General features: G+C 40.2%; 1 protein-coding gene across 3 annotated transcripts; it reads right to left on the bottom strand.

The window, feature by feature from the left end:
* Nucleotides 1–1,383: 1,383 nt before the first annotated feature.
* On the bottom strand, nt 1,384–91,235 carry SACS (sacsin molecular chaperone). 3 transcript variants are annotated; one of them, XM_025462709.3, is made up of 11 exons: nt 91,105–91,235; nt 79,812–80,336; nt 48,741–48,891; nt 44,529–44,616; nt 43,496–43,581; nt 35,216–35,327; nt 30,199–30,345; nt 26,433–27,915; nt 25,713–25,804; nt 18,284–18,310; nt 1,384–14,273 (listed from the first exon to the last, which is right to left on the bottom strand). In XM_025462709.3, exons 2-11 carry the CDS (start codon nt 79,829–79,831, stop codon nt 2,716–2,718), a joined length of 13,764 nt encoding a protein of 4,587 aa, XP_025318494.1. In that variant the 5' UTR covers nt 79,832–80,336; nt 91,105–91,235; the 3' UTR covers nt 1,384–2,715. The 3 variants fall into 3 exon arrangements, with proteins under 3 accessions (XP_025318494.1, XP_025318498.1, XP_025318497.1); XM_025462713.3 differs by lacking the exon at nt 18,284–18,310; XM_025462712.3 differs by lacking the exons at nt 79,812–80,336; nt 91,105–91,235 and adding an exon at nt 48,996–49,195.
* Between the last annotated feature and the right edge of the window lie 30,661 nt (nt 91,236–121,896).

Raw genomic sequence — 121,896 nt, 5'->3', positions numbered from 1 at the left:
CCACACCTGCACATCAGGCCCATGACGTCTTCTCTTTATTAAGCGCTAATGGAACACTTTGCCGATGTCATCCTGCGGCTCTCGGCACTGCCTGGCCTCCCACTCCCCGTTGCTTTTTAAACTATCTGGGCTGCACAGGTTCTTGCTGAGTGTCCTTGTGGAGGCTGAGAACAGTTCTGCCAACCTGTGGGGGGAGGCTTCTGTCCCTTGCTCACCAGGCAGCACAGCACCTGCTCCTGACTGCAGGAAGGCCTGTCCCAAATCCTTGCTAGACTGTGTGCTACTCAGAGCAGCTTCTCCACACATGCACCAAGTTTCCATTTTCCTTTTAATAAGAAAAGCAGAAAGGGAAAGCATAAACAAATAAAATACAAAATTAGTTCATGTCAGAAATTCCTTACCCTGAATTTCAAAATCTAGAAAGCTCCAAAAATATGAACATCTTCCAAATACGTCTGCAGCAAACTACTGGTGGTGAGATCTGACCTGAATTTAGGTGAGGTTACATATTAAGCTTAGGTATTCAAGTCAGTGCAAGTATTCACAGGCTTCACTGCAGAAATATTAATGTGTTTAGGAGTGCTACCAACCCTCATGGGAATGTTTGTATTAACCTGCTAAAATCCAAATTCTGAAATACATCTAGATCCAAGGGTTGTATATCAAGGACTGTGAACCTGTATTTTTTTTTTTTTACAAGTATAGAAAACAAAACAAAACAAAAACCAACAACTCCAACTAGCTCAACTAGCACAACGGCCAAAGTTTTCTGTATAAAGTTTAATATCAAAAAACAAAATATATTCCAAGTGCTGAATCTGCGTTTCAAGGTAGCAAGCACTTCTGAAGATGTCCCAGAAACCTGAAGACCCAGAATTTGGTTAAGCACCAGAACAGAAACTCTAGCCCTGGTCTGCCTAGCTTTGAAAACCTATGCGTCAGGTATAAAGATGAACATCTTCTGTTTAGGGCTCAAGAGTAAATTAGCCCCAGACGTGCAGCCCCCTCCTGAGGTAAGGTAAATATCAAGTCAGCCTCTACCTATGGAAGAGCCACAATACCTAATGTACCTGCAGCCAAATACGTCTATATATGTGTGTGTACATATATATGCATATCTATCTATATATCTATATATATACACTGTACCATATATCAGCTAATTGTATTCCATAAAAAGGAAAAATAAAAGTATTAACTAAACCAATGAGCACCTAATAAACACAGTATACATCAAGTACTTCATATTCAGTCATTAAACAAAGAACATACTAAAATTCCAGTATAAAAATAAAAAATTCTAAATACTGCCAATAAGTATACCTCAAAACATTATAAAGGAAGATACTAAGTTTGATTTTCAGGAAATACCAGTTACGATAATTTCATATGTACATCTGCTTTATTAAAAGTATGGCACTTAATATAACAGCAGAAATAATTACATAGCTTCACATCCAGAAGCAATACAATAATGGAGGCACAAACATTCCTTATTACCATAAAAGTAAAAAAGTTTTAGTATGTTCCATAAGCCCTTAATTGCATAAAATATTATATCTAGCATCATTTACAGCCAGCACGCTTATATAATAAAACTAATTATCATTACCTTTTTTTTTTACATTCTGCAAAAGAACTATGCCGAAATAAGTACAGTATAGGAGGACACTCAAACAGGATGAAAATCAATTGTCAGTTCTGAATCATTCATGGGGAAAATGCAAGCTGATGATTCCTCTTTTATAAACTACTAGATATTGTCACAATGGTTTTACACTTTTTAAATGTTTTCAAAGTAAAATCCAAAAAATTCCACTAAGTGCCATGTTGAAAGAAGATATTTTTTTTAACTGCAGCACCTTTAGACAACAAAAGATTGCATCCCGTTCAATCACGCCATATAAATTATATTTTTGGAAAATATGTACAAACAAACAGAAAGCAAATGTTCTAACAGTTGACAAATGTTTTGGTAAGCAGTTCTTGGACGCAATATCAACATCTGGTGATAAGAACTGCCACCATGTTGAGTTTTCCATACGTTACCTTCATGAAAAAGGAAGCCTGTAAACATAAGGTGTAGAAAACCATTTAAAATAAAGATGTAAAGTGCACTCAGTGCACCCTAAGAAGTACTATCTGCATACTCTTAATCAAGTAATATTCAGGATTAAAATATTGTACCATTTTTTAAATGTACTGAGTATATAAGATGTAAAATTGCAACAAATTCATAATCAGAGCCAGCTGATAATAATGCATCCAAAAGAGGATCCGATTAAAGAAGTGATCAAAGACTTAATTCCCCTTATTTGTTTAAACCAATGATATGTCCAGTGTTTCATGAGCTCCTTCAAAAACACCATGTTAAAAACAGAAAAGTAACTCCATCCTCATCACAGACATACACAGACTCTTACCCAACAAACCGCTAAGCTTTGGTTACATAAAGTGCAGCTCAGTAATGTGCCATCCCAGCCATTCAAATACACCTAGCAATTCTGCAGTTGCCATCTTCAAAACTGTTCTCTTTTAGATTCAGTTAAGGGATACTGATGTTTAACAACAACTCCAAAGTTCTTCCCAACGATCTGCAATGTGCTTTGCAATTCTTAAATAACTGGCAATGAAGCATAAGGAAGTTCAGCAATTCATATTTGTGCTACAACACAGTCCAGGTCTAGCTCTGCTTTTTTTTTTTTTAAAATACCTTCACACTTTTTGTTGTATAAAATTTTCAAGTTTTATGATGATACAGGCTGTACATTCCATCACCCTCATGGCAACCTCAGAGGTGAACCTGTCATTTGGGATCTGTGGGAAAGGAAGTAAGTCGGGGTATCTTGTTTTTAAACTGTCCACACCATAAGCCTCCAATGTGTGGACATCATTTGTCAATCCTTCAAGTTGTTGACTGTATTCCTCTATTTTTTGTGCAAGTGCAGTTGGCTTTACATCTTTATCGGACTTCCCTCTCACAGCATAGTCAGCGGCGATCAAAGCTAGTTTGGTAGAGAGGTGACACTTAAAGCACACCCACTCATTGGCATTTTTATGAAGGTCATTCCTGGCAGCTGAAAAATTCGCTCTAGCTTGTCTTAACCATCTCCGTGCTTCAACTGGATTACCAACTGACTTAAAAGTGGGAGGAACAAAGAACCTTTGAGAGTAGGTCTGTCCAGCTGCAGGTGTGCTTTTTTCTTTATTCTGTTGTTGCCTTTCAGATTTGTGGCTCGTCGCCTCTTGATTCCATGAAGTATAAAATCTTTGAAATGAGTACTTGTCTGACTGAAATCGGGATGCTGAGGTTGAAAATGTCCGCCTCGAGGCTCTGTCTGCATTCTGATCTAGAAAAGCCTGTTTCTCTAGCCTGTTGATTTCATTCTGCAAGTGTTTAAACACTTCATTGGCAATGTCATGATTCTCTGGATTTTTGTCAGGGTGCCATTTCAAATACAACCGCCTAATAATCTTTTTTCTTTCAGATTCTGGAAGTTTCCAAGCTTGCTCCACCACTGATGTGACTTCTTTTAAGATTTCTGGTAAAGAATTCACCTTGAGCTTTTTAGGGGAATGATGTTTTGAAGACGAGGTCTTCTGGCTCTCTCTACCGGAGAAAAGAGGAGGAATGCTTCGTAGACCAGGGGCTAGGAACTCAGTAGGGCTGGTTGGTGTAGAAGGGGCACTATCTCTGCTTTGAGAGCTTTCCTCAGGCCTTGAAAACTTATACAGATCGAGTGAGCTAACTATTTTATATTCACTATACCCAATATCAATCTGATATATCTTTCCCAGAAAACTAGAATTATCAGCATCTTCTCTTTCAACTTCTTGTACAATAATTGCATATGTATAGGTTGGCTGGTATGATCCATAGATATCACCACCTTCAGCATCAACAAGGTACCCAACATACTCTCCTGGGTAAAAAACATTCATTGGATCCATAAGCAGAGTATAATGGATTTCGGCAGGTATTGGGGTACCAGGCATTGGAAGTTCCAGTTTTGATGGTTCTGAAGAGTCATATTTTACTCCTAAACTATCAAGCTTCTCACTGATCCTGTAAATATCATTGCATCCTAGCATAGCAATTAAATATGAAGTGTCAGAAATCAAATTGTCCGTTGCTGATTTCAGTGTCATTGCCAATGCTAACAAAAAATTAATGTCCTTACTGTCTGAGTGCTGTATGTACAGCAGAATGACTGCATTACCAAATCTCTTCAGAAAAGCAAAAGTTTCACTTCTACTGTGGGGAATAGGATTAAAACCTTTAACTCTTAATGTTGTTTGAAGCTTTTCAAAACAGGACACTTTCAATCCTTCTCTTAGGGCTTTGCAAAGTCTTATGGCTTTTTCTTCATTGGCCAGGAAAGCATTATCATTTTCATGCTTCATAATTCTAATTAGTCCTGTGATGAACTGTTCAGAAGACAAGAGTAACTGCAATCTGCCCTGAAGAGAACACAATGCTCCAAACTGACATACTTTGGGAGTCTCTTCATCTAACTGCTCTTCAAGTATACTGCTCAGTAAACGAGGTCTAAGTTTTTGAGGAAAGAGCATTATCAATTTAGTATGAAAGCCATGGTCCTTCCCCAAGTAGCACTGGCTAAGATCAACCAACATCTGCACACCAATATTCCCCTGGATTCTACTTTTGTAATGCGGTGCATCATCAAAAACTAAGATGCTCGACTTTACTAGTCTGCCATCCTGGCTTGGAAGATAAAGTGCGAGGTCTCGTACATTCTCCAGATCACTCCTCACCTTGACTGAATCATTCTGCAGACTCTTAAATAAGCCAGAAACTACTCTCTTAACTGTGCGCATTTCATTAGGATCTAACTGTTTTCCTTCAGAATTTTTGAATATGCGGCTCAAAACTTCAACATACTGCTTTGTTGAAATAATATCTTCAGTACCCAGATGTTTGAACAACTGGTGAAATGTGCCCAGTTCTAAAGGTAGCTTATATAAGTAAGGTTTAAAATCAGATTCATATTCTAGATTTATCACTACCTCCTCAGGCTTCAGGAGTTTCCAACCATCTTCTACCATCACGAAAGCCACCCCACGCAGCTGAAACCGAAACTCCCTTTTTTCTGCACTGAGAAATTCATATATGCTCCTTAAGACCTTTGCTCTGGTTTTTACCATCTCTTCATCCAAAGTGGTTATGTTGCATATGTTTCTGCAGTTATTAATGACCTTATCGAGAGGAGGATCCAGGTTCACATTAAGCATACTTAAAACTTGCTCAAGCTGTTCCTGTGGACCAAGGTCACTACCTTCTTGTTCTCTGATGCTCAAGGGTGTGGCTTTCTCTGGAAGAATAGGGCAGGATGTCCATAAGAGTTGGAGCACATCACACTGCTTGAATTTGGGGTTTACTTGTGCTCCATTGAACTTTATGAGAGGAAGTGTTCCATTGACCTCTTGGTATTGAGGATGAAACCTAATGAATTCAGCAGGGGCCCGCTCAGGACACAAGAATGGTATTAAAGAAAGTTCTTTCAGAAAATTTCCAGATAACAAATCCATTCGTTCTTGGAATATATGATGGAGGAGAATATCAACCGTATTTTGCAATGTTTCCTTAGACCAGTTTTCTGTATTAGCTCTCACACTGATTTCCTTAGCAAACTGTAGCAACTGCTGCTGAGAAAGTATGTATTTCAGGCCGATGTTTCGTAAGAATTCCACCCAGGAGGTCATGAATGTGGCTTGATTTTTGGGCTTTATAAGTTGTTCCAATTTTTTAAAGAAGTCCTTAGGAATAAACAGCTTTTCAGGAAGCATAACTTCAAAAACTCTCACTGTTCTATCATAGAAATGTTTTGCTTGCTTTAGTCGACTGTTGGCATCATGGATTATCAGTAAACTTTCCAGTTTTTCAAAAAGTTGTTCCTTGATTTCTGACAATTCCTCAATGCTTGATAATCTATTCTTAAGATAGATTAAATGCTCTAATTTTGCATCATAAGAGAGATTTTCAATTTTTGGTAAAAGGTGTTTCAAATATACCTCAAGATCATCTACAGGTACACAGCCAAGCACCTCATATAGTTCTTTTAGGTGTATTTTTTCTTCAAGAAATGCAGACAATGACGATTGTGTCCATTTTTCCACTTCAGCTGAAGGGATACTTTTTGTGAGTACATAGCACGTTCCAAATTTTGCGATGCTCATGTAGCGACCACTGATGGATTTGTAGCATGGAAGTGATTTCAAAATTTTTATGTCATCTTGGGACATCAAGTGACTCAAATTGCAGTTGAAATACATCAAAAGTGCTTCAAAGTCATTTTCTACTAATTTTTCAGCCCTAAATGTTGAAGTTTGAACCATATAATGTACAGCCTTTAAAATGCTTGTGGGGCTCTCTATGTTTGCCGTGTGACATGACAACAGAGGAACAAATGCACTGTCTTTGGAGCAGATTTTGTTCAATGCAAGTTGAATGCAGCCAGCTTTCATTAGAGCATGAAAAACTTTATCACTCTGGGCATTTGGAAAAACTGCAATGTGCATGAGACTCAAAGGAAGCAGAACATCACCTTCAGGAACTACAAGCTGATTGGCTGAAACGGTAAACTTTGTTCCTGGAAGCAATGCCCAGTCCTTTAGGGTTTCAACGACAATGTCAAATATTGGTTGTGTTTCCTCCTGATCTTCTTTCACATTTACAGACTCGCTAATAAAATGCCATGCATTCTTAAGCCAAGACTCACTTGCAAAATTGTCCTTCCACTTTGTACAATTTTTGGTCTTGTATTCACGAGGCAACACAGAGGATAACAGATCAGCAAAGCTAGAAATGTCAAACACTTTTGCAACCTTACAGTTCAATAAAATATTACTGTATTTCAAATATAATGTATTCATGAACAAGTCTTTGCGAGATGGAATCAATTCATGGTATGTTGTCAGAAACTTGGGTCGTTTTGCATCAAATGTCTGCAAAACGCTGTCCAGCGTAATGAGAAGGGGCAGTCCTTCCACTTCAATTTCATTTTCTTCTGCATCCTTAAAACAATAATCCACTAGAAGTTTTAAACTATGAAAAAGCTTTAGGTTAGTCTGCTGGAGACGGCAAGGCAGCTTCCCAATATGGCAGTTAGTGTCAGGAGATGAAAATGTCATTAAAAAGGACCTAACATCAGCAGGAGTGACATAACTGACAGGAATATCTGCATCTATAAGACAGTGGTATAGATTCGCAGTTTCATCACAGTTATAGACCAAGTTGAAACCAATTTCTAAAAGCAAATGTTTCAGTCTGTAGACATTCTCTGCTACTGTCTTGCGGGTTGTAATGTTATAGTCTGCATTTTTAAGGTGCTGTAATTCATCCTGCAGTAAGTTGTCAAAAAACGGTCTGGTTTTATTGGAAGTAGACATATTAATCCAAGTAATTATAACTGCAGAGTGTAAATCAGAGCCGTCAATATTGGGAGCCCGTACAACAGGCAGAAGACGTTTCATGTCTTCATGAATGCAACTGTAAAGGGCTTTCACCAGACAATATAAATCTGGTTGTAGGTCAAGCCTGTTAACTGGGAAAAATGATAAAAACTTCTTTAAAGTATCTTTTACTACATGAATAGGCGTGTTCTGTAAAACTGATAATGTTGGGTCAGAACCAGGAAAATAGCGCTTTTTCAGCTGGATTAGTAATTCAACATATGCAGGCGCTATTAATGCTGTCATTAAACTGTTATTCCAGTCACTACGAACACCAACTCCATTATCATCCCGCCACAGATTTCTTCTGGCTGAATCTAGAGCAAAGTGGCCATTCACATGAAATGGTAATCCCGTCTCTAAAGAGAGGGGCAAGAAACAGAAGGCCCTGTGGGGCTTTTTATAGTTGTGAGTAATGCAAGCAGCTACTCCCCCACGTGGAAACAGAGTGATATCTTGATTCTTGTGAGCTGATATAACACTCTTAGACACTTTTTCCATACTTGAAAAACCTGACCTATTACAGATTAGCCATGTTGTAAGATTTCCTTCGGAGTCTTCTGTATCCATAGTATAGGTTATCTGTTGAACTGGTATGTCTTTGAGCTGTCTCTTTTTAGTAACACTATCGATTACAGATGCATGAAACTGCTTCCTTTTCAATCTGTCCCCATCCGTGATTTTGCCCTTTACAGAATACAGCACATTCAGAGCTCCAGTCCCTTTATCTATTTCACAAATAGAAATCTTTTCCATGTGATTAAGAAACATTAAAAGTTCTGCCCCATCTGACCGCAATTTGTCCAAAAGATTCTGGACCATTCTGTCTGATGATGGAACTGAAGAAATTTCTGAAACTTTTGCCATTTCTGCATTACGAAGAGGAAATCTAAACATTGTACAATTGTCCAATTTAAAGTGGGTTCCCAAATAAAGATCCAGAACATCTGAGAACTGTGTCCTAAAATCTGCATCCAAATCTCTAAACATGCGTCCAGGACTAACAGATGTGGCTCCTGGTGCATATCTGGCATGAGGATCAAAAATACATAAGATGTCATTGCCAGAAATAAAAGAAGGGCAGTCTGTAATATGATACACAGAATTGAATCCTATTCCATACTGTCCAGTTTTACAAGGATTTCCTTCTTTGGTGCCTTTTCCAAGATTCTGAATTCCTCTGACATCATCTTCTGTAAAAGGTTGGTTATTGTACACACAAAGTGCTGGCCCTTGCAGTGGAGCCCACTTATCATCAAATATTCTATCAACTGGATGCTGTCTAGGATCAAACACAAAACAGATTTCTGTGGCCTTTGCATCATCAGCATTTTGAAGAAGCTCCTTCAACATTTCCTTTTCTGAAGGATAGGCATTAAGGATACTCTTAATTCTGCTGGTCAATTTTTCTTTCTGCCCAAATTCCGTGCCAAGTGTTGTAAAACAGATGTTGGATGCATACCTCTCTAAGGCTTTATGTCGCTTTGGGACTGCTCCTAGTTTTACAGCTACTTCCCTGGGTATATCAGCATGACAGTATTTTACAGTGGTGTCCTTTACTTTAATCCAGGGGCAGTCATTGTAGCATAAAGATTTAGCAGGGAGAAGCTTGAGATTAGTATCTGGCAGTAATATTTTGCCATAATTTTTCTCACAAAATTCTTGTTTCTTTTCTCTAATAAGACTCCATATTCCCTCACTAATTATTCGCCGGCAAAGCTGAAAATTCTCTTCTGTTATTTGCTTTGTTCCTTTCTCTTGATCAATAGATTCCAAAACAAGAGCAAAATCTTCAACAGTAAATGACTGCCTCACACCCACACTTTCAAAAAGTTCACGAAAATTATTTTTGTACTTATTAGGCAGCTGATAAAGGTATGGTGCTGCTTCAAAATTCAAATGAAAAGAAACTTTTTCTGAGTCAACATATGCATTCTCAACTAGAATGAAGCTAAAGGGTTTTAATTTTTCAATAATCGATATCTTAATCATTTCATTTTGCATCATTGCATCATGAAGGTATTTGTAGCAAGCATTGGTGATGTTCTCCTGGTACAATGTAACCCCATCATCAACTGATTTTGCAACTTCTTTCAATTGGTTCACAACCAGATCAACTGTTGGCTTCCTTAGTAATCCCAAAAACTCCTTCACAGCCAATGACACTGAACCACATCCTCTGAAGGAATGTGAGTTTTCATTTAGAATTGGTTGCAAGAGACAAACTATATCCTGATGCTCGGCTGTATAAAGGTCAATTGCTGCAAACATGGTTTCAGGCTTAAAACTGTTACCTTTCCAGTCCAAAGAAAATCCTGCCGGCTTTGTGAGAAATGGAAGGAAGGGGATTGTTTGATATCTTGCAGCAAAATCCTTTGCTCTAGGATCCCTTATTTTTAGTTTTTCATCAATGAGGCTTAACAGGATACTACTTCTTAGACAAGCAGCAGCATGATCACTTTTATTAATTTCAGCCACGGACTGTGCCCGTTCCAGCATGTCATCCCATAAAATGTCATCTTTTGCCATACCTAACTGAACCAGCTTAATCAAAATAATAGGATTAAGATAATCCTGAGTAGAACCATAAGGAAACCGCCCATCTTTAATATCAAATAACTTTGCAACTCGTCCTTCAGGGTGTATTAATCTTGATGGTAAAACCAAAGGATGCCCCTCCAAAGAGCAAGGAATACATGGTGTAACACGAAGAATTCCTGAGAACTCATCAATTTTTTCATTTAGAACAAAATTCATTAAAGGATCTCTGAGCTCTGCTTCGATTTCTTGAATATTTGGGAAAAACACTTCATAGAAAAATTGTTTCTCTGAAAATGTATTTTCAAGCAGTATCTGTTTACAGCCAGCTTCTTCAAATCCTGATTTTACTGAAGAAGGAAGTTCAACAGCACAAAGGTTTTTTGACCCGGTCTTCTTGAGGTATTTCAAAAATATCTTGAAGGCTGCTGGACCAACATCTTTTCTTTTAAGTATTGAGTCATCTAGAAATCTCACATTCTTCATGGAAACCCACATGGATCCATCAGAGAAGACTCTGGTCAATTCTTTCCCTTTTCCATGAGCTATATCTTCATAAAATCCTTGGCAAATTACAGAAAAATCATCATGGACTAATTCAGGATCAGGCCACACTGAGTAGTAAGTATAGTCCATTAGCTCCCCATTTGTGGCCAGGTCACGGAGGACACTGAGTGCCTCCAAGTAAGCTTTCACAATAACGTGCCTCATGAAGGTGGTATTCCATCGTCCTTTTGTGTCCGTCTTCCAGATTTCTTTTCTATTTGAAGTAACAGCAAAACACCCATTGATGTGAACTGGCAATCCTGTTTTTATTCGTAAGGGTAAATAGCAAAATACTTCTCCCACATGTGGTTTTACAGCCCACTTCTGATCCTGGATTTCAGACAGCAGAACTCCCACTGCCCCACAAGGAACCAGCCCTAGTCTTCGTCCATTTTCATTCAGGGAAAACTTCAGAGCCTCTCCTGTATCCATGCAGGTACATATAAGCCATGTGGTACACTCTACTGTTTTTTGTGGCAACTCATCTGATGGCTTTTTCGATTGGCCAGACTTAGCCATTTCAAAGAGGGCAGTTAGGTCATCCTCTGGACCTCTGAAAAGTGGTGACTGTAAATCAGCAATCCTTCTGAACACATGGTGAAATTCTTCAACGGTGATCTGAAGAATGCAAGATGACTTTGGCGCATCCGCAGGAAGCTTTTTATTACTACTGCTGCAAGTCTTCATGAGCCTAGCAGCTTCTTTTAAAACACTTAAGACAGGAGCACTCAATGCTTTGGAAGGACAGGGTTTTTTTTTAATTATTACTGTATCTTGTGCCAAGCTGGGGTTGGTTTCCTCAATTTTCAAGTACTTCAAATACATTGAGGTCACACTCTGAGTGAAAATGATAAGCCTGTGTCCACAGAGACTAAATTCATCCACAAGAGAGTAAATATCTGCTGTATTATAGCAGGTACTACTAACTTCACTCACTTTTGCTTCCTGTTGCGTTCTAAAGGACAGTCGGAAAAGAGTTCCACTGTAGCTGTAAGGTGCTTCTACAGTCAAAGGTAACTGACAGCCAAAAACATCTATGAATGGTTTGAACTGATTAGGAAATTTCCTGAGTCTTTTTTGTTGTTTACTCCAGTTAATTTTGATCCCAGGATTAGATTTGTCTTTAATGTGTTTACTAATATGGTTTATGTTTGGATCGAACATTATCATGAATTCTCGACTCATAATGATGGGAATGTCGGTGATATGGTACACAGAATTAAATCCAAGACCAAATTTTCCAACTTTGTCAACCTCTTCCCTCTTTAAAGATTCTCCTAACCTGGTGATGTTCACAAAATCTGAATCTGAGAACTGAGAATTATTGAATGACCACAGAGCAGGTCCATGGCAAGCTGCCATGCCTGGGTCCAGCAGATTCTCTCGAATGTCCATATTTCTTCGCATATCAATCATGAAACTGCATTCGGTTGCATTTGCATCATCAGCGTTTTGAAGTAGCTCTTTGAAAATATCGGACACTGAAGGATATTCTTCCAGAATATTTTTAATTCTTACAGTAAGTGGTTCCCTCTGACCTGACTGCTCAAATCCCATGTTTTCAGGATTGATCAGTCTTGTGCTAAGGCATGGAACTTTCAGCCATTCTGCGGTTTTCATGGGTATGTCCTCGTGCACCAGAATGATTGGTTCCACTGAATCTTCCAGTAAGTCATTGAGGTCATCAACTTTGATGTCACAGTAACAGCACTCATGTATTGGCTTCATGATAAGTTTGGAAGGATTTTTGCTATGATGTATAGGAACGGGCGTGTTGGGGCTTGCTGGAATCTGATTGCTGTATAGCCATCTGATGATATTCAACATAAGATGAAGATTTTGTTTGCTTTCTTGATCACTGAGATCTTGGTCACTTTTGAGATACACCTTCTGAATGACCATGGAAATATGATCTGATGTCAACTCCTCTATTGAACCACAGACCTTAAACAGTTGATGGAATTTTGCCATGGTTTTAGGGACACTATGCAAATATGGCTGAAGGTCAAGATCATGAAATGGTTTTATCACAGCTTGGGCAAGGGGACAAAATTTTTTGCCAGTCCAAACCCATGGAAATTTTAAGGCTCTGAAAGCATCCTTTCCTTCATTCAAATGATCATGCATGAATCCATAAATTTCAAGCAAAATATGCTGAAATTGATAGTAGTCTTCATCACTAAAGGTTTTTGAAGTATACCAATCAACAACAATTTTAAAGTGTTTTAAGACAGCACTGATGCTAGGTTTGGTGAAGATCCCTAAAGCCTTCTCCAAGTTAATATGAACACTCTCAACAAGAGGAAGTGACGAGCCGACCAGAATTGCATGGGCTCCGTCACACATATCTGGTGGCGCACAAAGGTTACAGACGTCTCCCTTCCAGACTAAAGAGCCTGGATAGTTTGGTGGCCTTTCTTTGCAAGCTGGAACCCATTTTATTTTCTTCAGAGTCATCTTTCCTTCAGATGACTGCAACAGCATATGATTCTTGTTTAAAACCATTAAGAGTGTTTTGGCTTTCTTTAGAAGAATGTCCTGGTTTGGGCAAGAACTGACCTGTAAGTCTTCAATTTTTTTTGCTACTTGCACAACATCATTCTCTTTGAGACTGGCTTCGTTTTTTAAACCAATCTGTCTTAAAGAGTGAAGAATATCTGGTGAGGTAAAAACTGAAGGGGGGAAACAAGTTTCCTCTTCATTGTAAAAAAGGTCCTTTAGTACTTCTATATCAGGATCAAAAAGTTCACCAGCTGACACCATCTGTTCCTGTGATATCTGAATGAATTTTAATGGCATTAACCAGTCCAGCACATTTGGGTTCTCATTTTTAAGAGAGGACAGATTCTCAAGGATCCATAACATAAGGTGTGTTACCTCATCGTGTGAATAGAATGCATTTTCAATATCTCTTAAAATGAGCTTTATGCAATGAGTGGTCTTTAACTTCTCTATTTTCAACATGTTTGCCAAGCGAATAGTAGCTTCATCACTACTATCTATTACTGAAATAGAGAGTCGCAGATCTGGTGCAAGTTTGGCAGTATGGTGCAAGACCTTACAACCTTTTAGTTTCGTGTAAGAGGAAATGCCCTGATCAGATAAATGGTTAATGCGCTTGAATATTGGCAATTCCTGAATTATTCTTTTCTCCTTTTCACTGCTATCAGTTAAACTAGCTAAAAACTTCCTCAGGGCATCTTTGTGTGTGGGAAGGAGCGAAGCTATCTGATTGCACAATTTCTGCAGTGGCATCTTCTCCATTATCTGCAGAACAGCACTTGGTAATGGTGAATGAATGTATTTTTTAATAAGTGGATGCTGTATGGAGGCATCTAATTTTTTAAGGACAATTCCTCCAAGCTTTTGTACAATGTCTGCTAAAAATTCAGGAAGCTGTGCTTCAGATTCATCATCTAAAACGACTAATGATGGAATCCTGAGTCTAATGAGCTCCATACACGTCTGACCTTCTTCTAGTGTAGTTCTGGGGATAAGTGGCATCTCATCAAATAAAGTCAAATCCTCTGAAAAATGTATATAGAGATTCTTCCAAACCATCTTAAGCCATGAAACAGATGGGTGATTTTTGTCTTCATCAAATGGGTACCACTGAACAATCAACTCTCTGCCAGGCCAGAATGTATTCATTACTTCTTTGATAAGACGTGCAAATCGTTCTGGATTTAGAAGCTGCAGCTGAGTACATGGTCTTCCTGTAAATCATATACAGAAATGTTATAAATACATATAACTCTACTGTAACTTAGCTTTCTATTCTTGCAGATTAAGTAGTACTACCAAACCATTTTTAGAAGGTTTTAAGTACACTGTAAAAATTAAAACATTCAGCATACCTTGGCTAAGTAATTTTTAAGTAATGACAGAGAATCTACATATTCATCTATATTTATAATGACCTATGGGAGAAATAATTCTCTTTGGAAAGAGCTTATTTTAAATAAATATATAAAATGCATTTACGTTTATTTTAAAAATTATCCTCTGATATTCTACAAATGGCATCAACATGGGAAGGAATTTTTAGTGGCCATCTGTCCACAAATAAAAAAGCACCAAAGAAAATGTGGATAAAGCTTAAATAAGTGCCATTCTATATAAGGGTAAGGAATGCATCAACAAAACCCAATATGAACTTCCTTTCTTCGTATTTCCAGGATGGAAACATAGCGACATAGGATGAAGAGAGGAGCATAAGACTAGAGTCCCAATCTCTGATGACCAAAACTCTCTGAAGCTGAGGCAGCAAGGAAACTTACCAACTTTCACCCACTAACAAGATATGTAAGGTAAGTGTCACTTAATCTTTGTGGGGCCTGAATTCTCTGGAAAAAGGATGGGGAATGAAGTCCCAAAACTGCTTCATTTACATGCCCAAGTATGGACCATATTCACAACTTTTCCAAAGTAGCTTTTACCTAGCTCCTTATTCCTTATTTATTAGCATGTGCTCTTCAGAGCCCTGGGATTTTGCAGAAATGCCTCAGAGACAAGGAATAGGAGCAGCTAGGCACTTCTGAGAAGGCAGGGCTTGTCCCACCATGCCGCTCCACTTCTAGATGTTTTATAAATGAGGAGACTAAGATTTTGTCTAGGGAAAAAGATTTTTGCTAATTTTTAACTACTGCTACAAAAAATAACATTATTTCTAAGTGCCATTTGTGTTTCAAAGTATTTTAAAAATACCAATAGGAAAAGATTCTTCAATAACACCATATACCAATAGGTATGTGTTAGTCTATATAGAGAAATAAAAAGCATCTCAAATTCAGTAACATTGGATTCAATCTTATTGAATTTGAAGAAAACTAACAATTTCTTTCCTATGTACACAGAATTTCTAGACTCTTAAAAGACTAATTTAAAAAAATTATAAAAGAAGGCACACTTCAAGCCCCTTGAAACTTTTACACATCACTATTTTTTAAACAAGAAAGGACACCCTTATTCCATAGTCTTATGCATCAGAAAGATGACTTTACCTTCTACCAAGAAAACTGATCTTTCATGCTACAATAATACATTTTTAAATTACTGCTACAGAAACTTAAGGGCAAAATTTTACAACTTTTGAAAGATGTCAATACCCAAATTCTGAATATCTTCAGTTTCTACATGTGTGGTTTAGGGTAAATCAAGTAGTAACATTTAAGAAATCATAAAATCTTGTCGGTAGTCTAACTAGTATAGTCTCTTTGACCTCGGAGTTCCATTAAAATATAATTTATTATAATTAAGTTTTAACAATGTTCCATGAAAATGTTTATTGAATTGGAATTAATAGAATATCTAAATCATAAGTAAGGCAAGGGTATTATACCAAAGAGACAAAATAGAGTTAGAAATTAAAAATCTGAACGCTCTGAAAACAAAAATAAAAACATTAAATGTGCACCACACTGTTCTCTATGTTAATAATTGCCACATGACGTGCATTTTGTAGATAATCCTGTCTAGTATCCTAAAAAACATATACCCACCTTCAGGAAAATTATCTAATATTAATGTATAAATAAAATGCCAAGAAAACACCCACACCACATATAACATGCAACTAATACACCAGTCATGCTCAACTGAAAAAACATAAGAGAAAATAAAGGAGAGAGAAAATGAAATTACGACATAATTCTAAAGTACTTAGATGGATTCAATCTGAAGTCCTAATGTCTATTTAGTTTGTATTTAAGCCTTTATAGCTTTTCACCCTAAAGTATAAATGTTAACACAGAAAAAAAATCTTCACCTCTTAGGTTAGAAAGCCATTGATATGGTAAAGCACCTCTAACAATATTGGAAAATAATTTTTGTAGCATTTTAATAAAGGACTGTGTTTTTGTTGGTCTTGCCTTGAAAATCATCAACACCATCAAAAGAGGTCAACTCTACAGTATCGGAAGTGTTCCTGGAGAGAAATGTTTTAGCTAAACTATTACTAAACATAATAAGAGATAATAAGTTATTTCAGAAATAACTCTTTTTGTTGTTGTTTTTAGAAATAACTCTTCTAAGAGTAGTTTTTACTATCAATCTTTTCAAAACAATGACATCAACACACTGAATCGCTCTTCAAAGACTATGCTGTATTTTTTGCTTGTATTTTATTCTCAAGTTTATATTCAGTACTAACTTTGAGATTGATTTTTGACACAGATGAAGATAGGATATTATAGACTACATCAACATTTACTTAACCAAGAAATCTCAGTCTTGAATTTCACTGACTGGGGGCTCATTACACTTGACCAGACTCCTTCAGAGTCATGGCCAGCTGACTCTGGGCATCTGAGGCCATAAGTACAGCAACAGTTCTTTACATTTTTCTTGTACAGAAAGGAGCAGTGGCAGCTTCAATGGGTGATGAGGTCTGACAACACTCTACTAGGTAGAGATATCAAATTTCTCTCTAAATACTTGGGTGACAGGGTGAAAGTCCATTCAATGGTAAGCTACAGATGAGTCAAATCTTCCGAGCAACAGAAAGAAAGATGGGAAAGGAAAGGAACCAAGAGAGGACAGGAAAGTGCGCGTCTGCCCTCCAAGCACTCCATTGGGCGCACTGGGCAGGTCTGGTGGCAGCACTGCAAGTTCTGTGGGCATCCAGCAGAAATATCCACTCTAACGTGGAGCCTGCCAATGTGGTTCAAAAATCCACTGGTGACCAAATTTCTTCTCAAGAAGTCCACAGCGGCATTCTGTCTTCCTACTGTCCCTAGTGTTCATCTAGAAGCGGGGAGGCCACGACAAATGGAGAGGTCACTGCCATTACCCAGAGCACCCCCAGGGCATATGACAACTACGCAGCCTACTTCTACTACTATTTTGTTTCCCTCTTTGATTATGCCTTAGAAGTATAAGCTATACTAAGGTTTAAAAATATACAGTAAGAGTAGCTGTGGACAAGCTGGAAACCAAATTTAATATTAATAGGAATCATCAATATAGCAATGACTTGGTTTCTTGACTAATTTGAGTATAGGTACAGCTTACTTCAAAGCTGATCGACTCCAAAAATAATATTTACCACAAAAACAATTTCTGTAAAGCAAATCTTGCATCCTCTAATTTTCCAAGTGAAACATGAACTAGGGGAAAATAATACCAGCTGAGTCAAAAATTTTTATTAAAAAGAAATCCATAAAAGGACACAGCAGGCACTGTAAGTACAATCAGCCTATTTTTCCTAATGAAGGCTGTGTTAGCCACCTCACTCTCCTCAACGGGCCAAGGAGTGGGCTGTGTTGCCATTCCCAACTTCACCACGTCAGCCCAATGCCACTGTGGATACCACAGGACTTCCTCCCTTCAGGGCCACAGATCGTAGAACTGGTTCCCCTCTATACTTTCTAATCTTGATATTTATGTGTATCTTATAAGAGAGGTGCATTCATTCACACTTTCCCATTAAAACCCGCAGCTTAAAATACAAATTTCAGCATAATTCTTTCAGTTGAGACCAAATGTTTTATGAAATGAATGTTTCCAAGTCACTTAAATATGGTTTTATTGTGGTATGTACAACCACGACCTACATACCTAGATTGGTATAGTTTCCTCTCTCCTTTAATAGTTATCAGCACCAGAAAAAAAAAATTGATAACATAATTTCTAGCTACTTTGGTAAATAAAAAAACAGGATTCAAAGAATCAAATGAACAAAAACATCAGGCTACAAATAAACACAACATTTAGTCAGTTACCATACCTGAATATCCCCAGAGAAGTTGTTGTGCTAGAATATAATTAAATCCAATCTTAGAAAAAGCCAGAATTGTCACAATTTCACATGATGGCTACAGAAATCATTCTACATCTTAAGATAACACTGTCTATGGAATCTTACACATGACTATGTAAAAGAAAAGCCATAAACAGAACTCCAAATAAAGCAAAATATACATTTAAGACTTTAAATGTATTTCAATGCACACTAAATTCAACTATATAAAGGGTGGGAAATCTTCGTTCAGAAAGAAAGCAAAGAAGAAAGGAATATGAACTTGTATGGATAAATTACATTTCCATAGCATAAATAAAGTCATTTAATAAGCTCCCAATGTGCTTTATGTACAGATGAGTATCACGTGATATTTGGATATTTCAGGTAAGAATTAAGAAAGGGAAGGGGCACCTGGGTGGCTAAGTAAATCCAACTCTGGATTTTGGCTCAGGTCACGCTCTCAGGGTCATGAGATTGAGCCCCACCTCAGGCCCCATTCTGGCTGTGGAGCCTGCTTGAGATTTTCTCTCTCCCTCTCTTCGTCCCTCCCCCTCTTAAAAAATAACTAAGAAAGAGAAGACATCTAACTTATAAGGTAAATCACTCCATAAATTGGTAGTACCTCTATAAAGTAAGTATATAATTTTTGGAGTTATCTCCATAAAGTAAATATAATTTTGACTCTATGATTTTAAAAAAAGGGAGGTTTTATCATATATTTCCACAGTTTGCTTATGGTAACCACCAATAATCCAAACTTCAAAGAATTCTCCATGGCCATCGAACACCTCCCTCTGCCCAAAGCAAGCCATTTCTTGGCTCAAGTACATGTCCACGGCTCTGTGAACATTTATGAATTTGGGTAACTTAGGCTACACTTGGCAGCTAACACAGAGACCATGCTCTTACCAAAGGAATTTAAGCTCTTCTAATCTGAACATTCTTCCAATTACTTTAGAGGCATTTTGTCAGTCAGTATTGACTGAGCACTAGAGACAGAGAAATAAACAAGACACATGACCTTAAACTACGTCTCATAGTCTAACAGGCAAGATGGGTATTAGATAAATTATTATAAATGATTAAACAGGTATACAGGTATGGTACAAATGCTACAAGGAGCATAGTGTGCCACAAGGACACACTGGCCATGAATGAGACAGCCGAGCCTGAGGGAGCAAGACTGGGGGAGGGGGTAGAGGAAACCATGTACACCACACCTACGGGAGGAAAAGAACAGCCTGTCCCCCAAATATGAGAAAGATCAATGAAGACAATAAGAGAGAATATTGATAATAATCACAATAATATCAAACACTGATATACCCTTTCCATGTACCAGGCATCTTTATAACACCCAGAAAATGGAGCCACATAATGAAGGGCCTCATATGAAATGTTTAGGATTTGGTCTTTGTTCCAAGGAAAAAGGGGAAGCCTTTGCCAGATTTTCAGGTAAGAAGTGAGAACGTATTTTGGAAAGATAATCATAACCATACTATCACTCTATTAACTAGAGAAGCAAGAATGGGTGTGGGGAGACTTTCAAGGTTACCCCCATATTCAAGGTGAGACATGCTGGCCACCTGCGGGGAGGGGGACTGGGAGACTTCTTAAAACAGGGCCCTTCTGCCTGACAGTGAGCTGTGAGTGTAGTAACCCAGACATTCTCATGGTACAAATCCTGCCTCCAAATCTCTGGGATGTTGCTAATCTATATGCCTGAGGTTGGCACCTGACATTGCTACTTCTGCTGAATATTTCTGCACACTTCTATGAGATTGTCTCTGCAATGAGTACTGTAAATCCTCACAAAGTAGCGTCAACGTGGACAAGGCATACAAGCTGTCTCTCCAGATGTGATGTTTGCGGTCTTTCCTCTAAATGTCTGAGACAGAAGCTGGGCCAGTTCCTCTGTGAGGTCCCTCAAGCTGCCACCCCTCTTCATACTGACTCTCTTCCCAGCATCTGACACAGAAGCCATCCCACTAAATGGAGGTATTATTCACATTGCTGTCCCCACTGGACTGTGAGTTCCTTCCACTTTTATTCTTCATCACATTGTCTCCACCCAGGAGGATGCCTGGTATACACAGGGGAACCTCCGACAAATGTTTACTGGGAGTCTTGATCATGAAACAGAGCAAGGTGTGACACCATATGTAATAAGTAAATACAAAAAATATTTTGAATATAAATAGGATCTTGGTGCTAACCTAACCTAGCAGGCACTCTTACCATTTGTCTGATTTAGATTTTTTTTCTATTTATTTCCTCCAAAACCCACCTACCTGCTCTTCTAACTCTTCTCCAAATTCTGATAGTTAAGCATTTACTCAAGTAACTTAACAAATAACTCAAATGACGATGACAACATACACTCGATTATCTCACAATTATGAAAAGCAAGTAAGAGGACAGAAGATACTCATCTGGAAAGGAAAGAGTAAATCACAGGCACAATCCCAGGGATTTAATTGCCTTTTCATCTTTGCGCCCCTGTCCCCTGCAACAACATCCAAAGCCCAGCATGTGGAATCATGAACATGTCCAACCAGACTTGTCAAGCAGGCACTGGAAATACAAAAACAAAATAAGGGATGGTCCCTGCTCTCAAGGATTTTACAGTCTAGCCCAATAAAATTATGATCCTGATCAAGCAGAGAGGACTAAATGGACTATGTACCGAGCTCCCTGAGCCCAGCAGAGATATCTACCGCAGAGGTGCAAGGCCAGGGTGGGCGTAGGGCAGCCCACGTGAAAGGCAGCTTCTTAGAGGACACGTGTGGGCTGAAGAGTCAAGGATGAACACAAGTCAGAGTGGCAAAGAGGAGGGTGGAGAGAGTGTTCTAAGCTAAGGGAACACCACATACAAAAATACAGATGTGAGAAAACTTTCCTTCAGGTAAAGACAATCACCAAGCATCCACCTTAAAGCAATCCCTGCACTATGTGGTGGTGACAAGTGTCTTTGCTCTCAGGAGACAAATGGAGTGGTAAGTTCATCCAACTACAAGTGCTTAGGAGGGGGACAGTAAATGAACCAAAGCCAACGAGATGGCAAGTTTACAATCAGGGAAAGCCCTGTTGCCAACACAAACAATACTAGGTCCATCCTGAAAGAATCCGCGTCCACTGGGAATGCCGAGCAGGGGAGGGACATGACCCAGTGAAGGGTGAGGAATCTGTGAGGAGGGACCTATGCTACAATGGTGACAGCCAAAGAAGAGAGAGCCAGGAAGCAAAGAGGGCAAAGAGATTTCAGGATAGGACAAGGACTCAAGTCAGGAAAATGTTGATTCTGAGATACTCATAGAGCTCCAAGTGCAAAATGATAACAGCAGCCACTTCATCAGTATCCTTATATGACATCTGTACCACGCGATTGCCCAAGTAATGACCAGGATGAGTAATGTACCACGACAACACCTTCCAATGATCTGCCCTGCTGCAATACTGCAAAACTGGACCAAACTCAATTAGAAAGTTGTGACTGCCTGCCATCCTTGATTCATCTCGTATCTCATTTCATTAACTTTGTAATAAAGCAATCTTGCATTTGATGTCATTAAATCTTGAGGGCCTCACCTAGACTCTCATGAAGGAGGTTATTATATTACCATGTTACTGATTAGAAAACAGGGCTCAGAGAGGTTGGCTAATTTATCCAAAGTCACACAGTGGAGGAATCAGGTGTGAACCAGGCATGTAACCACTATACCACAGTGCCCCTCTCATCACTGGGGTGGCAACTGGAGATGTGGCAGTCCTTCCTCAGGTATGGTGGCAGGGGTGTGGGCTGTGTGGGGAGACAGAGTGAGAGCGAAATGGAAGAGCTAAGAGCCCCCACACTAGTCCATATTCAAGGGGTAAATTCAGGAGTAGGGATTCACAAATAACTCCAGGAAGCAGGCAAAGAAGCATAAAGACACTAAAAGAGAATGGTGTCATGAAGCCAAGGAGCTCAGAAAGGACATGAGCAGCATCCTCTAAGCTTCACGGAGATTAGGTAAAAGCAACCACATAAGTCCACTGGATTTAACAATAAAAAAGTCATTAACTGGTGACCTCAGCCTGGCAATTTTATTGGAAATCTAGCAGAAGCAAAGGCTCATCTGCCGTGCTAACAGATGAGGAGGAGGTACAGACCATAGGCATATCCTATTCTTTCTAGAAGCTGGACCATGGACCAGGACAAAATACAAGAAAGGTAATCAAAGTCAAGTCTGTTCTGTTTTCCCCAAAATGGGATACACAGAAACATGTTTCATGCTAACAGCAAAGGGGCAGTAGAGGCAAACGGTGAAAGCAAAAGCAGTTACTCAATATTTAGCTCAGGACTCTAAATGTGATACAAGTACCACTATCAAATGAGACAGATTCTATCAGAGCTCTGGAGTCAGAGAAGCACCCACTGCAGAGAAAAAATACCTCATGTTACAATTCCATGCAACAGCACTTTCAAAACCAGGCAACCACTTGTTACTGATAGTGAATAAACAGAAGTCCACAGTCTGTATGTCAGCAAAACAGCCACATAACCATTATATAGGGTAAAAAATTAAAATACTAAATACAAACTCAAATGTTGTACACGTGTGATGCTCCCCACCACATGAAGGGAGCTCTATAAAAATGACACGGCCTCTCCCCTCCAACACTCACTCATCCCCTCCATTTGCCCCACGCCATCCGACAGCGGAATGACTGATCTGACTGGTAACTTCAGAAAAAGAATCTGCACGTTTCTAGGAAGCCTGGGGGGCGGGGGGGTTCTCCCCCACACTGCGCTGTGCAGGGCAGGACCCATGTAGGACAGCCTGGAGTCTTCCACGCGGCCTGTGCATAGACCAGTGAGCTGATCTGGATGATTCTGGATCAAGGGCAGAAGCAAGCCACTGTCCCCAGCCATGATCTCCACTACCAGAATTATCAGGACGTCAGAGGTGATCTGTGACGTTTATCTGCTGGACTCCTCTCAGGGCATCTCTTTACCAACTCAGCTCTCAGAAAAACAAAGCAAGGGTTTAACTTACTGGATCCTCATCAGGCTCTACATCATAATACCCCCCAAACGTTAAAACTGTTAAAGGCAACAAACTAGTATGAAAAATTACTTTTTGCCTGGAACTAATTGTACAAAAATAATAGGGAAGATGCCCAGGAGGCAGGCACCTATCACCCATGGGCCAGATAAAATACTGAAAAGGCCAGAGGTTAGGATTACTTAATAATCACGAGAATGGTAGCATACACTTTAACTGAGATAAAGAAAAGTGACCTTGAAGATAATGTCTGGGAGAACCAAGCTATACATTATGGGTGACAAGCAAAAACAGTCAACATGTCCCATCTAGTGTAACAGTCCAGAGAAAATTAACAAAGAACCAGAGAAAAAACAGTGCTTATGGTATAATTCCAAAAAACAAATCAGAATCCAAAGTAGATACCCAAAGTACAAAGACACAACTTTACAAAAATGTCAAATTATGTCAGTAAATGTATAAACTTAACTCTTCCCCAAAAATATAACAACAGGTACTCCCACTTAAGTATGAACAGGCAGGTTGTGGCCATGCCCTGTGCCACATGGTATCTAAAAAGTTTCCAGTTAAAGCAGTATTATTCTGTTGGATTTGTACCCTTTTCACCTGATTTGGTTCTAAAAAACTTGAATAACTGGGCTGATTTCCAAATCCATATCCACCTGAGAAACTACTAGCCCTTAACAAAAACATTCTCTCCAAAAGAAAGTAATATAACACACAATGAGAAAGAATGATCTATAACTCAGCTACCCTGGATGGATCTCACAAACATAAGAGGAAGTCAGAGAAACAGACACGGCACATATCGCATGATTTCCCCTTTCAGAAAGCACAGTAACTAGCTGAGCTAATCTGTGCTACTAGACTCCAGGATCACGGTGGGAGTGGTTAGGACCAGAGAGGCAGAGTATGGGTGTGGGCAATCTTCTGGGTTTTGATCTACATGTATTTGGTTTATAAAACTGCACTGAGGGGCACCTGGGTGGCTCAGCAATTGAGCGTCTACCTTCAGCTCAGGGCGTAATCCCAGGGTCCTGGGATAGTCCCACACTGGCCTCTTTGCAGGGAGCCTGCTTTCCCTCTGCCTGTGTCTCTGCCTCTCTGTGTCTTTCATGAATAAATAAAATCTTAAGTGCACTGAACCTACATTTATGACATGTACTCTTCTGTATGTACATTATATTGCAATGTGCAGTTTTTAAAAGAGACTGTCATACAGATTCTGAAAAATAAGGATTTCTAAAACTTTGGAGAAAAGAACAGTAGGGTTATAGGAATCCAAGTTTAGACTCCCTCAAAGGCTTTGAAGATGACCATTCCCAATTCAGTGAATAATCTGGATAGTGGAAAGATCCACGTCCAATTCCTTGCTCACAGTTATAGATCCTTATGGTAACAGCACTGCAGATTCCTCTTCCTTCGGTCTCGCCTGGGCTCATCCTTAGCTCGCTTCCCCCATCCCAACTCCTTTCACTTTTATTTAAATGAGTCAAGATGTACAATGACCAGCAACTTTCCTTTAGTCATTTTCCTTCAGAAGAAAAGAGCAGATGCAATAAAAGACAATGCCACAAAAAATGTGCTTTCTAACCTTAAACAATGGGACAAACCCAGAATTTTTCAGGGCAATATCTGACTTAGAAAGAAAGAGTTCAAGCAATGGTTTAATAAGGGCAAGGATGCTCACAAAAGTTGAAAGATACTATTAAACTGAGAACCATGGTGATTTTTTTCTCCCAAATCACTCTGTCTCTCCCTAAAAAGAATTCTCAATAAAGGACATCCTTTGCCAAGACCTCAAGAGTCCCCTTTCCTGACACTTTCATGTGTCTGCAGCTGGAGGCAGTGCAGACCTGGAGCCGACCCAGCATGGTCACAAGAACTCTGAGGACAGGGTGGTATGGGCGACACAAAGCTGGCAGGTGCAAGACCAAAGCTCCCCGCACACATGAGCTTCTGACCTGGAATCAAACTTTCCTCTTCGTCTCCATGCAACCCAATCAACAACATCTGTGCTACTACTATCCGGGCTACAAAATGGGAGACTTAGGTGTGCATGTGAGAAAGGAAATGGGAAAGCATTAAAAGTTGTGTAAGAAATTACCATACGTGTATACCACCCTCCCATGACAGAAGAGGTTCTGAAATACAATACCCGACTTTTGGACTCTTTTAGAATCTAGTACTGAAATGCCTTAAAATCTAACAATTACGTTAGATTGAACCAACTGAAATTGCTAACTTACAGGTCTAGAATGGAAAACTCTTGGCAATTTCATATTGGCTCAACTTCAAAGAAAACTTATAAAAACTTAATATTTTTAGCAATAGGTTTATTTAAAAAAACAACAGAACAACTATAATACCTCGGGTTTGGGCAGCTTCCTTTAAAGCAGCGATGAGGTGAGGCTTCAAGCTATCCAAAATGAACCTTCCTTCAAGACCTGGGAAAAGGGACCTAAAAAGTGAAAGGAACACAGCAATTATAACCTTCTAACGATTCTAAGGTAAAGTAATTCAATTTTGTAATTTCAAGTCAGTTAAATGTTCTATTTTACATAGAATTATAATGCACATACCAAATCACACTATAATACTTTTTTGATTGAATATTACTTAGGCTTCACTTTAAAATATGGTGGCCTCATGCACCATATCCAAGTCCAAGTAGTCTAAACATCTTAGATAAAATCACCTTTATTTTCTGAGATGACATACACATCCTCAGTTAAATTAATGTACTATCCTCATTAAATGTCATCAAAATAATTCATTATAGACACATCTTACTTCGTTAGCATTAGTGCTTTATAACCATTGTTTTCAGGGTCCTGTTACTGAGATTTCCAAGAGAAACACCTGTTCAGTACGTTTCTGGCTGACCAACATTTCAATGCTTTTTCACTTTAGGATGTAAAAATGTGCCTTACCATAGTTTAACAAAGGATTTCTGCAAAAGTCTTCCTGACTACAAAATCTACATGGATGAGCAATGGATTTCACAATAAAGGAGAGGGAGGGAGGGGGAGAGAGGAAGGGGGGAGGGGCCCTCAAGGGAACGAGCACTGCAGAAGCATGAGCTCTACCTTGGATAGTCTTCTGAGGTAATATAAATAACATCTTGATCTGATACGGATGAGGAGAAGGGCACAAAATTTCCATTTTGTAAAGGCAGCAGCTCTAAGCCCAGAAGTTCACTATAGGCCTGGTCAGAAAGCACGAATTCCAGAAGGTGAAGCTTGTCTTGGGCACCACCGGGGTGCGCAGACTTCCTCAAAACCTGCCGCACCCAGGCGGGAGTCACCTTCCTCACAGGTTTGGCACTGGAGGCAGCGAGCTGAACGGCAGCAGCGAGGTTGGGGGGAACCTTGACAATATGCTTCCCTGAGCTCTGGAGGTAGCTGAGCACACTTTTCGTGCATTCCCAACTTTCGTCCAGTTCCGAGAAGTAAGCCTGCTCCAACTTGACCCACTGGTTGCTAAGGGAATACATGACTGCGTTCTGGAACAGCTCGTTAAACAGAGGCTCTAACACCGGCTGCCAGTGCACCCTGACCTTGCTCACATCAGGCCAAAGCTTATAGATGAGGTCAACTGACAAGGGAAAATCGGAGCTCCTTTCGGTCTCCAGACGTTTTATGGAATCTAAGATGAGAGTCGCATAGGCTTTAGGGACAACAGTCATGACGAGAAACTCATTCCACAGGGCTGCAGGGTCTCTCCACTGGTCCAGCTCTCGCCACTTGATGCTTCTGCGATTGTCAGTCAGGCCAAAGAACCCACTGATATGAACTGGAAGGCCTGTTTTGCTCTCCTCACCTGGCGGCAAAGGCAGAAAACAGAAGGCTTTTCCTGAGAAATCAGCTGTTGCTCCTTTTTCTTCATCATCTCTCGATAAAGACATGGCTATTCCAATGATTGGGACAAACTTCAGTTCATCAGCTAGAGAATCAAGTTTACCGCTAATCCCTCGCCCGCCCACACTGTTACAGACCAGCCACGATGTTTTCTGCGCGTCCTTAGTGCTCTCATCTTCTAAAACTATGTTTATGTGATATGTGACACAGGTGATGCTATTGCTTGGAATCTTTTTACAATAGTTACTTATTGCAGTTTCCAGGATCTTTACAGAATTGGGCCGCTCATGTTTCAGGGCCTTATTTTCACTAGCAGTCACCCTAAACACCAGTTTCTCAGTTCCATCGGCCTCTCGGACATGTAAGGAGACATCCTGCACACTCTTCAGGAAGAGCAGCACTGTGTCTGCATCTGCCCTGAAGGAGTCAAACAACTCAAGAACTTTCTGCTTATTGTAGAGGTTACTACTAAGCTGGGAAGGCTGTAGGCGAAGAGGGAAACGGAAAAACGTTCCTGGAAAATTGGCATTTACAAACGTTTCCTTGGTGCTTCCAAAAATGCCAATAAATGGCGCAAACTGGTCAGAAAGTTCACTAATTTCTTTGCTGTCATCTTTGAGATTCCAACATTGGCCTGATTCATGTGGACCAAAAAGCGTTTGATGAGGATCTAGCATCCCAATCTGATCACCACTAAAGATACAAGGAACATCTGTAAAGAAAAATTCAACAGTCATGATTGATGCTGAAATTTAATGGACAGCTGTAACTATGATGCATAGCTACTATCAAGATATCGTATGTGGAAAAGCATAAACCATAAAGTGACTTTAACACAGATTTATCTAATAACAAACTAAATTTAGCTTCAGAAATGTAATTCTCTGCATATGAAATATAGTAATTTCGCTTTTGAATCAGTCAGTACCAGGCAGAGAAACCTGAAATGATTACTGTGAAATACCTACTAAACTATTAAATATGTAAAGGGTATCTGTATATTTGTACTCAGCCTCCACAGCCACCTGAACACAACTATACAAAAGAGTTGCATCCTATGCTCAAAATAAAAATTTTACTCAGATTCTCTGAAAAGAGGGGGAGAGAAATCACAGCACAGGTGACTCTGCCCACCATGTAACTCAGTTAGCAAAGGCCCTGGAGTGAGTGTTCACAAGCCCCCCAGGTGGCCTCCACCCCTGTGCTTCTCACACTGAGCACACCTCACCATGCAGAACCTAAACCCAGTGCTGCTCAAGACACATTTTTTGTATAGTATGGCTCCTAAAGCCAAGAGCAACTATTTCGCTTATTTCTCAACCACAGACAGAATACGGAGACACTGGCAGAGAAACTAGATGTGTCAGGTGCTCTCTACTTAGAGAAATTCTTCACCATGGTGCCTTCATAAGGACTTCAAGTCCTTATAAGTTTTGACAGGTTTTGCCTCACATGCTGACTTTAGCACCAAACCTTCATGCACCTTTAGCACCTTTAATATTTAAGGTTATCCACATAAGGCAGAGCCGTCACAACCACGGACCCCTAAAATTTCAGATATTTTAAGTGGGAAATGTGACATCCACCAACCCAGCCACTCAATCGATCAACAATGTGGTGGGATGGCACTCTGGGCTACACTCCCTTTACATCGTGTCTGCACTCCCATTACTGAAATTATGTCAGAGACTCCTGATGGTTGTAAAGCATAACGCATGACCTTTGCAAATTCTCAGATTATAGAACAGCACTCCAGTTAATACTGTCTGACATCAACATGCTCATTCTCAAGCAAGGAACATCCAGAGATATGCAGACGTTCACAGTCAGCTAGACTCTCTGACTACAAAATCATTCCTGCACAACAGTCTCCACGTTTAGGCAACTCACAAGCATGCCCCTATAAAATTTTAAAACTTCCACATGTCACACACCTGAGGGGTAACTCGAAAATGGTTGAACACATCAACGTTAACGTTCATGTATAATTGTGACATAAATTTAATATATTTGTGTTATACAATATACTATAATAATGTAAATGCAATAAAAATATAGGCTTACTAAAACCAACCTTATAATGGGGGTGACTCAATGTCCCACTTGCCAAGGACAGCCCCAATTCAGGTCAGCTGTTAGGGAATGATACCACCCACCCTCTTCCACTCTGACGGGTGTCCCAGTTTGAACAATAAACTATATGGTCACCCAAGCTATAGCTATAGCTCTGCCAGCTAGCTCAGTCTCTCTTTTGCAAGTTCAAAATGCAGAGTTTGAAACTAAACCACAGCCAAGTGCCAATTCCACAAAAAACTTTTTATCACAAACTATGGTAAATACTGGTTGCTTTGACTCTGGAAGAATAGCCATCTTAGAGATATCTACAGGAAGAGTTTCAAGTACTTCTTATGTAACTCTGAACCAGACTCCTCATATTCTTTCTAGAAACAAGCATGATTTAAAAGTAATCTTTACAATACTCAAAAGTTTAAAAAGAACAAAATTTTTATGAGGAAATTGTTGAGAAACCAGAATCAAAGATCTTCACTTTGTTATTCAGTACTACTGAGCATTATACTTTCTCTTTAATCTCCTAGTATTTAAAGATATGTACAAGAAAATCTGTGAAAATCAGTTTGTCTGACTCAAAGATATTCAGTGTAAAATTTTTAGAGCAGAAACAATTTGTGTAGGCATTTCAAGAGCTACGTTTCAAATCTCATATAAAATGGATTAATATATACTATTACACTGAGCCCACCAGATCATGACATTAACTTTTAGCATCACATGAGGAAACTTTGGTATACTGACCATGGCAACTTTAGAAAACTCAAAACACATTGGTATTTCACTGGCATACTCCTTGCTGCTGCCAGAGAATTTGAAAAAGATGCCTTTTAAAACAGTATCATCTCCAAAGTTAACCAAATAAATTACAAAAGACAGGTTAAAATAATTTTCACAACCATGACTGAAAAACCAAATACTATACCTGTTATATGATAGACAGAATTAAATCCAATTCCAAATCTTCCAACCTTCAGGGGGTCGTCCTTTTTCCTACTTCTTGCTATTTCCTGAATGCCATGCCAGTCCTCTGGAGTGAAAACTGCATTGTTGTATACATACAGAGCTGGCCCTGGGTGTTAAAATGCACATGCATAGAAACATAATAAAAATTTTTTAAAAGTAAAATACACATGCAGGTATTCAGAAAGAAGTAAGCCATGGCATTCGGTCCTCTTCCAAGAGCTTCCCCTACATAAAACTGCTTATTCCGTAAAAGATAAGAGAAGTGAATGGAATTACCGGATTTTACACTATAATTTCAATTTTCATAATAAAAATAAAAACACAAACTTAATGGTAAAAATTGCTAGCAGAAAGAAAAAAATATTGCTGGCCAAAACTCCAAAAAGGAAAAATTAAGGATGCTATGATCCTTAGACATCCAAACCACAGAGCAAACAAGGAAATTAATCACAGTATACTATTACTATATAAAATTTATTCCTAAATGGCATATTTAATTTTTTTTAATGGAATAACCTATAAATGTACTAAGGAGACTTGCTATTTTAAGAAACCTTATTAATATATTATTTCATATGGAGAAAAATAATCCTGAATAATAATAATAAACAATCAACTTGTTTTTGTCAGCCTCTGGATTTTTTCTGTACAAGCCATTACCTGTATAACTAAAACAATCATTAATGTGACAGATTTTAAAATCAGCACTTTGGAATAATACTACCCTGTCTCCAAAACATTCCTTTAAAAAGTCATCATTAAAACTCAAAATATTTGAATTTAAAACGTGAATTGATAATTCAAAATACTTTTAGAACACCCTTTTGAAACTTCAGAATCTCTAACATTCTTTGAATATGTTTATAGTAATTCATATTTAAAACACTGTTCTTTTAAAGAGTTACTGAAATATAACATACAATGAAGTGCAAAGATCCTAAGTGTACAGCTCGATGAATTCTTACAAAGTGAAGAAACCTGTGGAACTCCCACCGACATGAACAAAGAGAGCCCTCCCAGCTCCCCCAGAAGCTTCTCTTCACTCGCCTATAAATTCGAGCTCAGATACGGGGACACTGGCCCCTGCCTGTTTTACAAAAATGGCCTGGTGCTGTGTGTCAAATAGTGTAAGAATGGACAGGAGAGTCGCCCAGACTGCGAGGCCTTTCCGAGGAGGAGCATGTGGTAGCTGAAACAGACGCTGGATTTCAGACCCAGCTCTACCGTTACCACCTGCATCACTTCAGGCAAAAGGAAGTCTTGAAGGCTCAGTCTCCTCGTCTGCTCATCTATAAAGTAAGGAGAACAGTATTGCGTTGCAAAGAAGTGTGGGAGCTCAAATGACACAGTACAAAGGAGGGCCAAGCACAACACCTAGCACAGAGTCAACGCCTGAACGGTCAGATCCTGTTCCTGTTGGAGTCATGGGTGGTACCCAACGCAGTGAGTACTTACAATTAGCAAGATATTACTACAGGAATCTTAATACAGTAAGTATCCTATTAGCCAATGATAGCCAACGACAGCCAGTCGAGAGTGGCATCTGGTGAACAGTGTCTGGTCCTGCCAACTCCAAACCTCCACTAAAAATACCTATGAAGACACAGAAACGGGAACCACAGAAACTCACAACGCCGAACACCGAGACCAGAATCTGGAGAGAACCTGCATAACTGGAAGGGCTACGGAAGGGAATCAGAAATCCAGCAGCGAACACGCCACTAACACTGCCAGAAGCAGAGCAGAGCTACCCGCCTGAAGGAAGACCTCCCTTCCTTCCCACTGTCAACCCGAAAACCCTTTGCTGCCCAGCTGCTTTTACAAAACATTTGTCAAATTACAAAACAATAGATGCAGGTTCTTACAAATTCAAACAAAGTAGTACTTCTCATAAATAAGAATTTCCTCCTCACATCCTCCTTCTCCAAGCCTTACTGACGCACCAAAACTGTCTCCCGTCCAACACCGTCAGTGAGCTCCTAGCAGGAAGGAGACAGGTGACAACCACCCGTCACCCGGAACTGCCAGGAACTATCATGGAACTGCCCTGTACACTGGCTTCTGGAGCATGCCTTACACAGGGGCTAGTCAGTGTCTGAACCAGGTGGCGCTCCGACGAGCCCACCTCAACCAGCAGACAACTGGGCGAGTCAGCTAGATGCTTCGCTCTTCACTGGCTCCTACATCTAGCAGGTATAATCCAGTTCTTAGTCCACGATTTTAATCATGGAATTATCTGATTATACTCATCCTGGAATCATACTCATCCTGGAGATTTAATCTTGAATCTCACTGAATCTCCACCTCCACCTTGCAGATCAATTCCAAAATATCCTAATCCACCCTGATTGAAAGGGTGCCTCTGGATTCTGAGAGTGAAGTAACAAAATAAATCTCTTCAGAAAATTTTCTCAAACAAAAGTTATGTAGGAAGGAAGGAAAGGTTAGCAGCAGGCCCGCAATCTACTTTCTCCTTTTAAAAGAGAATAGGGAGAGAGAGAGAACCCAGCCAAATCTCCTTGTATAAATGCTTATGACAGATCTCTGGGCAAACACACTAACACTACCTGCTAGCAGGGGAGCCTAGTGGGTACTTACAGAACCTCCTTATTTTAAGTAAACCTGGAATTTATAGATTTATGAGACAGAACTCCCTGAAAAAGTCACAAGCTATTTAATTATCAGAGAAAAACATGAACTTTTTTATGATTAAAACAGCTCCTTTTGTGCAGGAGAAGGCCTGCATGCATCACTCAGAGTCCACCTCTGCTAACTGTAGGCCCAGCTGTGTCCCACACAGCATGAATGGACCTAGGGGAGGTGCTGGGAGTCCAAGACTTCTCCACACTTCCTTCACTATGTCTCTTCATTAACCACATCTCTGAAATCCTTATTGTGTGAAAATGGGTGCAATCTCCTCATTCCTATGCATTTCAATTTGACAGACTGAGCCTTTTGTCATCTGATTATATAAAAAAGAACAAAAACAAGGTGAACTGAAAAGTTCTCTTCTGCATAACTAAGTATCAATAAAGGGAAACAAAACTAAGATCTAAGATGATACCAGCTAACATAACACTGACATCTGAACACTGACATCTGAACGTAAGAGAAGGACAATCTCAAATATGCAAGAGCATATAGGGTCCTCATGTTACATAAAGCTATAAAAGATCATTTCTCACTACTTTTATGTGTCCAGGTTCATTTTAAATCAGTTCATCTGAAAATACTTTGAAGAGACTCTCTCTAAATACAGCCAACCCTTGAACACGGGTTTGAATTGCATGGATTATACAACAATTTTCTTTGATAAGTGTTATAAATGTGTTTTCTTTCTCTTTAATGATTTTTTTGCATTTTCTTTCCTCTAGTTTAGCATATTGTAAGAATATAGTATATAATACATATAGTATACAAACTACGGGTTACTATGTTATGGATAAGATGCTTCTGGTCAACAGTAGGCTGTTGGTAGTTAAGTTTTAGGGGAATCAGAAGTTACACATAGATTTTTGACTGCACGGGGGTTGGCACCCCTTACCCCTACAATTTTCCAGGGTCAACTGCACTTATTCACAAATTCAGTTAAATAATCTTGTTTAAAATATTTTTTTAAAAAAAGAAGTGAAGTCAAGGCTAGAAACAAAAAATCATAGACTTTAGGAAGGAGTTTGATGCAAAACATTTCTAGGATCTCCTCACACTGTCACCTTTATGACTCTACGGTATACACATAATAATATCAGTGTGACACCAAACATAAAAGTATCACACAAATGAGCTCATTTATCCAAAAAATAACTTGGAGGCAGATTTTATTCTTATTACCATGTATAGAAGAGCAGACTGAAATTAAGCGGGGGCCAGGCCACCCATTTAATCATGATAAGTAAATATGAGGGTCAGAGTGAGGGCAGGTAAATCGGTGCCCAGTGGAGACATGCCTTGTGGAGGGCCTGTGCAGGACCAGGATCCTCCTATCCACACCTGGTATCTTTCAACGATGGCTACAATAAATCAGGGAAGCCTAGAACCAGGACTCCTGGCTTAGTACTCCTCTCATTATAAAACTGAACGATGGCAGAGAGACAGCCTGCCCCCATCACCAAGACAGGAGGGGTCAGGGCTACAATGCAGCCTCCTGGTGCATTAGGTCTGTCTTCACACAACAAACAAGTGTGACTTGGCTATCACAAATCTGACTAAAGAATGAATGTATCAGCTATAATGTTAAATAGATAACGTTTAAGTATTTAACCATTAATGTTGATTACTCTCCTAAATCATAAAACATCTTTTCAAAAATATATGACTTACACCTCTTTACAAGTATTACTCAGGAACATCTGAACCAATCCTTATTTTCAATGATCTTCTATCATATGTAGTCATTCTCTTACATATAATCACATGTAGTCGTATGTATGGTGTGTATCATCCTATTGACTTTTACATTGCACTCAGTTACAGACATTCTTTTGAACACAGCACGTCAGAGTAGGACTAAGGAACCAGCAGTTTATTGGTCATGGTTCTTACTGTCTTTCCTTTCATCATCCTTATTCCCTCATCTCCTTCAATCCTTCTTCCCACCCCACATCAAAACAGCTCAAGGGTACCGTAAAAGTAGAAAAGAATACTTCCTTCTAAATGTAGAGAAGTGGTATATTTGTGGAAAGGGTGTCCTTCTGTCCTCCTAATGATATAACTCACAAGTTCACTGAATAGAATGAGAGGCCCATGCATTTACATTGTTACTTTGAGTTTCAAGATTTTTACTTTGTTCTCTAAAGATACTGACTTGGACTCCTACCCATCAAAAGCAGAGAAATGCATCTGAAAAAGTGGAACTAAGTATGCCAAGAAGTGCAGGACAAATAACTGGCAGTCGGACTGTATCAGAGTACTGTAAATCACTAAAAATCACCTGTTAACACAAAAAATGAAACTTGTCCTTAATTACTGACTCTTACCCTGATATTGTGCCATATCTTTTGACCAAAGAGTCTCCGTTCCATACTGAGTTTCATCGTATAAAAATTTAACTTCCGTGGCCCCCGCATCTTCTGCATTCTGAATTAGTTCCTAATCAAGAAATATATCAAAAAAAATTTAATAATACAGTAATCCACCACCCATCTTTGAATTTACCCATAACATTTAAAAAGTAATTGTATTTAAGTAACAGAAACTCACTATTGGCATCATTACCTTTAAATGCAGTGGGGATATGACTGCAAGTAATTGTCATAGGCATCGAGAATATGGTTGAGAGCTTCTGAGTCTTTCTCTGATCATACACCTAAAATGTGATTTTTGACTTGCTATCTCCTAGTTCCAAATACAAATCCTGAGACTATTTATAACTCTCTTATTTATGATCTACCCAAGGCCTTTATTCAAAAGAAATTATTCCATTTCCGAGAGCTGCGCAGACTGTTCTCTTTCTGGGACAGGTACTTTATTCTCAAAGCAGTGACTAAACACAGACTTCGATTTATCACTTCCTTACCAAGATAACTTTCTCTTAGGAAAAATGTACCAGTCTTAATGTACCCACTAGTATTCTGCATTCTTGAGAAGTTGAGAGATGAACCTGTCTTTCCCCTGTACTAGAGCCGAAAGCGTCTGCACAGTCAGAACTGATTCATTCCTTTCTCATAAAGAAGATAGTAATGTTATTTGTTTGGTGGATGAGCGGTCGCACCTCCGCAACGTAGAAAGAAAAAAGCAAACTGCAAAATCACGCCCGTTGGCAACTGCAAAAACATCCTCACAGTCTCACAACCCCTATCACTTTGGCATGCCTACCAACAACATGTTGGGCGCTGGTTCATTTGAAGGGAGCACCAGACTCTGAAATAAGAGTCCAACTCTTAAAGCCAATGCCATCATCATCAAACTTGAAATGAACTCAAGAAAATATTTCTTGCTTATTCTGGGCCTTGATTAAATTTAGTAAGGCAACTGCCTGGATGAGCTCTGACTTAGATCAAACCAAATCAAATGGTTATATTCACCTTGTATTATTCACCCTAAATGAGGGGAGGGAGCAGTGAAGACAGATAAGAAGTGAGGAGAACTTATACTGATCCTACGGCAATGCCAACAGCAAAACCTTTACCAGACAGGAAAGGGACACAGTGCCCACAGGCTCTGAGACAACAGAAGACTGAGTGAGGGGACAGAGCAGAAGTGGAGAGCTAGTTTTGAGATATGGTATGGTGTTAGTTGACCCAGTGCGCGCTGAAAGGCTGGGGAGTCCTAGCCCATCTGCTATTGAACCTGGAACAAGAAATTTTGAACCACGCCCTTATCTACATCATCAGCTACAAACTGCTCCTATTTATACATCTGCCTATCTCTCAAAAGATTTTTAAGACCAATCCCTATCGCATTTAGTCTAAAAGAATTCCTAAAAATTGGCAATTTTACTTACATTAGGACTTTATAATATAAAAGACAGAAAAAAGAATTAAATGGGTAGCAAAATACAATGTTACCTATAAAATGATAGGACTTTCGAGGTTGGATCTTGTTTTCATTTGAGTATCTATTTGTGATTTATGTGCATTTTAGGGAGCAGTTATGAAGAAAATGGAACATAAAACCCTAAGTCTCAGACCCCAACTATCAGTTTCCAGCTGAACAAAAAACAAGATAGTATACTTGTTTCTCAAGGGATAGCTTTCAAACTGACTCTGAGAAGAGGCAATAAATGTGCCAATTTGCACATGACTTTGGGCAAGTCAGTAAAATATCTGTGGACATGTTTCCACAAACATCAGGAAAGGTAGTGGTATTTAGGTCTAGGTATTTCTAAGATTCCTATTAATTAAACCTACAAGGGCTGAATTCTACTACAGTATCTACAGAACAAGATTATATTGAGCTGGCTCGCACACAGCACACACAGTACACACCCTGGGAGGACTATCAGCTGCTTGCTCCCTAACTGTAAGGTATACAAAGATCTCACTCAGACCATTGCCCTGTATCCCCACAGCCCTCACTCACTCACTTATGAACTGATGAGCCCCGACTCCCATTACCACCAACTAAATCTTCATTGAAAATGTATTCTTGGAATGCCTGGGTGGCTCAGTGGTTGAGCATCTACCTTCAGCTCAGGGTGTGATCCCAGGATCTGGGATCAAGTCCTGCATCAAGCTCCTTGTGAAGAGCCTGCTTCTCCCTCTGCCTATATCTCTGCCTCTCTCTCTCCCTGACTTTCATGAATAAATAAATAAAATCTTAAGAAAAGAAGGAAAGAAAGAAAGAAAAATACTCCATTCACCTCTGTCACCCCAACAACACAATAACCACACTCTTCCCATCTTTACTGCCCTAATACCTTACTACAAAAGTTTTCAAACTAACCTTCTGTAAACCACTGATGCCTATTCTGAAATGTGAACTTAAATTGCTCCAATTTACTGTCATTATTAAAATCCTAATCAAATTCACAAAACACACAAAGAAAGAATCCTAAAAGAAGAGGAAAAAAGTCCTTAACTTATAAGGCGAAACAGATCAGGTTTACCACAGATCTCTCCCCAAAAACCTGGCAGGCCAGAAGACAGTGGTATATTCAATTTGCTGAATGGCAAAAACACGCAGCCCAGAATTCTCTATCCAGCTCTCATTCAGAATAGGAGAGAGCAAGAGTTTCCTAGACAAACAAAAACTAAACAAGTTCATGACTACTAAACCAGCTCTGCAAGAAATATTAAAGGGGACTCTTCAAGTGGGAAAGAAAGACCAAAAGCAACAAAGACTAGAAAGGAACAGAGAAAATCTCCAGAAACAACTTTACCAGTAATACAATGGCACTAAATTAATTACTGTCAATAATCGCTCTGAATATAAATGAAGTAAATGCTCCCATCAAAAGACCCAGGGTACCAGCATGGACCAAAAAACAAGACCCATCTATATGCTGCCTGTAAGAGACTCATTTTAAACCTAAAGACACCTACAGACTGAAAGTGAGGGGGTAGAGAAACACCTACCTCACTAATGGCTGCCAAAAGATAGCCAAAGTAGATACTTTTATCAGATAAACTAGATTTTAAACTAAAGACTGTAACAAAAGATGAAGAAGAGCATTATATCATAATTAAGGGGTCTATCCATCAAGAAGATCTAACAACTGTATATATTTATGCCCTCAACTTGGAAGCACCCAAACACACAAATCAATTAATAACAAACATAAAGGAACTCGCTGATAATAATACAATGACAGTAAGAGGACTTTAAGACCTCACTTGTATCAATGGACAGATCATCTAAGCAGAAAATCAACAAGAAAACAGTGGCTATGAATGACATGCTAGACCAGATGGGACTTAACAGATGTATTCAAAGCATTTCATCCTATAGCAACAGAATGCACATTCTTTTTGAGTGCATATGCAACATTCTCCAGAACAAATCACATACTAGGTCACAAATCAGGCTGCAACCAGTAGAAAAAGACTGAGATCATCCCATGCATATTTTCAGACCACAATGCTATGAAACCTGAAGTCAACCACAAGAAAAAATTTGGAAAGATCACAAATGGGATTAAAGAACATCCCACTAAAGAATGAATAGATTGCCCAGAAAATTAAAGAAGAAATTTAAAAATACACAAAAGCAAATGAAAATTAAAACATGACAGTCCAGGGATGCCTGGGTGGCTCAGTGGTTGAGTGCCTGCCTTTGGCCCAGGGTGTGATCCTAGAGTCCTGGGATCAAGTCCCACGTCAGGCTCCTGCATGGAGCCTGCCTCTCTCTGCCTATGTCTCTGCCGCTCGCTCTCTCTTGTCTCTCGTAAATAAATAAAAATTAAAAAAAAAAAAAAAAAGACAGTCCAGAACCTTTGGGATACAGCAAACACAGTCCTAAAAGGGAAGTAAATTGCAATACAGGCTTTCCTCGAGAAGCAAGAAAAATCTCACACATCCTAACTTTAGTGTAAAGGAAGTAGCAAACAACAGCAAATAAAGCCTAAATACAGAAGAAGGGAAATAATAAAGATTAGAGCAGAGAGAAATGATATAGAAACAAACAAAAAAACAGATCAATGAAACTAAGAGCTGGTTCTTTGGAGGAATTAATAAAATTGATAAACCCTTACCCAGACTTATCAAAAGCAAAGAGAAAGGGCCCAAATAAATAAAACCACAAATGAAAGAGGAGAGATGAGAACCAACACCACAGAAATAGAAACAATTATGAGAATATTATGAAAAATTATGTGCCAACAAACTCAGCAATCTAGAAGAAACGGACAAATTCCTAGAAACGTACAAACTACCAAAACTGCAAAAGAAATAGAAAATTTGAGCAGACCCATAACCAGCAAAGAAATTGAAATCAATAATCAAAAATCTCCCAAAAAACGAAAGTCCAGGGCCAGATGGCTTCCCAAAGGAATTCTATCAGATATTTAAATAAGAGTTAATACCTATTGTTTTTAAACTGTTCAAAAAAATACAAATGGAAGGAAAACTTCCAAACTCTGAAGCCAGAGTTTACCTTGATTAAAACCAAAGACCTCATTAAAAAGAATTAAAGGTCAATATCCCTGATGAACATGGATGCAAAAATTCTCAACAAGATGCTAGCTAATAGGATCTCACAGTACATTAAAAGAATCATTCTCCACAACCAAGAGGGATTTATTCCTGGGCTGCAGGGCTGGTTTAATATTTACAAATCAATCAATATGACACACTCCATTAATAAAAGAAAGGATAAGAACCATATGACCTCCTTAATAGATGCAGAAATGCATTTGACAAAATATAGCATTCATTCTTGATAAAAACCCTCAACAAAGTAAGGATAGAGGGAACACACCTCAACATCATCAAGCTCATATACAAAAAACCCACAGCTAATATCATCCTCAATGGGTAAAAAACTGACAGCTTTTCCTCTACAGTCAGGAACAAGGCAGGGATGTCCACTTTCACCATTACTATTTAACGTAGTAGTGGAAGTCTTAGCCTCAGCAATCAGACAACACAAAGAAATAAAAGGCATCCAAACTGACAAGGAAGAAGCCAAATGTTCACTATCTGCAAACAACAGGATTCTCTATGTAGGAAACCCAAAAGACTCCACCAAAAAATTGCTAGAACTAATGTGTGAATTTAGCTAAGTCACAGGATATAAAAATCAATGTAAGCAAATCTGATGTATTTCTATACAGCAATAATGAAGCAGCAGAAAGAGAAATTAAGGAATTGATCCCATTTACAATTGCACCAAAACTGTAAGATACCTAGGAGCAAACCTAACCAAAGACGTAAAAGATCTGTACTCTGAAAACCATAGAATACTTATCAAAGAAACTGAAGATGACACAGAGAAATGGGGGGAAAAAATCCATGCTCATGGATTGAGAGAACATACATTGTTAAAATGTCTCTATCACCCAAAGCTATCTACACATTTAATGCAATCCCTATCAAAATTCCACCAGCCTTTTTTTAAGATGTGTTTATTTTAGAGAGAGTATGTGTGCGCATGTGAGCAGAGAGAGGGGTGTTAAGGGAGAGGGAGAAAAATCTCAAGCAGAATCCCCATCGGCCATGGAGCCCGATGCAGGGCTTGATCTCATAACCCTGAGAGTGTGGCCTGAGCTGAAACTCAGACACTAAACCAACTGAGCCACCCAGGAGCCCCACCATCAGCATTTTTCACAAAGCTGGAACAAACAATCCTAAAATTTATATGGAACCACAAAACACCCCAAATAGCCAAAGTAATATTGAAAAAGAAAAGAAAAGCAGGAGGCAACATGATTCTGAACTCCGAGCACTATTACAAAGATGTGATCATCAAAACGGTATGACACTGGCACAAAAACAGACACAGAGATCAATGGAACAGAGCAGAAAACCCAGAAAGTGGACCCACAGCTATATGGTCAACTAATCCCCAACAAAAAAGCAAAGAATATCCAATGGAAATAAAACAGTCTCTTCAACAAATGGTGCTGGGGTAACTGAACAGCCACATACAGAAAAATGAAACTGGACCACTTTCTTACATCATATCCAAAAATAAATTTGAAATGGATCAAAGACCTAAAAGTGAGACAGGAAACCATCAAAATCCTAGCAGAGAACACAGGCAGCAACCCTTTTGATCTCAGCTGTAGCAACTTATAGATATGTCATCAGAGGCAAGGGAAACAAAAGTAAAAATGAATTATCAGGACTTCATCAAAATAAAACGCTTCTGCACAGCGAAGGAAACAATCAGCAAAACTAAAAGGCAACAAACATATGGAATGGGAAATGCAAATGACCTATGAGATAAAGAGCTAGTATCCAAAATCTATAAAGAACTTACCAAACTCAACACCCAAAAAACAACCCAGGTAAGAAAGGGGCAGAAGACATAAATAGACATTTTTGTCCAGATGGCTAACAGACACATGAAAACATATTCAACATCACTCATCATTAGGGAAATACAAATCAAACCACAATTAGGGACAACTGGGTGGCTCAGTGGTTGAGCATCTATCTGCCTTTGGCTCAGAGCGTGACTCAGAGGTCCAAGGACTGAGTCCTACATCAGGTTCCCTGTGAGGAGCCGACTTCTCCCTCTGCCTATGTCTCTGCCTCTCTCTGTGTCTTTCATGAATAAATAAATAAAATCTTAAAAAAAGCCCATGATGAGATACCACCTCACACCTGTCAGAATGGCTAAAATGAACAGCTCAGAAAATGAGAAGTTGGCAAGGATGATAAAAGGAAACCCCCTTACACTCTTGGTGGGAGTGCAGAGTGGTGTGGCCACTCTGGAAAACAGTGTGGAGGTTCCTCAAAAAGTTAAAATTTTAACTACCCTAGCGGCAGCCATTGCACTACTAGGAATTTCCCAAAGGATACAAAAAATACAGATTCAAAGGGGTACATGCACCCCACTGTTTATAGCAGCATTATCAAAAATAGCCAAACTATGGAGAGAGTGTTCATCGACTGATGAATGGATAAAGAAGATATGGGGCATATATATACACAATGGTATATTACTCAGCCAGCATAAAGAAGGAAATCTTTCCATTTACAATGCCAAAGATGGAGCTAGAGTGTTTTATGCTAAGTGAAACAAGTCAGGCAGAGAAAGACAAATACTGTATGATTTCACTCATATATGGAATTTAAGAAACAAAACAGATGAATGTGTGGGAAAAGAAAAAAAGAGAACAAATCATAAAAGACTCAATGATAGAGAACAAACAAGATTTGATGGAAGGAACTGAATGGTGGATGGGCTAAATGGGTGCTGGGTATTAAGGAAGGCACCTGTTAGGATGAGCACTGGATATTATATATAAGTGATGATGAATCAGTAAATTCTACTCCTGAAACCAAAAAAAATTAATAAAAATAAAACCAAAAAAATAAAATCACGAATGATGGAGCAATCCCCCCCCAATCAGTGCCTATCAGAGCATGACTACTTAAATTCAATTAAACACGCCTAATCCTTACTCTAAAAACTTAGCATCCAAACTAGAAAATATGAGGGCCAAGATATTAAAGGCAATAAACACTACATAAATTAACAAGAAGAAAAATGCATGATAGTTGATCTACTTTGACAATTAACTGAGGAGCTTTCTCATTAAGCTTAAACGCAAAACCTGATTTTGCTATATCTTCTATTGCTTTCTTTTATGGTTGTTCAGTTTTTTGGATTTTTTTAAGTTTTTGAGGAGTATATTCAAACTAAAAAAATATATATTGTAAAGAGAAACATATAACTAAAATCATTACCCTATTAAATAAATTCTCCTAAAAAGCAAACCTCTAAAACCAGAGGTCAAATGTGTTCATGATTTCTGCATGTGAGTCTTGCATTATTTTGTTCATTTGGTCAACTGGTTGGTTTTTACAGGCTCTGCATGATGTTTCACATAATGTTTATAACTTTACACTATACACTTACATAAAATTACAAAGTGTTCCTAGAGCAACACTGTGTTCGCTCGCTCACAGCACACAGCGACTTAGTGAGTCCCTCTGCCTCTGAAACCTCCCGTGTTTACAATGGCTGCATTCTCAACCCATCCTATCCAGCATATACACGCAGGCACAGAGGGAAACAGATACAGCTATTTAAATCTAGACACAATTTTTTAAAAGTTAAACACTTCTAGAACTTCCAATTCATTTTAATCTGTCTCATTTTTATCAAAGTAAATTCACACATGTAAAGGCACACAACACATGTCCTACCTTAAGAATCTGTCCTCCTTCTGGATATCTTCTTAAAATGTCCTTGAGAAAGTCAACAAGTGGTGGAGTTGTCTGACCAAATCGACCTAAAATATAGGACACATTTAAAAAATTACTTAGAAAAAAAAATCCAACGTGTTATTTGGTTCCAAGACATAGTAAAATTATACAAGTGATGACTTCATACATTTTATACTGCAGCACTCAGGTACAAAAATCTACCTGACTAAACAGATTCAGTAGAAAGCACAGCAGACTCAATTTACTGAATCTCAAGATTTTTAACTGAGCTATAAAATTCCAGTTTTAAAAAAGTTCAAAAATAGACTATATATCACAAAAGATTAGTAATTCAAAAATAAAGAGCATGGGGAGGGCAGGGATTGTTGCCATTTTCCAAAGCAAATGAAGTAAATGGCATATTTTGTGTACTTTGCCACTAAACAATGAGCCAGAGATAGGTGTCTATTATGGCATTGTTAATATTCTCAAATTCAACCAATGTTCTCTGATTGTTCTGAGATCGCCATAGTCACTGTCCCAGTGGCTGTCTAGTTCAAATACATTTAAGCATTTCCTAACAGAGATTCTTAGAACTGACTGATCAGGTTGCCTCCAGATAGCTGGTGATAGGAAAGTATAGAGAGGATGGGGAAAGAAAAGTCAACTTTTCAGATGCACAGAAAAAAACAAAACAAAAAAAAACAAAACAAAAAAAACCAACTCCGTATCATTAAAAAAAAAACAAAAAAAAAACAAAAAAAAACTCTGTGCTTAAAATAATGAAATCATCACTACAAATTCATCTGCATCATTCTGGCACAGCAGACACCAGGACCAAGCCCCAGTAGGATTCTGCACCACAGGATGATACTCCATGCATTCTTATAATTCACTAGTTCTATCCGCCCTTTTTACTCCAGCTCTGATACCCCCTCATCACCTCCCGTGGAATATATTTTCATTCACTTTTAAAACATAATCTTTATGCAACTAAAAATGGCATGTGCTCCTGGTAAAGTCAATGTAATACCTCCCCCTTTCAAGCCTCTTGATTGAAGGTTTACAAAAAGATGATGATTTTTTAAAGTCAGATCTCCAATCTTGATCCAGTCAGATAACTGAAAAAAAGAAAAAAACATGTATGAAAAGTAATATTGGTTCTAAAACAGTACATCCAAAACTATCTCAATTTTTTTTCACTTAAGAAATAATGCTTAACTGTACTTATCAGGAAATAAGTTGCTCTGCAGAAGTGAGTATTTCAAAGGACGGAAATTTAGTCAAACATCTTATTTAACTTAAAGGATTTTTCTTAACCTATAGGATTTTAACTTAAACCTAAAGGATCTTTTCCTTAAATAATTACAAATAAAGATCTGCTTTAAAATAACTTAAAATTTGTATGATGAACCAGGCTCATCAACATCATTCTTTTCCATTTCCAAAGTGTCCCAGGCAGAGCCAAAGCCAGATCAACTGTCTCCCCAGTGGTCACTCACATGCTACTACGGAACGGTCTCTTACAGGTCAACGGTCTGCAAAACATTACTCAAAAGTTCAGCTGCAGAATCGCCTTCATAACTTATACTCCTCAACAGGGTGTGTGTGAATGACATCATTCACCCTATCAAACATTCAGAATCTCCAAGGGTCTGCCACCCACCCCACACTGATATCCATCCCTCCAGGTTGCTAAAGCTCAACCTGTCAAAAGTGGCCTCACTGCATTTCCTTCCAAACCCTTATCTCTCATCTTTTACTCTGTATCTCAGTTAACAGTGGTACCTTCTACCTTTTCACTTTAGAGGGAACAGGTGGGGAGAAGTTCTCTCTCTCTGCAAACCACATGCCCAGTTACCCTCCAGGGTCTAGCATGCCCATCCCCAATTTCTCTCAGACCTGACTTGCTCTTCCTTCATTTCCAATGCTCAGACTCCCAGTATTTCTTGCATTTTTTTATGTCTCCTTTTTTCTGTGTATCATCTTCATTCTAGTCCCCATCTCTAAATTACAAATCTGAGCACTTTGTTATAGTTTCCAGCTTATAAAGCACTTTCATATGCATATTCCCATTGAATCTTAAAGCAAGTCTGAAAAAAACCCTGAAAAGTACAGTAATTACTTTGTGTTGTTAACCACCAAACTTTTAGCAGCAACCCTAATTCTGGAACATATTAATAGAGTGGAATATCAAACAGTAATGAAAAATGGACTAACTACACTACACATAACTTTGGGTGAATATTCATAACATAATATTGAGTGAAAAAAAGCTAATTCTGGGTTTACTACATATGGAATAACAAGCTTCTTATAAAGTTCATAAATAACTAAAAGTAAACAGTATAACATGCAGGTTATATATTTAGGTTATAGACATACACATACACATATGTGGATATATATGCACACAGGTGTATATTATATATACACATATATACACACACTTAGGAAAACTATTAAAAAGACTACAAAAACAGGTAACAGAATAATAAACACTAAGGGCTACAGGAAAAGAAACAGGCACACGGGCTGGGGACAAGAAGCACAGAGGTAAATATAAACTATCAAGTGTTCCCAGTGTCCAGTTGGATGTCATCTTGGTTCATTCTGTTAGTTAACTGATTAATTACTAAAAGATAGCCATGCATAAGCCAAGGATTACTAGTCCAATTTAGTAATAGCTAAGGTACATATGAATGAAGAAAGGCAGGATGGAAGGAAATTTTAATGCAGGAAGTAGCCTGCAGGTCTTAAAGACGACTTGAAAGGGAAGAAGGCACAGAGTAGAATCATGTTAGTAAAAAGAGAACTGGCTATGTGAGTCAATGAATGCTTTTGGTGGACGGTGATCAGCGGCCTATGTATAGGGAAGTGATTCTCCCAAAGAGAAATCAAGCAGCACAGATAACTGACCTCAGCAGTGCTATCAGCTTTCTCCTCCTGAGTCTGCCAAGATTCAGGGATTTTGCTAGGGCCTCTCTCCTTCCCAGAACCTAAATCACTCCAACCAAGCAAAGTAACACAGTCCTATTCATCTCCAGAAGCAATGAAATCTTAAAAGTTACCCATTTAAGTATTTGTACATTTGTTTTAAAACAGAGTGACTATTAAAGGATTTGAACATCTGGATCTCTGTCCATGCCAGCCTTAACCTCCCTCAAAAACCTCAGAGATGCTCATTTTCATTTACTATGAAACAATAAGTCTTTCCAATTTACTAAGCGAACAATACAATATTAATTACAACTGGATCCCCTCCACCCCCACCCTGACACTTCTTCCCTTGTTCAGGGGTCAAGGGCACAAGGAGGTCCTAAGGTTCCAGAGTTGACAGAAAGGACATTTTTGATCAATTAAGAGACAGGAAGTTAAGTAATACTTCAAACCTCCTGCTTTGAGGTTCGACCACATTTGGATCAGGAAAATGCACAGCTATCACTAATAGCTCAGTCTCTTCATGAGACCAGAGGTACAGTGAAGAACTTACAAATTCCACTTCTAGGCCAGGGAAAGCAAAAGAGAGACAAGGAGAAGGAGGAGCATAGGTGACCCAGAAAGACAGAGGGCTGAGTAAGCGCCTTCTGCTTACTCTGTCCAATACCAACCAAAACCAGTGAGTTGACAAGGAGCCGTCAACAGTTTCTGTGTCCTGCCCACCCTGACATATTTAGAATTCCATTATCTCTGGGTCTGACTCAAGGCTTGTGAACAACATTGGCAAGACCCTCTTGTCTTACTCTACATCTACCCCCACTACACTGCACACACGCACACATGTGCACATCCATCTGGTGCCAAACTGCAACCAGCATACCTTTTATAAAGTCTCCCATACATTCTTTCCTTTCGGTTTCCCCTCTATAGTCAAGAGTCTAGAACATCCCTAGCTCAAGACAGCACAAGTGTCCTAACCAGACCTCGACCCACCCACCCCCACTCAGTCTGAAACGCTTGATGCACCACAGCCACATTCACCATCCACTATCAATGCTCTGCACAGACATCTCCAAAAACACTTCTGATGACGACCCAGCCACAAAGAAGCCTGACAGTATGACCACATGTTAAGGGACAGGATGACAGAGTAGACCCAGAGGAGTAACCAAAAAAGGGGGTACAGAACCAGAAGAGTAGACACAGCAAGGCAAAGAGACAGAGGGGGGCCCAGAAAAAGAGGTAAGGATGACAAGTTTTGCTCCTCAATTCTGTCCACAGTCTTCAATCAAGTCACTGTCTGCATGCCACCAAACACCTGGGGAAGCTGGCAAGGAGGGTTGAGCTGTGGAGGAACAGAAGAGCAGTTTATCTAGAAACCTGTGTCTAAGTGCTCAAGAGCCCATGGTGTGGACCCAGGTACATAGAAGGTCAGGATTACACTGAGGGATTAAAAGTCACAGGGATCAAGTACTTCATCAGTTTGTATTGGGTATAAATCCAACACCTGAAACGTCATTCTGCATGGCTCAGTGTTCCATATATACTTAACATGTTTACCTCCTTTAAATACTGGAAATGATCTTTCAGCACATTAGAAGTGAAGAAATTTATTCAGATAAAAGAGTAAGCTACTTTTCAGAAAATGCGGAGTATGTTAATTTTCGGTAAAATGCCCCCATTTAACTCCTCCTTTGAGAAAATTTGTTTTTTCAGTCATCTTAAAAAATATATAGGACAATATGAAATACTCCCATCTTCCGAGGTTTTGATCTCATTCGTTTTCAGCTCAGACGTTTTCATGGGAATGCAGTCCTCAAAATAATAGCTTCTATAATATAGTCTGAAGATCCTTTCAACCCTACATGTCTGTGATTCAAAACTAAGGGGAAACCTCTAAGACATTAAAGTTGAAATTAATCCCAGCGAAACGTACGACACAATCAGGGGGGGAAAAAAAAAAAAAGAGCAATGGCTAAGTCGCTTCAAGACAAGTAAACAACAACAACGAAAACCCTCTCGGCTGTAACGCCCATCAGAAAAAGTATCTTCATTTCAGGAAGTGAAGATTCAGACAAAAGGGCGGGCAGGGGGCGGGCAGGGGGCCACAAACGCTGGAATGGTGAGTTACAACCAACGGTGATGCTCCTGTTGCTTCCCGAGCATCACCCCCAGGGTGAGCACTGCAGGAGCGTCTGCCTCCCGCGGCACCGGACGGAGCCCGTTCAGTCCCCGGGCCGGGAGCCTGCGGAGAGCGAGGGGCCGCGCTGCAAGCCCGAGCACGGACGGCGGCCGGCGGCCCTACCTCCCTGCCGCCCAGCCACAGCCGCTGCTCCGACGCCGGGAAGCCCGTCTCCGCCAGGATGCGCTCCTTGAGGTCGCGCACGGTCCAGGACGCCCGAGCCGCCACGGTCCTGCAGCCCACGCAGCCGGGGAGGACGGTCACCCGCAGCCACCTGCGCGAGAGGCAAAGGAACCTTCAGAGGGGGCCACGTGGGGCCGAGCGCCCCGGCCCGGCCCGCCCCCGCCCCCGCCCCCGCCCCCGCCCCGGCAGCGTTACCGGTCCCCCATCGCCTGCGTCCTCGCCCAGCGCCGCGCCCGCTCACGGCCGCCGCCGCCGCACCCAGAGCCCCGGCGCGGGCCGGCAGCGCGGGATCCTCATGGCGCAGGCGGGCGCCGCCCCGGCCGGGCTCAGCCACAGCCCCGCGAGCCGCGGCACGGGCCGGGCTGGAAACGCGAGAGGAAGCCGCGGCCGCGGGGCGGGGCCAGGGCGAGCAGCGGCGGCGCGCTCCCAGCCAGCGGAGCCCCTGGAGGCGCCGCCCGCGGGCACGCGCCCGCCGGGACCGTTAGCCGCGCGGTCCACCCGCCCCGCCCCGCCCCACCCGCGTCAGCAGGCCCCGCCCCGCCCGCGGGCCACGCCCCCGCCCGCGTCAGCAGACCCCGCCCCGCCCGCGGGCCACGCCCCCCGCCCGCGGGCCACGCCCCGCCCGCGGGCCACGCCCGCGTCTGCAGGCCACGTCCCGCCCGCGGGCCACGCCCTCGCCCGCGTCAGCAGACCCCGCCCCTCCCGCGGGCCACGCCCCCGCCCGCGTCAGCAGACCCCGCCCCTCCCGCGGGCCCCGCCCCCGCCCGCGTCTGCAGGCTGGCGCGCGGGTCTGCAAGCGCGCGGGGCCCAGGAGGACCTGAAACACTTAATTGTATATGCAGAACACACACACACAGAGAAGACGTGTATTTTCCCCGGCGGACCTCAACAGTACCGTGAAAGGCAGAGCTGGACATTCCTAGGGCCTACGTCTCCTTCGCCTCTGATGCCTTTCAATCCCTGGAAACATCTCCAAATAAGATTTATGGTGACTTCTTAGGTAGGCACAGCGGGGAAACGTGGGGATTGCAGAACACAAGTGTCTTTCACGGTCTCCCGTTTGTTTTTAAAGGACAGAAGTAGGATCAGTGAGTGGTTCAGTTTGCCAGAGGAAGGAGAGCCAGTAAGAAAGTAATAGATGAGAACACAAGAACACACAGGAACAGATCCCGTGACATGTTAAGATGCACGTAACTTATTCGGGCAACATTATCTTTTGTCGGTGGTCGCCTCAGTGTTTTCCCATCACGCCTGCAAGCTCTTTGAGATCAGAAACCAGAGCCTTAAAGTTGATGGCATCACCCAAGAGTAGCAAACGTTGCCTTGTAACTTAAAAGTGCACATTGCAGGGATCCCTGGGTGGCGCAGCGGTTTGGCGCCTGCCTTTGGCCCAGGGCGCGATCCTGGAGACCCGGGATCGAATCCCACATTGGGCTCCCGGTGCATGGAGCCTGCTTCTCCCTCTGCCTATGTCTCTGCCTCTCTCTCTCTGTGTGACTATCATAAATAAATAAAAATTTAAAAAAAAGTGCACATTGCAGAATGAAGCTGCAGAAAATGTCTTTTCCTCTGATTTCTCATAGGTATAGATGAGAAGCATTGCAAGAAGGGGGGGGGGGGGAACATCTATTAATAAAATTCAAAGCTATGTCCTGAACAAGTAAACTTGTGTTTCTTGCTTAAATACCTGGAATAGACTTAATTTTAGTGTTAGCCCAAAAAATGATATTAATTGCTGTTTTTTTTCAATTATTACTCCCCCCTCCATAAAAAATATTACTTAGAAGTTGATATCAGTAGTAATAGAGTACCTATACATCTATTCCATCCCTCCTATAACAGTATTTAGAAGGGAAAGTCTGTAGATCATTGCAGCTCTTTCCCCACTTGGCACAATCAATTAGAGAATAGCTAATTCAATATAAGATCAGGCCAGAAAACCCTAATGGACGAATATTTACTTTTTCAATCAGACAAGACTATACATGCAAATGCATTACAATATCAGCAGGTAGAAAGAATGAGCTCTCACTCTTCTGACATGGCACAGCACAACTCCGCCAGGAGAGATCCTCCACACCTAAATCCTTCAATAACCTCCAAGTCCACCTGCTTTCCTTATGCTCTCTCCTAGGGGGCCAGGCAAACATGATGTGGTGCAGAGGTGAAGCCATAAGAGAAAGGAATGATCCTGATGGAGAGGATTTCACAAGTAGTGAGGCAGGGGCACCTAGGTGGCTCAGATCGTGATCCCGGGGTCCTGGGATTCAGTCTTGCATCAGGCTCCCCACGAGCAGCCTGCTTCTCCCTCTGCCTGTGTCTCTGCCTCTCTTTCTCTGTGTCTCTCATGAATAAATAAATAAAATCTTAAAAAATAAAGGATTATTCTGCATGGGAAATGCAAGTAAATCTGGAATTCAAAAGAGATGTCAAGGCTAAAGATAGATTTGGGGGCAGCCCGGTGGCGCAGCGGTTTAGCGCCGCCTGCAGCCCAGGGCATGATCCTGGAGACTCTGGATCGAGTCCCATGTCGGGCTCTCTGCATGGAGCCTGCTTCTCCCTCTCATTCTCTCTCTGTGTCTCTATGAATAAATAAATAAAATATTTTAAAAAAAAGATAGATTTGGAAATCATTTGTTTAGTCATTCAGATACTATTTACTAAACCTCTCCTATTCCCTAGAAGGATACATTTCTAAATGACAACAAAGCAAAGTCCCCATCTCATGCTTGCACTCTAGGGAATCCGGAAGACAACAATAAACAAATAGACAATATATAAATTCATCCTATGATGTCAGCCAAGTAGGGATAAGTACTATTTAAAAGTGGAGAGAGGAAGCTGGGGCAGGATAAGATAAGAGAGGAAAAGCTGAGATGGCCATAGAACTCCTTTCTAAGAACTGACATGTGAAAAGAGGACAGGATGAAACACAGGAAAATAAAGTTATCCAGAATGAGGTCGTTCAAGAAAAAAGGGGGACGGAGCAATCATTGCAGCCCCTGTACCCATCACCTTTGACCTGGATTGGGTATCATTCCCTCCTCCCTGGGTTGCCCCTCCTCAACTTCTCTCCTCCCGACCCATCATCCCACTGCAAAATCAAAGTTGAAATTGATGTCTTTGCTGTTTGCTGATGGCTTCCCAGAGCCTGAACACAGTTCTAATACAGAATAGGTGCTCAATAACTATGAGGAAAGGAAGGAAAGATTAAAGGAAGGAAAAAAGGAAGCATGCAAGGGAAGAATTAAATAAAGGAAGTGGGGGCTGAAAGAAAGGGAGGAAAAAAGACTAAATATCTGGAAAATACAGAAAAGTAGGTAGGAGCTCAAACATTATACATAATTCTAACACCCCAATACAAACAACATTTTTATCCATTGCCATTAATTTAAGGGTTTTTTATGAGATTATAATAATACTACAGGTACATAGTATCTTTTCAACTACAGTACACAGACATTTTTTCAACATTTTTCTCACTGAATAAATTGTATTTCTAATAACTGCCTAATTTTCCACTGAGAAGAAATGTCTTAGGCTACTCAACCCTACTGATACTTGCGGGGGTATTTTAATTTTTCGGAAGTGCACAGACCAATAAATATCTTTGTTCATGAACTTTTACCACTGTTTAAGATGAGAAAGAAATTTGCAAAAGTGATGTATTCTAATCAACGTGTAGCTGAGCCTTAACCTCTTCTGTAGGAGCATGTTATAAAATGCAGAACAGCAAGAAGCCAAAACTTTAGTTTCTTCTTTTAGAATGAATGAGTCCAGACTCTAAAAAACAAGAAGTCATGGGACCACCCTTTGAGCCTATTTCAGTTGTAGAGATGAGCAAAATAAGATCATTTTATTGCACAAGCCAGACTCAGCAGGACAACAGCAGAAAACGATGTCATTTCTTCTCATGAGCCATGTTTTAATTTTCCCTGGTGCTTCTTTCTTTCCCTTGCCCTGGATGACAGAGCCAGCTGAGCCCTAGCCTCCCTATCACTCCTAGATCATAAAAATTCTCCAGTCTCATTCAGTCCTTCAAATGACTCACCTTAGTAATTGAAAACCCTACCCAGGGTAACAACCAAAACACCAGTCCAATCGAATGAAAAAGTCTTAAATAGTAACTGGGCTTCCTTTATTCTAGTTCATTCCCACCACATCGACAGCAGTTTGGAAGCATAGTGCAAGGCTGAGAGTTAATTTCCCCTGAAACAACACTTCATGATTTTATGAAATGGAATGTGCCTAATAGCATGTCTCTGATCAGAGGGAAACAATAAATTAGTCCTTCTGGAGAATGTTTGCCAGTTATATAAAGACAAAAGAATGACAAGTCATTATTCCTTTGTTTAATGAGTCAGCACAAGGCTGTTTAGCCTGAAAATAAGATGAGGATATCATGGGCATGCTTTAGGACAGTAAAATCCTAAAAAATGAGTAAAAATCATAAGCCAAACAGAAAGAGGAAAAAAAAAATCTCTCATGGAGAGCAAATAGCACCTACAAAAAAAATAGAGTAAAAAAAAAAAAAAATAGCAGTAAAGCTGAGGGATTACAAGTAGCTCCATATGATAGGATCAGAGAGTATGATTAAATTAGGATTATATTTTACATATAAAAGTGCAGGAAATATGATCCTAGAGCAGTTTGTGGGAATATGGCCATGAAGTATCCTTTATGCTACATTCAGAGTTATGTAGGTGGCACTTTCAGATTTTAATCAGGTCAGGCGATCATAATTACACTCTATAAAGATTCCTTAGGTGGCAGGAGTGAGGATGACTTGGAAGAAGACAAGACTTAAAACAGGAACAGGGATCCCTGGGTGGCGCAGTGGTTTGGCACCTGCCTTTGGCCCAGGGCGCGATCCTGGAGACCCAGGATTGAATCCCACGTCGGGCTCCCGGTGCATGGAGCCTGCTTCTCCCTCTGCCTATGTCTCTGCCTCTGTGTGTGTGTGTGTGTGTGACTATCATAAATAAATAAAAATTTTTTAAAAAAAAGGAACAAAATTTTTAAAAAATGGTATCTGTGTAAGATTAAGTAAAAACCTTCAAAAAAGGAATTAGGAGTGCCAAGTCTCACATAGGTAAAGTGCCTGTAGGATTTGACAACTAGGAAGCCCATGTTGACTCAATGCTCCAGAACCTGCAAGAATTTCCTGATGATTATAGAATCAAGTTCAAGTTATTATGCATGATTTATAAGGCCCATCACAACCAAGTCCTGGTCAACCTTCTCAGATTCTTCTGAGGCCACCCCATGGTCTGTCTCCATGACCAGCTTATAATAATATGTAACTCCCCCAAAAAAATTAATAATAATAATAATAATATGTAACCCTTACAGAATACTTACACTGTGCCAGGCACTGACTAAAATCCTTATGTGATTTAACCCATCAGATCTTGCCAACAACCCCATGAAGTACATAAAATCTTAATTTTCAGATACGGAAAATGAAACTAAACATTTTACTTGTAGCTCCAGAGCTCTAAGTGGGAGAGCCAGGATCTGTAGTCCAACTCCAGAGCCCATGCACTATTCATATTAAACTATAATATTCAGAGAATACAATCACCTCACATTGCCTAGCTCCCCCCGTGTACCCTGCCCGCATTGTCCTCACCTACTTGCAGTCCCCTTCCCATCACTTTCCATCAAATAAATTCCTAAGTCCTTTTCCAAGAATGACCACCTCTCCCAGCTTTCCCTGACTCTTCTGGGCCAATTCTATCTAATGTGTACATTGTATATTTACCATTGGTATTACACATCTCACATTTTTAACTATTATTAATTTTTATTCATTGCAAAGGGAACACCTTTGCATTTCTCTTTGTATCTCAAGGGCCTAGTACAGAGTAATCTTCAATAAATGTTGCTAAGATGTTTGAGAGTTAAAGTTGCATACAGATAAATAGCAACTTCACTCCTAATATCAGTCAACAAGGTTTGGTTTGGTTTTGGGTTCTGATTACCTGACTAGCAGTAGTTAAACTGATAAAGGTTTGTTTTTCCCACAGGTCAGGAAGTCAGGAGGAATGCCATTCTTTGACAATGTCAAGACTTGCATTTCAGTAATGTTTTAGGACTTTCTCCCCTTGTCAGAAAATGGCTAAGAAACCTCTAATATCTCTGTATTCAGTGTAAGAGGAAGGGGGAAGGGGAGAAAACAGTTCCACCTGCTTTATCAGAAAAACAAGAATTTTCCCAGCAGACTTCTATTTCTGTATCATTGGCCACCCTGAGCCGCAAGGAAGGCAGGGAAAACCAAGCCTCTAAAATAGAAGTTTATAGCAAGAGGATAGGGATTTTTGAGTGACTGTCTGATCAGCCTAGGACACTATCTATGATATTGCTCTCATATACATGGAAAATTTATTTTTAAAGCGTCCACAGAAATATTAGAAAACAATGCAACAGGGGTGGGCCTGGGTGGTTTGGTGGTTTAGCGGTTTAGCGCCACCTTCAGCCCAGGGCCTGATCCTAGAGACCCAGGATGGAGCCCCATGTCGGACTCCCTGCATGGACCCTGCTTCTCCCTCTGCCTGTGTCTCTGCCTCTTTCTCTCTCTCTCTCTCTCTGTGTGTGTGTATGTCTCATTAATAAATAAATAAAATCTTTAAAAAAAAAGAATGAAAAAAATGCAACAAGTTAGGTTTTTTTCTAAAGATTTTCGTTTATTTATTTGAGAGAGAATGAGACAGATCACAGAGGTAGAGAGAGAAGTAGACTCCCCACTGAGTAGGGAGCCCGATGCAGGGCTTGATCCCAGGACCCTGGGATTATGACCCAAATTGATGGCAGACACTTAGCAACTGAGCCACCCAGGCACCCTAATTAGTTTTTTAAAGCCTGATTAGTAACATATCAAGACAATTTTTCCAAAGAATAGTTCGGGGGAAATATTTCACGCAAGTAATCTTTCTTTGCCTTGGGATGGGATTTGGGTAAATCCTATCATTTTTCTGCTCTTTTTTATATAATGACAGTCCTGAGGTCACTTTAAGTTACAAAGTATAGTTTCAATTCTCTAACTGGAATAAAGTCCAGGCAAAACATTCAACAAAAGTCAGCTTCTCCTTGATGTTCCCATCACCACACTACACAAAGTCCTATAGTCAAAGGCTGCCTGCTTTCCAGGAGTGGGTGGGGACAGTCTCTGTTCTCTCCCTGTTCCTCCAAAGAGTTGCAGTTCGACCCCACACAGGCCAAAGCTGTGGAGGCAGGAAAGGCAGGAGGATGGGTGGTTCCTTGGCTGGGTGGCTTTGAGCCCTGTAGGTCTGGCAGGTGAAGTCAGCTCACCACTTCTCCTGCGGAAGTCTCTGGAAAGTCCTGTCCCTGAGGACCTCAGCTATGAGGCAAAAGCATTTCTACACTGAGCAATCACTCATGACCCTTTCTACAACCTTAAAGAATTCCACGTCACCCCCTACTTGTTGTTCTCGCCCCACCTCAAGCAACTCTATTGAAGAAGCCCAACCTGATGCTCTTGCACTTAGTTCAGATGTGTTCTATGGAAAATTCTCTCACGTCCCTTGCCCAGCAAGCTTAGGCAGTGCAGGCCAATGCCAACACAGTCACCTCCCTCCTGCTGCCTCAGAGTGCTTGTGCCCCAGGCCTGAACTGGCCTCCGCCCCAGTTCCAAGTTCTCTGTGTGGTTCACCAGGCTTGGTGTAAAGGAGGTAAACCCCTCTAATCCTGTCCACTTGGCAACATCTCTCTCCAAATAACCTCTACCGAACTTCTCTCTGTACTCAGGCTAAGGGGGGGAGGGGTTTCCCTCACAGTTTATGCTCTGAGGCTCTTTGTAATTACATATATGAAAGAGGGTCTGTCTGCAAACAATTTGGTATACAATATCACTGTTAAAATTAAGGTGGAAGCACTTTATTTTAGCACTTTGTTACCTTAGATACACACTAGCCATCAGAATAATTCAAATTGTGTTTTCATAAAGCCCAAGAGAAGAAAAATATGAATAACATGTGAATCAACAAATATATATATGTGAGATGTATATATATATATAATTATGCATTCATTAATTCAAAGTTCAGATACCACAGTATACCAGAATTAGTAATTAAACAAAACAACACCTAGCTCCTATGAGGCTCATATTTTCATAATGGGGAGGCAGAAAATAAATAGAGACAAATAATATGCAAAGCAGAAATAAGTCCTCTGATGAAATATGGTGGGCAAGGAATGGAGCATGACATGGGCTGGGGTGCTATTTATCTTAATGTCATCTGAGAATGGAACCAAATACGCAAAGTGAGAAAACACCCAGAAGGATGCCCTAGGACGATGCTGGTGATCGAGGAAACATATCCCTTTCCCAAAGGTGAACTGTAAGGATAAGATTTCTTCTCCATAAAAAACAAAATTTGCTAGTCTAGTTCATTCTCCTTAACTCACCTCACCTTATTACTATAATTCTGCTTAAAGTATTTAAAATTTAAAGAGTACTCATCAGAATCCTATGTATTCTATCCACTACAAATTTCTAAATAGAATATCTCAACCACATTAATAAAAGAGAAGATAAGAACCATATGATCAAGAACAGACACAGAGATCAATGGAAAAGAATAGAAAACCTAGAAAGCAGACCCACAGCTGTATGGTCAACTAATCCTCAACAAAACAGCAAAGAATATCCAATGGAAATAAGATAGTCTCTTCAACAAATGGTGTTGAGATAACTGAACAGCCACATGCAGAAAAATGAAACTGGACCACTTTTTTATACCATACCTAAATTCAAAACGGATCTAAAAGTGAGACAGGAAACCATCAGAATCCTAGAGGAGAACACAGGCAGCAACCTCTCTGACCTGAGCCATAGCAACTTTTTACTAGACCCATTGCCAGAGGAAAGGGAAACAAAAGCAACAATGAACCATTGGGACTTCATCAAGGTAAAAATCTTCTACACAGTGAAGAAAGCTATCAACAAAACTAAACAGCCTACAGAGTGGGAGAAAATATTTGCAAATGATGTATTTGATAAAGGGTTAGCATCCAAAATCTATAAAGAACTTATCAAACTCAATACCCGCCAAAAAAAAATAAATAAAATAATCCAGTTAAGAAATGGGGAGAAGACATAATTAGACATTTTTCCCAGTTAAACATCCAGATGGCTAACAGACACATGGAAACAAGCTCAACATCACTCATCATCAGGGAAATACAAATCAAAACCATGATGAGATACCACCTCACACCTGTCAAAGTTGGTGAGGATGTGGAGAAAGGGGATCCCTCTGCACATTCTGCAGGTGGGAATGCAGACTAGTGCAGCCACTCTGGAGAACAGTATGGAGGTTCCTCAAAATGTTAACAATAGAAGTTCCCTGTGATCCAGCAACTGCACTACTAGGTATTTATCCAAAGGATCCAAAAATATAGATTCAAAGAAGCTCCAATGTTTATAGCAGCATTATCAAACATTGCCAAACTATGGAAAAAACCCAAATGTCCATTGACTGATGAAAGGATCAAGAAGATGTGGTGTGTACACATGCAATGCAATATCACTTAGCCATCAAAAAGAATGAAATCTTGCCATTTGCAATGACATGGTTAGAGCTAGACTATATTATGCCAAATGAAATGAGTCAGGTGGAGAAAGACAAATACCATATGATTTCACTCATATGCGGAATCTGAGAAAAAAACAGGTGAACATATGGGAAGGGGGAAAAAAGGAGAGGGAAGCAAACCATAAGACACTCTTAACAAGAGAGAATAAACAAGGTTGATGGAAGGGAGGTGGGGGGGATGGGCTAGACAGTGATGGGCATTAAAGAGGGCACTTGTTACGATGAGCACTGGGTGTTATCTGTAAGTGATGAATCACTAGATTCTTCTCCCAAAAACAATATTACACTATATGTTAACTAATTAGAATTTAAGTAAAAATTTGAAGAAAATGAAGTCAATTAAACTACCTATTTAATTGAGGTATTCTTCCAACCGATGAATATCTTGTTTAATATTGGTTTAAAATTCATTCAATAAGGGACGCTTTGGTGGCTCAGCGTTTGGGCGCCTGCCTTCAGCTCAGGTTGTGATCCCAGGATCCAGGATCAAGTCCCACGTCGGGCTCCCTGCATGGAGCCTGCTTCTCCCTCTCCCTATGTCTCTGCCTCTCTCTCTGTGTGTGCCTCCCATGAATAAATAAATTTTTTTTAAAAATTCATTCAATGAGTACTATTGCCTTAAGGGGAAACCCTCCATTTTTGTTTATATCTCTACAAGCCGCTGGTGTGTGCACCAGGTTAGTGTGTACTATCATGAGCATGTATGTTTGGGCATGTAGAAGGCAACTGTCTTTTAACACACTATGAGTCTTTATGCATCTGAATTATAATAAACTATTATTACTAATGGGAGCGGGATTTTCAACTGTCTGTGCCTGGAGACATTCTGCACAAATTAAATGAGGACACTTCCCCATTCCCGCTCATCTGCACATCCTAAAAGGCCCTGTGCAATTATGGCAGGATATGCACAGCAATGGGGTGAGAGAGGTGGCAGGGAGCACCCAGACCCACAACATCCAGGCAGAACCGGATGCTAGATGGTATCATTAGTAACACTTTTATCTCAGCTAGGAGAAAAAGCCACACGTCTCCATGCTTATCTCTAGAGCCTTCTTCCCTTTGGCCTTGTTCTCTTCCTTACTCCTGAGTTACTGACCTTGCCATGTTTGATAAGCCCCCTGCATCACTTCCATCGGAGTCTCTCAGACCTTGAAAGAACATGGTAAGTATTTCTCCTCCGTCAGGCTTGTTGGTGTCCCACTGGCTTTCTCTTTATGCTTACGGCATCCCCACACTTCCTTCTCTACCTCCCTGTGCCCTCCCACGACCCGACTTCTCGGGCCAGTACCATTCCCATCTCTTCTTCCCTCTCGTAGGCTCTTCTAGAAACAACTGCTCACATACAATTCTGTTTTGACGATTTTGAGAGCAGTATCTGATTGCATGTGAAATGAAGTGGTGACCCACTGTAATAGAAACATGAAAGAGGAGTGCAGGTGACTGTCAGGGTCTTGGGGAAGGCAAGGGTGGCTACAGAAAACAGGGGCAAAATCAAGAAAAAATGATGAGCCAAAGATGCAAATTCCTGTACCAATGGCTTCCCATGTCACTCAGAGGAAAAGTCAGGGTCCTTAGCATATAAGGCGTCAGTGGTCAAATGCCCTGTGTCCCAGGGCTTATATCCTCCTCAATCATTGGCTCCCTGGTCCCTGCCTCACCTCCCTCTAGCTCATTCTACCACAGCTACGCTTGGCACCCTTCAGTCCTGAACATCAAAACACATTCCCCTGGCTCAGGGTCTTTGCACTTGCTGTTCCCCGTTTGGCATGATCTTAATCCAGATGGCATTTTTCACTCTCTCACCTCCATTATGTCTGCATACATGTCAAACGTCATCTTTCTCAGGAGGCCTTCCCAACCACCCTGTAAAACAGCAACATTCCCAATGTGCCCCCCCCCTTTAAATTACCTAATCCCTCTCTAATAGAACCTATGACCATCTGATACATACTTGGTTACTTATTTGTACAACATCTAGCTCTACTCCATGAGAGCAAAGCCACTGTCTGTTGAGTTCACTGCTCTCTTCCCAGCATGGGATGGGGTCTGGCATGCCACAGGTACTCAAGAAATACTGTTGAATGCATGAATGGATGCATGCTCACTCTGCTGGCATCCTGGACTCCATGCTGATACCTGAGGTCCATATCCCTCCCAGCTTGTTCCAATCTTGGTTTCCAGCCTCTAACCCCAGGGCTCCAGCACTGCCAGGCTCACTGCAGCCACAGCTCTGACTATGCCCTCTAGATGTTGGTTGTCCCCTGGCTTCAGCCCCCTGGCAGGTGGCTCTCCGCTTTGCTCCATGGAGCCTGTGACCTCGTGTCCTATATTCAGTCTGCAGGTGCCAACTGACCCCACCAGCAGGTCACTTAACAGAACAGATCCTGCCACTTTGGCCTCCTTCCCAGGACAAGCAACCACCAGGAGATGGGGAGAACAAGGTCACAGTCACATTGTACTTCCTTAATGAAGATTCTTAAATCTTGGTGAGAACCCACAGCTCAAATATTCAAAAAAAACCTGTGTCTGGTGTTTAAGATTAAGAACCTACACTCTGGCGGTGCCTGGGTGGCTCAGTCAGTTAAGCATCTACCTTTGGCTCAGGTCATGATCCAGGGGTCCTGGGACTGAGCCCCATGATGGGCTCCCTGCTTAGTGGGGGGTCTGCTTCTCCCTCCCCCTCTGCCCCTCCCCCATTCCTGCATGTACACACTCTCTCAAATAAATAAAATCTTTAAAAAAAAAAAAGAACCTACATTCCGATGAGTCTTATTGAGAGATGTTCCTAAGAATACACCTCTGCACAAGAGACTTCAGTTTTGTTGTACCAGACATCACTAGAATTGCATCATGACTGCTGTGCCCTCCCCAAATCCTCCCTCAGAGGAGGCCTCAAGAGTCCCTTCCCACCTCCAGACACGTCATTCTCTTGCCCCTGTGCCATGTCCTGCCTAAGGTCATAAGTCCCAAAGCTCTTGAGCATGTTGACACCCCCCTACAGTGGGTGTATCACTAAATCATGCTCTTTGCTCCCTGGTACTACAACATTTACCATAACTGCCTCAGTGTGACCCCTCCACCCCTGGTTTGCATCCCCCTACAAAACCCATCTCAGTACCACATCTCTCCATCTTGTGACTACCCAAGCCTTGGAAATAGTATCCTAAGTTAAATGAGTCAAGCACTCAAGACCACACATTATGGGCTTCCATTTGTATGAAATGTCCAGAGTAGGTAAATCCAAGGAGACAGAAAGTAGACTGCTGCTTGCTGAGGCTAGGGAGAAGGGACAGTGAGGAGTAACTGCTAATGGGCTTCTTTGGGGGATGATGAAAATATTCTGGAATAGTGACATATCCTGGTGAACATCCTTAAAAGCCATTGAACTGGATCCGTTAAAATGGTGAACAGCATGGTGTGCGAATTACATCTTAAAAAGAAAAATGATAATAACATTGCAGTTGATGTGAATATGTCACCATACCACCATGTGTTGATTCCCTCTGGGCACAAAAATTTTTAATGTGGCTACCTTGACTTTTCTGGTGAGTCCAGTGGTCTATTTCACTATCTTCTTAAGGTGTTCTCAGCCGTTTTCCAGAATGGTCACAACTAATGGCTTTGTCCCAAATACATACACAAATAAGACAAATGCAAACTCCTTATCAGAACATCCAAGTCCTACTTTTCATGGTGATCTCTCCCTGACCTCCATTTACTTTCCCCACCTCCCACCACCCCTTGCATGCCATGCTCCACTCTTCTCAAATTAACCCCCGGATCCCAATCATGTTGCCTTTGCGTGTGATCTCCTTCCTCCCTCAGTGTCCACTCTGCCTTCAGATTCAACCTTCTTCAGGAAGCCTGATGCTTCCCAAGACACCATGGCTGTGAGCCTGGTTTCTACCTCCTTGATCACTGGTCCCATCTTCCTCTCCTTCCCAAGCTTGCTGACAGTGGGGCACCCCACTGGGGACCTGAGCTCCACCTTCAAAGTCTTATGCAGAGTAACCTCTTTAAAGGAAAATGAGGGGATCTCTGGGTGGCTCATCAGTTTAGCGCCTGCCTTTGGCCCAAGGCGCGATCCTGGAGTCTGGGGATCGAGTCCCCCCGTTGGGCTCCTGGCATGGAGCCTGCTTCTCCCTCCTCCTGTGTCTCTGCCTCTCTCTCTCCCTCTCTCTATGTCTATCATAAATAAATAAATAAATAAATAAATAAATAAATAAATAAAGTCTTAAAGGTTTATTAAAAAAAAAAAAAAAAACAAGGAAAACGAGGTCTTCAACCAGAAATGCAGGTGGCTCATGGCAAAATTTATCCAACAGGCCACATTTAATAACCAGTAAGTCAGACAAATCACAAAACTTCCCTTCTCTTTGTGCTAATATAGACACAATTGCTTAACTTTTTATTTTTAGTTACACTGAACGTGCTTTGGGAAATGATGTCATGTTTCTGAATTAACATTCCTGCCTTTTCTGCTTCCAACAAGAGTACTATGAATTCCCTAAACTGCTGTAAAAATTATGAAAAAATAGGCTTGCACGGACTTTACATGACACTTGTGAATTTACTGTTAATTTTAATAAGCACTGATTTGGTTGGTTGCCAAAAATCCTAGATTATTCAAAAACAGCTTTGCCAAAGCAAAATTAACCAGTGGGAGCTTTAAATGTAGCCATGCTTACATATATCAATTGACTAATCCAACGGGACTTCGCATTAGAAAGGAAAAAAATGACTCAGCCCTCTGGATATTATAAAGGTGAGACATCATGAGCTGTATTAGCCATTTCAAGGAAGGCTAAACCACATGTGAATTCCTCTGAATTCTGAATTGCTCTTCCATTTATGGTGACCTTCGATTAAACCTCCTCTCTTGGAATATTTTATAGAAACATGGAGATAACGAGCTGGCTGGAACAGTGTGTACATCAAAATAAATCTGCTGCTTGCTAACAAATAGAAAGTTTGAGTAGAGTCTCAGGTGTATATACAATAGTAGGAAACTCAGATATAAACCTATCTCATCATAACACTGAATAAGTAGAAATAACACTGAACATAAAAAAGGAAATAGTAGGAACATACCAATACCATAGTATATTTCTACCTATTTTCTGCTTCTCCTGGCTACTGTTATTCTTCCCATCAATTCATCTTCCTTCTATCTGTCCTTTATTTTCCTTTATTTTCACCTTCTGCCCTTCTCCATCCTCTGCCCCTCATGTGATAGTGAATTGAGGGTGTGGACCCCCCCCCAATTCTCACACCTGCCAGCTGGGGGGATTGTCACTATTCCGGAGCTCACATTTTCACCTGTATAACTGGACGGACTGTCAGGTTATTGTCAGGTGAAATGGGGCAGTCACTGACCAAAGAGATGATCATTTTTCATATAAAAAATGTGTAGCACCACTGTGTGCTGGGCACTGGTACAGTGATAAAGGAACACAGTTCCTGCCCTGGGGGAGCATCACCTTGTGGAACAGCAACCAGGCAGGAATTGCAAGATGTCATCCTCCATGTTCTTTTTTTTTCTTACCCCCTCCCAGTCTCTTCCTTCACCCTTCTCTCTTATATGGGCATCTGAACAGTCAAAAATCAATGCCAGGAAAAAAACAAACAAACAAGAATCAGGTGTCTTGGGTACTCTTGAACCCTCTTATTTCAGTCACCTCACCCTGATGTCCCCTACCCTTTTCTCCACCGCTTCCCCAGCTCTGAGAGGTTGGTAAACATTAACTGTGCATGTTCTTTGTGCAGTCACTCTACCAAATCAAAGATGCTAGTGATAGTAACAATCCTACTGCCTGTAAGAAACCTGGAGAATGGAACAACTTGCAAACATAATCAACATAATTTTCGTATAAAAGGAAAAGTGCTAAAATAAAGAAAACCTACCTAAGCCATTAGTCGCTATGAATGCCAAGGCATGTCTTCCATTAACAGTTTTCCTGGACCCACACCATGGCTTCACGAGCCAATCAGGCAAGAGACTGCATTCCTAGCTGATTTTATATGTGGAATGAAAGCTGCTTTTTCTTTTCTTCCCCCATTACCTTTACCCCCAAGCATATTGCATTGCTCAGCTTTCAGGCAGATCTATCTAAGGCCTTGGTGGTGGTTCTCCTGCCCAACTAGGGCACACATTAGCTCCTCTTCACCCTTCCTGTGTGTGAACAGAGTCTCCCTCCAAAGTGGCCCTGGCATTCCCTTCTCTTTCGTCTTCGTGTGTTTGTGTGTGTTTAGAGAGAGAATTTGTCTTTTTATCTCTTTGGACCTTTCTTAGGAAGGACAGTGCAGACCAGGTTAACTATTCTCAGTGGCTATGGTATGGTCCTTTGATCGTTGCATGCTTCTTCACACAGGAAGGCAATGAAAGGGTATTCTCCACAGCCAATACCATTCTCCCAAGTATATTTGTATTTTAACAGGAGATTTTCATTTCTGCTTCTGTATGGGGCTTGGGTTCATATTTTGGGAAGTTTAGTCCTCTGACTCCCTCTGAAATCATATCACAAAGACAATCACTTCTTTTAAGCAGCAATGGAGATGGCAAGACACTCAAAACAATGCCTAATAATAATTACTGCCATTAATAATTTATGAGGCACCAAATGCTTTGTATTTAATCTTCATGAAAACCCTATGAGGCATTTTTATTCCTATGGATGATGTAAGATTCAGAAAGGCCAAAACTGCCCAGGTTTACACACAGGGTCAAGATCTAACCCCACTCTCAGCAAACTCAAAACCTGAGTCTTTAATCACTGCCCACATCCCCATATGGGGTTGTTGTTGATGGAACTAGAGATGTTTATCCTGGAGGAAAAAAAAATGACTCCTCTTATACTATACAAATACGGGAATGGTTTTCATGTATAAATACTTCTGTGGCTCCAGAGAGAGACAAATTTGGGGCTCACTCCAACAAAATATGTCACAACAACTAGAACAATTCTCATTTTTATACACTGACCACCAACTACATGTCGAATCCTTTACAACCACTATAACAATTAGTTCTCCAATGAACCTATGAAGACATTCTCACTCACACTTAAAAGTCAGGACCCGGGACCCAGAAAACATACATAATCTATCTGAGGTTTCCTCAGAAATGGCAAGTGTCAACATTGGAACTTAGATCTCTGCTCAATTCCCCTTATTCTGTGCTGCTCTCCAGAATTGAGTAGGGGGGAAACATTTTGCTTAAGATTCTAAAACCCATGCATGGTCAGCATGCCTCAGGGATGAGAGTGAACAGTGTCCTAGGTTTTCTCTCTCTTTTTCTTTTTTAAAGACTTATTTATTTACTATTTTAGACAGAGAGAAAAAGAAAAAGTGAGAGAGCAGGTGGGAAGGGGCAGAGGGAGAGTTAAGAATTTCAAGAAGACTCCTCAATGAGTGCAGAGCCCAACTCAGGGCTCAATCCCACAACCCTGAGATCATGACCTGAGTCAAAATCAAAAGTCAGAGGCTTGGGATCCCTGGGTGGCGCAGCGGTTTGGCGCCTGCCTTTGGCCCAGGGCGCGATCCTGGAGACCCGGGATCGAATCCCACATCGGGCTCCCGGTGCATGGAGCCTGCTTCTCCTTCTGCCTGTGTCTCTGCCTCTCTCTCTCTCTGTGTGTGTGACTATCATAAATAAATAAAAATTAAAAAAAAAATTAAAAAAAAAAAAAGTCAGAGGCTTAACCAATTGAGCCATCCAGGCACCTGCTAGGTAGGTTCTCTTCTAAGGGCTAGATCACAGTCTTGTATTTCAAACATAGCAATTTTATAGGCTGGCCGGATGTAGGCGCATGCAAGCTCTCTCACACACACTGCAGAACACTTCTAAATGTATGTGATAAATATACAAGCATGAATTATGGAATAGAGATATAAGTATGCAGTCAAAAGGGGGGAGATTTTACAATCAACCACTTCTATTCAGTTAGAATAGAAATGGAAATCTTACTTATTTGGTCATACTTTGTTTTGAATATTTCTTGCTTAGATTCACTAATGATTTTGAAAAATAAAAAACATCTTCTTATGTATCCCATTTCTAAATATCTGGACTTGAAGTGAACAGTTCAAAGAGTGAACATTATTTTATCTCTGTGCGGAGCCAATGCCATAATAACTTGAAAATATGAATCATGTAAACCACATCCACAAAATTACAAAATTATGTGTGGATTTGTGAAAAATAACACTGTATTTTTTTATTCACTTTAGTAAAAGAGGAGCATACCACAGTCTTCTTCACACAGAAGGGCTTCTAAATGGCTGCATACACATGCTATCTTGGGGAACAATTATAGTAGTTGGCAGGCAACCTCTACTGGAGGGGACACAAAGAAAATGCAGTTAGAAATAGGTCAGGGGAGTTGCTTAAGGAAAATTGAGAATGGATCCATTAAAAAACAAAATAACTAGAATTTAAAGGAGTACTACAATTAAATAGAAGCTTAATCTGCTAAAATCCTACATTTTGTTCATTTCTCAAACCATTTCAAATTTTCTCTTCATAGGATTTCATTGGATAAATTAAAGAGTTATAAATTGAAAAAGAAGATTTCTATTTGCTCTCTGCTTATGAAAATTAATATTTCTTAAGTACCAAGGACAAAATTTTTAAATAAGGAAAGCATAACTAATATTCAAATGTATACTTTTTTCAGAATTCACCCAAATCTAAATCTAAATTCACCTAAAACAAATCATATGATTGCTTACTATTTCTATCCTCTTTATAAATAACTGACTTATAAATAGTATAATAGCTAAGCAACTGACATTTAAAACTTATCAATTAGAGAAGTACTTAGGGCAATTGAATATAGTTCAGAAAACATACTTTTAATTTCATTGGTAATTAAAATTTTATGTGTGTTTGTCATTTAAGCCTTTGGTCACTTTCCTGTTTTCTACATATTTTCCATTTTTGATTAAATAATCTGCAGATATTGTGAATATAATATAAATATTCCCAAAAGTAAATACTGGTTTTTCTCTGCAAACCCTCTACCTATACCTCCAATCAGCCACCGTGGTCCACCATGCTGACTATCTCTTGAATCCATTCCTTCTGCATGCTCATAGTGGTTCAGGCTTTACTCTCTCTTGCTTAGACCATGAGATCAGGGCCCTAACTATTCAGCACCAAATCCTTTCTGCTTCAGTCAATCCTTCATATTGCCACTGAGTTATTTTCAAATGCAGGGGGACTAAGCCTCTGCCCATCATAACAATATTCAGTACTTTAAGTTACCCATGTGATAAAGTTCAAATGCTTTAAAGACAGGCTCACTTTCCCAACCTTGTCTCCTCCCCTCCTTCCTGAATATTCCCCCAAAGTACTGCAGGTAGGCCCATGTTTTTGCACTTTTTTTTTTTTTTGCACATTTTTCGCACATTTTGTTGCCTCCTGAAGCATCTACCTCCTCCCTACATGTTAAACCCATTACCCATCCTTGGTGGCCCAGCTCAAATGCCACTTCAGTTGAGAAACCTTCCTTCTCTACCCAATATGGTTTCAGGAGAAATGGGAATGGGTCCATGACAAATAAGCCTTGTGTGACCTTTCTTATTCTCTCATAATGCTTTGCATGTCCATCTATCCCAGGTCTTCCCACACTACATAAACCAGGTATTTACATGGCTGTGTATCCCTCTAGAGACTGGGAACCTATTAAGAATAGGAAACAGGTCTCAATATCCCTCTTCCACACCCCCAGGGCCTGGCACACAACCTCATCAGTGCTTATGGAGTGAACAAGGACTGAGATGGGTAAGCAGGATACTTATAAGATCTCTTTCTCTGAAGAGTTGGTGAAAAGCTAGAACCTCAGACTTGCATCACATATCCAGGAAGCACTGATCTTATATTTAAGTTCTGAAGTGCATGAATGGGAAGTTGGAAACACTCCTTCACATTTCAGGGGATAAATCTATAAAACACCTCAGAGATGAGAAGAACCTGATAAATGAACTACTGAGATCCTACTAATCAATCAGCACCCAGCTGGAAGAGTAGAAGGCTGCCTCCAGCTAGGCCAATGAGAAGAAACCTCTATCTCCTTGAACAACTTCAACATTTAACTTTCACTTATGAATGATCGAAGAAGGCATGAATTTTCTTTATTCATGACTACTGAAACCTCTCTTGCTTACAATCTCTCATATGTCATTCTATGTCCCACAACATTCAGTGCTGAAAATGGGAATGCTGTGATCTTAATCATTTCATTCCTTAATAAGCACTTTGCATCCTCCGTACAAAGTAAGAATTAGAAGAAAAGTGGGTCCTTATCATTTTTTTCTTTTCTTTAATAATTGCCTTAGTGGACAGATATTAGTAAACTGTCATTAGATAGAACTGTGAGCTGGTCTAATCTTTCATCACAAACTCCAAAATTTTTCACAGCTTGAGAAGAGGTGAACTTCACAACACCTAATTTTTGGAAAAGCAATGGTTAAAAAAAAAGCAACAGAGCCAAAGGGAAATTGGGATTCAGCCTGTAAAAGATCAGAGGATGAAGAAGTGATTGGAATTTGTGCAGAACCTAAAGAATTTTTATGGTCAATGTTGTTAGCGTTTGCTGATCACTTACTGTTCTAAGGCCTTCCTTCGGGAGCTAAAAGACTCCTACACATCAGCTGGTTCCTCTGCTCACCTTGTACATTTTTTTAAGTTATCTCTATATCCTATGTGGGGGTCAAACTCATGACCCCAAGATTGAGGGTCACATGTTCTCCCAATTAAGCCAGCCAGGAGTCTCTATACACTTCTTTTTTGTCTTAATATATGGGCAATACCCAACTTTTCACTTATCTGTGAAAGTACCATTCATTTGTGTAGGATGCTGGTTTGAGATGTGCTGATACAGCTGCTGGGGAGACTTTTTGAAGCAGAGGACCCCTGATAGGCAGCTTAAGTATGCTCTTCCTCACTATGTACTTGCAACTTAATTTGTTCCTTAAACTTAAAATTCCTTCAGCTTAAAGATTCCTTTTAATTGTGAGAATAATGAATTTTAAAGCTAACATTTTGTAATATATGACTACCCATAAGAAAGATATTAACTTAAAAAACATTAGTTATTCCATTTTAAAGACCTTAAGGTAGAAATGAAGTGCTACCAACTAGGTGTGGCTTCGACAGTCAACTGACTGGATGGAGGAGATTCAGAAGACAACTTGATTCATGGAGAATCCATTTTACCAATGAAAGACATTGGCTAAAGATCCTTAACTTAACCCTGAGAACAGTCTTCACTAAATAATAATACTTAAATAAGTTTAAGTAAATTGGTAATATCCATGGTCCTTACTTCCAAAACACAAACTGATAATTACCTGTTCCAGAATAGAAAATAAGCTTTTACTGGGACTGGACCTATGGACCCAAAGAATATGATGATAAGGTACCATTAAGTAGCAAAATGTAGACATGTTTGCCTTTTTTCAGTGACTGGTCAGTGGGCAGAGAGAAACAATCAGTTGCCACTGCACTTAACACAATGTCTGCAAAGCACATGTTGTCCTTGTAAACTTGTCCTCTCTTTCTGTAACTCAACTGAAGTTTTGAGCTAAGACTTCCCTAATTAAAAAAGGAAAAAAGACAGTAAATATGTACAAGGGCTCTGTAGTGCATCATTCTCTTTAAAGAACATGTTTGCTACCATTCTTCACTATACAGATTAAAAGAAAGAATAAATTACAGTGTCTGAAGTCTGTTCCTTGGACTCTGCATTTAGCCAGGATTTTCTTGCAACATGAGAAGAGGCAGTTCCTTTCTCTTGTTTTTTTATTCTTTTGGGGAGGAGAGACCAGGTTAATTTATGTCAAAACGTCAAATTATTTGGCTGTACCTACCTATGCTAGAGGTCACAATAATATACAACCACTTTTATAAAGCTTTTCTGTTTTTTTTTTATTTTCAAAGATTTTTCAAGGGATTTTTTTTCTATACATTCTATGACAGATTTTATACAGAACCTATTTACTTGGTCTAGGAGATGCTGTAGGCTTCAAACTGTGTTTAGCTCTGAAAAGAATTAGTGTTTTGATTCTGCACTATTTTTCTTATGGCTGTGGCTTTCAATCATAACAAATTAGAAGTTACAATAATTTATATTAAGGATTCATATATAAAACATTTTTCCTACTGCTGAATTTTAAAAAATATATCATGTCAATTTGACTCTAAGTTATCATTCCTACTTGAAATTTTTTTCCTCTTGGAGGCTCAGTAAATGATATCATTTAAAACCTGTGGAAGCAGCTGAGATGTCCTTTAACAAATGAATGGATAAAAAAAGATGTGATACACATACATGCACAAACACACACATACATACACACAATAGAATATTACTCAGCCATCACAAAGGATGAATACGTACCATTTACTTCGATGTGGATGGAACTGGAGGTTATTATGCTGAGTGAAATAAGTCAATTGGAGAAGGATAATCATCATAAGGTTTCACTCACATGTGGAATAATAAGAAATAGTGAAAGGGACCATAAGGGAAGGGGGACTGAGTGGGGGAAAATTAGAGAGGAAGACAAACCATGAGAGACTTCTACCTGGGAAACAAACAAAGGGTTGCAGAAGGGGAGGAGGGTGAGAGGATGGGGTAACTGGGTGACAGGCATTAAGAAGTCTCGTGATGGGATGAGCATTCGGTATTATAGGCAACTAATGAATCATTGAAAACTACATCTGAAACTAATGATGTACTATATGTTGGCAAATTGTATTTAAATAAAAAAATAAAACCCTAATGTTTTATACTGGGTAATAAATTAACTTTATATTTTTCTCAAGAAAAACCTATCAATTGATTTTTCAGTGAAGAGGACCATCCTAAGTAGTGTTTAATGGGTAATGATTCCAGTACCTATAAATGTTAAATAACAAATATATTTCTATGGCTGTTACTGCTTCCCCTTCTCCTTTCCAATAGCTTTAGGTGATTGCAGAACTCCTTCCTTCAACACACATCTGTTGAGAGTGGAAAAGCCTTCGGGGTCCTTCAGAATGCCACTGCACAGCTGCACCCCCCCAGCACAAAATAGAGTGGGTAGGATTTGCTTTACCATGTTGAAACAAAGAGAAAGGTATGAACAAATTGGGCATAATTTCAATTAGTATTTAATCTGCATAACGAGTATATAGGTACAATGACTTAACAGTTTCTTCTATGTATGCCTAAAATTTTTCATAATATTTTTAAGGGGGGCAAAGGGGTATGAAGACCAGGCATAGGATTTCTGCCAATCGTGGGTAAAGAGGGTGAAAGCCCAGGATTCTTTCCACATATACTAAATATCACTCTGCCCCTCAGGTCCACTCTCCACCTTGCTCACCTCAACCGACCTGTCTGGACTGCATCAGGAGGGCCTCAGGAGGCTTTTGCTGCAGGTTCAGTTGACCAACAGCAGCCTCAACAGAGGGGGAAGTGAGAGATGAGAGTGATGTCACAGAATTCATTCCCCCAACACCCGTCACATAGCCTCACCATGGTCTGTGTCTTTCAACAAAAGGTCACTGCCCTTCTCAAGAGGTGTTGCCCCAAGTTATGCTTTGTCCTTAAAGATTTAGGCAACTGCTTCTACCTTAGTCCCTCAGGTCTTGGGAGGTAACTGCCTCAGTTGCCAGCTTCCTTGGCAACTGATTCTTTTTCATTTTCCATATACCTTTGGCTTATCCTAAATTGACTGTGGGGACCCCATCTATAGCCCGCTCACCACAGCATGATTGCCTGTCTACCCATGAAGGAGAAACTGAATCAGACTTAACTATTTTGAGAAACAGCAGCGTGCCTGATGGACAAATACAGCAAAGCATTCATCAGTATGTCTTTTTCTCCTTCCCTCACCAAATCCCTTCCCCTGGTCATTGAAGATGGATTTCTTACTGCTCTGAAACTGACAGCAATGGTGAGTCACCTGTTGCAGACCAAACTCTAGCCTGTGTATTACACAGAAGAGCTTAACATCACACATGCAGGCTGTTTTCCCTCCCCCAGGAACCAGGAAAATGGGAATTGCTACAGAGCCCATGGCAGGAAACTACAGGGAAACCAAGTTGGCCTTTTCATTAATACTCGGTGAGGATCACCAACTGTCCCAAATCATCTTGCTGCCTTTTGATGATTCCTTCCCTAAATATACTATATGGTGTTCACCAAGATTATCGCCAGCCCCTGCCTTTGCATCTTGTGTTTCCTATTGGTTGACCAGACACTGGATAAGGCCCTTCCTGAGCAGATCTTGACACACTTGGAGATGTTGAGGGGATGATAGAAAGGATGGTAGAAAGGAAAATCCCTGCAACCAGCCAAGAAGGGTAAGACAGACCAGTTTACAACTGCTCGTTAGCTGGGATGGCAGTAGGCAGCACCACCCCGTAACACTTGCTGGTGGAAGCCATCGCACATGGCTAGGCTTTGTGCTAGTTTCTCAATAATGGAGTATTGAAATGAAAACACCAGACCCAAAATGGAGTCACTTATGTTAAGGGCATCACATTGGCAAACCAAGACTTAATACCTAACCGAAGTGCAGTTTCACCCTCCGCCAGAATGTAACCTTTAACCAGTCAACACGGAATTTCCTGGCCAGCACTAGGAAATATATTGATAGACCCTTCTGTTCCCCTTAGGAGGGTGACCTTGCCTCAAACAATGCGTTCTTTGCTAATAATTTCCTTTATCCACTCCCTCTCTACCTTTAAAATGTTTTCCTTTCCTGCAGCCTGATGGACTTCTTCTCTATCTGCTAGATGGGAGGCTGCCTGGTTCATGAATCGTTCAACAAAGTCAATTTGATTTTTTAAATTATTCAGTTGAATTTTTGCTGCTTAACAGAAGTAACTGTAACAAGTGATACCTTTTCTTGGGCATTCTGGGTCAGCTACTATGTTTTAACTTCACGATCTCTAACCTAACATTATTGTAGGCATTATGATCCCTCTATTAAGAAAAATGAACATATTCAAGACCACATAACTAGTAAATAGCAAAGCCAAGTTTCAAACCAAGTATATCTGGCTCAAACGTTGATACTCTTTCCATTACACAATTTGTTTTCTCTGAAAGGAGGTGGAAGGATATTTGTTCTGAGTTTGTTTTGTTTGGATGCAGAGGTATCTAAGGAGAAGAGAGAGGGAGGAGATGTAGAGGCGGCAGGACAGGACCCATTCTCCCCTTTCTGCCTGGTATATAAGGGACTGGTTTTGAGCCTATGAGGACAGAAACTCAGGCACAATGTTTATGAAACATGGGACAAGACTTAGTCCATGCAGTGCTGCTTCCCTCCCAGAAAACAAATTTGGCACAGGCTTGAGGAGAAGCCATTCATCTCCCTTTACTGCCCTATCCCCAGGTTTCAGAATGGTTTTGGGCTCAGGGTGTCCACTGGGTATGGGGGACTTACCAAAACAACAGCTTTCAGAGGCCTTGACAATCTCCTTGACTTAGAGGCTCAAGAGGAAAGAACATGAGCAAATTTATTCCTGAGCCCATATAAGACATCACCACCTTGAGGATACCCAGAAATAGCTGGGGAAGAATTTAAGCAGACTAGTGGAGCATGGGGGTTAAAGTCTTGTCAAACGGGTGAAGGCTTGAGCCATGGAGATATGGATGTAAATATTAACTGACTTTATTTAGACTCATGAACTACAGAAACTAAGGAGTGTGGAATAATTACTAATCCACTTGTTCTTTCTTTGGACCCCTATCACCCTGGCTCTGGTTCTGGGTCACTGCCATTAGACCCATGGCTTCGAGCCTAAATCCACTCCTGCCCCTCATGAGAAGTACAAGGTCTGGCTTGTTTTCCTGGCCCATTACTGCCTACTTGCTCTTCCCTGTCTGGGCTTAGTTTCACATACGTGGACTCAGCTTCTTTGCCTGCTATCCTGAAGCCTGGACTCTGCTTTCCCATCTGATTCTTTCTTACTCCTAGTATGCTCCCGTAAAAAAAAAAAAAAAAAAAAAAATTATATACATATATATGTGTGTGTGTGTGTAATTAAATATAATATATCTTCTTGGGCTTGCCACAGGGGGCTTTTATTTTTTATTTTATTTTATTTAATTTTATTTTATTTTATTTTATTTTATTTGAGAGACAGAGAGTGAATGAGAGAGAGCACAAGCAGCAGGGAGGGGCAGAGGGAGAAGTAGACTACTGCTGAGCAGGGAGCCTGACAGTAGACTCAATCCCAGGATCCTGAGATCATGACTTGAACTGAAAGCAGACAACCAACTGAGCCACCCAGGTGCCCCAGGGGCACAGAGCTTTTAAATTTCCTGAGGATAGTAGTGTCTTTAGTATACTGATGAGGTGACTCAGGGCAGGGCTTCTAGGTAGCTTCAGGATCAGTGGTTAGAGATAGAGGAATTAGTGATGTGATTAGAGGACTGGTACTTTTAGCTGCATCCCCCTGACCTCCAGAGAAGGGAGAGGGGCTGGAGCCTGAGTTCAATCAGTCATGCCTACAGAATCAAACTCCAATAAAAACTCTGAAACAACAAGGCTAAGGGAGCCCCCCAACTGGTAAACACATCAAGGTGATAGGAGGGCTCCGGAAACTGCATACTCCTTACCCCCAAATCTTGCCTGATACATCTCTTCCACTTGGGGGTTACTGAGTCATATCCTTTACAATAAACCATAATCATGAGTAAAGCAGTCTGAGTTCAGAGTCGTTGTAGTGAATTACTGAACCCGAGGAAAGGCACCATGGTAATCCCTGAATCTGTAGTTGGGTAACCTGGAGATCCCATTTGTAGCTGGACCCTCAAGTGGGGCAGTCTTGCAGGACTGAGCCCTTAACCTCAAGGGTCTATGCTAACTTTTGGTAGTTAGTGTCAGGTGAGGAATTAGGGAATTGATCATTTTTGGGAAAATGGCATAACAGTCATCATAATCAGGTTGTTGATATTCATCTTAAGTGTATTCAACATTCCCACACAGTCAGATACTAATGATGTTCTCACAACCTTGGTGAAGATACTGACAAACACATGTGTGAACCACCACAGAGCCATCAGTGAAGAGGTACGTCCAACACCCTTCCATCCTGCCCAGAGTCATCATCATCTTTCATCTAGATTGTCACAACTCATAATGGGCTCCTCACTTCTACACCTGGCCCTCTTCATAGCAGCTAGTGGGCTGCTTTAAACACATGTCAGAGAATGTCACTCCTTAAAACCCTGCAATGGATTCCCAGTTGGCTTCACGATGACCTGGTGCCCAGGTACCTCTTCAACCACATCGTCAGCTGGCCTTCATTCACTTCCCTCCAGCATGCCCACCACCTCCCTATTCTTGTAACATGCCAGGCAGCTCCTACCTAGGCACTTTGCATGAATTCCTCTGTCTGGAACATTCTTCTCCTTCATAATTATTATTATTCCTTCCTCTTTCAAGTGTTTGCTCAAATTTAATCTTTTTCATGAGTACCATCCTGACCTTCCTATTTAAAATTGAGACACATGTTCCTATACCCCATCAGACTCCCACCTCCTTTCTTTGGCTTACCATTCCTTTTGTTCCATCATACAAGATACCATATAACTTAATTATGTACTACTTATTTTCTGTCTTTCCCTGATAGAATGTAAGAGTCACAAAAGTCAGTATCTGTATCAGTTGAATTCCCTGATATATCCCCAGGCACATAATAAATGCTCCATACATGTTAGCTGAATGATTAATTTTAAGAACAGAGATTAATTTGGAGGATCCTAACTGAAAGGGCTGCCCTGTAATCCCCAGGTCAGTGGAGCCAGACACATTGGGTAGATTCTGGAGGAAGATGGGAGAGGCAGGACCAGTCACAGGTCTTGAACCTGCTTGAACCTGGGCTCTCTCCATGACCAAACTTTAGGAGACACCTTTGAGCCTTCTTTTCAATGAGGCCTTGCCCTTAAGCTCTGTCTTTGACCTGCCTAACCCAGCTTTAGCAAGAATCCTGCTAAATCAGTTTAGCAAAAATCTCCCTACTTTTAACATCCAATTACCCTCAGTATTTAACCAAATTCCATAATCCCTACCCCTGATACCCAATCACCCTGCCAGCCTTCAGCAAGAATTCTATCAAGATGGTTTAGCAAGAATCCCCCTACACTGGGTATCTCCTTCTATTAATATTACATCCCCTGGTCTCCACACTCTGCTCATTGGCTATAAATCCTTAGTCATCTTTGCTGTATTCAGATTTGAGCACGATCTCTCTCCCCTGTTGCAATGCTCTTGACACCCCTTCAATAGTCTTGAATGAAGTCTTCCTAACCATTTTAACAAGTGTCAGAAAAAAAAATTTCTTTAACTAACCCTATGAGTTTGAGCAAGTCACATAATTTCAGCTTTCTTATCTATCAAACAAGACCCATAAGAAAGGATCTCAGACATCACCACCAGCCTGAATCAATACCAAATAAGTGAAGCTCCTTAGCACACTGTAACTAGAACTGTTTCCTAGGCATTGTGTAGGACAATTTCTCCAAATCTGGTCCACCCTTCCACATCCTGGATTCTGCTTTTACACTGGCACATACTGAAGCTCCAGAGTCTTCCTGATGGCCATAGAGAGAGAACCAATCCCAAAGCATCCTTCAACAATTGAGATTAAGTCTCAACTTTTAGTTTAAATATCCAGATGGAGGGCAGCCCGGGTGGTTCAGTGGTTTAGTGGTTTAGCGCTGCCTTCATAGCAGCTAGCTAAGAAGCACTTTAAAAGGTAAAAAAAAGAAAAATCTTCAAAAATACTGTGAGATAGCATGTATGGTGACACGTATGTTTCTCTCATGTTTAAAAAATTTAACATCAGTTAAATTTTATCAGACCCAGGATTGAGTCCCACGTGGGGCTCCCTGCGTGGAGTCTGCTTCTCCCTCTGCCTGTGTCTTTGCCTCTCTCTCTCTCTCTCTCTGTGTATGTGTGTGTGTGTCTAATGAATAAATAAATAAAATCTTTAAAAATAAATAATTAAATATCCAGATGGCATATCCAATAATACATCTGCCTTTATTTTAGCGTAACGCTTGATACTGCCTATTAGATAGACAATCTAACTTCTTTTCCCAAAACATCTACATAAAGCCAATACCCTAGGAAGGGCCTGAACTATTGATGCCATGACTGCATGAGCCCCACCACATACACATACCCCTTAGAACTCAAGATACTATGCCCCAGAGCTCAAGAAGCCCCAGCTGGATCTTTTTCACCTATAAAAATTATTATCTTGTCCCAGGATCAAAGAAGCCAGGCAATCAAGCTTTATAGATTTATGGTCTTAATAAGATAGGTTTTAAATGCCTTAATAAAAGTGTGTACTTAGAAAAATGACCTTAAGATTGATGTTTTGGCCCTCAACCCACGTATTCCACTCTGTGTAGTCACACACGTTGCTATATCCAGTCACTGGCATTTTGGCTTTAAGTAAATAAGTAAATAAGCTTTAAGTAAATAAATATATCAGTTCGGAGAATATCCTACAGTACCCAAAGACTACAGAATCTGCAAAGACACACTCAATGCTAATATACTTTTTTAAAGCTATAAATAGAATTTATCAGCCAGAGGTTCCTAGATGGCTTACTCGGTTAAGCATTTGCCTTCAACTCACATCATGATCTCAGGGTCCTGTGATCCAGCCCCATGTCAGGCTCCCTGTTCAGCAGGGAGTCTGTTTCTCTCTCTCTGCCCCTGCCCCTCCTCCCTGCTTATGTTTCTCTCTCTCTCTCTCTCTCAAATAAATTAAATTAAATTAAATTAAAAGTTTATCAGCCAGAATCTGTCATTTTTTCAACATCTGTTAGCTACTTCAAATCAATCCTGATTGTTGAAAAGTTATACTTTAGTGACAGTATCAGTGATTCTACATAAACATCACTCTTTAAAATAAATTTATAGGGGCGCCTGGGTAGTTCAGTCAGTTAAATGTCTGCCTTCAGCTCAGGTCATGATCTTGGAGTCCCAAGATTGAGCCCCATGTCAGGCTCCCCACTCAGTAGGGAGTCTGCTTCTCTCTCTCTCCCTCTGTCCTTCTCTCTCTCTCTCTCTCACACACACTCTCTCTCAAAAAATAAATAAAATCTTTAAAAAAATAAAATAAATTTTAAAATGACATTATGTCTAACAAATCAGTCAATTGCCAAGTAGTATGAAAATGAATTTACCTTTAGTTTGAAAAACACCTACTTTCACAACTGAGAAGGCATAATATAGAAGCACTTTAAAAGGTAAAAAAAAGAAAAATCTTCAAAAATACTGTGAGATAGCATGTATGGTGACACGTATGTTTCTCTCATGTTTAAAAAATTTAACATCAGTAATATTATCTTAGATGCTCTAGATGTCTTCTTATTATACTAAAAAACAGTCAAATATTCCAATTGGCCAATAAAAATTAAATCCATTAAGTGATCTCAACACTTGTGTGCATTCGCATATTTAAGTACAAACCAGTCACAAAAGTAATCCTCATTTGCTAAGAGGCAAGTTCTATTGAAAAAGTTACACTTACCTCCTCTGTCTAGTGAATTCAACATTTAAAAATTTTTATTTTGGAAATTTCTGAAAAATAAAAGCAAACACTGGGGTTTTTTTCAACAAGCCAAATCTGAAAGGCAAATTTGAAAAGTCTTTTCATCTGTTGATATCATTAGGGTACAAGATGTGAAGGCTTACCTGGTCTCTATGGCACTAAAATTTTATTTATTGAGCATACTATTTGAATACAGCATTCAAAATCAATGAAAGAGTGTTTTGTCATATGCTTAAGAAAAAAACACATAGAAATTTAAGGGGTAATTGTAAACATTATATTTTTGCTTCAAACCTCAAGCTTGTATGGTTCTTACAAAATAACAACTAAATTTGAGGAAAGGAGTAAACTTTATTCTTACCAAAGTTCACTGCTCTCTCTCTCCATATCTCTCTCTCTCTCTCTGTCTCTCTCTCTCTCTTTCCTTTCCCAGGTCATTTGATAAAATTTCAGGTACTTCAGTTTTTTATTTCATATTTTCCAAATAATCCCATGGCCAGTAGGAGGCACTAGCATATACACTTGAGGAAAGAGAAAATGGGGATGGGGCATCTAATCAACCATCCATTACAACAGCCACACCAGAAGACAGAAAATCCAAAAACCATCTGGACAAAGGTAAGGAATGATTTCCAACCTTGGCTTGAATTGCTACAGCCATCATTCCCGTTACAGCTGAAATATCTATAGTTGACTCCCTCTCATCTCTAGAAAGCTTTCATCTGTTTTTGCCTATCTATGTTTCATTTGGGAAAACCCAATAAGCCTTAAAATATCAATGCCAATCGTTGTCACTTAAAACATGAACTCATTTACCTATTATCCGTGGTCTCCATTATTACTTCTGGAATATGTGTCTGTGAAAATCATGAAACTATTTTTCTGTTTTCTAAGTCTTTCGTTTGTATTTCCTTTCAGTGTATACTCCGAGCTCAGCTCTGCGTGGCCGGTGAGAAGCCCATCTTCCCCTCAGTGTCCACCACCCATCATCTGATGCCCGGGAGCATTGTTATGTCTTGTTGTCTTCCTTCAAGTAAGACTCTCCAGTCCAAAAGTGGTTGCCTCTTTGGGTTATGCCTTCTGATCTGGCAACCCACAGAAGTTCTTAAGGTAAACTAGTATCAAGTAGGTAACGGTGTTTGGCTTTTCTCCACAGCAGAAAGTAGCAATTTTCATCTGGGAATCTTCTGTTTTTCTTTCTGAAGGTGGTGAGGAAAAATGTTGCAGAAGCTCTTGGGCTCCGTGTTTCTCACCCTCATCTCACCAGATATAAAACACTCACCGGCAAGAGCCCTTCTGCTTGCTCTGGTAATGCCTGCATTGCCACATCACTTTTGGATCCTGGAAGAAAAACCAAGGAAGGTTAGAGGGAGTAGGGAAAAAGTACTCTGAGTAAATGCACTAAAAATGTAATTCCTTGTGGAAGACAGCCACGGTTCTTATTTCCAGCGACTTTCTAATTATAAACTGCTGGTTGCACTAGAGCCCTGCCAAATCGCATGGCATTTATCCCTTACCTCACAACCAACAAACACACACATGTAACTAGACATGGTGGACTCTATAAATAAAAAAACATATCTATTTAATTTAGTTTCCTGTTCTCACTCCCTACACATTTCTTCCCATTTCTCCATTTCCCTGGCTTCTTTCAAGTGAAATACGTACTTTAGATGAGTGCCCTTTTTCAGAAACCATGCCTTTAAATCCAAAGCTATGACTTTACATATAATATAGCTCATGTTTGAAAGTGAAACATCTACATCAGGAAAAAAAAATAAAATGTAACTATCAGAAAGTCTTTTTGTAATATTCTCAGCAACCCCTAGTGACTACCAACAGTCTAATATTTTAAGAAAAAAAAAAAACTAGGAAAATAAGTGACACGCTTTGACAACAGTGATAAGCCAGAAGGACACAGGAGATTGAATTTTCTACCCATTTATACATTCTCATGCGTATAAGCACTTGATAATTTTCAAGACACTCTCTTAGTATCACACTTAAACAATTCTTTGAAGTGGACAGAGCGAGAGAGAATAGTTAGACTGTTGAAGAAACTTGGGTGCAGTAAAGTGAGGAACAGTGTTCAGGCTCACTCAGCTAGGCACTCACACACTGGAAGCTGCAAAACCAGCTCCTGAATGCCTATTCTACTTTTGTTACCAATGATATTTCATTGCAGACAAATGTAATTTAGAGATAGTAAACTAAGCTAGACTTATAACACTATAGATTCTCGGCTTCATGAAAACCCAGGAAAATAACTCAAAATGCACTGTAATCAGTGCGTGATTTCCTGAAATCACTTCCTCAGTAACTTGTTATAATAAAAATGTGACCAGACATCAGGAGTGAGATTAATCAAAACAAGCCAATCCAAAATCTTGATTATTCTTTCACATAAAATCATGTGTAATGAAATTTGACTGCCTTGGGTAAAGAATTAGAGAAATTCTTGGGATGCCTGGGTGGTTCAGTGGTTGAGCGCTTCCCTTTCGCCCAGGGCCTGATCCGGGACTCCCAGGATCAAATCCCACATTGGGCTCCCTGTATGGAGCCTGCTTCTCTCTCTGCCTGTGTCTCTTTCCTTCTCTCTATGTCTCTCATGAATAAATAAATAAAATCTTAAAAAAAAAGGATTAGAGAAATTCTAGATTGAAATTTATAATTAAAGAATTAAAATTTAATTTAATTTTAAAAATAAAGAATTGAAATTAAATTAAGAAATTATGTAGCATGAAAATGAAAGCCTATGACAATGAATTTCAAAAATTAGACTCTTTAATTTGAAATGTTCAGATTAAGAGAAGTTATGTGTAATAAAGTGGAAGATAAGAGTCAATTTCTTTATCTGTGAAACAAGGGGTTGGAATAAGCTTTCCAAGTTATTAACACCTGTAAAATTCTATGATTCATTCTATGATCTAACTCATAAACAAATTCTGAGAATAGAAATTCATCCAAATTATGTCTTTCTAAATAAAAAAGATTTTGTCAATTGTCATTCTAAGTATAGTTATAAAGTATAAACGTGTCATAGAACAGACACAGGTTTTATATAAATATTTATGATAGGGCAGCCCAGGTGGCTTAGGGGTTTAGCACTGCCTTTAGCCCAGGGCATGATCCTGGATACCTGGGATCCAGTCCCACGTCGGGCTCCCTGCATGGAGCCTGCTTCTCCCTCTGCCTGTGTCTCTGCCTCTCTCTCTCTCTCTCTCTCTCTCTCTCGTGAATAAATAAATAAAATCTTTAAAAAATAAAATATGAAATTCCAAAGGAAATCCAGGATTAGTTATACTTGAATAGAGACCCTCCAGGCCCTTGCCTTCAGCACAATTTCTCTGCTCGTGATGTTCTGCTTCCATGGGAGCATTAGAGAGAAACAGAATCATTGATTTCAGTGGAACACTGCACATTCATGCTTATTAACCTCATTGAATGAGTTTCCATCTCTATTTCCAATTTGTTGATATCTTTTAAAAAACACATTCTGAAATGTTAGCTTTACATCACCTGACATGTTTAGTAAAATGGCTACACAATGTAGAACCCTGTGGTATAAATCACTATAACCTTCCTACAGATGGACAATAATACATCCATCATAAAAAACAATCTTTGAATTGTTTTTCCTATAAAACTCTGAACCCTAATGAAAGTACTATCATCAAGTACATTTATTTCTATCAATGCTAGCAGGATATGACGACTTTGAGCAATATATCACCAAAGCCAAGATACAGTCTTTCTCCTGATCCCTCGACACAACTAATTTAAGAACTAAGTCCATCCTATGCAATAGATTCCATCACTAATATGGAAACTCTCCTCATAGGGAAAGCAGGAGGCTGGCCAGTTTCATTGGTGAGCTGCACCAAATGTTCACCAAACAGCTAACTCTAATATCTTACAGATTCTCCCAGAAAACATAAAAACAGACAGTATCAACCATACTGCCTATGCTACACCTCTTCACAGGGGTAATTTCAGAACAATTAGAGAAGACAAGTCCTGAGGAGATGCACATGTACAAAGTTTCCAGTGTCCAAAAGGGAATAATGGTTTTTGGAATTCTAAGTTGTGGGCTAGATGTTAATTAAAGAGGCAATATTAAAATTGAAAATTTTATTACTAGAGAGAATTAAGGAGCTGCTAGACGAGGACACAGTTTTCCCTACCACAGGTTCATCAAGAAAATGTCATGTCATGTTAATACACTTTCCTCTTTGACAACATTTTAGACTGATAGCTGTGTCATATAAACATATAAGAGGCCCTTATAAAAACAGAGATAATGCACATGATGACAAAAAAGGCTCCTTATCATTGAAATGTCAACTCTCCTCAAATTGATCTTTTCATTCAAAGGAATTCTGACCAAAGACCCAGTAAGTTTTTAAAATAAAGCTGGACAAGTTTTGTGGAAGAACAAAAGGACAAGAATATTTTTAAAAAGACATTCCTTCAGAAGAGTAAGGGGAAAGACTTGCTTTTCTAGACATTGAATCTTTCTTTATAAAACTTTTTTAAAAGATTTTATTTATTTATTTATTTGAAAGAGAGAGCATGAGCAGGGGAAAGGACAGAGAGGGAGGGAGAAATAAACTCCCTGGGTGAGCAGAGAGCCCAACTCAGGGCTCAATCCCAGGATCCTGGGATGAGGACCCAAGCCAAAGACAGATGCCTAGCAACTGAGGCACCCAGGCACCCCTAAATATTGAATCTTAATGTAAAACTATTATAACTAAGTTAATAGGGCATTCACACAGGAACAATTAGAATAAAAGCTTAGCAACAGAGCCCTGCATTCACGGAAACCTGATACATGAAGAAGTGTTTAGAGAATTCAGTTGGGAAAGCAGACCATTCAGAAAATGTTACTGGGACAGTTGGTTATCTACATAAAAACAAAACATATCTGTACCTCCCATGGTACACAAATATCAATGCCACACATAAATGAGAAAATCAAACCTTAAAGTCTTTAGAAAGAAATATAACACAGTATCTTTATGACTTCAAAGTAAAGAATTCTTTAAAGAACAAATAGAAGGCACTAACCATAAGACAAAAGATGATTACAGTCAAACCACATTAAAATCAATACTTCTGGTCACCTAAGGCAAGCTACAAAAATCAGCAGACATATTTGCCATACAGATAATTGACAAAAGTTTGTGTCCAGAATACATAAAGAACTCTTGAAAATAAAAAAGGAAATGATCTAAAAAAAAAAAAAAAGGCAGGCAAAGTGTTCTAATTTATATATATTCTTTTGTATGCACAGTATTTCCATTTAAAGATAATAAAAATTCACTTTGTGCTATAAATTGTGTCTCATACATGGGATAATATTGAAAATAGGTTTATAAAACATTGAAGAGTATATAATGACATCCTTGCTTAAAATAGTTTTTAATATCTTTCATTTATTATCATATAATAGTCCTCCACCTTGTGAAATACTCTGTGAGAACCTACTCCCTAAGCATTCCAAAGTATTCCTCAAAGTTCCAAAGATCCATATGGTACCAGTAAGCCCTTCTTAATCAATTAGAAATCCTGTGTATGTCATTTAAATGACAGTACCTTACATTTCTCTAGTCCTTTACAATTCCATATACGGTGTCATGCAATCCACAAGACTATTTGATCAAAGAGGTAGACCAGATAGTTTCCCCTTTTTACAGGTTAAGAGATTGAAGCTCAAGAAAGTTAAAGCATGCGCCCAAGCCACAAGAGAATATAGAATAGAAGGGTACAAGGTTGACAAAAGTCCCCAGGGCTGTCTGTAGCAAATGTAAATGTTAGTATATAAATATGGAAATGTTAGTTTACAGAGATATTAATCTTTGTAAAACCATGCTCTGCAGTGGCGATGTTGAACGGACCATCACATACCATCACAGTGTCTCTTGGGGCCATAAGGATACTGCAAGGTCACACTGTAAGGAAGTGACACAGCTCCAATACAAGCTCTAGAACCTTATAGTTCAAGAGGTTTCTCCAATAAACTAGACTGCTTCTCACATAATGATACTGAAATATATGGAGTGCATCAACATTCACAAAGCATTTATTATATATTCTTTTCTGTATTCTCATGATTACTTTGTACTAATCCAAGATCAAAATATATAGGAAATATATATATGTCTTTTTTAGTCTCAATTCATGATTGCACACACACACATACACACCCCTTTATTCAATTCAACAAACATCTATTTCTTGGTGTGCCATAATTTAACATTTTATTTATTTTTTTTTTAAAGATTTTATTTATTTATTCATGATAGTCGCAGAGAGAGAGAGAGAGGCAGAGACACAGGCAGAGGGAGAAGCAGGCTCCATGCACCGGGAGCCCGACGTGGGATTCGATCCCGGGTCTCCAGGATCGCGCCCTGGGCCAAAGGCAGGCGCCAAACCGCTGCGCCACCCAGGGATCCCTAATTTAACATTTTAAATATGCAGATATATGAACACATCTCTGCCTGTAATTAAATATATACTTTTATTTCACATTCATTATTTTAAACTACAGAAACGCTTTTTGTTCCTTACTGATTGCAAGATTAACATTACATAGGATTTTTATACTTGTATGTCTAATGCTTCTCTTGTATAGAAATCTTTATCTGATAATGCTTTCATCTGATAATGTAGATTCATCATAAAGACTACCCTGCACTATGTCTAAAAGTGCTTAGCAAACTGCAGTGCTTAGTTTCTGCAAGTATTGGATGTCACTCTTCGTGTTCATGCAATATTCTTTAACACATGAAGTGACATAAAACGCATTCAGAATATTTTCTGACCACAGATTCAGGTCCTTGTCTCACTCATTGGGGCCACAAACAATCGGTGCTCTATAACTTGTCATTTGAGAATGGGGCTTGGACATCCAGCCCTGCCAGCTGTGGAAGTCCGTTCATTTGGCTTGGAAACCTGAAGCTGCTGCCCATATAGGGCACAGTGTGCCATTCAGTGACCTCTTCGCCTCCCTGGCAAAAACACCCTATTTTGGCAACCTGGGTTTTCCCTATAGCAGGTGAATTTGGCACCGTGTATGATCTCATTTAAGGAGGAGGAAAAAAACATGCCAGGTCCACTTACTCACTGAGTTGAAACTCTCTTTGAGTTATGCTACTTGAAACAGAAACAGCCCAGAGACTCAAGGAGTAAATCATGACCCTGGTGTAAATAGGAGGTGACGGTCCCCTCAGCCAAAAGCTGTCCTTTGGCAGGTAGGCAGGGAGGAGTGCGGGAAGACGAAAGGATCTCTAAGGTGGAAGAAAGTAGACTTCACCAGAAAGAAAGAGGACAAGAGAAACTTCCCAGGAAATAGAATACAGATGCCTGACTGCCACCTACGTGAATGAGAAGAAAGTTCTCTCCTGCAGAGATGAGATAAAAATATAATAAGGAGCTACCCCCAAAATGTTATCCTCAATACGATGTCACTTCTTTTTTGGTTTGTATGTCTATTAAATTGCAGAACTGCATGCTTTCTGCATAGATAGTAAAAATCCCTTCTCACAGAGGGGGAGGAAGGGGTCCAAGGTCGGGAAGAAGCAAGGATGTCAGGGATGGTCCTTCCCCCTTTCCACTCTTCTCAGTACTGTCAGGATTCACAGGCACCACTCTCTGCAGCTTTACCTACCTTAATAGCTTTCGTTTCCCTAGAAACAGGCTTTCAACCCATTTACAGCAAAGAATAGAGCTAGAATTGCCCGTATAGCAATCTCCTGAGAATGGCATACACATTTGTCTGAAAATGGGATTTAAAAATCAACATTACTTTCTCATAGGGAGCTAAATCCTCTGTGATGCAGTAAAAATTTACCCTTGAAAGTCCCTAACATTACGAAAACAGGGAGCCCAATACAGACAGACTTCAGGCCCACAGAAAGCCTCCAGTGGAATTACCCTCAGAAAAAAACTGTCTTGCCCTCCTTAATGTCAGAACAAAACATGAGTCAGCAAAGACTTTAAAATGGCATCTTTGCAAAATGGAGAAGTCAGATTATTCACCCTATAAATCAATAGGGCAAAATTAAGATACTAAGACATAGCAAGAATTACAAATGTCACTAATGGCAGAACAGTATTGGCACAATCTGCTATGGGAAAGGTCATGGTCTCTACAGCCATTTCTTTGGCCGCTAATATACATCCCTGTAATTGAAGGTGCACATCAATGTACTTTGCAAAGCACCAAAAATAAAGTTAGAGATGAATGATACTTAATTGGTTGGGTGTGTGTATGCATGTGTATGTATGGTGTAATTAAAGATTTCCATGTAAAATGTACAACAGAGAAGATATTATATTTCAGATTTAATAAGAAAACAATATAAATTACTCTCTCAATATTCCAAGTCTCCTCTGTGTTATACAAATCCTCCTCCTCTACTTTACTGAATGCTCCTCAAGAATGGCTTGTTCATCTCCTACTCAGTCAGACTCTGGGCCATGGATACAGAAGTTATTCAATAAAGATTGAGTACTTTAGTCACTTTGGTCAATTTCCAGGTAATAAAAAACCACATATTTTTATAGCATATCTTGGATCAAATTGGTGGTAGGGTTTATTAGCCTATAGTCAGTCCCATTTAAGAAGGAGAGAACTAAAGTTCCAGGAGGTGAAATATCAGAACTAGTATGATGTACAGTCACTTTTCAAAACCAAATTTACCTGACTCCAAACAAACATATTTAAAATCTTGGATTTTTTTCATTCTTTAGCAAGGCCCCTAGGGAATATGAGGTACATTGGACACAATACACTCTTCAGGATCAGTATTTTCTTAGAATGGTCACTTAGCTTAATCATTTAATAAAAGCATTAATACATAAAACTAGGGAGATGTTTGCATATTATGAAAAACTGATAAAGATTGGATTTAATTTCTGTTTTAAGCTTAAAAACCAACAAATTAATCTTTATGCTCAAAGTAAATGATTATCTAATTTATCAAGGTTCTGTTTATACCGAGTTGCTAGATTTAGCAAATAAAAATATGCCTAGTTAAGTTTGAATTTCAACTAAATAACAAATTTTGTTTTTAGTATATGTTTATTTTGTGCAATATTGCCTATAATTTATCTGGTATCCTATTAGGACTTTTTTAGTGATTAAATTTATCATCACATTAAAAACAAGGAAAAATGGCTAAACCTTTACTACTATGTAAATAAGTGCACAAATTCCAGACACCTAAAAATTTCAAATACATATGCCTCCTTAGTACTTACTACTTAAATGAAATAAGAAGATCTATGAAGTTTAAGTGATCACCCATAACATTATTTAGATATCTTTGACTTTTTAGAAATGCTATAGTTTCAGGACACATGAAAAGGAATATGTGGACTGCAGAGTTCCTATTTTCTCATTTTCTAATCCAGAGCAGAATATTTAAATCAAATGTTTGTCTGGATGCAATGTTACTATAACTGGACCATACATGCCCCCTTACAAAAGCAAGAACTGGTGTAGCTTGGGCTTCATGTCACCATAAAGTCTAAATGCCACGAAAGGAGAGACACCAAGGTAAGGAAACTAGAGCTCAGGTTCGCAGTCTGAGGACTCACAAAGCAAGAAAAGTGAACATGGATATCATCTAGTCAACCTCCCCTTTTTACAAATAAGAAATAGTTGGGGCTCTCCTCTCTCTTAACCTTATATTTTATGATCTGCAAAATGGTATTGCCTATTCCAGGAGGTTATGGTGAGAATGACAACAGACATAATGTGGCAATGCAGACACATTAGTTGAACAAATAATTGTTATAAACCAAGGGTACTCCTGAGACAGGCTATATTAACTATGTACCCAGCACTTGAAGGAAACTCAAAGAGTATCTACTCTATATCTCCTGTCTCAGATATGAGGGTAAATGACTTTCTAGATAGCGCAAAGAGAAGCCAAGGCGGAGCTAGCACCACACCCCTTGATTCCCACCTAGTGCTTCTTCCAATTTCATTATGTTCCTCTTTAGGTATCAGCACAGTGGCTCCATCCTAGGTGTTCAAGTCAGACACAATGTGCTAAGTGTAGAATTTAAGGAAAGGAAAGGTGGCGAGGAGAAAGGAGGAAAGCACATAAAATAGAAATTAAAATAGTAATAGGATTGGCAATACAAAAAGCAAATTACTCTCCAGGTTGTCCAAGATCAGAATAGCAACGGGAATCGTTCTGGTTTCCAATTTGGCATCCTTTGTGTCAATCACATTTAGCGGTCCTCACTTGGCCTCACAGCAGGACAGTCAATATCATAATGGCTTCTGCCATCATAAAGGATTTAATGGGAGCTGTACTAAGACAGTTGGCTTTCCCTTCTCCAATAGAACAGTCTTGTGGCAACATGGAAGCACCAGTGTTACTTTTATACATAAGAGATCCTTAGTAAGTATTGAGATGCAGTCTGGTCAAAAGATCATTTCACAATTCCTTCCTTTAGGGAAATGGTACAAGACACCACTTCAGTCTTCCTCCCCATGGGTGGGAGGATAGGAAGGTGGGGAGACTGAATGGGAAAAGTCAAAACTCCTGCTAAATAGCAACATTGTGCCAAGTTCTGTGCTGGTGCCTTCATTTGCAATACCTCATTCCCACCCCATGACAGTAGTGTGGAAAACAACTGCCAACTTCTCTACCGTAGGAAGGAACTGAGACTCAGAGAAGTCAAGTGAGTTTTCAGTGGTTGCAGATCTAAGATGTGGCAGAGATGAATGAGATCAGAACCTAAAGCTTCTGAGAACAAATCCAGCATAAAGCAGCAATACCCCAGATGCTTCGGAGGCAAGCAAACTTTAGTCCCAAAAAGCTATGATTGGGCTTTTCTTCCTATCATGGGAAGGACAGAAAACATCATCTTAATTATAGAAAGGATCTTACAAACCGAGCAAGGTACAAGGAAAAGATGGAAATATGGAGCATCCAGCTTGGTATGTTTGAAAGGGAGATCGAAGGGGCCTCATCTCCAGAAAAAAAGAAGGGGTAATTGGCCAGCCCACAGGCCAGAGAAGGTAAAGAAAGGATGAAGAAAGACCTGGAGTCAGGGTTAGGGAAAGAAAGCTGGTTAGTCATAACCAAAACCACCAGGACATAATAATCACACTTTAATTTGCTACGTCCCTGGTTATCAATGGATAGCTTAAAAAAAAACAATATAGGAGATCCACTTTTCTTGTGACAAATATAATGGGACTAAATGTCTACTATTTTATCTGCATTGGTGGAGAAATAAAGAGCTCCCCTTCCATATAACTTTAGGGCAGCTCGTGCTTGGGAAACACATGGAATTAACCTGCATTCACTCTTAATTACACAGAGAAGGATAAAATTAAAGCCAAAACGATTGTCATGTTCGAAACACATCCAGCAGTCTTTACTGAAGTATTAACCTTGTTTCAAGAAAAAAAAGAACAAGACAGAGATTCCTGTTGTTAAAACGGAGCTACTCTTTCTAAGAATGTAATGATCACTTATTCGAATAAAATTGAATAACAAAACACTTTTAACTAAAAAACAGGCTTTTCAAATATCATTGTATAATAACTATCATCTGCGGAATCATTTAAGGGTGTGCTTTTTGAAATGAGGACAATCACTATAAATTAAACGATAAGCCACTTTGAGAATCCCACTTTGTTATTCAACAGGGCTCTTAATCCCACACTCGGTGCTACAGCAATAGAGCCATTGTGACCCACACTGCAACCCAGGGTGGAAATTAAAATGACAAAGCCGGGTGGTCTGAGCATCTCGACCACAGCGATCTCTCTAGTAACAAGGCAGCTGGCGCCTCACCCACAAACCCACAGGCTGCCAGCCCAAACTGTGCATTTTTACAAGAACCTATTACTCACAGCTGCCCCTCACGTGAAAGGAGATTTCGCTATCTTCCACGGAAGGCGGGTATCGGAGCAGAGGGGGCAATGATCTCCGCAAACAACTGCAGTGACTGACCGACCTGGCTGCAGCCCGGCTCTCAAAGGATTGGGGAACCAATCAAACTGCAGGCCCGTTCATTTCCCTAAGCTCCTTCCTCTTCCCTTCCCGTTGGGTGTCTAGCTGCATCCTCAAATACTTACCGGTAGCTGTCAGCGTCCACCTCGGACCCTTTGTTTTCCTTTTGTCCCATCAGCAGGTTCCAGCTAGTGACTGCCACCGCAGCCGCACTGGGTCCGGGGACTGGATGCCTCTGCCGCAGTCAGCAGCCACCCCGCCCCGCCAGCAGCCTTTTTTTTTTTTTTTTTTTTTTTTTCTTTTTAAAGAGATAGGGACCATCATCCACCTCAGGTTTGAATAATGCTGCAGAGTACATATAGCACAGTTGCTCAGGCTGGTGGTGCAAAAGAACAGCAGGTGCAGTTTCCACTCTCATGAAGTTGCAAAGATTAATTTTAGGAAGGAGGCATGGCAAACAGAAGACCGGTTCTGTTTATCACTAGCCGTGTGTCCTCAGACAAGTCACTCGTGGGTCTCATTTAGCCCTTTGCAAATGAGGAGTTGTGACCAGGTAATGCTCTGGAAATCCTGTAATTTACTAGAATTAAATACAAAAACATCAGCCACGCACTCGCTGATAAAATAGAGTAACATGCTATGTTTGCATTGCAGGTTAAGAGCTCACAAAGCACTTTTTGTATTTTATTTGGATTTAGGTATGATGTTCCCAAGGTTTAAAAAAAGATCATTTACCTAAAATGTTTTGTGAATTGTGAAATGTCAGAGTTGTAAAATGTTCTAAGTTTTCATTGTTACTGTCAGTTTAGTAATAAAAGTACTGTAACAATAAATTAGAGTTCTATCTTCTTGCTTCCTACACATGGAGGACGTGAAATACCAAGAGAGCCTGTTTTTGTAAATAGCCCTTCTCCTGAGGCCCTTGGGTGCACCATATTCCTCACAGCCTTCTAGCAGAACTGCCTACGTCAATAGAAACCTAGAACAGAGGCTTATCTAGAACTACGGGAGCTTTGAAACTCCTGGTTGCTTTACATCTGAGCACAATACCTAATTCAGCTCTGCAAACTCCAGACCTCAAAAGGCTAAACCAATCTTTCCAGAGAAGGCCAAGGGAGACCCAACATGTCAGCATCCAGTTCAGCAGCACTGTCACCTGCCTCTCCACAGCATGGGCCTCCATGGGGCTGCTACTTAAGACTCCAAATCTAATTTCCTTGGTGTCCTAGACTCACCAATTCAGATGCACATATATAACATCCTAGAAAAGAGTAGGGAAATGTCTTATTCCAAAAAAATCACTAAATAACAACAAGGGAGAAATAGCATCCTGAGTACCTGTTATCTGATTCTCACCCCAGGGATGCATGGGCCACCAGCAGTCTAGCCCGAATGGTATGCCCCATGAGGTGAGCGTTCCCCTCCACAGGTGTCTCAATTCTAACAGCACCATCTCAGTCATCATCAAATTAATTAAGCACACATCTGTGGAGAGCTGGCACTCAGGTAGGCACAGGGCACTACAAGGCCAATCCTCAGTTTCTTGTTCACAGAATGTGATCATCTGCATACCAACAACTTGGAACTGTTAGAACCCTAGGAGGGCAAATGTTATAAACTATAAGTATCTATAGTTCCCCATTCCTCCACCTTCCAAGGAAAATGGGTCCCTAATGAGATCATTTTGTAACATTCAAGGTAGCCATGCTGGGATGCAAGCAGCAGGCACAAAATAATAATTACAGTACTGTTTTATGCTAATTAGAAAGACAATGTGTTTATTTTAGAAAATATGAGAAATATAACCCATAAACATACCATCTGAAATAGATGTTTTTAGTCTTTGGTGTTTGATATATATACATCACACACATTGTATGTTTTATATCTGGTTCTCCCACTTAACATTATATTGAAAATATTTTCCTCTTTCATTCTTTGAGGACATACTTTTTAATGCCTGCATGAAAACCCTTCTTAGAGTTATACCATAGCGTATCTAACTACTTCCCTATTGTTGTTCTTTTAGATTGATGTACATTATTTTCAGAAAGATTATACCATTTTGCCTACCTACTCATACTGCACAAAACTACCCAGTGACATATTGGTTATGTAGAAATGGCCAGATGAAAAAAAAATTAAAATTAAAATTAAAATTAAAAAAAAAAAAAGAAATGGCCAGATGATGCAGAGGTTAACACTTCAGGTCCTCATGAACACTGTGCATGGCCTGCTCTTGTGTTGTCACAAGGATTTGCACGTGCATGTGTGGTTCCACCCACACTCGCACACTCAAGAAACTGTACAGGTTCACTTAAATCTGTGGTTCTATTGATGGTTTTGAACGTTGTTGTCAAAAGATTTAGACTTTGTCCTAAAAATGGTAAGAAACCTAAAGTATCTAGATAATTAGGGAATCGCAAATCTTCCATGTTGCAGCCAAAGATTGTTGATGTACACAGTTTAGAGGTCAGCGCATCGTCCCTCACCTTAAGCGACCCCAAGCAAATGGTGTGAGAAAGTATTATCTAATACCCCCCCCCAAACCCCCACCCAGAATCATGAAAACTTAACTAGAGGGATAAGTCTTTGTCACTCATCTGGGACTTTTAAAGAGCTGGCACCACCAATTCTCTGGCCTCCTCTCCTGGATGACTCCCAGCTTCCTCTCCTGGATGACTCCTGGATGGCTCGCGCCATGGCCCACTCTTCCTTTCCAGCCCCATCATATAGCCGGGAGCCCATGTGGCCTTTTTTTCCAGCTGTATGAGTGTCAGATTTTTATCAACTCAGAACTGGCCATTGTTCAATCTGAGAGATGTCCGTTCAATTTCAGCATCTACTCATAACCTAGTCTTAGACTTGATATCTTCATCACAGATTCTGTTAACTCACCTGTGTATAAAGCCAGCAGTCTCTCAATCACAATAACTGCTTTTAGCAATTTAGTGGGGCAGCCATAGATTTGATCCCTATAAACCAGTAAATGTCTAGGCAGAAAGCATCTATGCTTTTTAACCTCTAGTTTCGCCTTCTGTGAAATGGCAATATCACCTTCCAATATAGGCACACACAGTTCTTGGCGTAGATCAGGTATCCAAATTATAGAAGTTATTAAATTTTTATAGTATTTTTTCTGTTTTAAGTCACCTTCCCAATTTGAGAAGTAATTTTGGAAGTGAGAGCCAGACACTTGCCCTTTAAAGCTACCTATGTAAACTCAACTCAAGAATTTCAGAAAATCCCCAACTATATTTCTAAATCACAGCAGCAAAATGATCCTATGACATGTCCTAGAGAGGACACATAGGCTCTGGGTTATGAAAATATGGAAGGTAGAAGGTAACAATTAACAGAAAAATGACCTCATAAGCATTGTGGCTCCTCACTACATACAGGCAGTCAGAGTAAACGCATCTACCATGTTGTAAATTGGTTGAGTGTCTGCCTTTGGCTCAGGGCATGATTTCAGGGTCCTGGGATCAAGTCCTGCATTCGGCTCCCTGCTGAGAGCCTGCTTCTCCCTCTGCCTATGTCTCTACCTGTCTCTGTGTCTCTCATGAATAAATAAATAGCATCTTTAAAAAAATTGTATTTATTTATTTGAGAAAGAAAAAACGTGAGTGAGGAAACAGGGGGAGGGGCAAAGGGGGAGAGAGAGAATCTCAAGCCGACTCCATGCTGAACACGTGCGACTCCATCCTAGACTCCAAGATCACGACGTGTGCTGAAAACAAGAGTCACATGCTGATGGTTCTAACTATCCCTTTGAGCTACAGCTCGTCGTTGAGTTTCTCTGGTATTAATGCATGTTGCTCACATTATTAAAAATCGATGTGCTTTAATTTTGTTAATCTGTCTTTTGTCAGTTCAATTTCCAGAGTCCTGTCTGCAGAACACAGTAGGATGGAAGAAGAGGGATCCTTCTCCCTTGCTACAATTGCAGACCTGCCGCTGGTTCCCTGAATTTTTTCTAAGAAGTCAGTGCCTAGAGCTTGGCTGTGACAACACTCCCTGCAATTTTCCAGTCCTGTGATGGTCCAGAAAAAACAAGCTTTCTGAAGCACAGTCACACAGACATGTAGACCAACACCACACCACACCACATAGCGACCAAGGAAGTAGCTTTCTGTACAAAGGCAAGGTGGTGCTCCTTTGTCTTTGCTTCACGATGTAACAATATTACAATGAAGCATCAACAGACAGGTGCATCTTAATTACAACGTACCCAATTCTGCCACAGGATGCAGTGCAGGCAAAATAACAATTAATTTTTAAGGTGATGCTTAAAGCCACCCTGGCCACCTAAAAACAATTCCATACCAATTTACAGGATCATCAACTCACAAGAAAAGGGATACTATCATCAATAACCCAAACTTCACTGAGACCACAGAACAGAGTCTAAACAAGTAGGAATTGTCTCAGATGAGCCTCCCTGCTCCCACATTTAAAAAAGAAAACCTTGAAAATCAATGCATTTTAAATGTGTAAAAATCAACCATCCTGCCATTCAGAAAACAAGCAAATAAATGCTGTTGGTGTTTCAGTGGGTATAGATCATTCCACGTTATTTCCTAGGCATATGTGTGCATCCACAACAATTTATTAATTTATCATGTGGCTTCTATGTACAAGGCCCTTTGCCACCTGTTGCAGTAAATAAATGGTAGAAAACCAAACAGGCAGGGGCCCTGCCATGAGGAGCTTACACTGCAATGACCAGAGACCAAATAGACACAAACAAACGTGTATGCCAAGTGGTAAGATAAACGTTACCAAGGAAATTAAGTCCTGTAAGAAGAAGGTACTAATGGTGCTGGGAGGTGCTACTTTATTTTTTTTTAAAGACTTTATGTAATTATTTGAGAGTGTGTGTGTATGTTTGTGTGTGTGTGTGTGTGTGTGTGTGCGCGCGCGGTGGGGGCAGGGCAGGCAGAGGGCCAGGGAGAAGCAGACTCCCCCGGGATCATGACCTGAGCCAAAGGCAGACGGTTTATCCAATTGAGCCACACAGGTGCCCTAGAGAGGTGCTACTTTAGACAGAGAAAGAATTCAATCAAAAGTTATCTATCAGACACTCATCATATGCCAGAGTTAGAAAATACAGAATTTTCAGGTTTAGATCTAGAGCAACAATTCCTAATTTAGTGAGATTCAATAATAACTAAAAAAAAAACATCAAAAAAAAGTCACTCAACGTTTTCATATATTTTTCTTTTTTTCTTTAATACTCAAAATTAGTTTATTTTTAATTGCACAGGTCACATATAATTGCATTCTGTTTGGACATGATTTGAACACTACAGCTAATACCAACTTTCCATTATAACCTGCCCATCCTCCATTTCTCGTCTCGGAATAAGTAATCATTACCATATGTCCCCTTCCAGAGTAAATCTTTTCAGTAATGCATACTCAAACGGACATAGCAACATACTGTATTGCATTTCAAAAGAACATAAATTATACTTTCCTTCCTGCAACTTGCTTTTTGTACCTAATAATCTATCAGCAAATATTCTTTTTTTTTTTAATTTTTTATTTATTTATGATAGTTACAGAGAGAGAGAGAGGCAGAGACACAGGCAGAGAGAGAAGCAGGCTCCATGCACCGGGAGCCCGACGTGGGATTCGATCCCGGGTCTCCAGGATCGCGCCCTGGGCCAAAGGCAGGCGCCAAACCGCTGCGCCACCCAGGGATCCCTATCAGCAAATATTCTTATATTTCCATGCCAGTACTCCATTCTCTCTAACTATCAAATACTATTCCATAGTTAGGACACATCACAGTGTATTTAACCCTTCCATTCTGATAGATATTAAGGTGACTTCCAATTTGTATTATTAAAAAATAAAACTGTACTTGTCTCTTTATGTCCATGGGACTCAGGTAACATGGAGTGGAATTGCTAGGTCATAGGCTTTAACTTTTATTTTAGTTATTTAGTTATTTAGTTCTTATTTTAAAGAGAGTGAAAGTGCAAGTGGGGAGTCACAGAGGGAGAGAGAAAATCTTAAGCAGGCTCCATGCGCAGCATGGAACCCAACTCGGGACTTGATCTCACAACCCTGAGATCACGACCTGAGCAAAATCAAGAGTTGGATGCTTAGCCGACTGAGCCACCCAGGCACCCCTAAATTTTAATATATACTGTCTAATGACTCTAGCATTTAAAGTGCTTGTATTGGGAGCACCTAGGTGGCTCAGTCGGTTAAGCATCTGTCTTCAGCTCAGGTCATCACACTAGGGGCCTGGGATTGAGCCCCATGACTACGGGGTAAGTCTGCTCAGTGGAAAGTCTGTCTCCCTCTTCCTCTTTCTGCCCCTCCCCTTGCTAACATTCTCTCTCTCTCTCTCTCAAATAAATAAAATCTTTAAATAAAAAATAAAGGGTTTGTATTGGTTTAAACTTCCACCAGAGGTATGCCTTCTGCAAAATTAGAGCCACAATATACTTACCATTTAAGACTATATTTTCTCTTACATAACAAAACACTATGAATATGAACATTTTTCGATGTATTTAAGTGTCTTTTTAAAAGACAATTTTTAATGGAGGTGTATTATCTCATCTCAGTTGTATCAAACTGTGTTTTTAAATTGATTTCCCCACCATTGGATATTTCAGATATATCCAGTTGCAGCTATAATCTTTATGCATTTGGGATAGTTTCTTTATGCCACATTCTTTGAAGTTAATACTGGACCAAAGAGGATGGACATGTTTAAAGCATCTTACACAAGAGTTGCCAAATTGACCTCCAGAAAGACTTCACCAGTTGATATTGCCACCAGCAGGTGGTAAGAATAACCACATTTATGTTTAGGTGAGCATCCCAGGTGTTTCTCAGGATTTATATGGTGTGAGAAGTCACAAAGGACTTCCTGAAGGTGCTAGACTGCCCACAGTGGACGGGCCGCACGCCACGATGTGGCACAGCGTGGCAGAAGGAGTGAGTGGATGTGCCATCTATGCTCAAGCCCTGGCTTCCCACTTCCCACTGTGGGCCCTAGAAACATGACTTGCTGTCTTCATGCCTCAGCTTCTTCGAATGTAAAATAGGGATGTTAATAAAACCTAGTAGGTGTTTGTGCAGAATAAATGAGCTTTTATATATACATATATATAAAGCTTTTAGCACAGCACTTGGTTCAGCTCTCTCATAAATATTAGGAAGAGATTATAGGTTTGCTGTTTTTCCATGGTGTTCAATGCCAGCAATATAAAGTTTCATATTCATTTGTTCAACATGTTTATTGAGTAATTCCTGTGGACCGGACAGTGATAAATAAGTATCCTTGCCCATGTGACAAATCTATTTGAGAATTTATTAGAAAGACTATCCACTAGAAGAAGCACTGCCTCTTGTGAGCTGTAGCAATTATATATATATATAGGGCAGCCCAGGGCGTGATTCTGGAGACCCGGGATCAAGTCCCGCATCAAGCTCTCTGCGTGGAGCCTGCTTCTCCCTCTGCCTGTGTTTCTGCCTCTCTCTCTCTCTCTCTGTCTCTATGAATAAATAAATAAAATCTTTTAAAAAAATTATATATATATATATGCGTTTGCCTTTTTGCCTTTGTTCTTGGGAAGTTCAGAGCAAAGCTTAATCCTCTATTATAATAATACTGATACTATTGGTTTATTGATTTAGTATATTGATTTCTTTCTCATTCTGATACATTTTTCACTTTCCATTTCACAATCAGTGGCCTTGCTTAGAGTCACTTTTCTATAGATATACAACCATATAACATACTTTTACTTAAACACCTGTACATTTTAAGTTATGAATAAGGAAACTTTTCACTTAAACATATATGGAAGGGGAGGTGGGGGGATGGGGTAACTGGGTGATGGGCATTAAGGAGGGCACATGATGTAATGAGCATGGGGTGTTATATAAGACTGATAAATCACTGAATTCTACCTCTGAAACTAATTATACATTGTTTGTTAATTAGATGAATTTAAATTAAAAAATGAAAAACAACCTAAAAAATTTAAAAATTAAAATAAATTTGAAAAAGAAACAGATACAGAGTTTTCAGAAAAGGGGCCAAAAGTGGAAAGTGTAACAAAGTACAAACTACAAAGAATACTAAATAAAAAGAGTCAGAGCTGATTTTTGTGATATGCATCTATATAAGTTTGGAAAAGAATAAAAAATGGGGTGGGGGCTTGAAACTCCAGACCTTTGGTTTCTTGGGTGCCTGAGCCAGTAAGCAGTGGAAACTGATTTTAAGCAGGAACAGAACCTCATATTTATTTTGCATCTGCAGAGTTCCAGGCACTGATTACTCTAATGCTTGGTCTTCACAAAAATAGTCCTTCGGGGTAGGTATTACTCCTCAAGTAGATGAAGAAGCTGATGTCTGGAATGATTCATTCCAAGGTCTCTGTAATTGCCACCCCCATTCTCAGTAAGGAGTAACATGCTGGCATCTCCTGTCACACCCAGGGCTGGGCAAGAAGAGAGACAAGGGCAGGGCTCTCTTCAAGAGGCCTGAAGCCGAGTAATCCTCATTACTGGCTTAAAAGAAGTAGGCTGTGTAATACTTATTTTTATAAGGAATATGGAGAAATGTAGATATCATATCAGAATATAGTAATATGAGACATAAAGATGTATGTGCTGTGGTCCATGAAGCCCACAGCTAGAATTTATCTTGATTAATTTAACAAAACAAAACTCTATAGATATGAAGATATTTTTGCAGCATCATTTGTATTCTGCACACCTTAAATGAACATAGGGTAAATTACAAAATTATATAGTCATAAAAATAAAATAAAAAGAGAACCTAGGACCAGCTATATAACTTACAGGTCCCACAATCAAATAAAAACATCAGTCACCTTGCTCAAAATTATGAAGAATTTCAAGATGTTCACAACAGATCCTTAAACTAGGAGCATGGGATCCAGTGGGACTTCGTGAAGCTGATCTTAGTAGAAACAGAAAATGTTCACAATAAGTTATGCAGGGGAGAAAATACATGAGGTAAGTGTACCACAATTGTGATTCCATGGAATATATATGAGAATTAACTGCAAATAATCAAAATAGTTGTTAAGGTGGTCAGATGATGGAGAAAAATCTTCCTTAATATTTTCACTATACAATTTTGTGGATGAAAAAGTTGCTTTTTAAAAAATAAAGCAGATAGGCTAAGGAATTCATATCTATAGAAACAGAATAATGATTTATGAGATCCACAGCCTCTGCAGAACTGTATGCCTCCTCTGACAGTTGCTTGGCCATCCCCACTCAGGTCAGCTTGCTGTGGCCTGAGGTCCCAGGAAGAGACGGCATCCAAGTGCCAATCTGCTTATGGCCACCATGTTTGTGACCATAATTGTCCTGAACTATCTTTGTCATCAGGAGCCTACCAGGTCCAGGTTCCTATCTGATATGCTACCTGAAGGGTTCTTTTTACTCATGTCCAGTAAGACAACAACCAATAAATTGGTTGAGAATGGTTTGGCACAAACTATAAAATCAACAGGCTGATTTATAAGACATAAACTTATAAACGTATAAGACATAAACTTATAAACTTATAAGACATAAACTTAAGAAAATGTCTCAGTCTTGGTCCTGACCTTCCTGGCATAGTGTTATCAAGTGATCTTCTGAGGCTCAGGCAGTTCTGTGCCTTGTACCATGTGTGCCCAGGCTCCCTGGGCATTTATATTCACCATATTCACCACAGGGTATTGGCTCTTTGGTGTCTGCAGCTGTACAAAGCTAATCACTAGAGTGTATGGTGATGGTTCCCTGGCCGAGGGAGCTTGTATTCAGACCTTCTGTCACACATGGGATGTGAACCGGGCCTGGGAGCCATCAAGCCACTTATCCAGAACATCCACCAAGAGGAGCAGAGCCAGGAAAGTAAAACAAACACATGGTCTGCTGGAAGGCTTGTAAAACAAAACTGAATCATGCATGAGACTGTGGGGGCACATATTTTTGTTCGGCAGCAAGGCTAGTATGCTGGGGGTTAATTGAACAAAGTCTTCACTATAGGGTGAATGGGGTCAGTATTTCAGACCAAACCAGGCTTCCCCTAGAGCATTCTGCAGGACGGCTTTCTCCTCAGATGTTGGCCATTCCATGCTTTAAGAGTCAAAAAAAATAGGAACTGCCAATAACTACACAGTTGGAGCTGGATTTGGACTTTGTAGGCGATTTAATTTTTACCACATGACATTTCACAAGGTGAATGCAACACAACCAAATGTGTGGACCCAGCCCAGCTGCTTCCTAACAGCTGACAGTGCGCTTGCTGCTCTATCATCGGAAGTATTAACAAGCTTGCCCAGTTTGCAAGAACACATAGAGCCAGGGCTCTGACCCTCGTCTGTGTAAACAGCACCCACCACCCTCAGCCACCATCTCTGCCCACTGGATTTGGAATGCTGAGTCATTTCTGAGTGCCTCAAGCCTCAAGCTCTTCTCTAACAGATTGTTTCTGGAATATTTCCATTCTCTTTCCCTGCAGTGGACACCCCATTGAAGTAAGACATTCAAGATCTATTTAGGCTCTCTGTCTTCCCACTGCAGACTCCTGACCAGCTGACTGAACTGAGTCACTACCAGCTGAACGGCCATCATGACCAATCGACTCCTTCTTGGCCTCTCTCTCCCACCAGCCTCTCCTCTGGAGTGTGGGTGGCCCTCTCTGGTAAAGCTGGTTGACTATTCCTGGAAGCCACTTCCATATTTCACAGCCACATCATAAACACTTCCCACTTCATCCTTAGTTAGGTCTTAAGTCACATAATTGGATTTTCCACCTTTCACTAAAAAATTGCTGACTCAGAAAGAGGATAACTTTTGATTGCACGTTTTTGAGAAATCTTTATATACCTCACTTTAGGCTTCTTCAGGCTCACTGTTGTAGAATCAGACGATCACAAATCTTTTAATATTATGGACATAAAAATGAGGTACAGAGAAGAGGAGTGACTTCCTAAGAGTAACATGGTTATTAAGTGTCAAATAAATATCCAAAGAGCTCTACTTGGAGCTCTACCTTGTGATTCCTAGTCCAGGACATTTTTCTTGTATTCCTCCAGGATGCACCACACACACACACAACCACCACCACCACCACCACCACCACCACCACCACCATGTAGCGAAATAGACAATGTTAGGTATTCACAATAGAGGTTACTCTATTGTCCAGATTTACCTGAAACACACTACACTATTCCTTTTGTTGTTGTTTTTAAACCGAGCTAACACTTCCAGTGATGAACGTTTCCAGATGTAATTGCATACGGTCTTGCAAAATAGTTTCCGTAATTTTTTAAATCTTCAACTTGTTTCTAATTATGTTATATGCTGGTAGTTGGGAGGAGGTAAAAAAACCAAGAATGACAAATGACCCTTGAAACCCACTTCTGAACAAATGGTCACTGATGACATGGAATAAAAATAGGGAGCAGGCTGTGGGGGCTGCAGAATGTAAAGAACAGAAGAAGCACCAACAGCTTTCCTAGAGTCAGAACTGGGTATATTTTGTTTTTATGTTGCTGCTTTTCACTTGTTCATTGTTGATTTTCATCTTTTCCAATACGGTCCTTGATTTTCTCCCGCCAAGCATTCTGAAAATGTGGCTATTTTCTGCCATTAATTATGTAAGTGGTCCTCTTTATAACATTAAATGGCGCACCTAGATGTCTGTTTCTCAATGTATCAGCTTTAAGGTAGAAGTTGATAGTAGACTGCTATAAGAAGTGGATAAATTACATGTCTTTCCCTCCATTTTTCAGGAAAATGGTGTCCCTGCTGTGTGGGGGCAGGGAGGAGGGGAAGGAGGGAAGCTAAGGGTAGAACCTAGTGATACCTGAGGGCATCTCCTCCCATTGATTGCAAAACCATAAAGGGTAATGAAAGACTTCTATCCTACACAAGCAGGCTCAGATCCCTCAAAAACAAAGGTATGAATAACTCAAAGGAGGAAAGAATAATCCCAGCTGTCAGAGGTGCTGGCTAAAGACAAAGGGAATCCAGGATAGGCAGCAAAGAAGGAAACTCTGCTGTCGCAGAAACAGGGACTATCACTCTACCCATATTTAGTATTAACACATAGGATGTTGGTAATAATGGACCTTACAATTAAATCTACAATGTGCAGATGATAAAATGAGTTTAAGAGACTTTACAGAAGAAAGTATATCAGCCAGACATACAGAACCTGGGTCTGAGTGATTATATGAGAGAGTTTGGTTTGTCTCCCTTTACAAAAGGTGTGTCATTCTGGTTGTATGACCAATAGTAACATTACGTAAGAAGAATACATTTCTTTTTGCAAACTATAAACATGGAGGGGATCCCTGGGTAGCACAGCGGTTTAGCGCCTGCCTTTGGCCCATGGCACAATCCTGGAGTCCCAGGATCAAGTCCCACGTGGGGCTCTCGGCATGGAGCCTGCTTCTCCCTCTGCCTGTGTCTCTGCCTCTCTCTCTCTCTCTCTCTCTCTCTCTCTCTCTCTCGCTCTCTCTCTCTCTGTCTCATGAATAAATAAATAAATACATCTTAAAAAAAAAAAAAACATGGAGCCCCCAGGCATGCTCTTTCACATCCTGAAGGCCTCAGGTCCTGCCCAGATGGACCTCTCCATAAGGCTGGTTGGGAGTCCCTCAGTGCACGCAGCTGGCTTCTTGCACTCGGGGATTGTTGAGGAAGTGGTTTCCTGTGATGAAACCCTGGCTCTTGCACCCCCCCTCTCCACAGCAGTCCTTGGTTCCTGCCTGTTTCCTGAGTCTTTCCAACAGTGCAATGAGCTGCCCAGTATCTTCCAATAATTTTCGTTTCTGCCTGTTGGTCAGGATCAGCTGGTCTTTCCTGGTACATGCTCTTGACAAACACAAATATATTAAAATCCCAGCAAAATAGTCAACCCAGGGCAGCCCCGGTGGCGCAGCGGTTTAGCGCCGCCTGCAGCCCCGGGCGTGATCCTGGAGACCCAGGATCGGGTCCCAGGTCAGGCTCCTGCATGGAGCCTGCTTCTCCCTCTGCCTGTGTCTCTGCCTCTCTTTCTCTCCCTGCATCTCTATGAATAAATAAGTAAAATCTAAAGAAAAACAAAACAAAAACAAAAAACAAAAAAAAAATAGTCTACCCAGAACCCCACCAGAGAACTAAGGGCAATGAAATGCCTCAACACACTCACTGCTAGACCTTGTGTGTATGTTTGTTTACGCGTATGCTGTGCATGTCCGTCTTAATGTCAGCTCTATAAGAGACCATCTTATCCATTTTAGATTTTTTGAAAAAATAACTTCATGTTTTGAATTTATTTATGAATCACAGGAAGCTGCAAAAAAACGGTAGAGAGCTCCTGCATACACTTTACCATCTTCCCCAATGATAACATCTGCCTAAGTGTAGCATATACTCAAGAAACCAAGGAATATGACACCACTATCATTGGCATTGTACTACCAACTCAAATGCAGATCTTTTCCTTTTCTTTTCTTTTTTGAATTGAAGTATAGTTAACATACAGGATTATATTAGTTTCTGGTGTACAATATACAACAGTGATTTAGCAATTCTATATATTACTCAGTGCTTATTATGATAAACACCCTCCTTAATCCCCATCACCTATTTCCTCCATCCCCCTCTTCTCCCCTCTGGTAACTACCAGTTAGTTCTCTGTACTTAAGAGTCTGTTTTTTGTCTGTCTTTTTTTCCTTTGTTTGTTCATTTGTTTTGTTTTTTAAATTGCACATATGAGTGCAACCATATTTTTGTCTTTCTCTGACTTATACCCTGTTTTTTCCCTGTTTTTCTGTGACTTATACCCTCTAGATCTATCCATGTTGTTGCAAATGGCAAGAGTTCATTCTTTTCTATGGCTGAGCAACATTCCATTTATATACCACATGAGAAGTTCCTCAATATCACTAATCAGAGAAATGCAAATCAAAACCACAATGAGATATCCCTTTACACTTGTCAGAATGGCTAGAATCAAGAAGACTGGAAATACCAAGTGTTGGTGAGGACATGGTAGAAAAGGAACTCTTGTGTATCATTGGTGGGAATGTAAATTGGTGAAGCCACTGTGGAGAACAGCACGGAGGTTCCTCAAAAAAATTAAAAATAGAATTATCATATGATCCAGCAATTCCGCTAGTGAGTATTTATTTATCTAAAGAAAACAAAAACACTAATTCAAAAAGATATATGCACTCTATGTTTATTGCAGCATTATTTACAATAGCCAGAGCATGGAAGTGGCCCAAGTGTCCATCCACAGATGAACCTGGAAAAAGGAGATGTGGTCTTGCATCTTCAGAACCTGGGTAATAGTGCTTGGCACATGGTAAAAATTCAACCAATTCTTGCTGAATGAACAAACAGGTGAATAAGTGAGTGAATCAATTACAGCAGTACTTGGTGAAATTAAGTGGACACTTTTAATACCAAATTGTAGGATGCCACCCTACATGGAGAAAGAGGAAGGGAAAGAAAGAAGAGAGGAGATGAAGGGTCATGGAATGCAAGATGGTGGGGACAAGAAGTAAGATTTTTGAGCATCCTTCAAAGGGAGTGATACATGTTAGAATGCACTGTGCCAATCCCCTCCAAAAAATCTATAGTAATATTCTATATTATTCTTTGAAGTAGTATTTGACTTTGAAGACTTTGAAATTGTATTTGAATTTCATTTAAGCACATCAACAAGTAGAAGTGATCCTCAAGGCACTCCAGATATTTTCTGAATATTTAACTTACTAACAATTCTTGATGCTGTAACTTCATTGGAGAAGAAGATAGGATGAAGGAGGAGAGGTAGTATTCAACGTACACTGACTCACTGGACAGTTGTGGAGGGAAGTAGGGCAGGGCTGTGATGGAAGGAGATGCCAGCCCCTGTTCATCCTCATCGGGGGAGGCCTGGGTGGCGGTAGCAGCAGGACACAAAGGGATCACAAGATCCCAAGAGACATGCGAAGACTGCAGAGTATAGTCATGCTATGACAGTGGTGAAGTGAGCCAGGACCCGTGGAAGAACAGGGAAGAATTTGCAATTGTGAAGAACAGAATGAAGTTAAATTTAGGTCGATTAAGTCACAAATATCAGATTCCATTCTTTTTACGATTGCAGAGTCATTAGGAAATTGACCGAAACTGAAAACTGCATGACATGAGTTGAATGATGACTCCCTCCTCCCTGGAAAAAAAAAAAAGTCTGTATTTTCCAGAATCTGTGAAAGTCACCTTACTTGGAAAAGGGATCTTGCAGGTATAATTTAGGATCTTAAACTGAGATCATCTTGAATTATTTGGGTGGACCCTAAATCTAATGACAAGTGCCCTTATAAGAGACAGAAGATGAGGAGACAGACACAGAGGAAAATCCCTGGGAAGACAAAAGCAAAGATGGGAGCGAGGATCTATGAAGAAGGAACACCCAGAGCCACTAACAGGTAGAAGAGGCAAGGAAGGATTTCCCCAGAGCCTTCAGAGGGGTTGTATCTCTGCCGACACCAGGATTGGGACTTTTGGCCTCCAAAACTTCTGGCCTTCCCATATTGACTTCTGCATGAGAAAATAAATGTCTGCTGCTTTAAGTCACAAAGTCTGTGGTAATTTTAACAGTAGCCCTAGGATACTAATACACTGCATAAGAACAAACACTGTCAGGTTGGAAAGTGTGGGCTTGTATAGCTTTCAAGACATTGAGTAATGGCATCTGTATGAGTCAGGGTTCAGCCAGTCCCATAGGAGACAATGAGATTTGTTGGAATGCATGGGCTTGTGCAATCATAGGGGCCTGCTGGGACAGTCTGAAATGTGGAGGGCAGGCTGGAGCCCTTGGCACACACAGACACTGCTGTCCTCAGGTTGACTTCCTTCTTTCTCAGCTCAGCTCTTAAGGCCTGGTTGATCAGGCCCATCCCAATTATCTAGGATGATGCTCCCTTACTTAACGTCAGCTGACTTTGGACTCTTATCACATCTGCAACATACCCTCAGAGCATGAACTAGGTTGGCATTTGGTTAAATAACTGGGGACAGTAGCCACTCCAGAGAGATTGCTCCCACCGAAAGTTCTGACCATAACCTCCGTCACTCATTGTCCCCAGAGCAGCAGACCTAGAATCCAAGACCGAGAAAAACTTGGTTAAGAATAGAGATGATGTGTCAAGTAAAATCTGACAAAGGTGTAAGTTGAAAAGTGAACATAAAAACAATCTTCAGGTTCTTTTCATCTCTTACTAGAGTTGACTTTTCGACCCAAAAAACGGAAAAGATAGTTTTTCTTCTCTCACTTTGGCCTCACAGTGGTAACAGTCCTGTGTCACTGATACCCTGGATCCATAGACAACATAACATTTTTATTTTCAGAGATAAAAATAAAAAGTTGTTGCCAGGAGGAAGGGTCAGACAGTCAACTCCTGCCAGGGCTCTCTGTGTAGAATTTAGACAAGAGGTTGCAAGTTGGCAGCAGTGAGGCTGGTGACAAGAGCCAACCCAGCGAGGAAGGCAGTGCAGAAAACTGGAGACAGCTACACACTGAATGGAGTCACTGAGCTGCCAAACCAGTGCCAACCACTGCCTCCCCTAGACCTCTACTTACGTGGGAAAAACACTTGAGATCTCACTAGGGCAAGCCAATTTCTGTGAGTTTTCTCTTATTTGCAGAACAAGAAATGTGGCTGATCAGACAAAAACAATACTCACCATAAAGTCTATCTTGCCTACCTCAGCAGGTTATTATGTGAATTCAATGAGCTAATGCATCTACAAACAAGATATAAAATAAGGCATTTTAATATACTGCCCAGCATGTGACGGCTGCCCAAGAAATATGTGCATATGTGTCCTAAATGATGCCACAACACATGTGAAGCAAATGGCTGACCGTTGTTTTTTTTTTTTTTTAAAGATTTTAGTTATTTATTCATGAGAGACAGAGAGAGAGAGGCAGAGACGCAGGCAGAGGGAGAAGCAGGCTCCATGCCGGAGCCCGATGTGGGATTTGATCCCAGCACCCCAGGATCATGCCTTGGGCTGAAGGCAGATGCTCAACCACTGAGCCACCCAGGCGTCCCAGCAAATGACTTATTTGTGAGCTTGGTTTGTCTTTTCCTTTCATAAGAGCAAATGAATAAAAGCATAGGAAATCAAAATATATGTATTTTTTGATCCAGGAAAACAATGGTAAATTTTATTTTTCACAAAGAGGAGAGAGCATTATTGTTTGTGAATTTGCATCTAAATATACATTTCCCCTTAATGACAGATTTTGAAAGATTTTGAGCAAGTCGAGGAGATATGTACAATGAATGCCACACCAGCCCATCCAACTTGAAAAAGGCAGAAGTTACTCTCACCAGTTCATGTGTGTAGACTAGGAGGAGGCTACAGATCCAGGAGACAGGGACACTAGCAAAAATTACGTCATGCCCCTAGTGAACCTTGGAAGGTCATCAGAGACCATCTCTCTGCTTCAGGCCAGCCAGAATCTAAACCACTGTGGGAGATGAACGCTCGCCTAGCCTGTCATGCCACCTGCTCCCCATTAATCAGGATGACATCTGGAGTCAAACGTGCCCTCTTGAATTCTGGAAAGCATCCTGGTGCATGATGATGGCATTTTTCCTTGGATCATGACGGTGAAATGTATTTAGTCAGGTTGCAGTAGCACACTATGCCTTCATGGAAACCTCAGAAAGTGGCCCCCAGTTTCTGTAACGCCGTGATATATGGGGCAGGTGAAATAGGTGAAGGGGCTTGGAAGGAGGCTGACCTTCCAGTTATAAAATAAGTCATAAGGATGTGATAAACAGCACAGGGAATATTGTAATAACTTTCCGTGATGTGATGATAACTAGACTTATTTTGGTAATCATTTCATGGTATATGAAAACATTAGATCACTATGTTGGACACCTGAAACTAACAGGATATTGCATGTCAATTATACTTCAATTAAAAAATAAACTAAAAAAATAAGATATCTCAAAACCCCTCCTCCTGAAAACTTTACTGGTTTATAAAGAATGGTTTGGGGATGCCTGGGTGGCTCAGCAGTTGAGCGTCTGCCTTCAGCCCAAGGTGTGATCCCCAGGGTCTGGGATTGAGTCCTACACCCTCTGCCTGTGTCTCTGCCTCTCTCTGCGTGTCTCTCATGAATAAATAAATAAAACCTTTAAAAAAATAAAAATAAAGAACTGTTTGCCCTACTAAGTGAACTCTTCCACTTTACCACTTTTAGAAAGATCAACATTAACTGGAGCAAGTTATCATAGTGGTTAAGCAAAGAGACTGTTCTTTTTTGAATGTGCATTGATTGAATGTGCAGCTTCATCACATAGCTGTGTGGTCTTTTACAAGTTGCTTACCTTCTCTGTGTCAGAATTTCCCTATCTGTCAAGGGGGATATATCAATCATATTTTATGATCCTTTCACATCTTGGGGACCTTGCTGGCCAGGGGGGTGACTGCCCCTTCTAGGGCTAGCTAATTCCTAGAGTTAGCAAGCAACTTCACTGAAAGCATCCCTTTCGTATGCAAACCAACCATTCCAAAGCTGGTATTCCCAAACATCTCCTTTATCTGACTCTCTCACACTAAGCCAGTATTTCCCTGGCCCCATATCACCCAAGGGCCAGGTACTGGACAAGTGGAGGCCACCTCTATAGAACAAGGCCTACCAAAATTTCTGAAGGTATCCAAATCTAAATCTGCTCAAATCTGACTCCATTTCCTTATACATTCCTTCTCATCCTCATAAAAACCATGCTAAAGCCTGTGAGCCATGCTTTCTCCTTCATACTCTGCCTCTTGACACTGGTACTTCTCTATGTGGCGTGTGGTATCGCATGCCCCTCCACTTGGAAACTGTGAGGTATAAAGTTTCTTTCAGTGGCATCAATCTCTCTGTTGTTACTTGGTCACCTCTAAAAATTAAGCCCTGGGTACAAATGTAACAGGGTGATATTGAAGATTCCCATCTCTAAGGCCAGTATGAAAATCAAGCAACATAATGCCTATGAAGCATGCAGAATAGCACTTGAAATGCCCATAGAATGGATTGTATGCCCATCATGGGTTAGCTATTACTAACTGGGCCCACATTGCTCCCTGTCTTCAGATGGAAAGCTTAGCATGGCTCCTCACCACCACTGCCTTGGCTAGGTTCCTCTCACTCCCTGTCTTGTGTTTGTAGCCTCCCTGCCTCCAACACCATGTCTTGCTGCACTGCCCTTCTTAAAACTTACCCTTTCTTTCTCTCTGATTTCCAGACTCCTCCTACAAGCATGCCATCTGGTATACCAAGACCAAGAGTACATGTTTCTTCCCAAGAGGGCCTGATCCAGTGCACACATCTGTCCCAAGACACCTTGATGATTCAGTCACATGTCTCTCCACAATATCAACAAAGATGTGGAACATATTACTCCTCACATTAACATTTTGAACATAATAGCCATAATAGCTACTAGCAATACTTACTAGTCTCTTATGAGCCAATGCTTTGCTCATTTTCATTTAAATTTTATTCCTTAGTACAACTTTTGAACACAGGTATCATTTTACAGGTAAGAAAAGCATTGCACAGAGAATTTAAGTAATTTACCTAATGTAATGACCATTGAGGGGCCACGCCATATTTCAAATGTGGATTACCTGACTCCTACCCATGCCCTTATCACAGTGCTTGTGCGAGCTGCTTTTAATATTCTAAGAGTACTATTTACCATTATTGTCATACATGTTGTTGTTCTTATCATTACTGTTGATTCTATATTACTGGCCAACATCACAGAAGTTTTTATCTCTCCAGTTATCCTTCCCACCAATGAAGAATCAAACTTCTAGCATAAGCAACAAAGGCCACGTCCATTTAGAACACTAGCAAGCCAAAGTTTTCCTATCAATATTGCTTCCATAATTTATCTCTTCTCTAGCTCGTGCTGTTTATTGTAAAATCATTCATGTTTAAATACCACTTTTTCCTCTGATAGAATAATTTTAGAAACAAAACGACAACAACTCTCCATGTATGAAACCAGACCAAGGACTGTTTGTTAGTCAATTCCCAAAAGGAAGAAAACCTTCCTATTCTATCACAATATTTTCCAATTAATTAATTAATTTCTAATTATATAAGTATCAGTTATCTGATTAATTATGGAAATTGAGTGGTCTGTTTTATTTTTCTAGGCAAAGCTATAAAACTCTATGGGTTTTCTAGGCATGTTAATTCACTTTTGTATAAATGCAAAAATTACTTTATAATAATACAACTGACTATGAGTTGATTAAAGCATTTTCTCATACAACCAGGGTTGGAGTTCGAGCCTTTATTGAAGCAATTTATTTCATTTATAAAACTATTGCATGCCATAGGAGCACTTAGGACCTCAAGCTCAAGCCAAAAGCATTGAGTAGATGATGCCTTGAAAGACAGCATGCCATGAAGAAGCAGTTAAGATTCTAAGATAAGCCATAAAGATTCATGGTTAGAAAGCTCACAGAACTCTGATACAGGAATTTCTTTAATCTCTTTTTTCCAACATAATAAACAAAGGCTCAGAGATGTTGATGCATGTAAAGCTCATGGCTAGATGATATGTAGTGTTGTCTTTAAATACAAACAACACATTGTTAATAATACTTGCATGAACAATGCTTTAACAGCAACATTCACCCAACTATATGAGGACCTTCAATATGCCAGGTGCTGCACCAAGTCTTGGGGTTAGTGAGGGAAGAGATGCATTGCTACATTGAAAGGATTACAGTCTAGTGGGGGGAGCCAGGCATGTTAAAGTTTAAAATACAAGGTGATAATGATATATTATAGAGGGACCATTGGGGTGTCTGCCATGGGAGTATAGACAGGGACCTAATTCTGTATGAGTGGCTGAAAACTGTCATCAGGGCAATTCTTACCCAACAAGAATCTACATTAATAGGTCTACAGACCCTTGAGTGACAGATGCTGCATTTTTTTTTCACTTGTGAGGAATTCTAGCTCTGCACACTGTCAAACATGCCTCTCCAGCCTCAAGTCTGAGCACACTCACTTGCTTACATCTGGCCACACTAACCTCTTCTCCTGCCCCTAAACGTCCTGCCTCAGCTCTCTTAAATACGTTCTCTCATAACTGCTCTCTTCTTTACGCTCCCCTCTTACCGCATCTTGGTCTCATCTACAGGTCACACATCAACCCTTACAGGAACAAATGGGTCTCTGGAGACTATTGGTCTGGGAAATCATCTCCAGCTCTGCCAAGACCATGCAGGTGCCCACTCTCTGCTTCCTTAGCTCCTCAGTGACCTGGCCCTCCCTTTCCCACCCCAACCCAGAAATGGATTCAGGGACCATATCACCATGTCCAGGACAGATTCATCATAGGCATTCAACAAGTAAGAATAAAAGCAGCTTTTAAATCATTTATATCAAAATTCCATTTCCACTTAAATAATTGCATACACACACAAAAATCAATTGTACAAACAGAATGGCATGTCTCTTGTACTGCATAGTTCTTTATCTAAAATGCACATTGCAAGGTGGGGGGCATCTGGGCAGCTCATCAGTCAAGCCTCCAACTCTTGATTTTGACTCAGGTCATGTTCTCGGGGTCATAAGATCGAGCCCCACGTCTAGCCCCATGTGGGGCTCCATGTTAAGCGTAGAGCCTGCTTAAAAGTCTCTCTCTCTCCTTCTCACTCTAGGTGTGTTAGGGTTTTTTATGTTTCTAATAAACTTTGTGCTATATTAGGCATATATTCATAGGCATTCAGATATCAACCAACCTTTTTGTATGATAACAGTAATAATTATCAAGTGAAACAAAATGCACTTGTCAACTGTGAATCAGTATACAAATGTGTGAGGCACCATGAACATCTGGACTCTGCCAAGCCTAGGACTCTTTGGATGTCCTCCTGTCTCTGGTTCATTCCAGATTATTGTCCTTCTTCTTCCCTAGGCCTAGCCTAACCTAGCTGAAGACCCAGAAATGATCAAGAAAAATCCCCCCAAACCAAGAATGTTACAAAAAACAACAATTAATACAAACATAAAGGCCACTGTAAGCTTGGCACACTCCCACCTTTTCCAGCTTGATAACTGCTTATACTTGGGACTTCCCAGCAACACCCCCCACCCACCACCACTGGTGAGCTAAAAGCTGCTCCCAACATAATGGGGGGTGGAGGGAGGCACGGTGTCCATCATCATCATCATCATCATCATCATCATCATCAGGCTCTAGCACACAGAGAAATAGTTTGGCACAGGTGGAGTAGCTTGTTTTCGAGTCAATCACCTGAGCCAACTCCAGACCCATCTCTTCTCAGCTCCATGAACTACAACATGTAAATTAGCTTGTCCTGATTCTTCATCTGAAAAATTCAACAATAATAAACTTCCTTTGTAAGATTTTTTGTGAACACAAAATGGGTTCACAATTTTTGGGATTAGGAAAGTGCCTAGCACGCAGAAAGCACTCAATACATGCACTATTATAAGCACCATCGTCGTTCCATTGGTTTTCAGAAAACTAACTCAAACTAGTTTAGGCAAAAAGGGCAAATTTTGGCTTCAGGAGTACAGAAACAAGAGCTTAAAATGCCACAAGGACTCTCTCTTTGTCTTTTGTTTCTGTTGCTCTCTTTAGTCAGGCTAATTCTCTTCACTGGAAGATCCAATGAGAGAGACATTCCCCACCTGGGCTCCTAGGTTGATCTGACCAATCCCCATGGACAGGACACAGGATCTGAGGTAGGTGGTACCTCTTACTCAAACCTGAGATTATGAAGCTCCTTGAAACAGAAGCACTCTTGCACACAGATAAAAGGGTCATCTGCTACCATGCTCACTGCTGGCTTCTACAGAAGCCATTCCCCTCCCCTTATGGAACACCTTTCTTTCTCATTCATTCATCCTCACATCTGTTTAAACATTTAATCACATGTCTATATGGTGATAGATGCTTCGAGGTGGAATTAGAGATGAAAAAGACACAGCCTCTCAAGACTCTAAATTTCCTTTTATCCGTAGAGCCGCCTATTTGGCTCTCAAGTCTGTTAGTTAATAAAAAGAAATAGCTTCTGCCCACAGATTGATGGCTAGCCATGCTCCCTGTGAAACAATGAACACAGCAGCTGTTGCTCAACACAGGCCACCTTGTCCAGGAAACAGTGACTTCTAAAGGCCCAGAAACAGCTGCCTCAACTCACGGGTGACATGTGACATAATTCAGTGAATCCCTCTTCAAATGACAATGGGACAAGTGTTGGTATAACCTCCCCATGAATGAGTGTTTGGAATGTGGAGAAGAGCAATGGGTGACAACATGGAGCTCAGCTCTAGAACACACAAACAGCTGCAGGATCATGTGAGAGAAGCATGTAAGAGGCCAGGTGGGAAAGCCAGCATGAGGCCGACCCCTGGCCCCTCTCCCACAGCCTGCCCCGTGTTCATCCTGGGCCATGTCCTTCCCCCAGCTCAGCCTTCTCCCTTCTACTTATCACTTTAATGAACATTTCTGAAGGTTCCCTGCTATGGACTGAATGTTTGTGTCCCACAAAATTCATACATTGAAGCCCTAATCTCCTGTGTGATATTTGGTGGGCAGGTAGCTTTGAGAAGTAATTAGGTCATGAAAGCTCCATCTTCATGACAGGATTAGTACTCTTATAAGAAGAGATGTGAGAGAAACAATCTCTCTCTTGGCCATGTAAGAACACACCATGAAGGCTGCCATCTCCAAAACTGAAACTGACCTGGCACCCTGATCCCAGATTTTCAGCCTCAATAACTGTGAGAAATACATTTCTGGTATTTAAGACTCCAGTGTGTGGCATTTGCTATAGAAGCCCAAGCTGCCTAAGACCTGCCTACCTAATGCCAAGGCTGCAGTGGGTTCTGAGAATAGAAAGAGAAAGAAGAACGGCCCATAGCCCAGAGGAGCATACCCCCTCAGGAGAAGCTCATAGACGGGCAGTGACTGTGGTGTGTACACAACTGGGTGTGTTATCAAGTGCTCGGGGAACAGGACACAGAAGGAGATCATGACTCTGCCTATGGAACTCAGGTGAAATGAAAGAGAGTATGAAATTCGGGAAAGCAGCTTTTGTGCCTCAAAATATTACTCAAATATCTTTTTCATTCTAAAAAATAACATTAATTTCATTAAAATTACAAATTTTAAATTTTGATTTTCCTTTAGTTTTTAATCCAACATCCAAAGCTTATTCTACAGTCATTAATAGCATTATTGTAGCAAAAGGAACTCTAACAATTTATTGAGATTGCCATAAATAGTTCAAACTTATTTATAAATGTGAAATCACTTTTTTAAGGGCTATAATTTAATAAACAAAATCTTCTTTAGTACTTAAATTGCTCCTACAAAGCTAATAAATTTTCAAAGGTAATGATTCTAAAGTTATCCTAGATGTATATCATTTTAGTAAGACTTCAGTATAAAATAGTAAGTCAAAGTGAACTAGTCAATGATATATTTTTAATAGAATTATAAGGCTAATCTAATTGCTTCAATAACAAATTTCTTTTAAATGCTACAAATCCTTAAAATGCCAAACATACACAATGTATTTTCCAACATTCAACTATAAATACCACACGATTGATGGATTTCATTCCCTTAAATATTTCTTCATTTCATTCTCAACTTTCTCAGGATTAAAAGATGCTTACCCACCAAGAAGGCAATCCAACATTTTCATATGTAACTCTTCTGCTTGCTGAGGTGAGGGTACAGGAGGATACAGCCCACCAAGGAGATATAGGCTGAGCCTGAGCTCAGAGGCCTCATACCTCCAGGCCTATTTTTCTATGACCTACCAGGCTGAGCCATACAAAGATGGCGTCTTCACCTCATAGGAAGGATGTTCAGGAAGCCCACACTCTTGGACCTACACGTGACTCATCCCCTTACCTAATTTTTTTAATCTCTCATGGAAGCCTACAACTGCCAATCACGATGTTACATCCCCTAATTAGGTTTTGTGTCTGATTTCCTAGTTGGTTAAGATAGGAAAACAAACACTGAAGGCTTTGTGGAGAGAGAGGCACCTGGACTGCATTTAGAGGTACCTCCTCATGCCTTTCTGGTGCCTAATGCCTTCTTGCTGTCTGCTCAGTATCCAGGGCCCCACTGTGTGACCCTGTGGGATGCTGGAGGTAGTTGCATACATCTCCTCCCCAGGCCCATGTCCAGTGATATCTCGTTGGTAGCTCGAAATCAGCCATAATGGGAGTGTTTACACCGTGAAAATGGATAGATACTATGAACATGCACCTTCAGGAAGCTAGTTGTTAAATACTCACCAGCACACAGTAGTCACCCCCTTATCCATACCTTAGCCTTCCATGGTTTTGGTCACCTGCAGCCAACCACAGTCTGGAAGCGGATGATCCTCCTGTGATGTAGGGTCAGAGGTCAGCAGTAGCCTAACACTAGATCACAATGCCTGTCATCCACTTCCCTTCATTTCATCATGTAGACATCTTATCACCTCACACCATCACAAGAAGAAGGGTGAGTAGAGTACAATAGGATAATTTGAGAAAGACCACATTCATATAACTTGTATTGCAGTACATCATTACAATTATTCTATTTTATTATTAGTTATTATTGTTGATTTTTAATATGCCTAGCTTATAAATTAAACCTTATCATAGTTCTGTATATATACATAAGAAAAAGATAGTATATATAGGGTTCAGTCTCATCCACAGGTTCAAGCATCTGCTGGGGGTCTTGGAACATAGGCCCCATGGATAAGAGGTCTACTGTACGGTTGGTGTTTCTCCAGTCAGTCTTGCAACCTCTGCTCAAGCTCTGTATTCCAGATCAAGCAGTTGATTATTCTCTTCTGCCAACCAAATTTGGTCTATGCCAAGTCAGAGTATTCCAGAACTTTGTACTACTTTCTTTCAGGGAAAACACTAAAGTAATGATGGATTAACTAAATCACACTAAGATATCAGTAACAGGTATTTACAGGCAAGCTGAAAGAGGAGGAATCTTCCATAGCATGGTCTGAACAGATTATAATTTAAGTGTCACTCTCTTGGACCCTCTCTTGTTGTCTTGATATCTAGCTTTCCATGGCACTCTCTAGTATCTTTTTGGTTTTGTTGTTGGTCGTAATCTTAAAGACCAACAAGCAAACCTATTATTCCCTTTTTTAAAAGGCCACTTTAGGGGCATCTGGATGGCACAGTCAATTAAGTGTCTGCCTTTGGCTCAGGTCATGATCTCAGGGTTCTGGGATTAAGCCCCACATTGGGCTCCCCACTCAACAGGGAGTCTGCTTCTCCTTCTCTTTTCGTCCCTCCCCACCCCACTTGTGCTCTCATGTGCTCCCTCTCTCTCTCTCAAATAAATAAAATCTTTTTTTAAAAAATAAAATTAAAAATAGCCTGTTCTTAGACTAAGGACCTACAAGATGTGGTCTGACTTGCAAAGACAAGCTGAGCCAATCAGTCTAGGAATTTGAAATTGGGAGACCGAGAGCTGAAGCAGTGAGCAATGAAGTTGAGATGAAGAGATATGAGATATAATAGAAGCTAAGAAAATGCTTTGGGCTATATGCACACTGAAGTTCTAGACAATAGAAACTATGAGGAGAGGAGGTTAGCATGAGAGAGAAATAGGGAACAGCATGCAGGGAGAAGGCTCAAGAGGAGAATCCAGTAGCCCAAGAAAGGAGCCTTATGCTCAGTAATCTTCCAGATTGAATTTCCAAGAAATCTATCTGTCCTTGATTCCTGCATTTTGATTCTCTTGAGATTTCTGAAACACACTTGAAGCCCCTTTTATCTGGGTTGGGTCAGTGATACTGCAACCGAAAGACACTTGACTCAATTTCAATTTGAATTGACATTTTTGTATTGACTATTCAAAAATATGTCTCCAGGTTATTACATATGCTTTAAATGTATAGTGTTTAATAGTGAAATCACATTTCATGGTATGATTATGTTGTTGTGTAAGAGCCCTGAGGGCAGCTCGGGTGGCTCAGCGGTTTAGTGCCTGCCTTCAGCCTAGGGCGTGATCCTGGAGACCCAGGATCGAATCCCGCGTCAGGCTCCCTGCATGGAGCCTGCTTCTCCCTCTGCCTGTGTCTCTGCCTCTCTCTCTTTCTCTCTCTCTCTCTGTCTCTCATGAATAAATAAATAAGATCTTTAAAAAAAATTTAGAACCCTGAATGACAAGGAAGTTGACAGTTGATGCTATTAAAATTATTCCATGGGTACTAAGAAACCCATGACCTGTGGTTGCCCAAATGATTCTGGAAGAGCTCCAGTATTCTTTTAAGAATTTTTTTTACCTTCTAGAGTGGCAACATGCATGTACACACCAGCTTAGTGAGTAAAATTTAGCATGGAGAAATCCAGCATGACTCTGAAAATTCCTAGAATACCTAAATAACTGAACCCATTACCCAAGTTTTTACGAGGGCACAGTGGCTGTTTTCAGATTCCCCATGCTATTGTAACTCAGAATAATGCAGCCATAGCCCCACTCTAACCTGGTCTTAGTCATGGGACAAGAATTCTGGGATAAAGGCCCAGCATTAGTCATGGGACAAGAATTCTGGGATAAAGGCCATTGTGAAGTCCAGATGAAGATGAGCATGTTAGGCACGCAGAAACAACACATGCAACTAAATCCTATATATACATTTTCTTTCTTTTAAAAAAAAAGTTTTTACTAATTTTTTGAGAGAGAGAGAGAGAGAGAGAATGAGCAGGGGAAGTGGCAAAGGGAGAGGGAGAAGCAGACTGAGCAGGGAGCCCAAACTGGGGTTCGATCCCAGGACCCTGGGATCATGACCTGACCCGAAGGCAGACACTCAGCTAGCTAAGCCATTCAGATGCCCCTACATTTTCTTTCTAATAGAAAGACTGAAAGCATGTAACATGCCACAATTGTCTCTTACAAGAAAAGCAGAAATGGCATCAGCTCAAAAATTGGCATCAGTATGTAGTAAACCCTTGGGCAAGCTGTGAAGAATCCAGACTCCATCCTCTGTTTCAAAACGTAATAAATGCTGTTCTTCGTAGGTTTGGAAACTGTTTCGGAAAATAAATTTTATCACCTTTCCTCACACAGGTTTTATCCACATGGTAACTTCAAAGATCTTCTGTAGCTCTCCTTTCTCAACATAATAGGACAATTAGTCTTTCTAGCTCTGAATCCTTAACCTCACACCAATCATCCCACGAAATTACAACAATATTAGCAACTTACCTACAAGAGAGAAAACTCGCAGGTATTATTTTAAAAATAGGGGCATCTCTGAATGTGATGCAGCCTTTCTCTGAGTGCTTTGCCTTATCTTTTTTCAGGGAATGGATGACACCATGATGTAGCTAAACCACCAATGAGGTAAGGGAACTTAAAGTTTTAGTGTTATTTAGTACTATTTAGAAATGATCATGAGTCTACATAATTCAAAGGTTAGTACTGAGAAAATGTGAGATAAAAGCATTTAATTACATTTTAAGCAATTTACAAATACAATGATTTCCTTTTGCTAGAAGATTGAGGAAGGAAAAAGGTCTAGTGAGCAGAACAGACTGAATCCAACAGACTTGGATTCAAATCCTATCTACCTGACCCTGAGCAAGTTCCTCACTGCTCTGAATTTCGTTTTCCTCATCTGTAATATGTTATTACTGACATATAACTTATATTTCATCAAGGTTAAATATTTCCTGTATTAATAGTGCCTTCCTCACCAGTTAACAAGAAGATTAAGTGGCATTTGTGATGTGATGTGTCTGCAATAAATGTGGTCTTAACGGTGGTACCAGAAAAAGGTCACTTTCCAAGTGGCCTTACACAGAGGTTTGACCATTCCTTCTACTACTCCTCCTAGTTCCGTTTGACCTTTGTTTTTTTGGCCAGCATGGTATTTAATAAATAATTTCAACATTAAAAATATTTATCAACATTTAAAACTTGGAAGATTTCACTTACAGTCCAGATTTCTGCCTTCTCTTGACAATTGGGAAGATCTGAGAACACATGACCCATGTTCTGATGGTCGACAAGTAGCCCGGGCTGAGAAGCAGGTATGCCTCTTTAAATGGGTTGCATTGGTTTCTGTTCACCACAATGTTCATCCAACCTACTTTTCTCACTTACATTTACTGCCTGAAATGCATCTTCAAAATAAAAAGTAACATTTTAGGCAGAATGGCAGGTCAATGGGTGTTTTTCAGACATAAAGCAGGCCTTCTTATAAAGAGTATGGACACTGTCTAATAACACAAAATGTTGCCAGGACGATAAAATTACAGTTCTTTTTAAAATTATTCACCCTAATTTCCTGAATCTTCATGCCAGGCCACATATTGGGGTGCACACAATGCTTTCCTTCAACAGAATCATAGACTCCCTGGGATGAGAGGAACCTTCATGATAATCTGGTTGAGGATTCATGCATTGCTTGATACCTCTCTACAACATCTCTGCCAGAGTTTTCCAGTGAACTTCAACCAGCTTAGAAAGTCTGGTCTCCTCCCAAGGCAGCTATCCTGACTCTTGAGACCCTCTTCGTAAATTGAACAGAAATCTGACTCCTCCATTATTACTGCCAAAGTTGTTAAGTAGTACAATCTGCAAAGTACAATCACAAATAAACTCTCATTTAATCCTCTGCAAGAATGAGTTATTATTGAGATTGTTGCTTCTTTACAAATGAAGAAATTGAGGCTCAGAGAAGTTGCATGGCTTAGCCAAGGTCACATAACTGGTAAGTAGTGGCAAGAGGTGGTTTCTAGTTTCAAATTTCCATAGAACCAATAGTATGGTTCTATTCTTTCCAGAGAACCATTGGTCTAAGGTCTAGCCTATGAAATAATACTGCACATCTAATTTCTCTTTCCTGTAATACACCTTCATATATTTGAACACAGATATGATGTCTAACTTGAGTAGTTCCTATTTCTAGCAAAATAGCCTCCTTTCCTTCAAACAAGATTCATTTGACAAGATTTCTGTGGTCCTCTCCCTTCTCATTTCTCTTGCAAACACGATTGTGATGATTCAATGTATGTGTCCACTTGACCAGCCTGAGGGATGCCCAGATAAACTGGTAGGAGATTACATCTGAGTGTGTGAGAAGGTATTTCCAGAAGAGATTAGCATTTGAATTGGTAGTCTGAGTGAAGAAGATGTCCTCATCAGTGTGGGTGGGCATCATCCACACCACAGAGGGCCTGAAGAGAAGACAGACAGAGGAAGGGTGAATTTGCTTTCTGCAGATGTTTTATCTTCTCTCGCCTTCAGACATTAGTGCTCTTGATTCTCAAGCCCTCGGTCTAATTCCTGGGCTTTACCCAGTTGGCCCCCTGCTTCTGAAGCCCTCAGAATCTGAATGACACCCCTGGCTTTCCTGATTCTCTAGCTTCCCAACTTTTCAGCCTCCATAATCTAATAGGTAAATTTCTATAATAAATAAATATCCATATTCATCCTATTGGTTCCGTTTCTCCAGAGAAACCCTACCAATACAACAATCAATTTTAAAGTTTTGTTTTATTTTTTTTTAAAGATTTTATCTATTTATTTGAGAGAGAGAGAGAGAGAGAGAGAGAGAGAAAGCATGAGTGGGGTGAGAGGGCAGAGGTAAAGGGAGAAGCAGACGCCCCTGCTGAGCTGGAGCCTGATATAAGACTCAATCCCAGGACCCTGGGATCATGACCTGAGCCAAAGGCAGACGCTTAGCTAACTGAGACACCCAGGTGCCCCAAGCATTTTATATGTATTACCTAATTTAATCCTCTCAACTCTGAGAGGCAACTATCATAATCCCTGTTTTATGATGAAGACACTGATGAGCTCATGCATCAAAGAGAGATCCCCAAG

Source organism: Canis lupus, chromosome 25 (genome assembly GCF_003254725.2).
Source record: "Canis lupus dingo isolate Sandy chromosome 25, ASM325472v2, whole genome shotgun sequence".
Taxonomy (NCBI): domain Eukaryota; kingdom Metazoa; phylum Chordata; class Mammalia; order Carnivora; family Canidae; genus Canis; species Canis lupus.
This window is presented reverse-complemented; position numbering and strand designations above follow the sequence as displayed.

Coding starts and splice junctions, on each gene's coding strand:
- SACS (XM_025462709.3), bottom strand. CDS start 79,831: ATGGAGACCACGGATAATAG. Junction 25,805..26,432: donor ACCTCAGAAGACTATCCAAG/GTAGAGCTCATG, acceptor TTCACTTTTTAG/GTCCCTTTTCCCAGGTCTTG. Junction 18,311..25,712: donor GGAAGCTGCCCAAACCCGAG/GTATTATAGTTG, acceptor ATTATATTCTAG/CACAACAACTTCTCTGGGGA.